At 44.9% G+C, this 144179-nt stretch overlaps 1 long non-coding RNA gene across 1 annotated transcript; it reads right to left on the bottom strand.

Annotated features, from left to right (window-relative positions):
• Positions 1-62533: 62533 nt before the first annotated feature.
• LOC146859860 (uncharacterized) lies at positions 62534-118062 on the bottom strand. Its single transcript, XR_014979061.1, has 6 exons — positions 117985-118062; positions 66023-66088; positions 65523-65720; positions 65241-65305; positions 64529-64593; positions 62534-62632 (listed from the first exon to the last, which is right to left on the bottom strand). It is a non-coding gene; the product is annotated as an uncharacterized LOC146859860 (long non-coding RNA).
• Positions 118063-144179: the final 26117 nt, after the last annotated feature.

Below are 144179 nucleotides of genomic sequence, written 5' to 3'. Positions count from 1 at the left end.
TGCAAGCTCCCTAGAATCAAAGATTTCACACACTACAACAGGGGCTGGCGCGACTCCTGAAAACAATTACGGGGCAGGTTCTCTCTGACAAAACAGATTGACACACTTTATCAGGGAATGCCCAATGCATTCCTATGGGAGGGCAGGCCAACCTTACCAAATGTACACAGACAGCGCACACATTTTACACTGGACCACAGTTCTTAGGTGCCCAGAGGCCTAAAACCACCAACACCATGTCACAGAAAAGGCAAAAAGTTTAGGGATGTACCTGCCAAAAGGCCAAGTTCAACACTCACTTATAGGTTATAGATTGGGTTGAGTCTATAACTGGAAAAAGAAAAACACCATATAAACAAAGCAACACCTACGGATCTATTGCGATCGCTGTACGATAAATCATGATGCTTTAAGTTAACTTTTCTTAACTGAAAGATCTCTGAGTGCTACAAAGAGAAACTGTGAGTGAGAACAATACATTAGTCAGTAAAGAAAAGAGTTATAAGAATAACTTGCGTGCGCGCATTTTGCGTGGTGCTGTAGTAATTGAACAGTGGTTTTATGCGCTTTATGGGCTGTTAGGCAAGGCTCGGTTCAGAAAGGAGTTATAAGAATAACTTGTGGGAGCGCGTTATTTGTGGTGTCGTAATCATTGCACAGTAGTTTTACGTGCGTTTTGGGTGATGAGGCATAACTGGTAGGTAAAGGAAAACAGTACCTCATTTGGGAGATGATTATGCTCCATCGGGGCGGGCGGTTGGACTGTCTCAGTCAATGAGAAGTAAGGGAAATACAGTTTTAGCAGTGTGGTGTGCAGAGACAGAGCGCGGGCCACTTGCTAGAGTGTAAGAATACCTTTGTGAGGTCCTGTCTGCAACATTTGCTGGATCCGTCTTCTGTGCCCCGGTAACGCGGGCAGGTAGAGGATGTTATTTGTAGGTGAGGATTGATGGCCGATTGTGTTGACACTGTTGAGAGACTATGTATTCACATACAAAGAGTTTCAAATCTTGGAGAAAGAAATATTTTATTTTAGACGTAATAAACTATTGTATTTGCCAATTGTAAATAGTGTTAAGTATGTTGTGATGTCGATAGTTAGAATCTCGTATGAATTAGCTTGTTTCATTCAAGTGGGTGTTTTGACAGATCGAGGTGGATCGTCAATGTAAGATTGAGTGCCACGGTATGTTGTCGTTCAGCCCGTCATCATAGGTCTTGAGACGATGGACCCACCGTTGTTCCTTCTCAAAAAGGATGTGTTCTGCATTGTGATCTTTTGAGGGTAGTGTTTCTAGGACTACCCAGCTGAATTCCTCGATGGTATGTTTGAGATTGATAAAATTAGTGCTCATTTTGGTAGTCGTTTTGTTGTACTTAATATTGCTCTTGTGCTCACAGATTCTCTGTTTTACCTTTCAGCATGTCACCCCTATGTATTTCAGGTTACATGGCAAGGTGATCATGTAGATGACATGGTTGATATTGCAGTTCCTGTGGTGTCTCAGGGTCCATTTTAAATATGTTTTTAGTTGCAAGGTCTTTGTGATTTTAGTGAGTTTAGAGACAGAAAGGGACCCTCAAGGATAGTGGTTCATTATGGGTGCGAGATTCCACAAGTTTGTTATAGATTCAATGTTGGACCTCGCAAGTGGTGGTCTGATATGTACCAGTAAGTCACGGATGTTCTTAGTCCTCTTGTTTGTGAATCTCGGTTTAGGCCACTTAAGGGTTCCTGATGTAAGGATCCTCCAGTTTTTGTTTACAATTTTTTTAACTGTGTTCGAAGCCGTGTTGTACGTTGTGACACAAGTGAGGATGTCTTCGTTCTTCTCCCTGAGATTGGTCTCTAGGAGATTGTCTCTGTGTTGGCTTCTTGACCTCTTTTGAAATGTTTGTATTATTTTGTCGGGGTAATCTCTTGCTTTCAGTTTAAGACTCAGGCCTTCTGCTTGTTTTTTGTAGCCTTGTACTTTGTTGCATTTGCGTTGGATCTGTAGAAATTGACTGTATGGGAGGTTTTCTCTTATCAGACGCGGGTGAAAACTGTTAAATGAAGGAAGGCTGTTCTTGGCAGTTGGGTTGTAAAAAGTTTTGGTGTTAATGTTATTGTCTTCTATGTATATGATAATGTCCAGGAAGTCCAATTGTTGTTCACTTGCTGTGTACGTGAATTTGAGAAATTCATCTCTGGTCTTAATCTATCTGTGTCTTCGGAGTCGTTCCAGATCATGATAACATCGCCGATGGAGCGCTTCCACAAAAGAATCTTGGATTTGAAAGGATTTGCGTCATTGAGGATGTTTGTTTTTCAAAACTACTCACATAGAGCCCTGCTAAGCTTAGGGCAAAAGTACTTCCCATGGAAGTCCCATGGGTCTGTAAGAACAATGTGCCATTGTATTCACAGAGGTTTTCGGTGAGCGCTAAGCGGCAGCACTCCAGAATGAAGTGTCTCGGGGTGTTGTGTTCACAGTTGTGTAAATAGAATGTCCTTAATATTTTGTAAAGTGCTTTGTTGTGGGAGGCTCGTATATAGACTTTCAATGTCTAGTCCTACCATGCGCATCGATCCTTCATGGACTGTTAGTTCTTTCAGCTGGTTGAGCAGATATCAAGTGTCTTTCAGGTACCTAGGTGTGTTCTGGACCATATGTCTGAGGTAGTGGTCTGCAAATTGTGATAAGTGCTCAAGGATGGAGCCTATGCCTGAGATGTTGGGTTGCCCTGGTGGTGGTGTCCTGTTTTTGTGTGTTTTTAGTAACAAGTAGAAGTAAGGTATTTTGGGGAATTTCGTTTTCAAAAAGTCAGCCTCATTCTTGTATAGCCATAGGTTGATCCCCGGTTTGTCTACCATCAGTTCAATGGTCGGTTTCAGTCTTGGTGTGGGGTCCACTGTCAGAATTGTATAGAATATTTCATCTGATAAGAGGTCTAAGCATTATTTTATGTAGTTTTCTTTTGTTAGTCGTTTTATTATAAGACCTTCCTGTTTCTGTAGTTCATCGAGTGCTTGGCGTTCTTGTTTAATTATATTCTTGAAGGGTTTCTTTGCTGGTTCTTTCCCTTTTTCTACTTCATTGAATAAAGCTTGTCTGACAGCTTGTATCTCTACGGGTATGAGACGTTTCGGTGGGCAGAAGGTGGGCTTATTTCGCAGGCTGGCGTCACCTTTTTTATTGTTGCTCTCTTTGTCTTTGAAGATAGCTTTGAGTTTTATTTTCTGAATAAATTCTGCTAGTTTGTATTGTAGTCTGAACTGGTCAAAGGACGGTGTGGAGACGAAACCTAAGCATTTGTTCAGGACTTTCTGTTGGTCTTCCGTGATTGTCAGGTCCGTCAAATTCACTATTCTAACAAATCATTGAGCTGGGCCCTGGTCTCTCTTTGGACATACTGCGTGTGATTGGTGATCTGGTTCCATCCAAGTCACCCCTTTTCTCCTTCCTCTGCGGTTGTTGGGGCCTGTCCCTAAAAAAGGCAGTCTGTTTGTTTGGAGCGGTGCCATTGGTGGTGGGCCCTGCATGTAGGGGCTCATCCATCCTGGTAACGGTGGTAGATAAGGTTGGAATAGAGGTTGTTGGTGTTTGCCAAACTGGGGTATCTACCATGGATTTTGTCATCGTCGTGTGGGGTATCTATTTCATCCTCTGTAGTGGCTTTGATGTTGAGCCAGATGTACGACCAGTTTTGGCATGCGCAAACGTGTTTGCGACCCCTTTGCGCATAAAAAAACGTACATGGCCAAAGTACTAACACTATTTTGCGAGTCCCCAAAAATTGTGACTATTTTGCGACTCGCTATTAGGAAGGGGCATCCCCTTCCTAATAGCAACTCACTAGCCATGTATGAATGTTTTGCAACCTCAATTGCGGTTGCAAAACACTTGCAATTTAATGGAGTTGCAAATGGGAAAGGGTCCCCAGGGGACCGCTTCCACTTTGTGACTGGCTCTAAACATATTTTTAAGGGCAGGCAGTGGTCCCAGGGGCCACTACCTGCCCTTAAAAATGAAACGAAAATGTTTCATTTTTTTTTTATGCATCCTGTTTTCCTTTAAGGAAAACGGGTTGCATTGAAAAATAAAAGCCTGCTTTATTGAAAAGCAGTCCCAGACATGGAGGTCTGCTGAGCCCAGCAGTCCACCATCCCTGGGAGGGCCTGCCATTCCCAATGGAGTCGCAAATTGCGAGTGGCTCATTAATATTCATGAGCCTCACATTTTGCGACCCCATTGGGAATCGCTAATAGTGTCTCTGACACTGTTGTACATTGACTTTTGCGACTCGCAATTTGCGAGTCGCAAAAACCAAGGGTCTGGCCCATTGTGCTTTGTCTTCGCTCTAGTCAGTGTTGTCAGAGCTGTTGCCACCTGAGGATTCGTTGTCACTGTGTTGTTCCGACACTGCGTAGACTTCTTTTATATAGGGGTGCATTTTCTCTTGGGAGAATTGTTTCAAATCCTTTCCAAGTGTCTGTATCTGATTTCACGTGATGTCCTCCTTTGTTTCATTCATTTCTTTGTTGATTTCTTCAAGACTTTTCTTGTAGATCGAGATGTGGACTGTTGTTTTCAGTTTAGCTTCACCTGTCTGTATCTTTACAGATAGGGCCTCCGATAGGCTGGCGGCTGTTTTGATAATGAGTACTAAGGAGTCTCCTGTACACTTCCAGGAAATGGCTGCCCAATCTTTGCGGAAGAGGATGCCCTGTGGGAAGATTCAGGGGGCATTGTGGACCCATAGGCCTTTCGGGCTGCATCTGCGCAAAGGTATTCAGTCATCAAAAAGCCATGAATGGCAATTCTAAATTGTTCTTTTTTAATCTCTGTGAGTTCCCCCTTTTAGCCTTATCCCATCCTCAAGACATTAAATTCCAGATTGATAGATAGAGGTAATTTAAACCGCACTCGAATCACACCCTCACTTTCTCTAATCAGAACTGTAAGGAACCAGAGGGTCCTTCGCCAGGTGAAGGAAAGCATACAAAAAAGACTCATTGATAAAGCTGTTCTGTATAAAATAAGAAAATGCTAACTTTCTAAAAGTGGTATTTGCAAAACTGTAATTTAAAATCCAACTTCACCATCAGTTGTGCTTTTAAATTATGATTCCAGTGACACCAAACTTGAAAACCCTATCTCTCCACAATTTGAAATTACACTCAAAGGATGCAATAAGGTAATCCTAATGTCATCAGATAGACCTTGCAGTAGTGAGGAACAAAAGTGGGTGTTTTTCACTACCAGGACATGCTAAACTTAAAAGTACATGTTCTGACTTTTACATACATTGCACCCTGCCCTATCGGACATACAGGGTCTACCTTAGGAATAACATATATGTATCAAAAGTAAAGGTTTAGGCCTGGCAAGAAGTTTATCTTTGTAGGTTGAAGTCGCAGTTGAAACTGCACATACAGGCTCTGTAATGGCAGGCCTAAGCCATGGTTAGAGAGCTACATAGGTGGGTGGCACAATGGGTGCTGCAGGCCCACAAGTACCATTTAATTTACAGGCCTCTGCACATGTGGTGCACTTTACTAGGGAATGATGCATTAATTAAATATGACAATTAGGGTTAAGCCAATGTTATCAACTTTAGAGGAAAGAGCACGAGCACATTAGTACTGTTTAGCAGTGTTAAAGGACACAGAGTCCTAAAGCTAACAAAAAAAGGTAAGAAGAATCGAGGGAGGAAGGCAAAAAGTTGTGGGAAGACCACCCTAAAGTTGTCAGGTCTAAAAGTGTTCCTAGATTTAATCCTCCCCTTATTATTTGAACAGTATTTCTTTCTTCAGCTCAAATTGTTGCACTATCAACATGTGAAACAGATATGTTTGGTGAACAAAAATAACAATGGCCAAACCCTCTACAAAGGTAAGAATATATATGTTTCTGGATATTTCCTCTGTCAACCGTTATAATTATAATAATAATAATATCACTTGTACAGCGCCTGGTTACACCAACTCGTGTGTCCAGGGAGATGATTCTGGTCCTCAGCCCAAACCTCATTAAGATGGACATTGCCTATGGCTTCCTTGAACTGGATATCATTCTGCTCAAGGTAGTTGACAAAACAAAGAGTATTGTGACTCTTATAAACTGGAAAGATGCTGGGGACACTTGGGCCCACTAATATGGATAGCTCCCATCTGCGAGACTGTACCACAGAGGAACTTCCTGTGCTGCAGTGGAATACACTGACAATGGCAGATGGAGATGACAAATTGATCAGGGTACACGGATGTCTGGAATCAGTCACAAGCGTTGATCCAGAAATGGTAGGCATTCAAACAGTTCAGCAATCAGTGAAGATACAAATACAGATCTTGCTTAAAGTGTTACTTGTTTTGAGTGCTACGTTTGTTGAGTAGATCACAATTTAGTCAATTGGCCTACTTCAGGTTTTGGTATGTATTTTGTATGATACCCGTGTCTTCCTACCCAACAGTGTGGAAGAAAGACTTTTTAAATAGCATTTAGCTTCACGCTCGTTTGTTCGCTTTCTTTCTTTTCATACATTTGAGAATATTTATTCTTTCTTTGTTTTTTAATGTTTAGCGAACATGACTTTTAGCAAAAACATTCTGTGTCCTTAATGGTTTTTGCTCTTAACTTATGACATTTTTCAGGCTGCTTATTAAACATTTTGGTCGTTTTGCTATGCCCGTCATTTCCAGAAATGAATGCGCCAGTCAGGAAATTATCTCTACTGTCAATGACTATCTTTATTATGCCTTTTTGAACTGGGTCTATGACAGCCTTTCATTTATGAAGTACACGCTATGCCTTGTTATGCTTCTTTCTTATTACGTCCTTTCTAAATAACATGAAAGTCAGGCCATTAGAATTACCTTTCATTGCAGATACATCACCAGCATGCCACGCTTGAGAGTGTCCTAGTGACGAATCTATGATATTGCTTTTAGCAGATTAGGCTTGCTATTAAGCACATATTTATATTTTTATGATTACACTCAATATGGTTGGAATGTTCTCCCTTTTCCTTCTCTTTTTTTCTTCTGTCTTTCTGCTTTAGATATTCTTTTTCACTCAATACAAGCGAGTCTTTCCGATTATTTCGACTGGACCCTTCCAGACTGAAAGTGCATTGTATTCATTACGGACCTAGGATTCAATAGGTGAGAACATGGGTCTCTTGAGAGTGACCCTATGTCTTCTTTTAAAACTACTTTTTACCTTTTGTAGTTTCTTACGTTTTTCTTGTTTCTATTTTTTAGATATTCGGCCTCACCTTATTATGGTGATTTGCTAAGTCCGCTCATACAACTCGATTGGGATTTGTCCATTTTGAAACAGCGTGTACCTTCGCACTTCATATTTGATACCAACTTTGGTTTTAAAAACTTCATTGAGGTGAGAACCCTCTGAAAGAACTTAGCGTATTTTTGGTGAATACAAGTGTTATCCTCTCTCCCCCCCGCCCCTCCCCCTTTTTCAATCACTGGTGAGATGCCGGTTGGAATATAACCATCACCCTTTAAATACTTCTTGTTGTCTAGGTTTTGTCCCACATGGTATTCAGAGTATGCGATATTATCTAATTTTGTTTGATTGATCACATCACTTACAGATGAGCGCTTATTCCTTTTTTTGCATTGATATTCTATGTTTTCGTTTTTATGTGAACATGATTGTAATTGGTTTGAATTATTTTGTATTTGTCATTTGTTACATGTTTGTCTTAAAATAATTATCCTTTATATTATTGTCCTCTATGCTCTGTTACACACGTTATACATACCATTCCACTCTTTAGGTATGAAACATAAAACTGTTTTTTGTGTTCTTTTGTTGTTGGGTCACCTATATGTAGGATATTTATGTTATGTTTTGTGGTAATTTTCATTTCTGTGTTGTCAAAATGGTATGTGATATGCATGTCGTTCTTTATTTATAACATTGCAGCCCTGAGGAAGTTCCCTCTGGCAATTTAATGGGAACGAAACGCGTTGGCTGTGTGCCAGTTTTTGAACCAAATTGTTGAATAAAAGGACTTTTACAAGAAATAAGCGACTTACCTTACCTCATTGACTTCGAAACGAGTGCACCTTCCAACTTCTCTATCTTTGGCTTCTATATAACACACTTGGACGGCGGGTGTGGGAAGAGTTTGCACCACTATAGAAATTATAACTTTACATGGACTGGAAGTGCTTGACCTTGGTTTGCCGTTTGTTCTTTCCTGTTTATTTGGAAGAATGAGCATGCCTGGATGTTGATTTTTTTTCTCATTGTGTACCTAACCAATATTGCTGATATTTGTAGGGATCATCACTAAGTTACGATCAATAAGGTCTTCTTGGCTTGAGTGGACCTGGAGGGATTTTAGTTATGTGTTGGTGTTAGATACATTATTAGCCACACAATCAGCAACTCTCTTACCTTTTAGATATGGGTGAGTGAGGTGGTGGGGCTCCGGAATTTAGCTCCCCTGCAAAACGCTTAGAGTTGGTATACCAGTTTTTGTAATACCTCCGACTATGTATCTGGTTAGTTTAGATGGTATTACCGATAGACTTTCCAGGGATCTCCTCTGATTCAATAGTACACCTTCTTTACACACTTCCCACTCTTCAGCGTGTCTTTTATTTAGTGCTTCTCTGCCCCTGTGGGCACTTTTCTTTTAATGTCATGACTGATTTCATTATTCACATGGCGCTTGGTGGTTGATTTGAGCCTCTCTAGAATAGGCTGAATTGGCAGAGTGGTCTGAGTCTTTCATGCTGCATCAATGGCCTTTAACCACAACCTAGTCCTTGATCTGTTTGTTGTACTTCACGTCTCTGTCACATAAGCCGAATCTTCTGCATGGGGTTATGTCCTCTATTAGGAAGCTTGCAGTACTGTCATTGAACATCAATATGTTTATGCATTATATTAAATGAAGACAGTCCTACCCTATCTCACCAAAAAGATAGATTTGATCCAGGAAACTCACCTTTCACATCCAGTCTGTAAAACTAAAGAGTGATTGGGTGGACAAGTTACCTTTTAACATTATTACTTTTGGTTTAGAATCTTCTACTTTATATATGGCAGCATATAAGAAGACAAGTTGGCTGTAGTAAATAGCCCATATCTATATTGAAGGTGTGGTACAACCCAGGTGGGAATATATGCATGTAAAGTTCTCCATTAAGGATATGTTTCTTCTGGTTAGCTCACTGTATGCTCCAATTTGTCCCAAACTATTCTTGTTCTCCGAGTTGCTATAATTCTTGCAGAGGTTGGCAGATCAACCTGGATTATAGGGGGTAATTACAATATAACAGTGGGCCCGTTAAATGTAATACTGACATCAGCAATGGTAGAGACAGGACTTTTATAGGACATATTGGCAGATCATGTACTCTTTGAGGTTTGGGGACTTTTGAACCCGAGAGGAATATATTTCACCTTGACTCATGGGTCAGCTGAGGAGGGAAGGTTTCTCAGATGCATTGCAAATTAAAAGTGAGATCAACAGGGCTCTGCTCTTGCTACATTGTTATTCCTTTTGGCCCTACAGCCCTTAGCATACAAAATGTGGCAGTCCCTGAATGCTGTAGGTATAATGTGCAAACAGTGAAAATGTGTGAAGCATCGCGAATCAACTATGTATTTGCCAAGACCAAAATACTAATCCCAGTTCCATTTTAGATAAAATTGTGCTCCAGTTTAACTATTGCATCCTGAGTGAATAAAAGGATTTAAACATCTAATTTGTTTACTGAGTTAGAAAGGAGATGAAAATGGTACTTTTACTGCAATATTTCTCCAATAGACGAGTTGACCCATTAACTGCTTTGCCCAAGTCTCGAGAGGTATTTTACTTTCCAGAGCTACACACAGCCCCTGGTCAATTAATGTATTGATTAACCGGCTTTGCAATCATTCTCGATTCAAAGCACAGCGCCACAGAGAATCCATTGTGCTTTCACATTACCTGCTGTCTACTACAAGTGAATTACAGTGAGAGGGAAGGTAATCAGAAAGGCCATGAAATATTTCCAGACAAAACAGTGAAAATGTGCTACTCTTACCTACAACAATTCTTTTGAATGAATTAAAGCTTTAGAATTCATAATCTAAGGCACATTTATTCGATTTGTTTGTTAAACTAATGGACATCTTTCTTCTAAGAATTGTAGACAGTGTTTTATAGGCATGTCTTGGCAGGTCAACGTACACCGGTGTTTATAATACATATCTTGTGGGTTGATAATCATTCAGTCTTGAATGTTCTATTGCAGTGCCGTAAGCTAGCGAATTAAAAATGTTTTTTGTTACTTTGGTTATTTAGATGATTACAGCCCGAGACACAAAGGTATTCGAAAATCTGAATCCGCGTGTGTTTGAACTCTTTCAGAGGTGCAAGTTTATAAATATCAGGAATTAACATTTCTTTTTAAGAGTACTCCTCAAAAACTCTGACGGTCACAATTGTGCAGATTTACCAATATTAGGAAATTAAAAACCTTTTCACGAATACTTCTGCAAACCTGAGGTAGTTACAGGTACTATGAAAAAGTTTTTGATAACTCGTAATTACATCCATACAAAAGACTTGCATAATTACACATATGGTTTTATTTTTTGCAATTTTATGGCCTGGAGCAGGGGTCTCCAACGAGTAGCTCGGGAGCTACGGGTAGCTCGCCAGTACCTTCAAAGTAGCTCTCTGAGGTGAAGTCAAGCCAAGTATCAATTTCAGAGTAGGTGCCTATTAAAGAAGGCAGCACTGATCATCCTTAAGACCCTCAGAGTGACAGACAGCCAAACTTATCACAGTATCTCATACTAATACTCAAACACACTGTGCCAGCTTATAGGACCTGCTACATGACAGTCTGTATCCAATCTCAATATAATTAAGCCACAAGGAGATTGACCATGTTGCAGTCCCTCCTTTAACAGTTACAACATGTGTGTGAACAGTGCACCATCAGAGGTTGCTCCAAGAGGGGTGTTAAAAAGGAAAGTGCTCGTGAGGTACGACAGATATAAAGGAGAGGAATCCAAAAGGCAAATTCAATAACCAATCAATCACACATTGTTTTATCCTTAGTGAAACTGGTCGTGGATCATAGTGGCACCACCTTTACAGATAGGCCAGTCCCTTATGGACTTACAAATATATATTTCATGATTTTCTGATGATGCACACAGAACATTCATCTGTGAAAAGGCAGGCTGGGATGATATCAGGTGCAGGCCCACTGGGGGAGAGTGTCGATGTTTCGACCCTGGTGCATTGAGGGTAATTTATATCCTCTGCAGGCGGGTCTTCCTCAGGGGCTGTATCTTGACTGTACCTCACCCTAGGTTGCCTCCCCTCCCCCCGTCCTGAGGAAGGCCCGCCTGCAGAGGATATAAAGTACCCTCATGCCCTTTGACTAATGAATGTTTTTCATAACTGAATTGTAGCTTTAAAGAAGTCTAGGACCATTGTTTCCTAAACCAATGGTGAGCATCCATGGCATATGACTAATACCTGGGAATTCAAAGTAGTCTGTCCCTATGAGGCATTTGTACATGGGAGTACATGATGATAATGACAAGCTGATATTTTAAAGGCAGTTTTAGTTTTAAAAAATGGGGTTTCTTCTGGAAAATTGAGTTTGTTTGCCCACAGTGGAAAGTAGTATTAGATAGGAAAAATGTGCATTTTCAGAAAACTGGTGAATGATAATTCAAGCTGAGCTGGGGAGACGTACTGCTGTGCTCATGTCCTTTGTGCCACTGGGCATGTCAAGATTTGAATGTTACTTCATAAGTCAAGGGGAGGCATTTAATATTGAAGAACTTTTTCCAAGCATATCTGCTGGTAACCGCACTTGGTACACTTGGGTGGTAACTACTGAAAATCTTGTTTTGGGTGGTCATAGTGTAGTCACTATTTTACAGGTATAGTATTTGCTAGTAGCTCGGGAAGACTTTCATTGAGCAGAAGTAACCCTCACTACAGAAAAGGTTGGAGACCCCTGGCCTGGAGGCATCAGAGCGCTTTACAATAGCAGCAGGTTACAAGGGTACAGAAAGTTACAATAATAAATTGAGCCATTTGCATCGGTAGCTACGCCCCGGACAGATGCAGCAGTTGGTCAAGGGTCGTACACAGTTTAAGAATCGATTAAGATGGCTGGATCACACTATGAAGGTAGTTTGTATCCTGGTGGAAAGAGTACAGGGCCAGACTGCCCATAGCGGGCACCGGGCAATCCCCCGGTGCGCCACACAGGTGGGGGCTGGTTTTGGGCACCTAGGGTCCGTCTTTGTTGCAGTGCCTTGATTGCAGCCTAGCTACAAAATCGGCCCTGTAACAAAATCGGTCGAAAACCGGCCCTGGCAAAGAGGTCGGTGTGAGGGGGGTGAGCACTTTGCCAGGGCCGGTTTTGGTTCCCAGTCCGGCCTTGAAAGAGGGTGATTAACCAAGGTATCTGTCAAGCGAGAGGAGTTTTTAGGAGGTTGCTATGCAGGTTGATAGGTGAAGGCAGGGGGTGCAAAAACAGAATATCAAGTTGTGAATATTGAAGAGGCATAATATCGACTGCAAGAATATCGTTGACCACAATATCGACATGAAGGTAAGAAATATAGTTTTCTGCAATATCGAAGTCACTAATATCGTTTGTAAAAATAATAATATCGACATTTATATTAGTGTTCTGTGTTTTAGTATGTATGTGAAAATTGTGTGATCTATTTTTTTTGTATATAGTTGTTTTTTTAATGTATGTGTGAAATTTTTAGAAGTGATTAGTATTATTTAATTAAATTTTGCGTATTTTAGTTCTGGAACGGGTTGGGGGTTTATAGAGGAATAGGTGGGAAGTAATTTAATTTGAATAAAGTTAATAATTTGTATTTGTTAGTATTTATAGTAAAACCTTTTATTAATTAATTAATTATTAATTGGTGATTATTTTTATTAATTAATTAATTGATAATTATGTTAATGGTGTTATTTTATTTAGGAGCGGATTGTGGGTTTATAGGGGAATATGGTGTGAAGTAATTTATTTAAAAATCATCAATAATACATTTTTTGATTATACTTAATTTATATTAAATATAGGTATTTGTCTGTAAAATGTTTTATAGCTTTTATAAATTATTGTTTGTAGTTCATTTTTAGTACTTTTTAATATTAAAATATTTTTCTATCTTTTGTAATTTATTATATTTTTATATGTTTTTTTATTTTTGTGTATTAACAATTTTTGTATTGTAGTTGGTATTTTGATCCTTATTTATTTTAATTTTAATTTTTGGGAAAAATTAATTTTAACCCTCTGCTATCCTACACTTTCCCTACTGTTGCACTCGCTGGAGCTGCAATAGTAATTTTTCCCCTCAGCTATCCAACACTTTCCCTACTGTTGCACTCATTGGAGTGGGAATAGTAATTATTTCCCCTTCGCTATCCAACACTTTCCCTACTGTTGCACTCACTGGAGAGGGAATAGTAATTTTTACCCCTACGCTATCCAACCCCTCTCCTACTGTGGCACTCACTGGAGTGGGAATAGTAATTTTTACCCCTACGCTATCCAACACTTTCCCTACTGTTGCAGTAATTGGAGTGCAAACTATAGGTTTAAAATGTATAAATATTTTAGTATTTTATTTTATCATATAATGTTTTTATTTTGATATTTTATGTTATAGGTGTATGTATATGTTTATATATTTTATAGTTAATTTTTATATATTTATAACATTTTAAATATATTACATTTTATATATGTATGTTTACATTTTTTTAAATTAAATTTGTTTATTATATTTTTTTAAATGCTTATTATATCTAAGTAAAACATTTTTAGTTAATTTTATATTATAAATGTTTATAAAAAATGTATATATGAAAACAACAATATTTTTTTTCGAAATTTTTTACATCTATATATTTTTTCGATATTTTTGTCATTTCAATGATAGGATATCGAAATTTTGACTATCGATATTTTTATATCGATATTTTTGTCTTCGATATTATGTCAGTGATTCGAAGAGAGAGAGGTAAGGAGTACCAGATTTTTGAGGCGCTACCAGAGAATGACTGGCTCATGTACCATTCTCGGCTGAAGGGGGGGGAGTGTGAAGATACGTTTAGAGCTCTGTGGTTAATGCAGGTGGTTTTGAATTGGAGTCTGTTTTAATGTCTTGTTCCGTGTTCAATTGTGTAATGCCCCAAAGCTAAATCTCCGCCACTGGCCGGAATCCCCACCTCCAGGCCGGAAGCTCCGCTTCCGGCCCGGAAGCCCCGCCTCTGGGTCAGAAGCTCCGCCTCCAGGCCGGAATTTCCGGCCCGAGTGCAGACGTGAAGTTAGTAGTCGTAAATCCATTCTGTGAATACCAAAAGTAGTAAGTGCATTCTGTGAATACCAAAAGTAGTAAGTGCATTCTGTGAATACCAAAAGTAGTAAGTTTAGGATTTTGTCTTAAGTTAATTCTGTGAATCGGGCCCTATATCTCTTAAACACATTTTGCTGAGATGTTTGAGGTGGGTCTTTTTCTCCAGCTAAATTAACTATGTGATGTTCCAAATGATTGTCTACAGTCTTGATGGGCAAATGTTCATATTGATCATTGCTGGAATGAGTTTAAGGAGGTTTCTATGGGAGTAATAGATCAATACAGGGCCAGCTGGTTCCATGGGATCACATCATTGAGTTCCAATTTGTGTGCCTTCAATCTGTACATCCAATGTTGTTTCTTTTCCAGTAGTTTATTAGTATCTTGTGTGTTGCAGTCTAATTTCGCAATGATGGACCGTCTTATATCCTGGTCAGTATGCATCTTCTCTACATAATGGGCAGCTCGTTTTGTAGATTTTTTTGCATCGTATTGTGCTTCTGTGTTTGCCGATTCATATCTTGATTTTTCTGGTGGTCATCCCTTTATAACAGAGACCACACATCAAGTAATTATATATATCACGTTGTTGCTATTGCAGTTTGTGTGGCTTCTCTGTTCCCATGGCTTTTGTAGGCCCAGGTAAAAAAAAATGTTTGTGTAGTCAGGGGACATACAGAGCAAGTGCAACAGGCAAAATGTCTTGTCACTAGGCTTAGGCCCCAGAAGGTAGATTGTCTCGCCGGAGTGTTTTTCCATATATTGCTATATAAAAGCATGATTGTTAGAAATGGGATTTCTGGTTGGCTAAGGTTTGCACCCAAGCCAGGCAGAAACAACCACTCTAGTCAGGACAAGATAGTTACACTCCTAAAATAACCCCTGCTCACCCCCTTGGTAGCTTGGCACGAGCATTCAGGCTTATCTTAGAGGCAGTGTGTAAAGCATTTGCACAAAACCAACAGTAATACAATGTAAGCACTACAAACGGACATCACACCAGTTTTGAAAAAATATCCAATATTTTTATATAAACAAGACCAAATACGATAAAAATCCACCATACAGTACTTCAAAAATAGTTACTTCTCAAAATGTCTTTAAGTTGCAAAATATGTTGAAAAACACAGTTCGTACGAGTCGGTAGCTCGGTCTGAGCCTACCGCAATGCTGAAAACAACAGAGTCTCGCAGTTCGCGCTGACCGCGTCGGTACGGGCCAGCAACAGCGGGACAGATTCGTTCACAATACCTTTCTTAGTGTGACCCACACGGCGGTGCTAGTCGGTCCTGGCATCTGTCGCAGTTGCGATGCAAAGTGGTGCACGGTGCGGTGTCCCTCGATGCGTTGCGAGCAGCGGCTCGGTGACGATCGTGCAGATGGCGTCAGTGAGATCAAGGCCTGTGGTGCAGGGCGAGTCGGTGCTCGATGCTGTGCTGGCAGTTTGCGGTGCAGGTGACAGAGCCGGTTGTGGCGTTCTTTGCGGTCACGGTGCCAGGTGGAAGCGGTGCAAGGTGCAGTGTCCCTCGATGCGGTGTGAGCAGCGGCTCGGTGACAATCGTGTAGATGGCGTCAGTGAGACCAAGTCTTACGGTGCAGGGTGAGACAGTGCTCGATGCGGTGCTGGCTAGTTGCGATGCAAGCTGGCCGAGCCGGACAGCTGTGCGTAACGAGTCGGTCACGGGTGTCGAGCCAGCAGCAACCGTGTCAGTGAGCCCAGGCCAGCGAAGTGAAGCAAGGCGATGTAGGTTGCGGTGTCTCTCGATGCGGTGCAGGCAGCAGCTCGGTGACGGAGTCGGTGAGACCAAGGCTTGCGGTGCAGGGCGAGCCGGTGTGGCCTGTGGACACAAGGCCAGCGACGGAGTTGGTCGCGGTTCCCTCTTCTCTGTGGCAACTGAAACAGTGGTTCCAGGAGTGGTACCCAGAGGTTGGTGATGTCTTTGCAGTCCCTGAGACTTCTTAACAGGAGGCCAGCTCAGTTCAGGCCCTTGGAGATACTCAGCACAAGTAGAGAAAGTTCAGTCCAGTCCTTTCACTGCCCAAGGCAGAAGCAGCAGCTGAAGGCCAACCCAACACAGCAACAACACAGCAAAGGGGCAGTATTCCTCCTGGCAGCTCTTCAAGCTCTTCGTCTTGGCAGGTTCCTTGATTCCAGCGAGATCTATGAAGTCTTTTCTATCCCTGAGACTTCCAACAGGAGGCAAGCTCCACTTCAAGCCCTTGGACAAAATTCTAACAGCAGGATGATGAAAGTACAGTCCATACCTTTCCCTATCCAAGACAGAAGCAACCACTGCAGGCCAACCCCACAACACGCAGCATAGGGGCAGTACTCCTCCAGCTTTCCCGGTCCTTCTTCCTGGCAGGTTCCTTTGTTCAGAAGTAATCTAAATTCTTGGGATCAAGGTCCCACTACTTATACCCCAACATCCTTTGTCCTCTGAGGGCAGAGGGGCCTTTGCCTAGTCCAAACCAGTTCTGGTCAGTCCTGGAGCACTTTGTTTACATGACTCCTTCTTTCATTTCAGAGTGCAGGGCAGAGATATCGGACGCCCCACAGGAGGTGGAGTCAGCATTGTGGAGGAAAGGCACAGCCCTGGAGCACTCTGTTGACATGATTCCTTCTCTCCTTTCACAGTGCAGGGCAGAGACATCAGACGCGTGGGGGCAGGCACAGTACTATTCAGGTCCCAGGTGCAACTCTTCCCTCCCATCTAGATGCAGATCTCTCTATACACCACTGGGCAGACTCACGCAGTCTCCTGGAATTCCCCAGCCCTGTCACTCAAACTCCAGACAGGGAATACACAACCTAGCAGAGGCAGGTTTGGATTGTTAGACAAGAAAATACCTACTTTCTAAAAGTGGTATTTTCAAACACAGAATGTAAAAAAACAACTTTACTAAAAGATGTATTTTATCATTCTGAGTTCAGGCATACTAAATTCAAATTTCTACCATGTTCTCTGAGTCAGTTAGGATTATAAGATGTAATAATCAAACTGCCCATTCTGGCCTATGGAGAACGGGTAGCCTTGCAATAGTGAAAAACGAAAATGGCTGTAATTCACTATTAGGACATGCCACACACACCAGGGCATATCCTACCTTTTCACATACAATGCACCCTGCCAAAAGGGGTACCTTGGGCCTACCTTAGGGGTGACTAACATGTAGAAAAGGGAAGGCTTAGGGACTTGCAAGTGTGTGCACTTGCCAAGTCGACATGGCAGCCCCAGGCTTCACACAGGCTCTGCAATGGCAGGCCTTAGACACACTTTACAGGCTGTTTGCGTGGGTGGCACAATCCGGTGCTGCAGCCCACCAACAGCATTTGATTTATTGGCCCTGGCACTCGCAGTGCACTTTGCTAGGGACTGACACATAAATCAAATAACCAATCATGGAAACACCAATCAAAACACAGTTTACACAGAGAGCATATGCACTTTAGCACTGATCAGCAGTGGTGAAGTGCCCAGAGGCCTAAAACCAACACACACAGGTCAGGAAAAAATAGGAGGAAAAAGCAAAAAGTTTAGGGATAACCCTGCAAAAAGGGCCATTTCCAACAATGATCCTTATACTTCTTTTACGTTTGAATGAAAATAATGGCTTATCGAAGGACAGTTGGCTAGAAGTGAGGATGTGCCAATTTTTGTTTATTATCCGTTTTATGTCATTCGAGGAAGAATTGTATGTGCTTACACATATGAGGGAGTCTTCCTGTTTGCTGTTGGTTTCCAGAAGGGCTTCTCGCAGGGTGTTACATGCTCTCTTCTCCGCTCGCTCAATGCTCTTTCTTGGGTATTCTTTCTCCTTTAGTTTCTTCCTGAGTTTTTCTTATTCTACTTTGAAGTCACAAAATTCTGAACAGTTTCTTCTAATTCCGAGAAATTGCCCCACTGGGAGGTTTTCTCTAAGTGCTTGAGGGTGGACACTATCGAAATGGAGAAGGCTGTAATGGTCTGTGGGTTTTGTATATAGGGTACTCTTGAGATTCCCTTTTTTGCTGTAATGTTGACATCAAGGAAGGAGGCCCTGTCCCTGTTGGTAGCCATGGTAAAGCATAGGAAGGGATTTTATTGATTCAACCTTCCTTTGAATTCCTCTGTAGTGTTCTCATTCTTGTGCTGAATTACCAGGATGTCGTCTATGTATCTGCGCCATAGGCAAATCCGGTTGTGGTAGGGATTGTTATTCCAGATATTGTCATCCTCGAACCAGCTCATGTAGAGGCAGGCTAGGCTTGAAGCAAAGGTACTCCCCGTCAAAGATCCATGGTGTTGTAAAAAGATCTGGTTCTCAAATTTGAAAAAATGTTTTCAGTCTGGGCCAGCCTTGCTAATGTCATTATTCATGTGACCGGGGCTTTCCATGGCTAATCATGATCTTGGAGTATGTTGATGATTACTCGCAGGCTTTCTTTCTGTGTTATGCTGATGTATAGTGCTTCTACAGCCAGACACACCATAGTTTCACTGGAAGGATCATATTCCACATTGTTAAAGAGGTTTATCAGATGTTTAGTGTCCTTGATATATGATCTGATGTTGGTGACCAATAGCGGAGGAACCAGTCTGTGTACTGTGCTAGTGATTCAAGCATTAATCCAATCGATGATGCGATCGGTCTTCCTGAGGGGGTCTCACTTAGTATATTTTAGGTACTGTGTAGAACTGAGAGGTTCTAGGTTATGAAGTGATCAGAAAAAATATATATTTTCTGGAAATCCAATCTTGTCCATCGCCTTGTCAACTAGGCTATGTAAGCATGCTGTTGGATCTGTTTGTAATGGTGTATGTAATGCTGTATGTATTTATATGCATTGTGAGATTGTAGTGACCGTCAACTCTATGTGTTTTAACTGACTCCATTTTGAATGTACAACATGATTTTTGTGCTCTAGCATGATTTCATTTTGTGCCTTCGTGCAGCTTCAGAATGGGGTGTTTTCTTTCTGCACATCACAGAGCAAAACAGCCTTGCTTGGGACAGAACATGTGGGATGTGCGTTTGAAAGCATGCAAGAGGAATATACTTCTCTGTCTCAGAGACAAAACATGGAGGGCTTGCCAGCTTCCGCCCTGACCTCGAAACAGATCGGTATGGTCAGCCTTGGTTTTGCAATAGATGAATGGAGGGGGAATTTCCAGAAGTCTCTCTTCTTGTTAGTAAAGGTATTAAAGATTGAATGTCTTGGTGCTCATACAGAAGCTCACTTGTGGGGTGGACGTGTCATCACAAGGGAAAGCTTTGCTGTCCCATTGAAACGTCTGGAGGACTGAAAGGGCTTCCCAGTCAAGCTGACCAGAATGTTGTGTTCTCAAATGGTAATGTATTTGTTTCATGTATATAAGCTATACATTTCATTGCTCTGTGATGTTTTCATGTTGTGTATACATGCTCTTTATATTTGAGTCTTTCATTTGACAGTGCTTATTCTTGGCATTTCACAGTGCTTCTTTCTTGCATTGGACGTCCTTTATTATTATTAACTGCTTGTGTTTTACTTTCTTCCATTTGACATGTGGATTTTCCAATAATACTATCTGCTTGTGTTTTATCTCATGCATTGGATTACTCTGAGTGTTTTATTATTACTTGCTTGCGCACATATCTATCTATATACATTTGCATGTTGTTTTACCCTAATTATTTGACATCTGGGAAAGTCTTTCTATTAGAGTGTTGCATTAATAAAACCCCATGCTTTATTTTGAAACCATCTTTTGATGTGCCTCATTTTGTGATTGCTGAATCTTCTATTCAGGTGTTTATTTCTGCTTTACCAAGTGCCTCATCTTAGGAGCGTTGAATTTCTTTTTTTTGCGAGTGTAAAGCAGGACTGTGTATAATATCTTTCGTCTGATAGAAGTGCCATGAATGCTTCACTGTAATTTATTTGATCCCGAATGACAATGGCTTCTACCTTGTCCACTGGTTGGATGATCAGGCTAGTTCTCATGCTGATGGTCTTGAGTGCGTCTTGCTCTGCTCTGGTTAAATTGTGGAAGGTATTGTTCCTAGCATTGACTCCCCTGTAATAATAGAGGCGCTCTTGTGATTTGGCACCCAATGATGACCGTCAACTACTACAATTTTAACTGACTTTTAGTGTGTTATTTTACCCTAGCCTTGATGTAGGATGGTTCTGCATATGCCTGCTTCTCTTCTGTCCTGTAATCTTGCTGTCTTTCAGGGGCAGCTGTCATGGAGTGGAACAGTCTTGCCATGAGCAGAGTGTGTGGGATGTGCATTTAAAGGCATGAGAGAGGTGGAATGTGCTTTTTGGTCTTGAAGTGCAGTGTTGTGAGCGGTGGTGCACACATTTGCTCGGTGTTGTACATTGAGAGATAAAGTATGTGATGCTATAAGCAGTTGTGCAGAAATGTGTATGGTGTTGCTTGGGTTATGTGAATTATGAGTTCTTACTATTGGCTTTGACATGGCTTTATGTCATCTCGTTCTTTGACTTTGACTATTGGCTTTGACAGGGCCTCATGTCTGACTTTGCCTTGTTTTTCTGCGTGCACAGCAGTGCTTGCAAGTTGTTTGGGTTATTCACATTCAAGGTCTTGCTGTTTTCCTGAGCGATTGTTTTTGTTTAATGTACTCTGGAAGGCCTTGTGAGAGCTTCGTCAAGATAGAGGCTGGAAGATATGAGAACAGAGGAAGGGACGTGAGAGCTCCTTACTGTCATGGTGATGCTTGCTTGGAACTTGGCCAGTTCTGGTAAAATTCCTCTGGCGCTGGGAGGAGGTCTTTCGCGAATCTTCTAGTGTGTTTAAAGCTGAGGGTTGCAGACTGAGAACCTGGGAGTTTGGAATCTGAGCGAGGGCAGACATGTCTATCTAGGAGTGACCCTGGTAGCTAAGCTCTGAACCTCCCGGCTGTAAACTCCCCCGGCCAGAAGTGGGCTAAGATGCAGATGCAGTGTTTGCACCAGGTGATGTATTAAGTTTTGGTTATTGCCATTGTGCTGTTTAGCCAGTTACTTTAATCATTTGAGGTGTTTTCTTTGTGATGTGGGAGGTGCACATCCAGAGTAATCATCTGCTGTATATATATGTATATCTTTCTGATCTCTTGCAGGACGTCCAGTATCTCTCATGGTATTTGCTGCTTGTTCATTAATCAGTCTTATTCATGCATTTAGATTATAGTTTGCTACATATATTTGAATCTTGTGCATTTGGCATCTGAGACAGCCTTTGTTTAGAGAGCATTGTGTAATAAACCCCAAGCCTTATTCTAAAAGAGAGAAAGTCCCTACATTTTATTTTACTTGTTCATTTAAAAGTGTTTGATACTAATGAATCTGCATTCACTGATATATTTGGGCTACCGTTCATTAATAAACTTGTGTGTGTTATTTCAAAGCACCTGAATTTGTTTTCCTTGCCTTTCCTTACCTTGTGTCCTTTCCTCGTCTTTAGGAAGTGCTGTTCAAAATGTATTTTTAAAGGTGCAGTGGTATATTTGCCTCCCAGAAAGGGAGTGCAGGGGTTGGGTGTGTTCTTTTAGTGAATAGCAGATTCTTTACAGTCCCCCTAATTCTTTCCTATTGGCTTCCTCAAAGGCGTTCACCTCTGGGGGAATAATTTCCACCAAAGGGTTGAATTCAGATTCTCTATGATGATATTTCCTTGGAAGAACTTCTTTACTTTTATCTTACTGAAAAATTAATTCAGTTCACATCAGGTTTTATATTTGTCCATTGCAGTGGTTGGGACAAAACCGAGGCCCTTATTGAGTACTACTTTCTTCTTTTTAATTGAATATTTTTAGAATGTGCATTTAATGAAGTATAGTCAACTTTTACGATTCGTAAGAATACTGATTGAATAAAGTGAATCTAAATTTGAATTAAGTACTGCTATTTCTGTTGGTGTTTGGTTTTCCATGGTGAGGTTGACCACTATGTCTATAGGCTGGTCCGGCCTGGCTGTTCAATCAATCAATCAATCAATCAATCAATCGGTGGATTGTAAGTGTGCTATGTACCCGTGAGGGTCTTAAGGAGGTGAGAGGGGGGGATCCGCAGCTCCATTAGCCGAAGAGCCAGTCTTCCTGAAGGTGTTTAGAGAGGGGGCGCGTCTGATATCTGCCTGGAGTTCGTACCAGGTTTTGGCTGCTATGTGAGAGAAGGATCTTACGCCTGCTCTGGCTCTGTGGATGCGTGGGGTTTCGACCAGTGTGAGGTTGGAAGATCGGAGGTTTCGTTTGGGTATGTGGAAGTTGATTCTGTCGTTGAGGTATTTGGGTCCTGTGTTGTTTAGGCATTTGTAGGCATGGGCGAGGATTTTGAAGGTGACTCTTTTCCCTACGGGCAGCGAGTGGAGCCTTCGTAGGTGTTGGCTGATGTGTTCGTGCCGGGTGATGCCGAGGACTCGCCTGGCGGCAGTATTCTGTATCATCTGGAGTTTGTGGAGTAGGGACTTGTTTATGCTGGCGTAGAATGGGTTTCTGTAGTCCAGTCTGCTGGTGAGGAGTGCGTGGGTGACCGTCTTCCTTGACTCAGAGGGGATCCACTTGAAAGTCTTGCAGAAGATGTGGAGGGTTGTTAAAGCAGCTGGAGGCGACGGTGTTGACTTGTTGGTTCATGGTGAGAGATGAGTCGAGTAGCATGCCGAGGTTTTTGGCTTGGTCCAAGGGGGTTGGTGGGCTTCCGAGGGCAGTCAGCCACCAGGTGATGTCCCATGCTGTCTCCTCGGCATTGAGCTTTAGTCAGCTTTTGGTTATCCAGACTGCCAGGTCCTGCATTCCTTTCTGGAAGTTGAGTCTGGCGGTGGTGGGGTCTTTGGTGAGGGAGAGGATGAGCTGTGTGTCGTCAGAGTAGGATACAATTTTGAAGCCGTGTTGTCGGACGATGGTGGTGAGGGGGGACATGTAGATGTTGAAGAGGGTCGCGCTCAGTGATGACCCCTGTGGGACTCCGCAGGTGATTTTTGTGGAATCAGAGAGGAAGGGCGGTAATCTGATTCTTTGTCTTTTTCTGCTGAGGAATGATTGGATCCAGTCTAGGGCTGTTCCTTGTATGCCGGCGTCATGTAGTCTGGCGATGAGTGTGCAGTGGGAGACGGTGTCGAAGGCTGCTGATAAGTCGAGTAGAATAAAGGCTGTGGAGTGGCCTTGGTCCAGGATGGTGCAGATGTCACCTGTGGCGGCGAGTAGGGATGTCATGGTGCTGTGGTTGCTTCAGAATCTTGATTGGGATGGGTCGAGGACGGCGTTGTCTTCAATGAATCATGTCAGTTCCCTGTTGACTGTTTTCTCTGCAACTTTTGCCGCAAAGGGGAGGAGCGAGATGGGCTGGTAGTTCTTGAGGTCGGTGGGGTCAGCTGTGGGCATCTTGAGCAGGGGCCTGACTTTTGCGCGTTTCCAGTCATATGGAAATGTGCCTGTTGGAGATCCAAGTGTGGAGTGCTCTGGCTGCGACGTTGGCATCGTATGCCGAGGTGTGGTTTTCTTGGGTGAGGGTGGAGTTGAGTTCCTTGTCAGTGACATTGCTCAAGTGCCTTCGTGGTGGCCGTGTGACTGGTTTGGGTGCCTTGGGTTTGTCGATGCAGAAGTGTATGCAATGGTGGTCGGTCCATGGGGGTTTCAGTGTGTGGCTGAAGTGAACGCTGTTTCCTGCTGCGTAACTGGGACCGAGGGTGTGCCCTGCCCAGTGGGTCGGTATGGTGATGAGCTGTTTGAGTCCGATGTTGGCGAGGTTGTCACAAAGAGTGGTGGAGTTGGGGTCGCTGGGGTTGTCAAGGTGAAAGTTCAGGTCTCCGATGAATATGTACCTCATTGTGGCGATGGCGTGGGGTGGGATGAGGTCGGTGATGGTGGCAGCGAAAGGGGTCGGGGCAGTAGCAGTCCGTGGAGGGAGTTTGGTGGGGCAGTGAGGTGGGGCAGGGGAGGGGCAGAGTGTGGAAATGTAAACACCGGAATATGGATGAACGGAGGTAAGTACACATTTAAATAAATAAAACGAATTTCGTTGCGAGCGCAAAGGAATTCACAGGGCTGTCTGTTGCTGCTGATGCCCACATGACCTCTGATGCAAAGAGGATTAAAGGCAGTGCAGGGGGTGCCAAAGGGAAAGCCGGGGGGTATCAGTTGGTACCCCTAATTCACATTAATGATATCAAAGTGTAAACTGGAAGCCACTGAAAAGCCCCCAATCATTTGCAGTACAGCATGACTTACAGTATCCTCTCACTCTGGCAGCTGTTTGAGATGTATGAATCTTCTTCCGGGCTTGACAGATATGGATTTCTTTGAACGAAAATACTGCATTTTTACAGTTTACACAAGTAGCCTTTGTAATGAATGCTGAAACGCCGGGACAAGCTGTATTCAGCAGGCAAACGGCGCTTCATCTTATTCCTGTTAGGCTGATGAAACATTTTCAGTAAATCACGGGCCGCGTCCTGTCCTTGGGTCGTTTGCAATCTCAGCTGCCAGCGATGCATAATGTACATTGATTCCGAGTTGGTATTCACAAAGAGAAAAAGGCTGTTTAATCATTTGGCTTCTGACTTGTTAATAAAGAATCTGTCTCGTCTAATACGTTTACTCAAGAGCCACAATCGTTGCCACAATTTGACATCCTCATCCTCTTCTGAACGCAACAAATGGCTCTTCTGATAAGACATCGCTAATGTCAAGTCCCTCCTTTGAGTCCGCCCAGGCTGTGCCGTTCAACCTTCCACCATGAAAGAAAGTAAAAGCCGGCCTTCCATTCTGCATTTGAGTTTAGATGAATATAATGTTATGTAATTTGTCAAGGGCAGCGAAGTACGGTTTGCATAGCTATCTGTTAGCATCATTGGACACTATTCAAGTACCTCCAGACTTTAACTCGGAGCCATAATGATCCACACGAGATGGACTATGCCTTGCACGTGTGTTTGCTCCAAATAAATCCAGACATTCCCCTGCAGTCTTCACTGGTGTCACTGTTTTCCAGGTCACAGAGCCTGGTAAAATATGGAAAGTATCCCAAAATGTGCCAGAAATGCTTTATTTTTTGTTTTTTATTTTTCAGAGGGCAGGTGGCTTGGCTCTCCCAAAAGTGATTAGTGTGGGTAGGAGGCATGAAACCCGCTCTGTAGGAGGCGACCCACCTAAAGTACCAATCAGCACCCTTAACTCTGCAAACCCCAGACAGAATTCATGGAGGCATTTGCCAGAGCACTGAGCCACTTATCCAAATTGTCATGCAATTGACCTTTTTAGGAGCCTGAGGAATACAGAGGAGTTAACATCATCCACAAGGTCAATTTACAGTGCAGCCCACTTGGCTGCAGAATGAGGACCCACAATTAGGTAGATGGGAATCAGCATAGATTTATTACAAATTCAAAGCCACACTGATGTACATGATCTTAAGAATATGTTGTAAAAATACAGACTTACTACTAGCAGACTAAATCAAAGTTAAGTCTCAATTACAGGAAGCATACAGGAAATTCAGTGGTGGCAATGCAGAAAATGAAAATAGGATTTGGTGATCAGAAAATGATTTGACTACTTCTTGCCTAGGCATGGGTAAATCTAAATTATCTAACTAAACCTAAACTACACGGTATGACTTGGGAAACCCGACGTAGATCCTATAAAGCAGGAAGGCGTCAGCAGTGTATAGAAGTTCTTTCAAAATCAGAGGTGTTGCATGCCATAAAGCCACACAACGGGGATATAGCAAACATAACTGTACCACCCAAAGTCTAAAAGGAATCTATCTAACGCTAAAGTGTGCCCACTAATTAAAACTTCACAGAACATTCAAGAATCCCACATCATGTATCTCTTTGTTTTCCACCTTCTCACAGTAAAAATTGGCAATTACACTTGAAACTCCTCTCTCCTGGTCCACACATCAGAACATCCTTGAATTCCTCCCATTTCTAGATACAGCACATTCAGTGGCCCTCCCATTATTCGTTAGCACCTCTCATCCTTACCAAAAGTACTTGCCAAAAGTACTCCTCCTGAACCTCACTATCTCTCATAGATAATGTGCCTTTTACTAACCGTAAGATGTTATGAACTCACATGGAAGAAGAAAAAAACATTGAAACCAAGCAAATATTCACATTGTAGGTTAAACATACAAACTTGAAATGCTAAGGCCTTTGATCATGTTAATATGGCAAACGTTCAATACAAGTTTAATGCATGGTTATGGTTACATGTAGAGTTATAATGTGAAAGCAGATTACTATTTGAAGAATTCATTATCATATAAGAATTAGCAATGTCACTCAAAACAAACAAATGCAGATATATATGAGAACTGCAATTCGGTAATGATGTAAGTAAAACATTAATAAACACCTTCAGTATCTGGTCAAAAGCATCACTTTATGTTAATGGTATTAAATCATGTGAACCATGTATGTCATGTTCAAAAGGTGACAGGTCGGAGCCAAAATTACACTGCTTCACATTGAAGGAAACAAAGTCAAGGTTTTACTTCTCTGTGGGTCACTATGAGTAGTTCTGGAGCACAGAATGTAACCACTTTTCTGGATGGAAATTGTTAAATAAGTAATGCAATGTTTTTTAATTTGATTTTGGGCACTTGTGAATTCACTTTATTAGAGGACTATGCAGATCTCAAGTTTCAGTTCCTGTAGATCTGAATGAGATAGCAGTTTAAATATATTGCCAGATATCACGACTAACAATGATAAACAGAGACACTCATAGCGCAACGAAATTCGTTTTATTTATTTATTTGTTTACTTACTTCCGTTCGGCCTTATCCCTTAGTTTACATGAAGGAGAAAAATACAGGGTACCCACCCTAATAGGACAACCTATGAAAAACTGGGAAGAACAATATAATAACAATGATTCTCGGAGCAGGAAGGGGTGTGAAGAAAACCCCTAAACAATCAACAGAAAGAAAACGACCTAATGCAAAATGAGACTGAATGTAATACTGAGGACTTCAGCAAATCAATGAGACTAACTCATTATAAATTAAATACATGGTATCTCCATACTTGAGTAATGAATTAAAACCGAAAAGAAAACGAATTAAAAGATGATCAGTAACTGAAAGAGACATTTATGATCTGTTTTGAAATACAAGTCCCATAATGCCTCATAATGGGCTAACATGGCCAAACTATAAATGAAGGAAAGTGAGGATGGACTCATGTGACCCGTGAAAAAGACCATGTCGGTGATGGTGGTAATTGTTACTTAATAAAAGTACAGCAGTTACTAAGTACTCCTGGAGTGCGTTGTACTTTTTGCTTGGAAACGTATTGCGAGGTCTGGTCCAACCTCGACATCTTGCACCTGCTGTGCGAGAGAGCGCTCCGATTGTGGACTGTTTGATGAGAGGATATATATATGTGATATATATATGTGATCAAGGCCGCTTGAACGGCCGAAACGCGTTGAGACAAACTGCTGAAATAAAGAGCATTGCAACTTTGATGGTCTGCAGTCGTCATTTCTGCACAAAGCAGAGGGATAGTGTCACGAGTTGGAGGTGATATATATATATATATATATATATATATATATATATATTTACTGAAAAAAACATAGGTTTCAGGGGCGTTATAGTTAGCTGGACTTTTCACTCATACAAAACCATTGAAATTCCCCCGTTATAGTTAGTTCAGCTAACTATAACTCGTGCGCCTGCAATGCACTGCTGATGACGTCACATATTACATCACTCATGACATGGTCAGTGACATCACTCATGACATCACTGATGACATCTCAAATGACATCACTGATGACATCATCCAGTGAATGTGTGTTTTTCTGAAAATTACATATGTTTTATATATGTATATCTCAAGGTCAATGGAAGAATAAATGGGTGTATAAGTGTCTAAATGGATGATTTGTTTTTGAAAAATTGATTGTATAACTGACTGATTAAGTGTATCTTAGTGAATACATGGCTTAGTGAGTAATGTTTAAATGTGTAAATATCTGTATCAGTCTCTCACTTTGTGTATAAGTGGCTGCATGGGTTGGTGAGTAGCTACATGAGTGTCTATATAGGTTATTAGTTGTTTTTTTGAGTATCAGTATGAGTGTCTGAGTGTCTGTATGGTTCGGTGGGGGGTATTACGTAGTGCATAGGTGCATGAATGAGTGACTCACTGTTTGTATGTGTTGAAGACAGCATGTGTGCAGGACTGTATGGGTGGATGAGTGTGTGCATGGGTGTGTTAGTGAGTGATAGACTGTCTCAATAGTGTCTTTATGAGTAACTACATATGTTTTAAACTAGTATATGTGACTATTGGTGTATATAAGTGAGTATATGTGAGAGTGAGAGATTGAAAGAGTTCCTGTATGAATAAGTATGTGTTTCTTTAAGTGATTGTTAAAAGACTAAGTATGTGTAAGTTTCTGTAGAAGTAAGTGTGGTGGTGTGTGTATAACTGTATATGCAAGTAAATGGATGTTTGATTCTTTATTAGCATGAGTGACTATGTGTTTGAGTAACTCTATGGATGAGTGGAGTTGTGTAACAGGATGTATAGGTGTGTGAGTACATATGATGAGTGAGTACATGTATGAGTGACTGTATAGGACTGTTGGTGAATGAGTGGATGTGTATGTGGATCTTAGAATTACTGAATAGGTTGTTGTAACTGGTATTGGTATGTCCATTGTTTTGAACATTGTAGTTTCTATTTTTGAATGTGTGTATTAAAGGCTATATTAGGGGAAGAGGAGGTCTGCCACTCTATCACAAGGATGATGTCATCAGTGATGTCATTAGTGATGTCATTTGAGATGTCATCAGTGATGTCAAGAGTGATGTCACTGACCATGTCATGAGTGATGTAATATGTGACGTCATCAGCAGTGCATTGCGGGCGCGCGAGTTATAGTTAGCTGAACTAACTATAACGGGGGAATTTCAATGGTTTTGTACGAGTGAAAAGTCCAGCTAACTATAACGCCCCTGAAACCTATGTTTTTTTCAGTGAATTTCTAAGGTTTTTTAAATGCTAATTTCTAACTATAACGTGCCTGAAACCTATGTTTTTTTCAGTGAATTTCAAAGGTTTTTTAAATGCTAATTTCTAACTATGCCTACAGAGATAGGACATGTGAAGAAAGAAGATAAAACGCACAGAAAGAAAAAAAAGAAATGCAGAAAGAAGCAACCGAAGTCCTCAAAGGCGAAGAAAAGTGCAGGAAGAAGGATAACGTGCAGAAAGAACAAACAGAAGAGCAGAAAGAAGCCTTGTTGCAAAATCATCCTGTACCCTCAACTTTTTCAGACGGATACTGGTGGTAACTGAGTCTGACTAACCAGTCCTAGAGCCAGTGCTATGTTAAAAGACACTCAGAATACAGTGAAAACACCTACATACACTAGGGAACACTATGTGTTGGGGTCCCCCTGTGATCAGCATGACCTCCTCTGTAAGCCCCTAGTATATAATAGGGCAGGGGATTAAAACTACCTCTTAAAACGCGCCACAGGGCTTGTTTGCACACGTCACCTCAGGCCCCGTCCCCTCAATTCCCCACTGTGTAAACACGCCCTGTGGCCGTTTTAAGTTGGGAGATTACGTCCCCTTGAATCCTGAGGGTCCTTAGGGTCCAACTAGACCACTAGGTACCTCCAGTAAGCGCCACAGAGCTGCATTGCAGAGAGATGTAAAAAGGGGCACGGCCTAGACCAACTCTCTGCAACGCAGCGGAGTGGTGCTTACTGGAAGCACCTGGTGGGCTAGTTGGCCCCCTGGGTCCCTCAGGACTGAAGGGGAATTATTTCCCCAACTTAAAACGCGCCACAGGGCTTGTTTGCCACGTTAACTCAGGCCCCGTCCCCTCCCTTCACCACTGTATAAACACGCCCTGTGGCTGTTTTTAGTTGGGATATTAAGTTCATTTGAATCCTGAGGGTCCCTAGGGTCCAACTAGCCCACTAGGTACCCCCAGTATGCGCCACAGAGCTGCGTTGCAGAGAGGTGTAAAAAGTGGCACGGCCTGGACCACCTCACTGCAACGCAGCTCAGTGGCGCTTACTGGAAGCACCTGGTGGGCTAGTTAGCCCCCAGGGGCCCTCAGGATTGAAGGGGAATTATTTCCCCAAGTTAAAACGCGCCACAGGACTTGTTTGCACACGTTAACTCAGGCCCGTCCCCTCCCTTCACCACTGTGTAAACACGCCCTGTGGCCGTTTTTAGTTGGGAGATTAAGTTAATTTGAATCCTGAGGGTCCCTAGGGTCCAACTAGCCCACTAGGTACCTCCAGTATGCGCCACAGAGCTGCGTTGCAGAGAGGTGTAAAAAGTGGCACAGCCTGGACCACCTCTCTGCAACGCAGCTCAGTGGCGCTTACTGGAAGCACCTGGTGGGCTAGTTAGCCCCCAGGGGCCCTCAGGATTGAAGGGGAATTATTTCCCCAACTTGAATGCGCCATAGGGCGTGTTTGCACACGTCACCTCAGGCCCCGTCCCCTTCCTTCCCCACTGTGTAAACATGCCCTGTGGCCGTTTTTTAAGTTGGGAGATTAAGTCCCCTTGAATCCTGATGATCCCTAGGGGCAAAATAGCCCACTAGGTACGTCCAGTAAGCGCCATTGCAGAGAGGTGCAAAAAGGGGCACGGCCTGCACCACCTCTCTGCAACGCAGAGTAGTCGCACTTACTGGAAGCACCTGGTGGGCTAGTTGGCCCCCAGGGTCCCTCAGGATTGAAAGGGAATTTTTTCCCCAACTTAAAACGCCACAGGGCGTGTTTGCACACGTCACCTCAGGCCCCGTCCCCTCCCTTCACTTCTGTGTAAACGCGCCCTGTGGCCATTCTAAGTTGAGAGATTAAGTCCCCTTGAATCCTAAGGGTCCCCACTAGCCCACTAGGTACCTCCAGTAAGCGCCACAGAGCTGCGTTGCATAGAGGTGTAAAAAGGGGCGTGGCCTCAGAACACCTGTCTGCAACGCAGCTCCCTGGCGCACACTGGAGATACCTGTTGGGCTAGTTGGCCCTCAGGGACCCTCAGTATTGAAGGGGCATTAATTCCCCAACTTACAACTGGCCAGGGGGCGCGTTTGCAGAGTGCTGCAAGGAGGGGGCGTGGCCTCCAGCGCGATGCCGGTCTTTTATTTTTTTTATTTTTTTAAGGAGGGCTGTGTGCCCCCCTTCTTTTTCTAATTTACTGGCCCTGGGGACCCCATCCCCCAGGGCCTGCACCCTAATTTTTTTTGTTGAAAAAAATAAATATGACTTTCCCAAGGCCTTAATCGGCCCCGGGGACCCCAACCCCCGGGTCATGGTCTTTTTTTAATTTAAATTCTTTAGGAGGGGGCTGCGTTGCCCCCCTCCTCAGGCCACTTATGGCTCCGGGGACCCCATCCCCCGGGGCCGGCCTTTGTTTTTTATTATTTGAAAAATATATATATTTATAGAAACACCTAGGACATGCTGGACAAACCGTATGTACCTATCACCATGACAATTTGCGTGATATTCATTAAAAGGCGACTATGCATAGAATGAATCCACATGGAATGTATTTACACCGCTAGTGAAGCTCTGACGTGTCTGACGCCCTACTGTGCCTAATCCAGGCGCCCCCGCCGGTGGGTACTCTCCAAGTAGACACCCTTGTCGTTTATTTATACAAACATGGGTAGCTATTGACGGGCACATTTAATATACACGCACACCAAGCCATTCAAAGGGGATTCGACAAAAATTCGACCAAACTATGCAAGAAACCCCCCTCACGGTTAATAAAAAACACATCCACCGCCGGATGTGTAATACTTTTTATTTTACTCTGTGGAAAGGAGACGGACCTCACTTGAGAGTCACAGCGTGCTCCTGGCTGAGCCCAATGCTGTGTTACACCCACCAGTGCCCGCCGATTGCCTCACACCTCTGTGTTGTATTCCACCAGCTAGTGCGTATGCTATGACACTCTCTAGCCCATGTGCACTGTAACACCACCCCGTGAATATGTCATGCCACACTTGCCTTCGCACGGGTTATATTGCCCCATCTAACGTGCCTTCCTCGATGTGTATGTTATAACACACAAGCGCTATGCCATACATATTACAATCTGGGATCCATATCTTTGTCACAGTGCATATGCAACGTTACACTCCCGAGCACATATTTTATATTACAACTTTAGAGACTAGTTATGTTACACAACACTGCCCTGTGCATATTACACTCCAAGGCGCATATCGCATAGCACGCTCTAGTGCCTGTGCTATCTCGCGCTCTCCAATGACTCTGTCATTGCGCACAATGTATTGCATATTATATTTCATGCCCCGGTTCATCTTATATCACACTTTTTGGTGCATAGTTTATACCATATACTACATCTAGTTTTCATTTTTAATCGTGCTCTCAGGACTATGTTCTATATAACACAGCGTCCACCTACCCTTTTCACGGGCATTACATTTTTCGATGGGGTGAAGGGTCAGGGGGTGTTTCTGCCAAGTGAGCAAGGAGTCACAGTCACAAACGTCCTCTTCTTCCTGAATAAAAGTGAGATTATGCTGCATACTTGTTCATATTTTGGACAAGGTAACCTGGCTCATTTGAGCATTTTAAGGACTCGCGCTCTGTGCTCTGCAGCGAAGACGCTTCGCGCTTGTATTTTAAACTACCTAGTTTAGTATTTACGTTTTGATTTAATTTGTTTTTCCTTGTTCTTAATATAGGGCATCCTCCCTCCTCCCTCTTACCTGCATTTAAATTTGTTGTTTCACCGCTGTTTTAGCGGGTCCGGTCCTGGTGGTGGCAGTCAGTAGGGGGATTAGGCAGCCATTTTGGAGTGGTGTTTGGGACATGTGGGGCCGCCATATCGAGCGGCCTAGCGGTCTTCTACACACGCGGATACCCTATTTAAGGCGGTACTTCAAGGGGGTCAGCTTGGACAAGGTAACCTGGATCATTTGAGCATTTTAAGGACTCGCGCTCTGTGCTCTGCAGCGAAGACGCTTCGCGCTTGTATTGTAAACTACCTAGTTTAGTATTTACGTTTTGATTTAATTTGTTTTTCCTTGTTCTTAATATAGGGCATCCTCCCTCCTCCCTCTTACCTGCATTTAAATTTGTAGTTTCACCGCTGTTTTAGCGGGTCCAGTCCTGGTGGTGGCAGTCAGTAGGGGGATTAGGCAGCCATTTTGGAGTGGTGTTTGGGACGTGTGGGGCCACCATTTTGAGCGGTCTAGCGGTCTTCTACACATGCGGACACCCTATTTAAACCAGTCCTTCAAGCGCGCAGCGGTTACGCGCAGTTGGGACGCCTTCTCTGTGCCTGAGTCGTGGCAGAGTCCTGCCCGTCTGCGCTCATCCGCGCCGAGTCAGGGCTAAGGCAGGGCAGTGATCCTTGGTTTCTCGGTATTGCTTTGGGATTGTGTATTACGAATGTATTCCAGATTTGAACTGCTTACTTTTCGCGATTCCCCTGCATCTCTTCTTCGTTACATCCTCTATCTGGCCCTTCTCAGTGCCCTAAGTGTGTTTTTAAACTCCCACTCCCCGCCCCTATTTCCGCTTACAGGCCAGCCTCCTTGGGATGCTCTGATAGCGTTGTTCCTCCGCAGCCTAATTCTCAGGTCCCTTATGATGTTAAGATTTGTCACCTCAATGTGAGGTCGCTGGTTAGACATCATTTGGATGTCCATAATTTACTTACGCAAGAAGCTCCCGATGTTCTTTTTATGTCAGAGACATGGCTGCATGAGGAAGCTTTAGCAGCGGTTCATCTGGCTCTCCCCTCTGAGTATGCGATTTTTACTCATAATCGGAACTCAAGAGGTGGTGGAATTGCGGCTGCAGTAAAATCCTGCTATTCATGTACCTGGAAGGCCTTAGACATTGCAGGTTGCGAAAGTGTTCACTTTTGTATTTCTATTAGTCCTCATTTTACTTTTTCGGGCTACTTATCTACCGACCTCCGGGCCCGGATGCTGCCTTTAGGTCAGCTCTTGCTGAAGTTGTGAGCGCATTAGCTTTAGGGGCTGCCAATTTTAGTATTATTGGCGATTTAAATCTTCATTTTGATGCTCCTCTTTCTCCTACGGTCAGCAGCACCATCGCCGATCTGGAGGCTCTCCAGCTATTTCAGCTGGTTGAGCATTGCACTCATGTTGGTGGACATATTTTGGACCCTATTTTTACCAACTTAACCTCGGCTAAAGTGCTATCTCCCAGACCGATGGCCTGGACTGATCACTATCTCATAGAGTTGCATCTTACAATTGAGGATTTCCCTCATAGAGCAATTGCGCCTGTGTCCTTTCGACGCCCATGGAAAAAACTAAAGCTTGCAGATTTTCATCGGCTTCATGGGCTCTATCCGCTTGGCCCTTTTTCCGATGTTGAGTCGGGCTATGATCTTTTTTGTAGCTGGCTGACTAGAGCCTTAGACTGTCTGATCCCAATTGCCGAGAGTAAATGTCGTCGTGCTGAACCTAGCCCATGGTTTGATGATTCACTCCGGCTCCTAAAAAAATCATGTAAACAAGCTGAAAGAGCCTGGTGTAAGTCATATCTGCCTGCTAGGAAAAAGCTGTATCTTGTTAAGATCAAGAAGTATCATAGAGCGGTATGTCAAGCTCGGGCCGCTTATTACTCTCGTGAATTTAATATTAGCACCAATCCCACTAAATTAATATTTAAGGTGCTTAAGGATCTTACAGCCAGTAGAGCCCCAGTCGCTGAGATCTGCTCTGTTTCGCATTGTGAGGACTTGGCCGTCTTCTTTGTAGAAAAGGTGAAGGCTATTTACCGCTCTTTGCCTGGCTCATCTGTACCTCAGGAGAAGCTGAAATCCAGCCCGAAGACCTTTATGTCTTTGTGCTCTCTCCCAGAGCTATCAATGGAGGAGTTTAACAGTATTGTGGCGAAAGTCAAATCAGGCTCGCCAATGGACCCTCTTCGACCTGCCCAATTTAGAGAATCTACGTCACTGTGTCTCCCTCCTCTACGTGACCTCGTCAATCTATCTCTGATGTCAGGTTCTGTTTCTTGCAGTTGAAAACAAGCCCAGGTGATGCCTATTTTAAAAAAACCTGCCCTGGATCCATTAAAGCTAGAGAACTATCGTCCCATATCTCTTCTTCCGTGGGTGGCAAAGTTGACCGAGGCCCATGTCAATGCTATCCTGTCCACTCATCTCCACTCTGCTAATATTTTAGGTCCTTCACAGAACGGCTTTCGATCTGGCCATAGTACTGAGACTGCGCTGCTTTCAATGGCCGATCATCTACGCACACTGGTCGACTCCGGTCAAACGGCGGCTTTGGTGCTTTTGGATCTCAGCGCCGCGTTCGACACCGTCTCCCATGCCATTTTATTAAATCGTCTGGTTGAGGCTGGTGTCGACAACATGGCTCTTGAATGGTTTCGATCGTTTCTATCTGGTCGTACTTTTAGGGTTGTTACTCCTCCTTTTCAATCTAAACCCTATCCTATTGCACAGGGCGTTCCACAGGGGTCGGCTCTCAGCCACACACTTTTCAATCTCTATGTGCAGCCGCTGTCTGCTGTCACCAAGCGTTGGAACCTGACTATGGTGTCCTACGCTGACGACACGCAGCTGGCGGTTGCAATAAGTGGGGCATCCGACCTTGAGGCAGCTAAGTTTTGTGAGGGAATTAGCTCAGTGGCCCGTTGGATGACTGATAACTGCCTACAATTGAATGCCAAAAAAACTGAGGTTCTCATTGTTGGCAGGCAGAGTCATCTCTGGGGCGATCATTGGTGGCCGTCTGAGCTTGGTCCAACTCCTCTTCCTGTCACCGAGGTAAAAAATCTAGGGGTTTGGCTGGATTCAAAACTTAGTTTTGTCTCCCACACGAAGAAAACCGCTGCCATGTGTTTTGGGACTCTTCGTAGACTTAGACCCATTTTCAAATTTTTGGATGCTCCAACCAGACAGCTTATTGTACAAGCCACAATCTTGTCTAGGTTGGATTATGCGAGTTCTCTTTTGCTGGGAGCCAATGTGGCCGAACTTTCCAGACTCCAACGTGTTCAAAACGCTGCCGCCAGGGCTCTGGTTGGTTTGCCGAGATTTTTTTCAGCCAAAAAAACTATCCATAAACTTCACTGGCTCCCCGTTGTTCAGAGGATTCAGTTCAAATCTCTTTGTCTTTCGTTTAAAATCTTGAAGCATTCTTCTCCCCAGATATTGGATCATTTTATTTTACCGTATGTACCTCCACGGCCTCTAAGATCTTCAGGGCTTCACCTGGTCACAGTTCCGCGTTTTAAGAGGACCAGGGCCGGCGGCCGTGATGGAGCAGGGTTTTTTTTCCGCATGTTATAACTAAAAGTACTACTGATTAATTATTAATTATTAAAAGTTTGTCAAATGTTGTCTAATCAACCTTATTAACAAGAGAATTACACGTGGGAATGTTATTGCATGGCTAAATAATAAGTGAACTAAGTTGGTGAGCAAACTGACAGAAAACGATGTTGCTTATGTGATGTTATTGTGTTTTGCGCTTAAATTAATATGCAATAATGGCTTTTGATGTCGCAAATGTCTAGATAAATACATACACATAAGGGTATTAGCAGGGGAATAACACTGTATAATAATTTCCGTGCAGTAATTCTGTTTTATGTTTATTTTGCTTAAGTTGACTGATGTGGCCTACTGCAAAATGGCCACCACCCGCAGCCCGTACTCGAGAAGATGGAAATTTACAAAAAGGCTTTGCTCTGCCTGTGACCTTGCACCTCCGATGAACTAAAAAGCCATAAGCATGATGACAAGTCCGGAACATCTGCCAAGAGCCCCTGGAAGACGGAAAAGTTGATACGAACTTGTTATGAACTCACTATTGAAACAAATTCAACTAATAGAGACATCCGTAAAAGTATCAAATTGGTCATGGACGTTCAATTCTGCTATTCATTAGTTGGGACAATCTATGCATGAGAAAATCTCGCATAATATCGAAAAAGTACCAAGATGACATTATTTCCGCCATTCATCCGTTCTGAATAAAGAAATGTAACTTTATAGAATGTACATTTTAGTATAAATAATAGTAGACTAGAGAGGTCTAGCGCCACTTCTTCCCGAGCTGATGATCCGAGGTCCCTATGCTGACGGAGAGGACGATGACTCTACATGACGGCAGAAAACTCTAATTTTTCTACAGAGGACCGGTTCTGACTTAGGATCTGACATTTAGACAGAATAGGTAAATATGAGAAAATGAATTTTGCATTTAATTGGCTTTCCCTGAAATTTTAGATAAATGAACAAATTGTTTGAATTTCTGTCTCGGGTGGTTATTTCTTGTCATGTTTATTGAATTTATTTGTGTATTCTATGAAATGTTCTTCGCTAGATTTACAAGCAACTAAGCTGGTCGCATTGACCTCAAAGTACAGGCAGATCGGATAGGTATTAAATGGTGTGTTTCCCCTTATACATGGCACGGATAAGAGTGGTAGGGTGAATGTTGGTGTAATGGGCCCCACCAGCGTGTGATGTGTGTATGTGTGTGTGACTGTGAGACCGCTCCATTCGTGGAAGTAGAGGGGATTCGGAAGCTCTGATCTGCACCAGTTTCTTGGTAGCAGAATGATGGTTAGCTATTGTCTTGATCTGGCGAAATGGCGTGTATATAGGCTTGTTGATTATTGATTGATATTTGTACTAACACTATATGTTGAAGTCGTGTTGAGTTTTATGTATTGTGTACGGCTTCTGGGACATAGGGAGTCGGTGACAGTTCCGTAGTAGAGCAGAGGGAGTGTTGCTCTCGGAAAAAGGTGGGATTGTTGGCCCTGTATGCAGGCAGGGAAAACGTGTGACAATTGAAGTTGCGCGTCGCATTGTCTGGGTTCGATTCGGTAGCATCGCTGTGTGTTGCCATTAGAAATGTATTTTCTGTGTGAAAGAAGTGTATATGGTAGCGAAGGTTGTCTGTGAAATTCTGGTCTTAAGTCCCAGGGATCCGTATGGTATTCCGTTAAAGCTTATCACTAGGAAGGTAATAGGTATTCTCTGAGCTTGTTAGAAGGACAGAGCAGAGGTAAGCGCTGCTTTGTTAACGTGTGATAAAATTCTGTAGTAGAGCAGACTGTTCACTGTTCTCGGGAAAGACAGAATTCTGTGTGAATGTACTACATTTTCTGGTATGAAAGTGCGTGAATGAGAAGGCATTCTGGTTAATTGTGAAACTCTTAGGAGCATTCTGGAGGAAACAGTTAATTGGTGCTTGTTAGAAGGGTAAAGTAGAGGGATGTGCTACTTTATCAACGGAAGTAACGATTCTGTAGTAGGGCAGAGGTAAGCGCTGCTCTCGGGAAAGGCAGAATTCTCGTGGGAAAGGTCTTTTGCTGTTCTGTGGCTAGCGAAGCAGACAATGGAGATGTTTGTATGTTGTAACTAACAGACTCGTAGAAGTTGAAACAAAGTCTACCAAATAGTCTTGTAAAGGAGGGGTAGACGAGAGAGACAGGAGACAGGAGCAGAAGCGACTGCAGCGCCTGCTGACATCAGGGCCATATGTGGGCAATAGATTGATTGTACCTCCGGAGCAGGCAGAAATGAGAATGGGAGAAACACAATGGAGAACAGGAGAAAGTCAGTGGAGACATACCATATGTGGAGGGGAATTGAGTGTGCAGACTAACTCAAGTTTGAATTCTGGATGTGTGGAAGGGAGCAGGGGATCAATTTTAGAACCACAAAGAGTGACAGAACCAGGGGGTGCAGAAAAGTCTGTGATAACTGCTGAAGATTTGAATGATTGGCTGAAGACCTTGCAGAAGAAAGAAAGAGAATCACAGGGAATTGATGTAGTTAGGCTACGCATGGAAATGGAAGAGATGATTGTAGGTACACTTCCTACAGAAACGCTGAAGAATTATCAGGAAGGGGAGATTCTTTTCCTTTGCAAGAGTGTCACATGGAGAGCAAAGAACATACATGACAGGTTGAAAGGAATAGCTAGTGAATTGGGAATTGATATGGACAAAGTGAAAGCTTTACAAAAGCCTTACCGAGTGGATTTTTCAGATAAAGATATAGAGAATCTAAACAATGCAGGCCGAACAGGACAGATTAAGGAAATGATTGCTTTACTGAAGAAATGGGGAGATGTAGAGAAATGGAAAGACAGATGGTATCGAAAGCGAGAGGATGGGGCAGATAGAACTTACTCGGCATTCCCCCTGAAAGAAAAAGAGAAGGCAGTGACAGCTTACCCCATGAGGGAGATTCCAGGAGGTGGGTACGTGCATGTCCCATGGACCAGACAGGATATTTTATCATTTACGAATGATTTCCCTCGACTAAGGGAAAAGCCTGTTGAGTGGTACAGACAGGTTGACAGATTTGTAAAACTGTCAAAAGTACTGTGGATTGACCTGAATAGTCTGTTTGATATAATTGTACCAGCAGACCTGTGGGCAGAATGTAAAATAGTCATAGATTGGCCCACTAAGGAATACCCGAGAGATCCAAAAACAGGAGCTCCAGACCCGGAGGTCATGAAGAAGTACGAGCAGGTTATGGCCTTCTTGAAAAATAAAGTACCCCCCAAGGAAACAGACTGGGTTAAAATAGATCGAACACACCAAGAATTGAAAGAATCAGTCCATGCTTACTATGAAAGACTGATACTAGCTTTTAAGCAGTTCAGTGGAGATGAACATTTGGGAGACAAGGATCTGAGTCATTTTGTATATAGATTTGTGTACGGTTTGCGGCCAGAAATCAGTGACATGATAAGGCAGCACACCGTAGACTGGCAGAGTAAGAAAATTGATGAGATTCTAAGACATGCGAAATACTTCAGTGATGAGATTGAGGCAAACCAGAGGAAGTTAAAAGAAAAGGCAATGTGGGCACAGGTAAAAGTCGCAGAAAGACAGGAAGCTCAAGCACAGAACAAAGAACAAGCAAACAACCCAGGAAATAAACCCAAGTTTGGTCCAGGAAAAGGGAAAGGGAACATAGAAGAGGCCAAAAAGAAGTTCCCGTGTCACAACTGTGAAAAATTAGGGCACTGGAAATCCGAGTGTAAGAATCCACCGTCTACTAATGACGATAATTCATCATTGAATTCACAGGTGCAGAGTGAGGGGTGTGGTCAGCATCGGCAACAGCAGAAAGCTGATAAGCAGCAGAATCAGGTGCCAAAACCACCCTTGCCACAGAGAAAAGGATCCCAGAAGTACAGCCAAGAATCGGGGTTCTACGATGAAGAGCAGGTAATCAAACCAAAACGCGCAAGCGCTGTTTCGCAGTACTGGTTGAAAAATGAGGGAAGTGACTCTGAGGGAGACTTCTGACGGTGCCGAAGAGAGGAGGAGGAGTGCGTACTTGGCGCAACTCTAGAAATAGACCAGGCAGGGCCTTTTGTAGATGGGAAAATAAATGGTGAAAGTATCACGTTCCTAGTTGACACTGGGGCCACGAGATCAACTGTCAGGTCAGCTGATATAAAGAATCTTCCTCTCTCGGATGAAGCAATCCAAGTGGTTGGTGTGTCCAACACACAGATCAAAACACTACTTCCTGAACCAGTAAGGGTTAGAATAGGGAAATTTTCAGACATGCACCGATTTGTAGTGTGTGACACAAGTCCTGTGAACTTGTTAGGCAGGGATCTATTGTGCAAAATGAATTGCACTATTTTTTGTACTCCAGATGGAATAACCTTTGAGACACCTGATGAGGATGTTCTATACAGGATGACCATGGATAATAGAGAATGTGAGGCTTTGGGAACATATGCAATATTTAATCCAGATGCATTACCCCCAGAATTGAAACAGACAGTGAAAGCAGCAGTTTGGGATTTTACTAGAGAAGATGTGGGTCTGATGAGAAATGTAGATCCAGTAAAGATTACTGTGAAAGAGGGAGTGGTTTACCCAAACATACCACAATACAGATTGACACCTGAAATAATTGAAGGAATAACACCCTTAATTGAAAAGATGATCCAGCAAGGGGTGTTGAGGGAAATATTGAGCAGCCCATGTAATTCACCGATAATGGGAGTGAAGAAACCTAATGGAAAGTTCAGAATAGTACAGGATTGGAGAAAAATTAACAAGATTGTTGTGCCATGTTGTCCCATTGTACCAAATCCATCAGTAATTTTGTATCAGATTCCCCATGATGCAGAATGGTATACGGTAATTGATTTGTGTCATGCTTTCTTTTCAATCCCATTGCATCATGACAGCCAGCCAATATTTTCTTTTAGATTTGGAGAACGGATTTTGGCATGGTGCCGAATTCCACAGGGGTATACAGACAGCCCTTCAATATTTAATCAATTGCTAAAGAAATCTCTGGAAAGTCTGACAATGCCTGAAAATTCAGTTTTGGTCCAGTATATTGATGACCTACTGGTGGCATCAAAAACACGTGAAGCCTGTGAAGTAGACACTATTGCTTTACTGAATCACTTGGCAGATGGAGGATTAAAAGTATCTCCAGCCAAATTGCAATTTTGCAAGAAAGAAGTCCAGTATTTGGGACATAACATTGAGAAAGGCCTGAGAAAAGTGACTATTGACAGAATCAAAATCATTAGGGGAATGAGAGCCCCAATGACACAAAGAGAGGTGAGAATGGTCCTGGGAATGGTGGGTTACTGTCGTCAGTGGATAAGTAATTTTTCCCTGATTGCCAAACCATTGATTACATTGACCAAAATTGAGCTGAAAGACCCATTATAACTAAACCCAGAGGAAATGGCTGCATTCAGAGAGCTGAAGGACAGACTCTGTGAGGCTCCTGCCCTAGGAATGCCTGATTATGAAAAGGAATTTGAGCTGTACTGTAGTGAGAGAAATGGATGTGCACTTTCAGTGTTAATCCAGAAACATGGACGTCTGAGGAGGTCAATTGCCTATTTCTCAGCAACTCTTGACCCAGTAGCTGTGGGTTTGCCAGGTTGCCTGAAAGCAGTAGCTGCTACCTACAAAAGTCTTGAACAAAGTGAAGGAATCATAATGGGATATCCTGTAAGGGTATTCGTACCTCATGATGTGGCTATCCTTTTAACAAGGAGCCGGACACAGTTCATGTCTCATAGTCGGCTGACTAAATATGAGAAAGTCATTCTTGGTGCAACTAATGTAAGTCTGGAGAGATGTGTGAATGTGAATCCAGCGACACTGTTGCCAGATGCTAAATGTGTGGGAGTGAGAAATGATGTTGATCATGATTGCCTGGATGTACTTGATTACTGCACACAGCCAAGGCCAGACATAAGAGATCTGCCACTGCCTGAAAGTGATCATGTGTTGTTTGTGGATGGATCTTGTCTGAGAACAGATGAAGGAGTGTTGAATGCTGCATATGCTGTGTGTAAAGTCTCAGAAGTTGTGGAAGCATCACCCTTGAAAGGAGATAAATCCGCTCAGGTGGCAGAATTGGTGGCACTGACAAAAGCATGCAAGATTGGGAGAAGTGTGAGAGTGACTGTGATGACTGACAGCCAGTATGGCTTCGGGGTTGTCCATGATTTTGGCCAGCTATGGCTACAAAGAGGTTTCCTGACCTCAAGTGGAACTCCTATAAAGAATGCTGAAGTGGTTGGAAAACTGCTAGAGGCGATACAGCTGCCTAAAGAACTAGCAGTTGTAAAATGTGCTGCTCATGGGTACAAGTTCGCCAATGACATAGCACAATGTTGTGCAAGAAACAATCACTCAATTAACAGGAGTAAAGAGCGAGAAATATCTTCTTGTTCCTTAATGTTTACTAATGAAGTGGGAACATGGGAGGAAGTAAAACAGCTGCAGGATGAGGCAGGAGATGAGGAAATGAGAGACTGGGTGAAAGCAGGTTGTGCACCTAGAGAAAAAGATCATGTGTGGGTCTATAGGGATGGAAGACCAGTCATGCCAAACAGCATGCTATCAACAATGGCAAGGATGTATCATGGCCAAGGACACCTGGGGAGGGATGCTATGATAAGAGCCTTTAAGCAAACCTGGTACAGTCCAAAGTTCAGACTAATAGCAGAAAGTCTCTGCCAGAGATGTCTGATATGTCAGCAAATCAATCCTGGAAAGAAAACAGTGGTGAGCCTAGGAACAATAGGCAGGGAGGGAGGACCCTTCACAAGAATGCAGATAGACTTCATTGAAATGCCCCCAGTCAACAGATTGAGGTATGTCCTGGTGGTGGTCTGTTTGTTCTCCAGGTGGGTGGAGGCGTACCCAACCAGAGGAAATGATGGGATAACAGTGGCCAAATTCTGTTAAGAGAGTTCATCCCAAGGTACGGGTTCCCAGTAACCATTGAATCAGACAGAGGAGGACATTTTTATAATGAAATCATGGGTCTAATTTGTGAAGCATTGAGTGTACAGCAGAAGCTGCATTGTGAGAGAACTAAACGAGTAAGAAAACCAAACCAAAGGTACAAGTCACCGGAATGGACATATGTGGCACTGCCTGAAGAAGGAGAAGAGGCGGACAGCCAAGGCAGTCCAGAGGAGGCTTTACTGAAGGAGGTTGCTGAAGAAGAAGCTGTGGGAAGCCTGAGAGTTATCTTGTCCGACATTGGAGAAGAGACGGATGTTCAGGACCTAATACAGTTTGATGATGATGAAGAGACAGTAAAAAGTGATGAGAATCCAAATTGAGTAAATCCAAGGAAAATCACTTGGAGAAGAGAAGAAAAAGAAATACTAAAATTAGTGTATAGTAATAATCAGTTGGGTACTTGCTGCCCTTAAAAGTTCAGTAGAGGAGTAGAAGAGGCTAAGTCAAAAGACACGGTCAAATTAAAAAAATGGCTAACACTGAGAATAAAAGTAGATGTACCTTTCTGAAAAGATGGTGCAAAATGTGCTGCTGCTGTACAGGTTTATTAATGCTGCTTTGGAGCGTGCTTGCTCTATTGATTTCATTTAGAGTCACTATAGACACTTTAGAAGGTCATACTGAGAACAAGACTAATATAGGGAAGAGTCCATTAAAGGTAGTTCCGACTAGAACTAGTAATGTACATATACATAAGGATAGGTCAATTAATGATTTTTCTAGTAATGTTTTTTCTAAATTGTTGTATGAGTACGTAAAGACAATGGAAGTAAGGGATTGCTACGTCTGCATGCAATTACCTGCCTCTGTTTCGGAAGGAGTGACTTATCATCATCTTCCGGCTACGTATGGAATTTCCTGTAGTGTGTTGATTAGTATATTTTATCAGTTAGGGAAATTAGATTACAATATGTCTAATATAGATAATATTCTTGGGCAGTTGCCTATGCATAAAGCACTGAATCCTGCAAAAGAAGCTAACACTTTAGGTGAGATTTTTTTAGAAACCAAAGCATTTACCTTAGAATATGTTTTTAGAAACAATTTAACTTGCAGTTTGAAAGGAGAAGAGAAGAATTTTCTAGACATGGTTGAGAGAAGAAGATTGAACATGCACAAGAAAGCGGAAGGGCATAAAATGAGTGACACAATGTGGGATATTGAGAAAGAAAAGGAGTTGAAAAATGGAGCCAGTCCAACTATGGCTATAGATGCCCCACAGAAAGGAAAACTGTGCATTACCAGGAAGAGATCCCAGTATGATTATTATTTCATAGGGACAAGTGAGTGCCATGATACATACCTTATTGCAACCGGATGGGGATTTAGAGGAGGAGAAGATCCAGTTTTCCCGGGAGTTTATTATATTTGTGGGAACACGGCTTATTACCGTTTGCCTGACCATTGGTTTGGTACATGTTATGTTGGCCTGGTCTTTCCAAAGATTTTTCACATGGATAGAGTAGATGATGCTGAACATTCTAACACATTAACACGCTATAGAAGAGAAACATGGACAGAAATTGTAGGAGATATTTTTGGAGCTTTAATTCCAGCAGTGGGAATTTCCCTGAATGCATTTGGCATTCGGAAGCTGTCAACAGTGGTGGATCGTTTGTCAACAAGCACCGCTGGAGGCTTTCTTTTGGTTAATACAGAAATGGTTGCTTTGCGTGCTATGGCAATGCAAAATCGGCTTGCCCTTGATATTCTTTTGGCAAAAGAGGGTGGAGTCTGTGGAATGCTGAAAGTTCAACATTGTTGCACTTACATTCCTGACGAAAGTAAAGATCTAAAAGTCTATATCAAAAATATTACTGATTTGCATGAAGAATTAGTACCACTGGAAGCTGAAAGTATCTGGACTAAAATGGCTAATAAGAGGATTGCTATTAAGAATTTTGTAGCCAAGATAGGTAGTACCATATTTGGTAAGATATTATTTCCATTAACCTGTGTGATCATTGCACTATTGATCCTTAGATTAGGATGTATGTGTTGTAGATATAGAAGAAATAAAAAGAAAAATACAAAAGAAATTGTTAAAAGAAGACAAAAGAAACCAGAAACAGATCCACAAGAAGAGTTAGAAGAGCTAAGAGAAAGCATGTATATAGAAACTAAAAAGGAAGATGAGATGGAAACTAGGGTTTAAAACCAAGAACAAGAAGATATTTTGAATCTTTCCAAAAGGGGAAACTAAATTGATTTTTGGGGTTTTGATATTTGTGGTGATTATATATCACCAAAGGGGGGATTGATGGAGCAGGGTTTTTTCTTTAAAACCGAATACCTGTTTCATTTTCGCATGTTATAACTAAAAGTACTACTGATTCATTATTAATTATTAAAAGTTTGTCAAATGTTGTCTAATCAACCTTATTAACAAGAGAATTACACCTGAGAATGCTATTGCATGGCTAAATAATAAGTGAACTAAGTTGGTGAGCAAACTGACAGAAAACGATGTTGCTTATGTGATGTTATTGTGTTTTGCGCTTAAATTAATATGCAATAATGGCTTTTGATGTCGCAAATGGCTAGATAAATACATACACATAAGGGTATTAGCAGGGGAATAACACTGTATAATAATTTCCGTGCAGTAATTCTGTTTTATGTTTATTTTGCTTAAGTTGACTGATGTGGCCTACTGCAAAATGGCCACCACCCGCAGCCTGTACTCGAGTAGATGGAAATTTACAAAAAGGCTTCTCTCTGCCTGTGACCTTGCACCTCCGATGAACTAAAAAGCCATAAGCATGATGACAAGTCCGGGACATCTGCCAAGAGCCCCTGGAAGACGGAAAAGTTGATACGAACTTGTTATGAACTCACTATTGAAACAAATTCAACTAATAGAGACATCCGTAAAAGTATCAAATTGGTCATGGACGTTCAATTCTGCTATTCATTAGTTGGGACAATCTATGCATGAGAAAATCTCGCATAATATCGAAAAAGTACCAAGATGACATTATTTCCGCCATTCATCCGTTCTGAATAAAGAAATGTAACTTTATAGAATGTAAATTTTAGTATAAATAATAGTAGACTAGAGAGGTCTAGCGCCACTTCTTCCTGAGCTGATGATCCGAGGTCCCTATGCTGACGGAGAGGACGATGACTCTACATGACGGCAGAAAACTCTAATTTTTCTACAGAGGACCGGTTCTGACTTAGGATCTGACATTTAGACAGAATAGGTAAATATGAGAAAATGAATTTTGCATTTAATTGGCTTTCCCTGAAATTTTAGATAAATGAACAAATTGTTTGAATTTCTGTCTCGGGTGGTTATTTCTTGTCATGTTTATTGAATTTATTTGTGTATTCTATGAAATGTTCTTCGCTAGATTTACAAGCAACTAAGCTGGTCGCATTGACCTCAAAGTACAGGCAGATCGGATAGGTATTCAATGGTGTGTTTCCCCTTATACATGGCACGGATAAGAGTGGTAGGGTGAATGTTGGTGTAATGGGCCCCACCAGCGTGTGATGTGTGTATGCGTGTGTGACTGTGAGACCGCTCCATTCGTGGAAGTAGAGGGGATTCGGAAGCTCTGATCTGCACCAGCCGCTCTTTTAGAGTACTTGCTGCTAGGCTAAGGAACTCTCTTCCTGTTCATATCCGTGCCATTGATGAACTGATAGTCTTCAGGAAGGCCATCAAAACCTTCCTCTTTCCTTTGGACTTGTAAGAGCTGTTATGGCCGTGTTCCCTGATACTGCTTGTTGTCCGGTTTCTTTTGTCCATTATAACGCCGGGACGCCCCTTTGCTGGGGCAGCTGTGCGCTCTACAAATCCGGATAACATAACATAACATAACATAACATTTTAAGTAGTTCGCATGGACACATATTTTTTAAAAAAATAAAGTTCCTAATACCCACCTTCTCTGAACAGTTAGCTTGCTGCCCCATCCACCTCCTCCCTATCCTCTGTTGTCTAAATCCATGGACTAGCCTCCTCCCTCCTGCCATGCATGGTCTGATGTGCTGCCACTGCCCTCCATTTAGCATGATGTACCAGTCCACTCCTCCTGCCCTCCATTGCCCAATTCTATGGCCCATCATTGACCTCCTGCTTGGCCTCTGTGCTTAGCTTGCTGCCCCTATTCTCCTTCCCCCTGCCCTCCGATGTCTTTGTGCATGCTCCTGCTCCATCCTTTTTGCCCACTATGTTCCATGGACCTGCCACTCCTATCTACTCTGAGTGTTCTGTTGAGCTGCCACTCCCCTCCCACCTGCCTAGTATTGTCAGATGACTGTAACCTGTCCCCGCCACCTCCACCCTGCCTGTCCACATGCCATGCTCCTATCCCCTTCCTCCTGTCCTCCATGGTCCATTTTACTGCCACACCCTTCTGCCCTCCCTGATCTGTTGTGCTGCAACTGCTCCTCCTGCCTGCCCCGCGCAGTCTGTTGCGAGGCCCCTTACCCTGAACTCTCTTGTCTGTGCCCAGGTCCTGACCCTCTCTGCTATACTCCATGGTCCTTTGTGCATGCCCCTGCACCCTCCTTCTTGCCCATCATAGCCATTGTGCTGCCACTAACCCTCCCGCTTGCCATGCATGGTCTTCTGTGCTGCCATGGCCCCTCCCACCTTCCCTGTGTGGTCAGCTAGCTGCCCCTGACCCCCTCCCACCTTCCCTCCATGGTCTGTGTGTATGCCACCATAGTCTCATTGTTGCTCTCCATGGTGTGTCTAGTTTCTAGTGCCCATCCTGCCTTACCTCCATGGTCATCTTGCTGCTCCTGCCCTGCCACCTTGCCCCCAGCCCTCTCTTTCCATGTGCAGACCCCCCATTCCCTCCCTCCTGGCTTGTCTGTTCCATTGTAATGCTCCTGATCCGTCCCTCCTGCCCTTTATGGTCTGTTATGCTGCAGCTTTCTCTCCTGTCTGTCCATTATGGTCAGCTAGCTACCATTGACTCTTTCCCATCTGTTCTCTGTTGTCCATGTGCATGGCCCTGTCCCGTCCCTATTGCTTTATATGGATTGTTGTGCTGCACTCCCGTCCCGCATGCGCTGTGTGGTGTATTGTGCTGCTGCAAACCCTGATGCCTGCCCTGCGGGGTCAGTTTGGTGCACCTCTCCATGTCCCTCCTGTCCTCTCTTATCCGAGTCCATGTCCCTACCCCAATATCTCCTGCCTACCACGATTCAATGGACCATACTTGCAAACATTTTGAACTTGGTAAGAAGGAGATTTTGAAAAAAAACTGGCGTATTGATTTTCCCCTTTGAGTTACATTGAACAAGAGGAGATTGTAGACAGGAGACAGATCAAATAAAGCCCATTTGAGCTTAAAAACATTGGACGTTTCCTGGCTGAAACGGGTCTGTTGGCATGTATGGTTGTACCAACACTGCCTCTTCCTTCTGCCCACAATGGTCTATTATATTGCCACAGCCTCACTTGCCAGTCCTGTATTGTTGGTTTATTGCCCCTGCCCCCCTTTCCACTGCCCTCCATAGTCTGTTGTGCTGCCACTGCCCTTCCTGCCTGCCCAGTGTAGTCAAATTGTTGCCTCTGCACTCTCCTACCTGCCTTCAATTATCAGAGTCCGTGCCCCTGGCCTCTGCCTCTCAACAGTATCCCAATGAACAACTAGATGGCTAAAATTCTATATTTATTACAAAAGTGTGGAACGCCTGACGTCATCTTGATGTAATCAAAACTGTAATACCTAGAGTATTTCCTTTAGAAATTACATATATGAGAGGGTCTTATTTGCATCAAAATTATGGTTAGTGCTCTAAAAAACTAAAATGAGGACATATTTTCTGAGTTTTCAAATAGCGACAAAGAACTTTTAAATTATTTGTAATCTTTATGTTTTTTTATCCAGTTGACCACTTGATTAAATGTTGCACCTTTAGCGAGAGGATGTGGTGTTACTTCCAGAGCTGCAGATTTTGCAACTGGGGAACCAGGTTGGAGTTTCTGCTTCAGCTCAACATTCTGTGATTGTAGTCAAATCACTTAATCTCCCCATGTCTACAACCAAAATGAATGTAATCTTGTGTTATGTAACCAATGCTCATGTAAAGCATTCCAATACCTGACAAGTGTTTTGCACACTTCTGTCATTGGGCTACATGTGGGCTACATCTGGGTGATATTTGTGCTGCATTTAGGCTCTTTTGTGTCTGGTGGCCATCTTGGGAGATTTATTTGTTATGAAGTTTCCTAATTTCCTCATTTACTACAGTCTCCTCAGTAGGAAATGCTTTCAGTTTTTTACTTTGATTCCATCAAGAAGGTATTCAGATATGTCACACATTTGCCATAAATTCTGAATGTTAGCACTCTAGTTGCTCATTAGATCACTGTAGTAAAGCTACTGCTCACCACGGAAGTCTGCTGCTGGTATTAAAAGTGCATGTTTCAGTCTGCATATCAGAATGTTTTAATGAAATAGAAGAGGATTTGAGAAGTCACTCAAAATGTGCCCTCATTTTTCTTTCTTCAGCACTAATCATAATTTCTATGGCAAAATGAACGCCCTCATTGTGTTCCTTTTTAAATTAAATGTTTTAAGTGTTACCAGTTTATTCCAATGAAGATGGCTTCAGGTGTGCCATACGTTTGTCATAAGTAAGACAGTAAGCGCTCTAGTTATTCTTAAGAACACTCTGGGACATTCTGTCATTAGGCTATACTTGGGCTACATCTGGGTGATATTTGGGCTACATTTGGGCTCTTTTGTCTCTGGTGGCCATCTTGGGAGATGTATTTGTTATGAAGTTTCCTAATTTCCTCATTTACTGCAGCCTCCTCAGTGGGAATACTTTCAGTTTTTTATTTTGGTTCCATCAAGAAGGCATTCAGATGTGTCACACATTTGCCATAAATTCTGAATGTTAGCACTCTAGTTGCTCATTAGATCACTGTAGTAAAACTACTGCTCACCAGGGAAGTCTGTTGCTGGTATTCAAAGTGCATGTTTCAGTCTGCATGTCAGAATTTTTTTATGACATAGAAGAGGATTTGAGAAGTCAAAATGTGCCCTAATTTTTCTTTCTGCAGCACTAATCATAATTTCTATGGCAAAATGAATCCCCTCATTGTGTTCCTTTGTAATTTAAATGTTTTAAGTGTTACCACTTTATTCCATTCAAGATGGCTTCAGGTGTGCCATACTTTTGTCATAAGTAAGACTGTTAGCGCTCTAGTTGTTCGTTAGAATACTCTGGGACATTCTGTCATTGGGCTATACTTGGGCTACATCTGGGTGATATGTGGGCTACATTTGGGCTCTTTTGTCTCTGGTGGCCATTTTGGGAGACTTATTTGTTATGATGTTTCCTAATTTCCTCATTTACTTCAGTCTCCTCAGTAGGAAATACTTTCAGTTTTTTACTTTGATTCCATCAAGAAGGCATTCAGATGTGTCACAAATTTGCCATAAATTTAGAATGTTAGCACTCTAGTTGCTTATTAGATCACTGTAGTAAAGCTACTGCTCATCAGGGAAGTCTGCTGCTGGTATTGAAAGTGCATGTTTCAGTCTGCATGTCAGAATTTTTTAATGAAATAGGATTTGAGAAGTCACTCAAAATGTGCCCTAATTTTTCTTTCTGCAGCACTAATCATTCTTTCTATGGCAAAATGAACCCCCTCATTTTGTTCCTTTTTAAATTAAATGTTTTAAGAATTACCACTTTATTCCAACCAAGATGGCTTCAGGTGTGCCATACATTTGTCATAAGTAGGACTGTTAGCACTCTAGTTGTTCTTTAGAACACTCTGGGAAGCTGCAGTAGAACACAAAGGAATCAACTGACAGTCTCTGCCCTTGTTGGTTGTACATGTTTTACTGAGAATGTCAGACTTCATTCTCACATGACTGAGAAAGATAATGTGAATTTACAGAAAATATGCTCTGTTAGCCTATAGATCACCTTCCAAACCTCCGTGGGAAAAGCATGAGAAAATAGTTTTCTCTCAAACATGATTCATGATATCACAGCAGAAGGTTTTTTCACATGGTAAAATCACCTTAGAACACACCACAATTCCTAAAATGAGTATGGTACCATCAACAAATGATTTATAATGTAACTAAAGTCTTAAAACCTTCTATTAACTGCAATGCTTTTTAATGAGGTGCTATCATGTATATTGGTCCCAAGATGGCTGCCAACACTTCTTGGATGAAGTGCTGACAGCCAATCAGATCTCACTATGAGATGTGTGGTTAGGCTCCACCCAGATATATATGTGATTTTACTTTTGATTTTCTCAGGAACTATTGAACAGATTTACACCATTTAAGCAAAAGGCACATGCCTGACCCGAGGACTACCTCTTTGCCAAATTTCAAGTAATTCTGTTCAGCCGTTCGGGTTGTACCTTCGACTAAAGGTCCTATGGGAAAATGCATTGGGAAAGCGCGTTTTGGGAACCCCCTTTTTTCTCAGCCCCCGCTTCACGAATCACCCCGAGACTTTCAGGGTAGGAGCTGAACGGAGCGCCCCATTAGTTTTGAAATTTCACGAAGATAAGTCAACCGGCGCCAAAGTTATTCAAAATAGAATTTTCAGATTTCCTAAGGGAACTCGGTCCTAACTATAACTATCTACTGGCGACCCGCCAGTAGATAATGTATAGATATATATATTTATATTATAGTTAGGTCAGCGTTTCCATAGGAAATGGCTTTTTTGTTTTGCTATTAGCCTTGGCACAGTTTGACAAATCTTCACAAAACGTTCCCAAAAAAAGTGCTCTTTCTTTTGCCTAGTTAATGCATAGAAAGTTTCAGGGTGATTAGTCAAGTGAGGAAGAAAAAAAAGGGAGGCACTATAATGCAAAATCATGATGCATTTTCAATGGACTTCTGCAGGCAGCGCTACCGTAAAACTGCGGAATAACACAAAATTTGTCAGGAAGCTAGTTCTTGGCCAGCAGATTGTGCTCGTTGTCATTTGGTGTAAATCGTTGCATTCCCCCTCATTGAGCCTTTATTGGGCCTGGGTACCCCATCTTCTTGGGCCACGTCAGTGAGTGTGTCCTGGGAATCCCAACCCTGGGGCACAAATGTTTCCCTGCCCACAACGGCACAGATGGGCAAACACGTTTGCCCATCTGTGCGCAAGCATTTTTTTAAATCTCCCACCAAATGGGAGCAAACACTAAGGGGGAGATTTAATAAAATGTTATGCCGTGTTTGCATCACAAAAATCTCACAAATCTTTGCAAACAACTTTTTTCCAATTTGCTTGTTTAGTGCTGGAAATAACGTAAAAAGTAATGAAAGGCAGCGCATTACTTAAACCCAAGGGAGCGTACCAAGGGTGGAGCATGTGCGTTTCCATGCAAACACCCAAGGTTTCTGAGGCTATACCCTATTTACTAAAGTAGACAGAGCTTAGCGTCAGAAAACTGCACCCTTTTGAAATAGGCTCAACAAAGGAGAAATGTTTTCATTTCTCCTTCCTTTTTCAACTTTGTACGTGTGCTGCACTTTACAGCACACATACAAAGAGGGAAAAGGGTTAAAGTCAGTATATTTCATTGTATTTTGTACTGGAAGGATACCCTTCCAGTACAAAACCTATGCTAGACTCATGGAGATACCCTTGCACTATGGCGTGAAAGTGTCTCTGTGGCACACGGCAGCTGATTTCAGCAACAGCACTAGGGGAAGGGGAGGATACAGCCATATTTCTGTAAATATGGCGCTCTCTTCCATTCTCCTTTTCATACAGCACGGCGCAGCATTTGCAGCTAATTGACTGCTTGAGTAAGTAGTGCATCTGCCACAAAGTCTGCTCTAAACCATCTGGAGATTTATAAATGCTCCCACTGGCTGGGACAATACTTGTATTTTGTTTCCCCGTGCGAACCCCCTGTCCTTTTGTATTGTATTTCGCTCCAGGCTGTTAGGGCCTCTGGAGGTGACTGCATGGCTCCCTTTAAAGTTTTGCCCCAGGGAATGGTGTTCTCGGGGCCCAAGTAGACTCAAGGAGGGGTGCCACATGGCCACTGCCTTTTTTTTTGTATTTGGCCTTGAGGTGTAGGGACCCAGGGTCTATTAGGGCTTGGGGTGCGGGCTGAATGCCCCCCTCTCCTTTGACTTTGATCCCTGGAGCCCAAGAAGGTTTGAAGAGGGAGGCTGCATGCCCACTGCCCTGTTGAATTGTATTTTGCCCTGGGATTCCCAGGACCTTTTAAGTCTCAGGGAATGGGCTGCATGCCCACCTCCCCTTAATATATAGGTTTTGGCCCTGGGATTGGGAGTCTTGGGGGCCGGAAGGCCAATCATATTCTCCACACGCCAAAGATTGTGCAAGTTGTGGGGTTGTCAGCCTGATGTGGGTTTGGCCAAGGGGCCTGGCAGCAGGCCAATCCCTGTGGCCAACCCCCACTGTGCACAATAAAGGATGCACAGCGCGAGATTGGCTGCCTGCGTTGAATTGGATCCAGGACTTGGCTGCAGGCCACGCCCTGCAGCTAACCTCATGCCACATACAACCAAAGACAGTGTGTGGTGTGGGTTGGCTGCCTGCAGGGGGTTGGCTACCAATGACCTACTGTGCATGGCCAAAGGCTGCGCGCAGAGTGAGGTTCGCTGTCTATGGGGTGTTGGCCAAAGGCCGTTGGCTTTACATTTGGTAATAAAATATTACTGAATGAATGAACAAATACATTTATTGTTTCAATTAATACAAATTGTTACAAAAGGCAGGGTGTGGTGTGTCCATTCGTGTACCTTCCACAATCATTGATAAAAACAACATTGTATCATTTCATTTGACAAATATCAAACAATTACCCTAAGCGTAAATTTAAGAGACCATAACATTTTATATATATTTGATATATTTCTGTATGTTAAAAAACTCCTTAGAAATTTACTGAAAAAAAACAAAGATTAAAGGGATGTTATAATTGGGTGAATATATCATCACTCTCATGATGACATCACTGATGATATCATCTTCTTTTGCACACATTGCTCTATAAGTTAGTATGGCATTAGAGGTCTGAAAGTAAGTACAAAATAGATCATAATAATATGGAACACCTTTAATGCCTTCAGATATACAACCCCCTGAGGTGAACCATGTGCTGCTCGGATGTGTATTTAACTTAAAGAAATGAAAAGACTAGAGGCGTTTGGCAAAACAAGAACAAGATGGTTTAATTAAAAGCTGCGGCCAGAAGAGTCTCAACAGAATGCGTCTGAGGAAAGCCTCTCAGTGTACAGAATTTTGGACGACATTATTTACATCTCATGAGGTACAATAAAGTAATTTCTGCATTCCTGAAAAAGCATCTCAGTCATAAATTAAAAAGTCTAGGCATCTGGTTAGGACACAGATGGCTCTTGATCTCAGGTAGAGCTAATGTGGGCCAGTGAGTCTGTGTCCAGAAGTCCAGCATGAGGACCACTTAATCAGTACTTGTAATGCGCATGACATGTGGTATCTAGCTTGATGGTATTTTTGGTGAACCCAAGCCTTTGGCCAAATGTGTTTTATTGGGGCCAATTGCCTCTGACCTGTTTGTGGTGCAACTATCTATCTGTGGGATTGATCAGGGTTTCACCTAGGTGCTCATTTGTCTTTGGACTAAGTGAGACCCCACCTGTGGCCTGTCATTCGATTGGTGTGGGACACAGGACCTACTGACCATGTACCTCTGTCTCGGGGCTAATGTGGTCACATGGGGAACCCACCACAACACTTTGGAGCTGAGGGTGTTCCTACCCTGTCCCCTTTTAAAAAAATGTTTTTTGTGGAACTCGGTTCCCAAGATGGTTGCCAACACTTATTGGCTTAAGTGTTGGCAGCCAATCAGATCTCGCTATGAGATCTGCGCTTAGGCTCCACCCAGATATCCTTATTTCCTTTCGCTTAAATTTCCAGCAACTACTGAAAAGATTTACATCGGATAACTGAAGGTGTGAAAGGTGTGATCTGTGGACGAAAATCGTCCTTCCTGCTAAATTTGGTGCAATTCTGTCCACCGGCCCGTGGGAATTAACATGGGAAATCATATTGTATTCTCGGCCCCTGCTTAACTTAACAGATCACCTCGAATCCCATGAACAACAAGACCCACTATGACACTTTTTGGTGAAAACTTTTAAAGGATTCGTCAAACTTCGCCAAAGAGGTAGGGAAGTCAAAAAACGCTAACGTCTTCAGTTATCATATATATATATATATATATATATATATATATATATATATATATATATATATATATATATATATATATATATATATATATATATATATATATATATATATATATATATATATATATATATATACCAACAACAATCCCGATAATTGCGTAGAGGCTGTCTTTGTAGGGCGGTCCTCGCACAGGGTATCGGCACCCTGTAATATAAATACCCAGTTCTCCAAATGTTTGAAAAAACGCCAGGACACCTTGAAATTGCAGTATGATAATACTGACTGCACCAGCAACGCGTTTCAGCTTTCGCCTTGGTCACGCTGAGGTTAACGCAGAGACAGTATATTTTTTATTTTGATTTTAGTGCAATAAACATAGTGAAAGGACCAGTGCATTAAAGAATACCAATTCACAGTATTTTGGCGGCCATCTTAAGACTGTAGTTGCTTAACAAATACTGCTTACATCAATGTGTATACAAATGCTTCTATAATATAACACAGCCTAAGAAGCTAACTCAAAATTACGCCCCAGTGGGCCCAATAAGTTACAAACAAATGTTAGGTTCCCTCATGTTTGTGTCAGAAATAACGGTCCTGGATTTTCGTTACTAAACATGATAAAAGGACTAGTGCACTGATCCCAAATCCCTTATAGTTTTATAGCAGCCATCTTACAATGGTTATTGATCATCTAATGCTAATTGCATGAATATCTATACTCAACTATAAGAGACCCACTCTAAATTACGCCCCAGTGGGCAAATTGTATTCAACAATCTGTTTAGAACGTTGGATTCCCTCGTGCTGACGTCCAAAAGTGATTGGCCTGATTTTATAATGCACCCCACCTGAAAATATACAAAAGAAAAAAAAAATGTATAATAAAATATTTTTGGGGTGAAAAAAGTTTTTAGATTACATACAAACACTGTTTGTTAAAAAGCAGAATAATATAAAATTCAACACAATAATTTCCAAGATTTCATTTTCCAAGTTCTTTACAATATGTACATCTCACTTAAGTCTGATTTCAGATAGTTCGTTTAGAGTTGTAAACCGGATTGTTAATGTCGTAAATGTACAACTAATTCTTCACTTGAAGTTAATCCCTGAGGAGACATAGTCTCCCAGTCAATGATATATCTTGATTCTAATTGGCGTAATGTTAGTTGTCTATTTCCACCCCTTACACCAATAGGGACTGCGTCAATTACCACCATTCTCAATAATTCCTCATTTTGAAAATGATGTTCAAAAAAGTGTCTAGCAACTGGGTATTGCCTATTGTTGTGTCGTATGGCTCTGACATGTTCCAACACTCTTTTTTTAGCACAATGGATAGTACTGCCGATATAAATCTTATTACAGGGACAGATAAGTGCATAAATGCAATATGTGGTATTGAAAGTTAAGGCTTTCTTGATTCTAAATTCTCTTCCGCTATTAGCGAACACGAGTGTCTTACAATCAAAGCTATTTCTGCATGCTTTGCATTTTTTACAGCAGCGAAACCCAGGACTGTTGGTGCAGATCTTCTCATCCTTGCTAGTTACATAATTAGGACACATTTCATCACGAAGTGATTTACTTCTCTGAAAAGTAATTTGCGGACAGCTACTTGGATATTTCTGAAGGTTGTTGTCGGTTAATAAGACATGCCAATTCTTTTTAAGTATTTGGCGAATGTCTTGTGCTTGTCCTGAGTATGTGGTAATGAATCTAAGTGTTTCAGCATCTGTCTTAAATTTCTTAGGATGTAGTAGTTCAGTACGTGTTACCAATGCCACACGATTACAGGCCTCTGAAATAGTTTTTGACTTATAGCCTCGTTCTTTAAAGCGACGAATCATAATCGCTTTTTCATCTTCATACAGGCTCACTGAGCTACAGTTACGTTTTGCCCGTAACAGTTCCCAATACGCACCGCGCGCCCACTTTACGCAGTTAGTGCCGTGCCCACGTTACGCTCGATGGGCCATGTACGCACGATGCGCTTCGCGCACCGTCCGCACACGGAGGGCATATTATGCGCTTCGTTGTGAAAGGTAATCTATTACTTGTTCAATTGTTCGATGTACCATGCACAAAAGGTGCCCTGCTGGCAACTTTTGCACACCGGGGGGGGGGAAGTGTGGATAATTTTTTTTTTATATTAAATTTTTACCGTACGCGTACGGTAAGCGTAATCGGCGTTTTTTCGAAAAAAATTAAAATTGTTTTTTTTGTCTTGGGGGTACTTTTGGGACACCTTAATCAAGGCTAGGTGGTTAGGAGCTGTATACGATGCCCCTTTACATGTTTTCAACCTTTGTTTTTCCTCCCCCCCTCAGAGTGCGAGAGAGAAAATGGCGGCCGCCGCTTCCTGGTTTCGACCGATTTGAATGTTTACTAAGATCTAACAGCCAATCAGAATCGCGCTCGCGCACGGCACCGTACGCGTACGGTAAGCTTACCGTAAGCGCACGGTAAGCGCACCGTAAGCTGCCACAGATATATATATTGATTTAAATGCTATTTTCTCAGGAACTACTGAACAGATTTACACTTCCTTGACCTGTAGACTACCTCTCTGCCAAATTTCAAGTAACTCTGTTCAGCCGTTCGGGCTGTAGCTGTGTCTAAAGGTCCTATGGAAAAATGCATGGGAAAAACGTGTTTTGGGACCCCCCTTTTTTCTCAGCCCCTGCTTGACGAATTCCCCCGAGACTTTCAGGGTAGGAGCGGAGCGTAGCGCCCCATTAGTTTTGAAAATTTTGCGAGGATTCGTCGACCGGCGCCAAAGTTATTCCAAATAGAATAGTGCGGTTTTCCTATGGAAACAGGGTCCTAACTATAACTACCTACTGGCGACCGCCAGTAGGTAGTTATAACCCGCCTAACCTGTAGAACAGAATTTGCTATCTACATTCTGAAATGCGACTGCTGCCTTTTTTTACATCAGAAGCACCAAGCTAGCAGTACACATGCGAATCTAACAACACCTGAGGGCCATCGTTAACAGTGACCCCACATACCCTGTCACAAGACATTTCAAGGAGGTACATCACAACAACCTCGAACACCTGAAATATTCAGTCATTGACTGCAAACCCACACTGAGAAGGGGTAGTAACTGGGAAAAACTGTTATGACAGATGGAAAGCAAATACATTCTCTAGTTTAATACCAAGGCACCTGCTGGCCTCAACACTAGTGAAGACCTACACCATTTTCTCTAATCAACCATGTGAGATTTGCTGTTTCTTGTTTTAACCCTCTGACATGTCGAGTACTTGCACATGCCACCTTATGATTATTTTTTCACACTTGTGATAGGATAGCTTGCACACATTCCAACAGCATCACAAGTAATGCAACTTGTATGTTTTCATTTTTTTGCATTTAGGCAATTGAATATGGTCAGTCTCTGAAACTCAGCATTGTATTTATATGTCTATAAATGTATTAACATGTCGCATTTTTAGACAATCGCTTTGACAGTATATACACTTAGGCTATTTTGGCCAGTTCAAGTAGCATTCTTCATTTAATTTTTGCACATTTTCACATTGACTCTATTTTTAACCACTGATACTTCAGATTGGAGGAGATTTTTGTTAATGCACCTAGCACCCCCTTGATGATTTTGCACTGTCGCACCCACGTCTCCTCCTCTCTCTCCCAGGCACTCCCTTGTTCCCCTCTCACTTTGTGCGTTCCATATGGATATAGACGGTAGTAGTTCTTTCGCTAGTTCACAAGTAAGCACTATTTAAGGCATCACAGATATTTTACATATATGAAGGCATTCATGACACTTGTCACGCAGTTGTGAGCACCACCGCTCACGTTTCTCTGATCCAGATTTATGATCGCTATCGCGGCTTTTAAACCCATGCGCAACACAAGGCACTTTAGTGTGCTTACAGACTGACTTGGACATTCGGCAGCCACTGTGGCTCGCATTTTCGCAGACCAGCGTATAGGTTCTAATTTCCCTCGCGTTACATGCATCCGTTAGAGAGAAGGTTTAGTTACCTTCATCCGGGATTCCTCTCATGATCAATATTATTATAATTATGTTTTGTCTCTCTGTAAATGTCATGCGTTCTGAACACACATCGAGATTTTATGAATAGGGCTGCCTAAGTAGTTCTGACTACTAGAGTACAAAGTCTGTCCTCTATGTTGTTTCCATACCTTGCCATGTCACAAACATGTTGATTTTCTCCCTGCAGTAAAACAACACACATGGAAAATGGAGTAAAATGTAGTAAAAATGCCTCCTCGCAGTAATTGACACAGTAACAAGACTACCACGCTCACCTGTATATATTTTGCACATGAGTCCACAGCACGCTATGTGATCAAGGCTGCATGTCTGGCAGCCGAAACGCGTCATTTGGACCTTTTTTAATGTGAATAAACTTCCATCCTGTTTCATATCAGTTTTCAGAGTCTGTGCCCTGGTGTTGCGCTGTTGCGGCTGTTAATGCTTTGGGATCCCGTCGAAACACACATATATATATTACCTACTGGCGGTCGCCAATAGGTAGTTATAGTTAGAACCTAGTTTCCATAGGAAAAGCATTTTCTGATTTGCTAATAACTTTGGCGTCATTCGACGAATCTGTGTGAAATTCTCCAAAAAAACAGTCTATCCAGGTCAGCTCCTATCCTGAAAGTTTGGGAGTGATTCGTGAAGCGGGGGCTGAGAAAAAAGGGGGTCCGAAAACGCGTTTTCCCCATGTTAATTTCCGTAGGACATTTAGCGACGAGCTACAGCCCGAACTGCTGAACGGAATTACACCAAAGAAAGCGTCCTTTTTTTTACATGGTGTAAATCCATTCAGTAGTTTTAGAGAAATTCAAAAAATAAGAGTCAAAAAATCAATTTCCCATAGGAAGGCTACAGGTGAAACTACTGAACGGAATTACCCCAAAGTTGGCACAAAGATAGTGCATGGGTTAGAAAGCGAGCTTTTTTTAAAATGGGGTAAATCTGTTCAGTAGTTGCTGAGATATTCGAAAAATAAAAGTTTCGATATCTGGGCGGAGCCTAAGTGCCGTGCACGGGCTTCACTGTGATTGGCTGCGAACACTCCAAACCAGGAAGTGTTGGCAGCCATCTTGTTTGTCGGTAGAAGCGGATCGACAGAAAACAGAGAAACAAAGGTAGAAAACAAGAGAAGGGAGCAGGAGGTCCCAGAAGGACCTCCAGGGGCAAAAAAACATTTAACAAAAAAAAAAAAGAAATCGGTGCAATTCGCGCTGGGGTTGCGGGTTCCTGCATTTTATTTTAATGAGACAGCGGGGTGGGCTAGGTCTCGGGGGAAATTTTTAGAAAAAAATAGCGGGGGCTCGCTGGGGCTGCGGGGGCCCGCTGGGGTCTGCGCAGTCCTGGGGCTCATTGGGGTCCCCGCAGTCCTTACTCATGTTGGGAGGGGTGTTGTGCGGCTCCTCTCCTGGCGCCCTCCATGTGCTTATCATTTTTAATGGGTTCCTGCGTGTTTTTTTCATGAGATCCCGGGGTGGGCTAGGTCTCGGGAGAATTTTTTTAAAAAAAATTGCGGGGGCTCGCTGTGGCTGCGGGGGCCCGCTGGTTTCCCTGCAGACTCGGGGCTTTACTCATGTTGGGAGGGGTGTTGTGCGGGCCCTCTCCTGGAGCCCTCCATGTGCTTATAACTTTGGCGTCGTTTGACAAATGTTTACGACATTTTCTAAAACGTTTCTCTTTTTTGATCAGCTCCTATCTTGAAAGTTTAGGGGGAATTGGTCCGGGGGGTTGAGAAAAAAGGGGGGTCCCAAAACATGTTTTCTCAATGCATTTTCCATACGAAAGTTTAAATAAGGCTATAGGTGGAACTGCTGAACGGAATTACGCCAAATTTGGCAGGTGGAAAAGTCCTGGTCCAGAAAGCACACTTTTGCAGAAATGGTGTAAATCTGTTCAGTAGTGTTTTGAGATATTAAAGGAAATATATATATATATCTGGACGGTGCCTAACTGCTGAGCACGAGCTTGTGTCTGATTGGCTGCTGACACTTCAAACCAGAAAGTGTTAGCAGCCATCTTGTGCCTCGTATCGAGTGAATATATAAAAGAAAGGTTCCGGGGGCAATTGAATATAGCGGAGCTCTGTGTAATGATGATTTGGACGCAGTTAAGGTTTAAGATTTATTAACAATAAAGGAGAAACAGGTGAGCACCAGGTAGTATGACTTCCACTCCAGGACAGCAGTAGGAAGATAACCCTTTCACGCTTCTTGTGCCCAACATCACCACTTCGCAGCTATGCCGTTAGAAGCCAGTCTCTCGGCTCGCAGCTCTCTACCTTTGTGAGCTAGTACGCTGCTGTGCCTGTGCCTCGGCGAGCTACTACGCTGCTGTTCCTTTGGGTGCAGACGGGTCGTAGTTCTGCGTCTGTGAGTCGAGCGGATTGGCCACAGTTGTCCCTCTGCGAGCCTGGGTGTGAACTGTTCATAAGTCACACTACATAAGCATTGAAAAGCCATTTTGTGATTCACTCCATCAGCTGGCATCTGTCCGAGGCATTTCTGAAAACATACCCGAGTTCTTTCTGTGAGAGATAGCCTTTTCACGCTGCCTATCCCCACATCAACAGGTAACGCACCCTCTTCCCACATTACCAACATACCCCCAACAACCTACTTGGGCCCGGAAGTGTCCCTGTGCGTTTGGACAAACAAAAATCTTAGTCATGCATAGATTTACATATAAAACATTTTATTTAAACAAAACAACAATAAATAAAACTATGTACAGCCGTGGCGTGTCATCGCTGGTCCATTTGTGATTCACAGCCTGCAGGACAAAAAGAAAGATAGGATGGTGCGTAATGCATGCAGCAAAGGAAATAAAGAGAGAGAGAGAGAGAGAGAGAGAGAGAGAGAAAGAGTGGGAGAGAGAGGGAGAGGAAGAGAGACAGAGTGTGAGAGAGGAAGATAGAGAAAGAGAGAAAGAGTGAGAGAGAGAAAGAGTAAGATACAAGGAAGAGAGGAAGAAAAACAGTGTGAGAGAGAGGAACACAGAGAGAGAAAGAGAATAAGAGTGAGCTACAAGGAAGATTGAAACAGTGTGAGAGAGAGGATGATAGAGAAAGAGAGAAAGAATGAGATACGAGGAAGAGGGAAAGAGAGAATCAGTGTGAGAGAGAGGAAGAGTGAGAGAAAGAGTGAGAGAGGAAGAGAGAAAGAGAGAGAGAGAGAGGAAGCCAGCCTGTAGTGTAGTTCCTATATCCCTGATAGGCTCTGCGCATTGGAATAATATACACTATAGTTTTGACATAGGACTGAGGTCAGTATGTTTCTATCGAGTATATTAAACTTAATTACTTGTGTGTGCCAGCTAACTCAGAGGTCACTAGAAACTTCTCGAATATACAAGAAGGGATTTGTTTCTGACAACCGCATAAACATGACAACTTTGTTTCCCTTAGAGTCGGAACAATCTCAGAACCGTGGAAACAATAGATAACAGTTTCACTTAGTCAATCGTGCATGCTTCGTTTCTACAGAGTTGCACAGCAATAGAGAGACGGGCGTTTCAATAAAAAGGGGTTTATTGAACAGTCTTATTTCTCATGCAAGAGATATGATCTGCTACAATCGTAAGACAGGATGCGAAGTACAATACGTACAGCGTTAGCAGTAAGATAAAATAATACTGCAATAGCATGGTTTGTAGCTATGACATATATTCATAAAATACATTCAGAAATAACACAGGCTATAATGTGCCTACTCAACTAATGCTTTTAAATAGTTCTACCCCAGTGTACCTAACCTAAGTGTAGCACGAGGTAAGAAGTAGGTACTGTTTTCGAAAGTATCGCTAGCTATAGTTTTAGTTGTGCCAAGAGTTGCCAGAAGTTTCTCTAAGTTCTAGTCTGCCCCATACCTTAGAATGTGTGAGGTTGGAATCTCTTTCCGGGACTCGATATCTAACCCCTGCAAGGGGAGTCAGAAACACTGGAGCTGGATTTTCTGTGAGGAGGATGACAGCGTCTGGTCAGTGCATCAGGCGGGAACTTGATCTCCTTCCGAAGTTGTCATGGCGAACCGCAAGTAGGCAGTCAAACTGGACCGTACCGGAACTGTGGTTTGCCAGGGCAAGTGCAGGTATATTTATACTTTGAAGGAATCCCTGCATTGACATAAAAGTTTGGCATCGGAACATCATGAATGAACCCCTAAGGAATAGATGTTCATATATAAAAAATGAGTTCTTGGAGAAATCAATATCCAAGCAAGGGAAATTCCTAAAGGCTTAAGAGTCTGGTTTTCCAAGAACTCGTTGTGACGTAGATTGACGGATGTAGGAGACCATGCCTGTATTTGGTAAGCATGGACAATGCCTACATAAGGGCTGGATTTTCTAAGCCTAAATAAGGGCAATATGAATTGTACCTATATAAGGGCATACATCTGGAAACCTATATACGGAATCTAAATCTACACACAACAAGCCAACGAGAGAAAGAGTGAGACAGAGAGGAAGACAATGAGAGAATCAGTGTGAGAGACAGAAAGAGCGAGAGATAAAGAGAGCAACAGTGTGAGAAAGAGGAAGAGAGAGAGATAAAGAGTGAGTGAGAGGAAGAGAGAAAGAAAGAATGAGACAGAAAAAGAGAAAGTGTGTGAGAGAGAAAGGAACAGATGGAGAGAGAGTATTGAGACTGGAATTTTTTTTGCAGCTCACCTTTGTGCCACCAGTGTGTCTCCAACCACATGCAGGGAGATAGTGCAGACCTCAAGTTTAGTGATCTGAAAGATAAAGAGAGAAAGAGTGAGAGAGAGAAAGAGTAAGATACAAAGAAGAGAGAAAGAGAAACAGTGTGAGAGAGAGGAAGACAGAGAGAAAGAGTGAGATAGAGGAAGAGAGAAAGACAGAGCTATAAGGAAGAGAGAAACAGTGTGAGAGAGAGGAAGACAGGGAAATAGAGAGAAAGAGTGAGATATGAGGAAGAGAGAACGAGTGAATCAGTGTGAGAGAGGAAGAGAGAAAGAGTGAGAGAGAGAAAGAGAGAGGAAAAGAGTGAGAGAGAGGGAGAGAGAAAGAGTGAGAGAGGAAGAGAGGAAGAGTGAGAGAGAGGACAAGAGAGAAAAAGAGTGAGAGAGAGGAAGAGAGAGAAAGAGAGTGAGAGAGGAAGAGAGAAAGAGTGAGAGAGAAGAATCCACCTAAAGAGAGAAAGAGTGAGACAGAGAGGAAGACAACGAGAGAAACAGTGTGAGAGACAGGAATAGAGATATAAAGAGAGAAACAGTGTGAGAGAGAGGAAGAGAGAGAGATAAAGAGTGAGAGAGAGGAAGAGAGAAAAAAGAATGAGACAGAGAAAAAGAGAAAGTGTGAGAGAGAGAAAGGAAAAGATGGAGAGGGAGTGTTGAGACTGGAGAAAATCTTTGCAGTTCACCTGTGTGCCACTGGTGTGTCTCCAACCATGTGTCGGGTGATAGTGCAGCCCTCAAGTTTAGTGATCTGAAAGATAGTATAGAATTAGTAATTGCAGAGTACATACAACTGCACATGGATAATTCTGTTTTTCGGTAATGCGCGATAAGGGTGGTGCACCTCATATACTCCCACTGCTTGGAGGTGTCCGTGTGCTCTAGTGCGCACAGACTGCTGCACACTATCCTCTCCCACCACCCAGAGGTGACTGCCTGCTGCTGCGGAAAGAAGTCTCTCTGCTCACCTTCTGCCACCGGCGTGTGTGTAAGAGGGTCCACCACGTGCCGAAGCAACCTCCTCAGCCGTTGCGTACGAAAGGTCCAGCTGAACTCACAATTCAGATTGGGTGTTGATTGTCAGGATGGCCACGCATCATAGCATATTTTTCGCGCGTTCAGCTCTGGTGGTGTTGAGGGGTGAACGTTGATTTGTGATTCACAGCCTGTTAGATAAAACGCAAGATAAGATTGTGTGTCATGCATCCATGAAAGGCGAGAGAAAGAGAGAGAGAAATAGTGAGAGGGAGAGAGGAAGAGAGAGAGAGAAAGAGGGAAACAGTGTGAGAAAGAGGAGCAAAGAAAGAGAGGAAGAGTGAGAGAGAGAAACAGAGAGAGAGAGAAAGAGAGAGAGAGATAAAGAGACAAACATTGTAAGAGGGAGATAGAAAGAGTGTGAGGTTGAGAATTGAAGAAATGAGGAGGGATACTGAGTGCGCACCCTGTGTACGAAATCGTCACAGCTCACCTTTCACGCCACGGCTGTGTCTTCAACCATGTGCCACGACCTACTGGTATTCTCAAGCTCCCACATCTAAAAGATAGTACAGGATTAGTTTTTTTTTTTTTTTTTTAATATCTTTATTAAGATTTCAGTCCCCCATTAACCATGGGAGATCAGTGCAGGTACATTATATCATACAGCAAACACATATCCACAAAAAATATTATGTCTCATAAAGCAGTTAACATTTTAAGAAACCAAAAAAGATGTACATATAACAAAAAGAAAAAAGGAGAAGGAACGGGGAGCAAAAAGATATAATAGCGAAACATAAAACATTCCTATAAGGCTATGAGGAAAAGCCTAGTTCACCCTTGTTATCAACCATCATTATCTTGCTAAACATAATACATAAATTATATTGATTCCTTCCATTTTATTAAAGGTGCCCAAATGCTTTTGCCCAGTAATTTCGCTTTTATTCCCTTCCTTTCATAGATTGCACTTTCTATTGTATATATGGAAAGTAAGCGAGCTAGCCATTGTCGAAATGTAGGAGGGAGGGGATCTAACCAGGCAGAGGCAATGATTATCCTTAAGACCGCCATAGCAACAAAAATACATTGGTAAGCAGTTTTATCTTGATTTAAAGAACTTACTCCTAACAGAATGATTTCATGGGTTAATGTTATTTTTACCCCAAGTGTACGATCTAAGTATTCCATAATTGAGTCTAACAATGCCTGGAGCCGCGGACAGGTGGCAAACATATGCACCAAATCCGCTTTCAATCCCCCACATCGTGGGCATACAATCCCTGTATAGCCGCCCCATTGTGCTATTTTGGCCGGGGTATAATATAGAGAGAAAACCGTTTTAAAATGTTGTGCTTGAAGCCCAGCCAAAAATAGAATAGACTGACCCAACTTTAAAGATTTCACAACGGTTCCGGGGGCGGCCCCAACACGCTCAGCCCACTTACCCTCATGTTTAAGTAAATCATCTTGTTTCAAATTCTTCAATTCTGCATAGATTAACTTAATCCTTCCCTTAGCATCTTTTTTCATGATATCAATTATGCTATTGCTAGCGAACCCCCATGCCCCACCAATTTTCTTACAGAAAAAACTACGAAGTTGTAGATACTTAAAAAAATTACAGCTTTCCAACCCAAAGTCCTTCTGTATATCTTTGAATTGTCGAAAACCTTGCTCTTCTATTATATCCCCGGCTTGGCATATACCCTTGCTAGCCCATCCAGCCATAACTTCATCCGAAAATACCTCGGGAAGCATTGGATTTTTAAACAAAACTGTGTAGAAATTAAGCCTCCCTAATCCAATCTTTTTCTTTAGCCCCCCCAAATCTTGAAAGCAGCGATCAGCGTCTTAAATTTTGTACGTTTGTAGTAACTGGGTTCTGTAAATTTAAAAAAACAATATTCAGCATTTTGGCCCAATAATAATCTATAAACATCCGGGAGATCATTTTCCCTTTCCATTTCCCCAGAGCATGGCCCAACCAATATCCTCATATATTGCAGAGCAGCCGCCCAATAGTAGTTACGAAAATCCGGGACCGAAAACCCTCCTTTCTCCCGAGATAAACACATAAACCGAAGAGCCCGCCTAGTTTTCCCATGAGCCCAAATAAACCTATTAACTAAGCCTTCTAGCATAACAAACCAGGATTGTTGAAATTCTAAAGGAATTGACCTAAAAAGATACAATACTTTTGGTAAGAACAGCATCTTAATAAGGTTACACCGACCCACAAGGGAGAGATGGAGGTTATTTAATCTGTGAAGATCCAACCTCGCTTTATTGATTACTAACTCCATATTAGCAGCCACCAATTTCCCAAGATCTGAGGTGACCCGTATCCCCAAATATACTGCCGAGTCGACAACCCGAGTCTCTTCAAAATTAATACAACGATTCTTGATAACTTGAGTCTTAGTTTTATTTAGTGCGTATCCTGTATAAATACCAAACTCACTAGAGATTGACTCAACCCTTTCCAAAGCCGATTGCGGGTCCGCTGTAACAATAGCCACATCGTCAGCGTATGCAAGCACTTTAGTTTCAATCCCCTGGCATGTGACTGGACGAATTCCGCTATTGCCCTCAAATAATCGTAACAGGGGATCAATATAAATGGCAAACAGCAATGGAGACGAGGGACAGCCCTGCCTGGTCCCCCTCTGTATATAAAATGGAGATGTATAATTACCATTAATCTTCAAACGAGCTGTTGGGGCCAGATATAATGCCTGTACGGATTTAATAAATCCTTCTCCCAATCCGAACCATCTCATGGCCTCCCAAAGAAAATCCCAGGAGACCCTATCAAATGCCTTTTCAGCATCTAGTAGTAGCACTGACATTGGGTCCCCTGAGATCTCCGTTACATCAAAAAGGGTGATCAATCGCCTTATATGTTGTGTGGTTCCCCGGCCCATAATAAACCCATGTTGACACGGATGGATATTTTTCCCCAAGATTCCATTTAATCTCTTAGCCAAGATTTTTGAATATATTTTAACATCACTGTTCATTAGAGTGATGGGACGATAGGAGCCTGGGTCCTTATCTGGTTTATGCTTTTTCAAAAATATAACAACATCAGCCCCCGCCCAAGACTCGGTAATAGAGTCCCCCCTTTGTGCCGATAACATAACCACCACCAAATCCTGTCCTAGTGAACCAAAATTTTTTTATAAAATTCCAGCGGAATCTGATCTGGGCCGACAGCCTTACCGGATGATAATTCTTGTAGAGCACCCCTTACTTCTTCCTCTGAGAAAACCCTCTCAAGTTCCTCCCTATCTATAGGATCAACCTTCTGACTGGGTATATTATCTAAATATTCACAAATACCACCAGGTCTAGCGGCAGGTCCCCCGGTGTATAATTGCTGGTAGAATAATCTAAAAACTTCCTGAATACCTTCTGTATCAGTAATAACCTTTCTGCTAATATCATAGATTTTAGAGATCGTCCCGGCTGAGGTTTTCTGCCTAGCCCTTACTGCTAGCGTATGGCCTATTCTCTCACTAAATTCATGGCAATGCTGTTTTTTAGACAAAAATATTTCTGCTGCCTTTTTAGCCAATTGTTCGCCTATCTCGGCCTTTTTAATAGCCAGCTGTGAAAGTATCGTATCTACTCCTTCACCGGTGCTAATAGCTGTAGCTAAGATTCCCTCAAGATGATTTAATTCCTCCCTTATCTCTCTTTCTCTTAGCCTTTCCAGCTTTCGTCGCCGTAAGCTGAAACTTAACGTTTCCCCTCTAACCCCTGCCTTAAAGGCATCCCAAACAACTCCAACCCGTGTGCTCCCTCGATTAAACTCCCAAAATTCTTTAATCCACCCCTTCATGCTGAGAATATAGTCTGGATCATATAATAACCTCCTTTCAAAGGTCCAGCCAATGTTCTTTTTTTCCAACAGACTGATATTAATTGTCAAAACTAAGGGATTATGGTCTGATAAGATACGCGGGTGCTTCTCGATACACAAATTACCAAAAGGTTGATTAGATACAAAAAAATAATCCAAACGAGAGATAATTTTATGTGGAGCTGAAAAAAAAGTACCACCTAAATCAGTAGGTTTTAAATGAGCCCAGACATCTATCAAACCATTGTTGTGAACTAGATTATATAGGGCAGTGCTAGATTTTTTTTTCCTTCCTAAATAGTTATTCTCTTGACTATCCCATTGTACCCCTAAGCCGTTAATATTAAAATCTCCACATAAGACAACTGGGGCAGCCCATGATGCCAATCCTCCATCTAGATACTCTAACAATTCCGGATCATCACCGATTGAGCCATACAGTGAACAAATTGTAAATTTAGAGTTATTAACAAGACACTCAATTATTACCCATCGACCCCATTGATCAACTGATTTACGAAGAACTCTTATATCGCTTCTCCGAGTGAGGATTGCCACCCCGCGAGTTCGAGCTCCTTGTGTGGTATATGCAATCAATCTAAAACCAAGGTGCTCCAACAAGTAAGCTCTATTACCCTCTATATGGGTTTCTTGAATACATACTACATCTATTTGCAAAGATTTCAACCAAATCGCTACCTTATTCCTCTTTCTCTGGTCATTTAGCCCACAGATATTAATTGTCAAAATCCGAAGATTCATGTCTTAGATTTGAAATTTTCTCTCTTTGCATTTACACAATAGACCCCACTGGCTGCTAGTCCGACAGACCTTACCTTGCCACCTGTACTCATTTTTATTTTCCAAACCTTGCCAATTATCCTATCCAGCACACAATTAACACTGCTCTTCTGCTTCTTTAATTTCCTCTTTATTTGCCTGACAGAATGAAACACCTTAACCTGCAGTGATCCCCCCCCACCCTCTACAACCTGACCCCCAGCCCTCCCACCCCGCTCCCCCCCTTACCTCCCTTACAGGCAATTAGGTCGCACAGACCTAAATATGGCCGAGACGTCTTTCATAAAGGAAGCGCCCGACCCCCTCCTCCCAAGAACAAACTTCCATCCTGTTTCATATCAGTTTTCAGAGTCTGTGCCCTGGTGTTGCGCTGTTGTGGCTGTTAATGCTTTGGGATCCCGTCGAAACACACATATATATATTACCTACTGGCGGTCGCCAATAGGTAGTTATAGTTAGAACTTAGTTTCCATAGGAAAAGCATTTTCTGATTTGCTAATAACTTTGGCGTCATTCGACGAATCTGTGTGAAATTCTCCAAAAAAACAGTCTATCCAGGTCAGCTCCTATCCTGAAAGTTTGGGAGTGATTCGTGAAGCGGGGGCTGAGAAAAAAGGGGGTCCGAAAACGCGTTTTCCCCATGTTAATTTACGTAGGACATTTAGCGACGAGCTACAGCCCGAACTGCTGAACGGAATTACACCAAAGAAAGCGTCCTTTTTTTTACATGGTGTAAATCCATTCAGTAGTTTTAGAGAAATTCAAAAAATAAGAGTCAAAAAATCAATTTCCCATAGGAAGGCTACAGGTGAAACTACTGAACGGAATTACCCCAAATTTGGCACAAAGATAGTGCATGGGTTAGAAAGCGAGCTTTTTTTTAAATGGGGTAAATCTGTTCAGTAGTTGCTGAGATATTCGAAAAATAAAAGTTTCGATATCTGGGCGGAGCCTAAGTGCCGTGCACGGGCTTCACTGTGATTGGCTGCGAACACTCCAAACCAGGAAGTGTTGGCAGCCATCTTGTTTGTCGGTAGAAGCGGATCGACAGAAAACAGAGAAACAAAGGTAGAAAACAAGAGAAGGGAGCAGGAGGTCCCAGAAGGACCCCCAGGGGCAAAAAAACATTTAACAAAAAAAAAAAGAAATTGTACACACATAGGACTTGGAAATTACTAATACACATATAACTTTCACACTGTGTTAGATCCAAGTCAATGGGAAATGCCATTCCCATCCCTCATGTCAACAACAAATGATCAGACTAATAACAATTCATGTAATGGATGTCTCTCACAGTCTTACAAACAAGTGGCACTCAATGGGGATAGTTAATTATGTCAATATCAAACCCTTTTGTTCCGTTGCAGGCCTGAACTCACTGTGTACCAAATTATGTGGATGTACATACCACACTTACAACATTAACATTCTATTCTATTCTATGACCTAAACAGGTCGATCCAGTACTACATCTGCCCACACTTAGGACACTAACCAGACTCCCCCTCCAGATAAAGCCTCCAGTAATGCCAATCTCATGGATATTTAAACATGAAGGACTGACCTGGCAAATCTGTGCAGCCTGGGCAGATGGAAGCAGTGAGTCTCACTGTGCCCACAACCACACCTCCCACCCAAACTTCAACATCTCAGTTGACCTCTGCTCTAACAACAGGTGGACCAAGTCCTGCCAGCAACACCTCCAGCACCCCAGTTCTACTTCCAGAGGTGAGGATCATCAACACACTCACTGAGGATGGAGGAGCTAGTGGGAGTGTGTAGGCTGGACCAAGGACTGTGAGTGCAGGGGTGGTGGGAGGGTAAATGTGGGCCTGCTTAGTGAGACCACTAGTGCCACTGATGCCCATGCCCACATCGCCCGACTCATGGAGGGCCTATGAAGGCTCCCAAGGAGTGCTGAATCAGGTACTTCTTGGAACTTGGGGAGATGAAGCAGTCGCAGAGGTCCATAGACCAGAGGCTGGACACTCACATCAGACACCTAACCTTTCCTGTGGTCCATCTACATCAGACCCTTCAACATCTGCAGCAGCCACAGGAAGGGAGGCATTTTCAGAGGAACACTCATCAGACACCCCTGAGATTGCAGCAGCAGATACCTCCATCCATCGTGGACCAGGATGTCGAAGAAAAGCTCTAAAAGACTTAGATGGCAAGGCACCCACCACCATCAAGAAGAGACCCTGTAAATGATATCCTCCTTTGTGTGCAAAATGTTCAGTTTTTTCACTATTCTTTAACACATTTAAACTTCTGATGGGAGGACATACCCAGGCACCACATCCACATCACCAACTACACATCCCTCTACCTCCAACACCCAATCCTTTTCCTCACCTCCTCCCCAGTCCCTCAAAGAACTTACCCTGTTTGCCCTTAATCCCGCCCAAACTCAAAGGCCCTACCTTTCCACTTCCAAGTCCACCCCAAGTTCACCCCAAAAACATCCAGCACTCCCAAACCCAGTCCTCCCACAGACCAACCCAACCCTCCCAATCCCAAGCCCAGCCCTCCCAAGGATCAACCCATCCCAGCTCTCCCGATCCCAAACCCAGCCCACCCAAATGACATAATTTAGGTGCCTGGACCAACCACTAGATGCTCCTTTCTGGGGAGGTTTCTCTGGCAGTGTTCTGGTTGCCAAGCTAGGCCGGACAGCTGTGTGCTGGACCACATCCTTGAATATGGGCTGACCATTGGCTTTTGTTTTTGAAACACAAAGTGGACTCCATAATAAACAACTTGCTTTGTTTAGATACGTTTGTCCACTCATTGCGACAGATGCTACTTGTTGTTATTGGCTAATTTGGGATATGTGACTGCAGTTGTGTTTGTCTGACCATGATAACTGTCCCATTAGCAGTGGTAAGTGTGGTCAGACCTTGGGACAAGTAATGGTGTAACAGAGGACAAGGGTAAATGTTCAATGGATGTCTATGTGAGATGAATTCCAATTGGGGCCGACTTTGCATTGAGTGAGATCTCCTAGAGTAAGTTTTGCAGGTTGTCTTGCCCAGTGTCCACTTCCTTTGGCTTGCTGTAGTACCTGAGATGTAGGGAGGATATGTGCTTAATGAGCGCAAAGTAAATTTGTTTTCATCCACACATGAACGAGTTGTATTGTCATACCTATTTGGCAATTTGGATGCACATGTACTTTTTTTCATGTGTGTTCTTTCCACATCTTTATAATATATGTGTGACAACTGCTGTTGTTGCAGTGTTTTCTTTCAGGACCTGCCCTTACACAATAGCCACATGACCATGCGACTTTGTGACAATATTGTTTATCCCTGATACACCTAATGCCATAGGTCCTGAGCTCATGGAGACATAGAAGAAGGTGCAATATGTAGTGTGGCCTCGACCCGTTGCCTTCCAGGAGTCCACCTGGGTTGGGTGACCCAAAACTGCAGGGGGGCATTAGATTGTGGCCTTTAAATGTATGTGAACATGGTTTATGGGAATCCTGACTTGCATTTTTCATGTGGCTGATGTGTTAATGCCCATTACAGTGCTTTGGCATATAGTAAGGTTATGGATTCACTGCGTACATTGCTAAGTTAGCATAAGTTAGTATAAGCTTGGCTGCCCTGTTGCCGCTTTATGCACACATTTCTACATGCATTTGTTTTGCACAACTCCTCTGCTTGTGCTCGCTCACATGAGAACCGCCTACCTTTCACTTCTTTTGCTGTACTCTGAGGCTCTGTCTGCACAGCGTGTTCAAGGTCAAAAAACAATGTGCTCCGTTAATCTGCTGTTGGTCAGCCTACGCATGTTAGACATAATATTGCCACAGGTGCACTACTGAAAATCTGGTGCTTTTAATATTGCATTGAAGGCATGTTCAGACACACAAAGAAAACCTTTAAGAGGAGGAGAGCTGCGTTTGTCTGGAGATGTAAATCTTTGCCTCTAAACATGGAGGTGTGGGGTCCCCCTGACAAAGCCCAGAGGTCTTCTATAATTATAATAGACTCGGTCCTAGCACAGGGAGGGTGGCAAGGCACATTAGGCTGTTTTTCCCTTATCTTTAAAAAATGATCTCCCCGTTCATATTTTATGGAATTGTAACAATGCTCACTAAATTGAGTTTATGCATTTTGCTTCTAGTATTGGCTCGTGTACTGCATTATAGAGCACGTTAGTTAAAATAAACATTTTCAACTATACTGTGTCTCTGGTTACTTATGTTGTGGACAAGTATGAGTGAGTTGGCAAAAGAGTGTTCTTGCTCTCACGATTAATGAGAGAGTCTGAGTCACTTGTTCTAGGATGTCTAATCATTGGTAGCTTCGCTGTAGTACGGAGAACGAATGAGGCACTATAGTTATTTGGATAGGGGTTCCGGGCACTAAGGTGGGTTGTTGGTACACCACTATACACCGAGGTCCTGGTTTCATGCACGTAGTTCTGTATAGGTGCAGAATCCCTGCAACAGGCAATAAGGTGTGTCTTCTTTTCCTGAGACGTCCAGACTGATGTATATTCTAAGTCACTACAGGACCTAGCTTATGAGCAATGTGAGGGTGTCACTAGAGATGCTAACTATGTCATTCATGAGGCAGTGCTGTTTAGTGACAATGGTTATTGCACACCGCATTACAACAGCTTACTGAGATTAGCATACATGTAGAGATTGTGAGAGTGTGCCTATATATTGTTCCTAACCTGTACATTGAGGGAATCATTCAGATGTGATGGGAACATGCATTCTATGATGTTACGTGCAGGGACCCCCAGAACAAGTTTGGACCAGGGATACAACACCGCTAGCCGGATTCATGGTGTTGTGGCTCTAGAGGGGGTGTATATAGGGTCACAACCCCATGATTGATGTACCATGTAGGACACAGCTGGCTAGGAGTGCTTTCAGTCAGGTGATGTAGTGTCTGTAGATTTTTCACCTTGGATATTTTACCTACCCACACTGACACATACACACGCTCTCTGTCTTCTATGTTGTTGTGGACTTGAACAGTGCTGTGAATTTTGTGTTTCATTGTGTTTTTTGTTTTCTTCACATGAGGACTTTGAGTGGGATGGCTGTACTAGGGTGGGTCTCTCACAGAGGCGTGCCTGATGTACATGAGGGAGTGCCTTAAAAACATGTGAGCTTTACATCTGTGATTGACATATTATCCTACACAAACAATAAATACCTACTTCTCTCAGTGCACAACATCAAGATTATCTGATACAACGAGTTACATTGCACCTGCAAGAAGCTTGGACTTATGGATTTGCCAATGGTTGTTACTTACATTAGTTATTAGAGCAACAACTGTGACTTCATTGCATAATGTTATGTAACGTTTCAGTACTCTCCTGACAACATTGGAAATTAGGTATTAGGATTCTCTGTGTATTTACATCTGTGGCAGTGGAAGGTGGTATTGTTGCAGAGCTGATTTTGATTTCAACAACAATGGTGAGTGCAAAAATGGAGATTCCAATGGAACCCGTCTCTGCCTCTGCTTTTTTGATATGCCGTTGCTAACCACTGGCAGATCCAGGACCACTACAAGGTCTGCTACAGAACTCTCTTTACTCGTTCTTTTCACTGTCACTTCAGGCACCCTCATTTCCTGCTTCACATGAAATATGTAATAGCAAGATGACCTAGCATGATGATGTAGACACATGTGGCTCCGGTCCCACCGGTCCCAGGATGCTTGTTTCCGGTCCAGGGAAGACATAGCTTGGCAGTTCAGGCTGGACTTTTCCCATGAGGCATAGGGTCAGACTGATTTGCATATCGCCATGTCTGAACTGGGGTGGTGGAGTGAGCTAAAGAATGATGATGGATTAAACCCAGATCAGTTGACTGGGGGTGAGTGTTTGATTTGCTCAAACGCTCCGTCCATCATCCCCTTTGGCATCCCCACATACCCCCAGGCATACTGAGCAAGCTACGTCCCTGCTTTTCCATGGTGCTGCATCAATTGAAACTTATCGGAAGTTGAGTCCACGACGGTGTTGATTTTGTGTGTCAGCAAGAAGGTTAAGCAGTGGCAGGACGTGTAGGATAGTCTCCATGTTGGCACAGGATGTTGGAAGCTGTTTAGAGTTGGGTGACAGTCTTATATCCCTCTGTTTCTGGCAGCTGTGGGATGAGGTGGCTGGACTGCCATGATCAGCTCATCAGAAATACATATAAAAGGCGGTCCGCTGTGTGACTAGCTCTATTTGTCCTTTCTGATGCCACAGCAGTCGCAATTTACTGTCGTGGTCAGGTGGAGCGCGGAGGTCGGATTTCTGTGCATGTGCAAGCATTGTAATCCGAGGGTCAGAGAGACTGCTTATGACAAGACAGCGGTGGTCTGACCGCCTCCGACAGTACAGCAGAAGTCGGTCTGACCGGCATCGTAATCAGCCCCTAAGTTCTCATGCTTGCCTTAGGTTTCTGATAAGCTCTAATGTTTTGTGCTTGATGCATGTTGAGTACCTTCCCCTGGTATAGGTTAATAAATGCAATGCTTATTTTCTCTGTGGCCATACATGATGGTAGAATTCTATAGAAGCATGATAGTGATTGAATTCATAACGATCTATAATTTTATTGATTAAATACTATATATGTGTTTTGTCTTGTTTTTGCATTCAATTTTATAACCATGGCTACATTTAGTTATATTTTCAATGTATTTTTTATTTAACAGCCCTAAAGAAGAGACTGAGGGGCATATTATCAACGATTTGCGTTGAACATCGCCAATCGGGCCTAGAGCGATTTTGAATAACGCCTTATATCGCCGGTTCACATCGCCGTTTTAGCGGCATATTTCCAATGATTTCCAAACAGGCAATGTGAAATCCAGTGATACATGGCGATTTTCATCAATATCGCCTGAAAACCAGCGATATTACAACTGCTCTGATGGACATGTTGTTAATAGGGAGAGGTGGATGTAACCTTACAATCCACGTCCCATTATGCACATGGTTAAGTCAAAATATTTGTAGACGTTAGTTTTCCCCCATATCCGCGGTTAGAGCGGCTTTTTTCTTCCCTACGCGAGTACTGCAATACTGCAATGTGCAGCTAGCGAATATTTTCATGTTGCTCCCTGAAAGGTACGCCGACTTTGCATCTCATTAGCGATGAGAAGCGAGGCGATACCAAAATGGCTGCTAACATGCGCTAATGCATGTTAGCACCGCCTTGTTAATAGGGCGATGAAATTGTCGCCACTTTAGCGGCATAAAGTGCAGCTAAAGCGTCGATAATGCCCTTGTAAATATGCCCCTGAGTCTGTGTGGCTGTGAGAATAGTCTTTAGAAATGTAACTAATCATTTGGACCACGTATCTGACAACGTGATTTTTTCTCAGATTGTGTTTATTGTTTTTATTATGCTATACATATACTGGTTGGGTACCAGTGTTCTGAGAATAGCGCCGAGAAAGATATAGAATACTCGATTTCGCTGTTAATAATTATTTCTGTATTAAGTTTATTATTTTGCGATTTAACTTGTAGAAATTGCTTAGGTGGCGATCCCTGGTATACAGAATTAACTTAGTGGGGTCCACAAAAGTCAAAAGGTTTATCACAATTATGACTTGGCCAGATTGCTGCATCATTTACCCTCTCATCGTATTTGCACGTAGCAAAGATAAACCTTCCTGCTTATAAGGTGTGAAGTTTCATGTCTCTGACCTCAATGAAATGCATTTATGCTGCCACTTTAAACTAAGAGAGGAAATACTCATTTATAAATGTCCAAACACACTTCATATTTACAGATCTGGCGTTTACAATGACTATAAATGTTTTGTATTTCTCCTCTCGACAGAATAGTAATAACCCAAAAGTCTTTTGTCAAGCAGAAAGTGTCAGGTGTGTTCCAGAACTTTGTGAAAGACTGATTAATGGTTAGAGAAATAGCTTGGGCAAATCTGCTAAATTGTCTTCTGAAATAAAAAAAAAGAAAAACAACATGTCAGACATGAAGGTCATAGTAGCAAATGGTGACTGAAGATTGGCTCTCACATCACACAAACATATTCTATTGTGCACTGGGATAGGCTTTCAGCACAGTGGAGGAATAAACATCTTCCAGCAGTTGAAACGTATACATGCAAGTAAGTAGTGCAAATAAAATAGTAATATGTTTCCTCCCTATGCACTGCACAATATACAACATATGCTATAGGATTGAAACATCTTCCAAAATGTAGTGCTGCTCTCCACAAGGTCAAGTATAGTTCCTAAAGACGTAGACTGCTAGTTTTGTTGAAGTTCAGGATAATGTGGATGGGTACTTGAAATTGTCCTGGAAGTCCATGAATATTTGTCCTCATATTTATACTACTTGGGCTCCTTCAAATGGACCTCGGCGTACCCTAGAGAAGATCCTAATTGCTCCAGGGGTTATAATGCCAATGCATGCTAGGTTGATGCTGACTCCTTTGTTAGGACATGATGGCTGCCACGGTGGAGGGGGTGTACATGATGGCCTCGTGGGGCTACAGGACCCCTGTCAACAGGCGAGGAATCTGCTTGTGAAAAGAACATGAAGCCTGAATTAATAGCCCCCTTCATTTGCTGTGGGTTGCAGCAATATATATTTGTGTAATGGAGAGCCTGGCCCCTTACCACGACTGGCACAAACCAGGAAGGTGTGCACTGTGGTAATATCATCATTCTGGTTCTGCCTGTCTGTCTTCGTCATTACAGATGGCCATGGTCTACTAAGTGACCCCAATTAGGCCAGAAGACCTACTCAAAACCCTACACATACCACACAGGTCAGGCTGCAGGTATCTGGTCTATATACTAGTCCGAATGGGGATCACCCATAGGAGCCTTCACCTATGGTTAGTTTCACCACCCCTGACATTTCATTTATATACATCAGACCAAGGGTTCACATTGGACACATCACTGATAAAATCTAAGATGACATCACTGGGCATGGTGAAAGCACAAGTTTGAGTCAGCTCAGTTAACTATAACTGGTGAATTTCAGTGTTTTTTTATTTTAAAATGGTTTGTTGAAACATCGAACAGGTTGGTCAACCAGGGAGCGAGTCATAGGGGCCAATGAGGCCTGGCAGGACAATTACCATGCAGTCAAAGCACTCTCCAGTCCAGGTGCTATGGGTGAACTACCATAGAAATTAATGGAGTGTGCCTCCTGATGCAAGGGATACAGGAGGCTGAAGGATGCTGAGCATGCTGAGGATGTTGATCCAGTGACAGGGGTCTTCCTGAGTCCACCCCTCAGTCAACAAACACGGTGGAGCAACTTTGGCTATGTGGGTCAGTGTTGAATTTTAGCCGTACACCAGTTGCCACTGGTCTACTGTTATCTCGTTAATTTTAACCAAACACCAGTTGCCACTGGTCTACTGTTATCTCGTTACAGAAAAATCAGTGATTCCCTTTAAGCGAGGCTAGTATCCATTTTGAGTAACAAAACTGCACTCCGACTACACTCCCGGGTCCAACAGACTCGGGTGCAGCTTTGGAGTGCTGAGACTGTCTCTCAAGCTGCATTTTGGTGTTCAGAGGCAGTGAAAAGATTGTGGCCACCAACTTCCCAAGGTAGACTTCTTCAGCTTTTGTTGCCCTGTAGCAGGAACAGGAAGTCGGCCAGCTGATTCATGGAGTCATTTCAACAGTCTGGGGCTCAGGGAATTTTCATGAACATTACACATGTCCAGTGCTCTCTTTGTTAGTCAAAGGATCAGAAGGTGCTGACCAGTCTGTGATGCAGCCTCGCTTTTCCAGTTCCAGGGAAGAGCATGACAGTGCTTCTTTGGTCCTCTCTCCAATGCAGATGTGCTCGGGGGTCTGGGTGCCACAGGTGCCACTTTTATCACAAAACCTGTCCCCGGGATGCAGTGGATACTAGCAAATGGGCTACCAGGTCAATTCCCACCTGCTGACAACGTCTTGCCGAGTGTGCATCTAGCTGTTCCAGAATGCAATATTCTGTTTACTCCCAAGAAACAGGACTCCTCTCTCAGTGTGTGACACTCGGTAACCCAACCTAGAAGTGTGGCTACCTAAGGCCTACAAGCCCATGGGACAACTGTTTTGGAGACTGTTTCTCCCTCTCATTCCCTGACGCCAACCTGTCTACCACAACAAAAAAAGCAGCACCTCTGGTGTGTGACTACAACATGCTCTTCAAAGGTGGCGTCACCCTGCTGAAGCTCGCCTAATGGGCTCACACCCTATTTGGCCTTCCTGCCAGGAAGAAATAAAGCCTTTTCCAAAGGTAAGCTTTTTGTGTTCATTCCTGAGAGTCATTTACACCTGACACCAGAAGGGCAGAAAACTGTCTTGTGGCTTGGAAATTTTATTAAACAAATCTAATTCATTGAAAATGTCAGATTTTCCCCAACAAATTAGGAGATATAGCTTACGCGAAAAAAGTGTATTTATTTGCCGGAGCCCCTGTAGGCTATTTAGCCTTAGTATGCAACCCTGCCCTATCCTTCTAAAGCCACACAATAGGCGCCTATGATTGAAAAGGTGGCCTGAATGGGCATGAATGACCCTCCTGAGCTCAGCAGATCTTTCAGGGTGAGGGCTGCTGCCCCTTCTGTTGGCACAGCATAAACAAAACGCTGATGGAAGGAATGCTTAAATTAATCTGATCCACTGGCTACCACTTAGGTTTTCATTCCAAACCTTTTTTTGCCTACTGCACTATTCTAGAGAGAGACCCACCCTAGGTAAATCATTCTGGGTCCTGCTCCAGTAGGAACAGTCAGACCAGATCCCCTCAGATGTGAACGCAAGCACCTCCAGACCGGTTATGACATACTTCTAGCCCCCGTCCATCACTTTTTTGTAATTGCTTCATATCAAGCCCCAGGTCCACAAATATATTTCCAACAAAATAACTGGAATAGAAGATCGAATTTAGTCAAAGCCAGTGTCAAACAAGGCAGCCACCATCATAGATAACAGCATCCAAGCTTTAAAATGCCAGCAACTCTGTAGCCACACCAGGCCAGGCATTGTCTATTGTTTACTTTGGGCTTTTGTTGTTAATTTGTTTTTGGGACAGCAAGGTGAAAGGGAGCAGTTTGATATTCTTCGTGTCATGTCATGTAAAGGTTTCATTTCCATTTTTCCTGATAGTCAATGTTAACCAAAGTCAATCCTCTCACCTACCTGCTGACAGGGCACCAAGCCACAAGTGGCAGTATTCACTAATTCATTAATCACGAGGTGGGCGGTCACTCCCCTACGGTTCAGTTGCGAGCTCAGGTCACAAACAAACACGCAGTCTGGTTGCTTAGGAACGGAAACAAGCTACTCACCCCAAAAGAAAAAACACCTGGTCAAATGATGCGCATAAGACTGTTTTGCACCAGAGTCTTCAGGAATTTGCCACTAAAGCAGACACAACTGTGGCTCACATGAGCTGTTTCCTTAAGAGATAACTGATGCCATGAGACCTCTTTGAGTGTTATGTTATGTTATATGAATTTGTAGCACGCGCAGCTACTCCAGAGTGTCCCGGCGTGAAATCTGAAGTAGATCATGATTCTAGAAATTAGAACAGGATGGTTTTCAGCTTTTTCTTGACGATCCGAGTGTCTTGAATACTACGTATAGCCAAAATCAAGGCATTCCAACCAAGAGAGCAGCCGCCCAACCTTTGGCGGATAAAACGGGGGAACTGAATCAGCAATTTAGATGCAGAGCGCAGTTGTCTTGACGGTAGGTAGAAAGAGAACCTCTTCTGCAAATAGCTGGGTCCCCGACCATACAGGGCGGAATGGGCAATGGACAAAACTTTAAATTTAATCCGCGCCTCCATAGGATGCCAATGTAGGGAGCGTAAGTCAGAGCGCACACTACTACTTCTGGGGAGATCTAGGAGGAGGCGGGCCACTGAATTCTGCACCACCTGGAGCTTCCTCACCAAATAGCCGGGGGACCCGACATAAAGTGCATTAGCATAGTCCAGGCGAGAAAGAATCAACGCCCGGACCACAGCTTCCCTCGCATCCTTAGGAAGAAGAGGCAGAAACTTCCTCAGGATTTCAAAATGCCAAAACAGGACCCCGCCAATATCTTGATCTGGGTAGCAAAGGTTAAGTTCTCCTCAAACCAAAAGCCCAGATATTTTACAGCATTGTCTAACATACTAGGCAGGGGAAACTCCGCCGGCCATAATGACTCTCTAAAGTTAGGAGGAAATTTGCCATAGAGAAGTATTTTGGATTACTCCTCATTACACTTCAGTGGGGCCTGAGCCAACCAATGAAACACAAAAGACAAGCAGTGCTGAGCGGAGCAGACCTCTTTCGTCGTCACCCTTCCAGGTAAACAGCAACTGAGTGCCGTCCGCATATGCGATCACCTTAGCCCCGAGCTCCTCCGCTAAATATATCAGCGGGGTGACATAGATGTTAAAGAGCAAGAGGCTAAGGGAAGATCCCTGCGGAACACCTGTAGGAACTGGCTGAGAAGCTGAAACGCAAGGTGGAAGCCAGAACTGCTGCAATCTGTTGGACAAAAAAGAAGTGAGCCAGCCCAGGGCGGAACCGGCAATACCAACTTCCGAGAGGCGAGCAAGAAGGAGGGGGTGAGGCACCTTGTCGAATGCCGCCGAGAGGTCCAGCATAATCAAGGTTGCCCTCCCGCCGGCATCCAGACACTCTCGGATGACTTCCGAAACCTCTATCAACGCAGTCTCTGTACTATAGGCTGCCTGAAAGCCAGACTGCGCAGGGTGCAGCAGGCCAGCATCTTCAACAAAGGCCGTGAGTTGTGTCGTAACCACCTTCTCACAAACCTTTGGCAAGCTTGGCAGAAGAGAGATTGAGCGGTAATTTCCTGGGGACAAAGGGTTAAGTGAAGGCTTTTTTAAGAGAGGAAGAATCATAGCCTGCTTCCACATAACAGGCACCCGCCCCTCTGACAGGGACAAGTTAACAATGATGTTGACCTCATGATTAATGATAGCAGCAGCTGAGGCTAACATCCTAGCTGCACAAGGATCAGCGGGTGAGCCCGATTTCAGACCCTTGAGAATTCTAAGGGTGCAAGACAGCTCTACCGAAGAAAAAGCAAGTAAATTATGAGTAGGGCTGTCGTAAATAAAGTATTACGCACTCATAATTTCTATAGGTATCAATAGGATCATGCATAAAGCAAGAGGCTGAGTCCGTGGTATCAGGTTCAAAAAGGGCTTTATTCCAATAACTCGAGTTATAGGGAGAATGGTTCCATCACCACAAGGGATCAGGAAGGGTCTTCTGCAACTTTATTCACAGAGTACAGTATATATACATTCAATATTATACGTAAGCAGGAGCGCTTCAGGCACAAGAGAGCAAGAGAGAATGAGATAAGAGCATGTGGGCGTGTAAGTAGGCGTGAAGGTGGGCGTACATGTGGGCGTCCACTTGATGAGTCATAGGTGAGTGTCATAGGTGGGTGGGTACCTGGAGGGGGTTGCGTGATCAGCTGGAATTTTACTGGAACTTTGCCTTACTTGTGCTCAACTCGAGCATGACGTGTAACTGACGTGTAACTGGGGGAAGGTTGCTGTGCAGCCGGGGAGTCTGGAAGAGAGGCCTTCAGTGTCAGGACGACCAGCACATCTTGTATTATCTGATATCTAAAGTCCGGAGCAGGAACTGATCTGTGACATAGGTTGCCCATCACCAAGAGCCGATGTGGCTTCTATTTCTTTATTCACTGCGTGGGCCTTACATGGGGGCTATGGGCTTTTCACTGACGTGAGCTTTGCAATCACTGAAAGGCTAGGCTCTATCCTTTGCAGGCGGGTTTTGTTTATTCCTCCTTTTCCAGGCAGGAATGTGATTCAGTAGGAGTAAGCAGATAACCGTGCTCAATACTATCTCGGCACCCCGGACTGGGCCCCTTTGGCTGAGGCCCAAGTGTGCGAGGCCAAGGATACGCAGCTGCAGGTCTCAGAGCGTCTGAGGCCTGAAACCTCTTTTCGGGCTCCGGCTGAGCCACAAAATGGGCTTTTATGAAAATGGCACGAGTGCAGGAAAACATGATGCAAAACGTGTAGGGCTCAGTGCAGATTTGTCGTTTCTCTCATGGGAGACTTGATGGCAGGCCACGTTATAGCATAGGCATCATGGTTGACAGGCCATGGAGGGAAAATGCATGGCGTACATGCATGTACACGAAACGTTGGGGAACACATAGGGGACACATAGGCCTTGTCATAATCTTTATTTTCTCATTCCCTCCTTGTCCCCTAGTGGACCCTTCATGTCACATCTATTCTCATGAGACAGTCGATCTGTTCTTGCAGCATTATTTTTCCATTTTCAATGCTTTGTATATGGGGACGTGGAACACATGCAGTAGCACACAGGCCGGGCCACACTGCAGACATAGACAACAACTGAATACTATTAGTAGTATTAACCCACAGACGGTCAACACTTTCCATCCCCATGCCGATATTACTCCCCAGAGCCAACTGGACCAAGTCCACGTGCCTGGGTTTTGATGTATGCTTTGGGCAATCTTGTGGAGCCTTGTTATTGCTTTGTATACAGATGGTGCGTTATTAGGAATAAAAGAAATGATATGTAGCACGTCCCACCCCAGTCTAAGGGCAGCTGTACATAGGCTGTCTGGCCACAAATAAAGTAGGTGTGTCGTGATGCTCTGAAATAGGACTTTCCTTTGTCTTTAAACTCTATTATAGTATTACACTCGCTGTGCCCCAAATGTACTGAGCCTTCTTTTCTGACACACTAGTCCCCTTTTACTGGCAGGACTGTAATTGAGGATGGACCTACACTGTGTATGGGCTTGATATTCAACATTATAAAGTCGAGGGTCACATTTCCTTGCTGATACTCTTCATTTTCTAGATCTGTACCTTTTCTTTGGGGAAGACCTTCTTTGTCTGGGAAACATGCTTCATTCATGAGTTTATTCAAATTACCCCATACCCAGTCACCCCTACACTCCTTGTCTTGACATTCTTTGGCATCACCGTTGATGGATGTCATTAAGGCAAACCATGCTCCGCAAGAACCATTATGGGAGAACGGAAAAGGGAAAAGAGGCAACACTCCCTTTACCTTCTGATACGGGGGAAGTCGGCCACAGACCCAGCGGTCTGTAGCATTGCTAGTCTGATGTGAATGGTGCAGCATCTGAATAAAGGTATTGTTGCGCAGGGCAAGTCGATAGGATAGCTCATAGGATGGCAGATCACTAAATGTGTGCTTTATGGTATCATTAGTGGAGGAGTGTAAGAGTGAGGCAATAGGAGGAAAAATAGCATGTAGTATTAAGCTGATACATATTATCGTGATGCACAGAAGAGATAGAAAAATCAAAGTCACTATACATCTACCACGTAATATTTTACAGTATTTGCTTTTCATCTTGCTCTTTTTATGATATCATTGTCCGAGATCTTATGCAAGTCAGAATACATGTTCAACCGATTCACCACCTAGTGGACTTAATTGATCAAACGGGGTCTGGCTTTCTAGATCTAAGTGTAGCTTTGTACTCCTGCTGAGGAGTCTCCTCTAGTAAAGGGGGCTCAAAGTCTGAAAAGTTTGTTTCCTTTTTAAAAGAGTCGTTATTCCCGAAGTAGCGCTTGCAGTGGTGTATATGCAGCCATCCTTTCCGTCCTTCGACTTTAACGGCTGTCCTCGTGGTCAATAGCACTAACTTCGGCGCCTTCCACCTCGGCTTAAGAGGGCTCGTCCTGTCAAAGTTCCTTATAAAAATATAATCCCCAGGAGCGATGGAGTGCTCCTTGACCTGGGTGTTGTCAGGGAGGGCGGCGGCAACCTGCGAATGACAAGAGAGTAGTGCAGGCATCAAGGAAGCCAGGTAATCTGTCAGCATGTTACTATCAACATCAGTAATCTTTTTAGGCATCGGAGTGCCCCACATATTCGGTGGTCTACCAAAGACCACTTCGTAAGGAGATAAGCCAGTTCTAGAATGGGCTACCATTCGCATGTAAAAGAGGGCAACCGGCAGGGCTACCATCCAATCTACACCTTTTTCTGCACAAATATTTGCTAGTTTTGTCTTTAAGGTCTGATTGTGCCTTTCTACAAGGCCTGCTGCTTCAGGATGTCGCACACAATGAGACTTCCAGGTATACCCTAACAGAAGGGACACCTGCTTCCTGAGTTCAGAGGAGAAAGGCTGACCGTTGTCGGAATATACGACACGCGGTAATCCATAGAGTGGGAAAAACTCTCGCACCAATTGTCTGGCGGTAGATACAGCAGTATAATCAGGGACTGGATAGGCTTCTGTCCATCTTGTGAGTGCACATACAACTACCAGGACATATTTGTAACCTCTACATCTGTTCATTTGGATATAATCCATTTGGAGGACTTCAAAAGGATGGTCAGGTGGAGAGAAATCCACCTTGTTCCACCGGAATGCCTTTACCTGGATTGAATTGGCAACAGAACATACATGTTCTGACCTTTTGTTTCGCTGCTGCACGCAGGTGCTTGTTGAACCAGATATTCTGTAAGCTGTCTAGCATTGCTTTCTCTCCTAAGTGTGCAGGACTATGTGCGGTATTTATGATCACTTGTACCATCGAATCAGGAAGAAACCATGTTGCTTTGCCCTTAGTCATCCAACCCTGATCAGTCAGTACCCCTCCTTGTTCCGACCATTTCTTTAATTCGTCTAGAGTAGCATGTGTCTGTATGTCTTGTACATCCCTGGAAGGATCCCTGATTGTCATGGCTTTGGTCATTGATGGTATCTGTGAGTTCGTCATGTCTAGTGGGGTCTGAGCTGTCTGTTTAGCAGTTCGGTCTGCCAGATCATTGCCTTGAGAAATGGTATCTGTGGCTTTAGTATGTGCTTTGCATTTCAGGATAGCTATGGCTGTCGGTAAATGTATCGCTTCCAGAAGGGCTTGTATAAGGGGGCCATGCTGTATCTTGGCCCCGTGAGAGGTCAAGAAACCTCTTTCTCTCCATAGTACTCCAAAATTGTGAACTACCCCGAATGCATATTGTGAATCGGTGTAAATGTTGACTCTCAAGTGCTTAGCTCTTATGCATGCTTGTGTCAGAGCGATGAGCTCTGCTGCTTGTGCTGACAGTATGTCTATTCTTTTAGTCTCTATTATTTCAGTAGCAGTGGTCACTGCATATGCTGCCACTAATTCTCCCGCCCCCATGCATGAGCCGTCAACATAGAGTGTTAGGTCAGGGTCTGGGAGTGCAACATCTGTCAATTCTTGTTTTGATTTAGTCACGGTATGTATCACTTCAACACAGTCATGTGGTGGAACGTTTTCTGTACTGGAGGGCAAAAGAGTAGCAGGATTCAGTATGTTGCATCGTCTGATCTCTATGTGTGGTTGAAATAACGTCAGCTCATAACCTGTCAGTCTCGCTACAGTCAGGTGTTGGGTTTGTGTCCGGTTCAAGAGAACCTCTACTGCGTGCGGTACTTGTACTGTCAGGGGGTGGCCCAGCACTATCGAGTCACTTTGTCTTATGGCTAAGGCCGTTGCTGCAACAGATTTTAGGCACGCAGGCAAACCCTGGGCTACTGGGTGGAAACCCGTTTACAACATTCTAAAAGGCAGAGTTGTCACTCTGGGGTGGCAGTCCTTATTTAAAACAGGCATTTCAAGTGTTAAGATGCGAGTGTACAGATCATAATTGTTCCTTAATGTCCAATCTGGAAACATATGACCGAGGCTGCCTGTCTATAAGAGAAGGGCAGTCATGTGACACATATTTTAGTCTTGCATAACTTTTTATTTTTTTATTTTTTTTATTCATCTCCAATACCAATTAGACATACACTGATAACGTTTTGTCTGCTATTTTAACAACATGATGATGGTAATATCATGTCTGTGAAATTTAGTAATTGTAAACAAGTTCCAGCCAAGCGCTGCGCAAAGATTGACGTTGTCACGACCATCTCTGTACCGCACAGGAGAACTTGTATTAATGCTAAACAGACTGGTCAATACGACACAAAAACAAAAAAAATACATATGCCAAGCCATCAGTATACCAAGCACAGAAAGCATAGACAAATTTCAATAACATATATAAATGAGCAATGATGCACAATTACCGTACCTACAGCTCAGAGGCGAACATTCTGGCCTGCTTAATTTGTCAGGCTTATAATCAATAACTGATTTTCCTTTCCTGCCTTACTCACCCCCCATCTGACAGAAGGTCATCTTAATGATGAGCAGCTGTCAGCTGGACTCACTGTGTTATTTCTGACACACAGGACCAGCAAGAATAATCAAAAATGAAAAACACACGAACATTTCTTTTTGGAAAGGTGTTATGCATCTATTTCAACACAATGTACCCTGATTTCCTATTTGAAGGCGCATAGCTCATGTTTCTTCTCATACTTGTAACCTTTGGATCATTTTGCCAATCCAACTGGTGGCAGCTTTGGGCCACAGTTTCCACTGTGAAAATTGTCTGAATTTGAAAATCGTTTTTATATAGGCATATAGCCCTTAAAATTTCAAGCAAGAGCATCATTTTACTTTTTGTTCTAGAATCAATTCAACAGTAGTTAAGAAAGAAAAACAACAGTCTTCTATAGACATTTCCTCGGGGCACTAGTCTTGCACAGAATAGAAAAAAGGAAGGCTTCTCGAGTTTCATTTCTCAGCTGCCCTGTCTGTATCAGAGAAGCTAAAAATAGCCCCTCAGCCCGGCTTGAGCCTGGGCTGCCAGCCATCTGTTTTCTATCTATTCCTGGCCCTCAAGGCTCTTCGGCTGCAGGCATTACACAGATGCTATGTCAGAGAAGCTTTCTAAGCAGTGATTTCACCTCCCGTTTTCCGCTCCTTTTCCTAGCCCCCACCTTACAGGCTTCAAGGTCAGAATCTGCCTTCGATTTCTGCATCACATTCTGCGCTCTTTAGCCCCCACCTTCTCCTCACTCTGAAGCTGTCAAAGACAAAAAGTCTTCCCAATTCCATATAAACTGCAATAATTCGCCCTATTGAAAAATTGTTTTTGATATACAATTTGTTTTCAGGGGATCGTAATCTTATTTTTCCAATCTCGGATTAGTAAAACGCTCACGGTGAATAATGTACAGCACATAACTTACTAGCACAGAGCAGAGATTGGGTATTACTTCGCACAATGGTATTTATTTTATCAACCTCTAATGGGTGGGAGTCTCTGCATGTTCAGCCTGAATCAGGACCCACAACCGTCTGGACCTAGCACATTGGCTCACTGAACCACCAAGAACACAAACCTGTATTCTTGAACAATTTGCAAATTCGAAATACCCACAATTTTTCTCAAGCTAATCTTTTAACCGATCACTAATTATTTTTCGTTAACACTTTGTACATTAGGGGTGTCATCAAATCACAGGGGTTGCTCTTTTTCTAGCTACACCCCTCTCAATTTCCTTTTGACAACGTAATCAAATGTTGGACCATGTAAACACCAGCTATGCGCTGTTCGTTTGGTGGGAGGCTCAAGAACCTTTGGGCTTCTATATCATTATTATATGTATCATTTTGGGACACCCACAGGGTCGCTGACCGTGCTAATTCTTTTTCGGTCGGGGTGAGGGGCTGGTCGTTACCTATCCATCTATTCAGGGCCTTTTCGGTAGTTTGGAATAAACTTTCAAGGGAATATCTTTCTTTTATAGCTGTTCCCTGTTTACGGTAATTGAGGCCCTTGGGCCTCTCGAACCGTCGGGCATGGCCCACGTATAGTACTTTGTCTTTGTCCCCGGCTTCGTCATCAGAGGATGACTCAGCCTTTCCGTCCGGTCCTGCTCCGTGTGAGGCTATTATTGCCTTTCGGATTTTGGTCAACATGCTGTCTGTCTGTCCTGATTTATCATGCTGACCGGCATCTATATGATCACTCCAACCTATATAACAAGGGTGTACGTCCCCGTCACCTTCGTCTTTTTCCCTGATCAGACAGTTAATTAGGAAACGAAGGATATAGTTCTTAATAATTACTTTTCTGTTTTGTGTGGCCTCTGCTATGCACTCAGGACCCTCCCTTGTTCTTATGAAATTGTACATTTTCTTTAGGTGTTTATCCATATCTGGTAATTTTTCCAAATATGCGACTGCTTGTCTAAGTCTTAGTGAAATCACAAGCATATTGCCCTTTCCTGGATCTGGATCGTATATACATTCGGAGATGTCTACTTTTACAGTCGGCCCCCCTCCTGATGCTGTCCCGGATCCCTCCCCGCCGTCCTCGAGCTCCTGGAGCTGGGCCTGTGTTGGGGGTGCAGGGAAAGATCCGTCTAGGTATGCTGGTGGGGATTCCTCTAGGTAGGTGGTAACAAACGCTTCGGATGCTGTTGGTCTTATTTTTCGGGGTACTTGCGGTGGCACTCTAACGGGTCTTTCTACTGGGGCCACTCTTGCTAGTTCCTCTGAAAGGACGGGATAAATACCAGCAACAACAGTATTTCATTCTCTTTCAGCCTGTTCTCTTTTGACCCGCTCCCCTTCCTCCTGTAACTTTTTTTTTTGGGGCTTTTTCAGACTCCTGTCTACTTCTCTCTGCTTTGTGAAACTCTTTCTCTGTTCTTCTATGTCACTCCTTGCGCCAAAACTCAATGGCATCCTTCTGAGCAGGTCTACATTTTCTCTTCCATAGCTCTTCCTCTACCTTCATAATGCATTCCGCATCCCACGTTCCCGTGATAGGCCATCTATACTGTGTCTCTAAATCCTTAGTGTAATCCACCCATAGCTCTAAAAACAACACGGCTTCTAAACCATGTGTACAGTACATGAAATGTCCAGGTGTGTCTCTAGGCGGAATGTTAACTGATTCCTCTAATACACCTTTCCTAGTACCTATTTTACGCAGTTTCGAAAACAACGGCATGTTGAAATGTAACCAAAAACAAAATCACAATGAAACAATCTTACATACAAACCTGACACATTCAAACCTAACTGAACCTGACTAAGACAATAACATTCATACAGTTGAATCGGTGCACCTGAATACTTGAATACTTGAATACTTGAATGACTCTATGAATGCACTTGTATACTTGAATACTTGAAAACTCTATGCACTGGAATACAGCACAACCATACCGGTCTCACAAGTGAGACACGTCTTTACCGTGTTCATTAAATGAACCCGTCTTTATGCAACCCCCATGAAACTCACCGGGAAGCAGAATTTGAAGGCCTCGGACTCTCGACGCTGCGCATGCGCGGGAATGGCGTATCTTTGGCGGATCTCTAGAAACCTCGGACACAGCTCTCTCGCAGGGTGGGCTCTGGGTCGGGACGATCCGCAATCTTCACCGCCTCGTATGGATGCCTGGTCGCAGTCCGTCTCCTCCGTTGGCCTGAGGGAGTTGGCGGGAAAACCCGCGACGTGCGCACTTGAAGTCCGTCACGGCTGTAGAAGGGGGCAAAACTGGACCTTCATCTCCGGCGCGTGGGGAAGGGGATTCGTCCCTATTCGGGCGCCATAAAATGTCGTAAATAAAGTATTACGCACTCATAATTTCTATAGGTATCAATAGGATCATGCATAAAGCAAGAGGCTGAGTCCGTGGTATCAGGTTCAAAAAGGGCTTTATTCCAATAACTCGAGTTATAGGGAGAATGGTTCCATCACCACAAGGGATCAGGAAGGGTCTTCTGCAACTTTATTCACAGAGTACAGTATATATACATTCAATATTATACGTAAGCAGGAGCGCTTCAGGCACAAGAGAACAAGAGAGAATGAGATAAGAGCATGTGGGCATGTAAGTAGGCGTGAAGGTGGGCGTCCATGTGGGCGTCCACTTGATGAGTCATAGGTGAGTGTCATAGGTGGGTGGGTACCTGGAGGGGGTTGCGTGATCAGCTGGAATTTTACTGGAACTTTGCCCTACTTGTGCTCAACTCGAGCATGACGTGTAACTGACGTGTAACTGGGGGAAGGTTGCTGTGCAGCCGGGGAGTCTGGAAGAGAGGCCTTCAGTGTCAGGACGACCAGCACATCTTGTATTATCTGATATCTAAAGTCCGGAGCAGGAACTGATCTGTGACATAGGTTGCCCATCACCAAGAACCGATGTGGCTTCTATTTCTTTATTCACTGCGTGGGCCTTACATGGGGGCTATGGGCTTTTCACTGACGTGAGCTTTGCAATCACTGAAAGGCTAGGCTCTATCCTTTGCAGGCGGGTTTTGTTTATTCCTCCTTTTCCAGGCAGGAATGTGATTCAGTAGGAGTAAGCAGATAACCGTGCTCAATACTATCTCGGCACCCCGGACTGGGCCCCTTTGGCTGAGGCCCAAGTGTGCGAGGCCAAGGATACGCAGCTGCAGGTCTCAGAGCGTCTGAGGCCTGAAACCTCTTTTCGGGCTCCGGCTGAGCCACAAAATGGGCTTTCATGAAAATGGCACGAGTGCAGGAAAACATGATGCAAAACGTGTAGGCCTCAGTGCAGATTTGTCGTTTCTCTCATGGGAGACTTGATGGCAGGCCACGTTATAGCATAGGCATCATGGTTGACAGGCAATGGAGGGAAAATGCATGGCGTACATGCATGTACACGAAACGTTGGGGAACACATAGGGGACACATAGGCCTTGTCATAATCTTTATTTTCTCAGGGCCAGCTAAGGATCTAGAGGGAAAAGAGGGAACAAAAGGTCCCTGGAGACAGGTGGAAAAGGCCGCCTGGATAGCCTGAATCTTATCAAGGAAGAACTTGGCCAGAACATTGCACCAAGCTTCCGAGATTGGTGCCGAACAGACCTGGGCACGAGGAGCCACAAATGTGAGGGGATAGGCAAATTATGCACACAGCCTATATCTCTGCTTCTTGAACCCCCTCGGCCCAAGACCCCCACTGTCCGCACTTTAGATAATGTTATACACACACACACACTTGTTACCCTTCACTGCATCCCTGTAAATAGCGCTGGTTTTTAACATGTCATAAGACTGCCAGCAGTCCATTTTACAAATCTGCTATTACTTTAGATTAGACTTTCATTCATGAACCTACCACTCTCCGCCTGCTTCCCTTGCAGATGCACTGTTCCCAGCCAGGCAGTCACAGCTTTGCATCATTTCAGCCTGAGCCCCGCGCCCATTACATCATGAGGTAGCCTTCGCTGAGCTTGGTCCCTGCATCTGTGATCTCTTGAAGGCTAGTGTATGAGCTGGCAAGCCTGTTCTTGTCTATGAAACCAAGCCTCTTCTCCGTGTTTTCTCTTCACAGTCTTGTAGTCCCACTCTCTGCGCTTGCACCAAACTGCTTAGTATGTAGACAGAGAGGACAGACAGTGGAGCAAGTGGTAAGTATCAGAGAAGACGGATTAAGCTTCTAGTCCAGTTTGGATCCTTGGCAGAGACAAAGGACTAAGTGCCAAGTCTTGGTGAGAACAGCTCCCCTCTCCCTAGTTATGTAACTACAGATCATCGACAGAGAGACAGGACCACAAAATTGTGATAAAAAAATAGAATGCAAGTTGCGTTCTATGTTGAAAGAACTGTGAGCTACAAAATGTATTTCGGTTGATTAATTATGCCGGTGGAGAGCAGCGGCAGAATTTATTTCTAATTCCGTGTTAAAAGAGTGAAGAGTAAGTACTAAATGTAACGCGGAATTACTAAATTCCTCAGATTCCGCCACCCCTAAACAGGACCAGATGACAATTCTTGTGTATCCCATCTGGTTACTGAAGGTACCTGTTGGACTTGGCCCTTCTGGCAGGTTCACCCCTGAACTTGTTTGATTTTTACTGGTGACTTGGTGTGGTGATTTTTTGGTTTCTGCGCACTTTCCCTGTGTCCCAGGGTAAAGTGCATGTGGTGAGATAGGCCTGCCCTCCCATAGGAATGCATGGGGAATGTATGTGTCCCTAGTAGTTCCTGATGCGTGGGGTGTGCAGGCCCAAGTTTGGTATGTGCGGACTCGTGTGATTGAATGCTGCGCGGTGATGTGTGCGGCGTGCATGTACCTAGTATAGAAGTGCCACTTCTAGAAGTGGGCACTTCGGTGTGCAGTGTAAAATGTGTGCCTGGTCGCGTGATTGGCTGGTTGAGGTCATGTGACGGGCTAGGGATTCCCCAGAGTCAGGATGAGTCACCCAGTGGTGAATGGGGAGATCAGCAGCTAGATGGGTGGGAGGAGTACACCTGGGTCCTGAATAGGGCAGGGTTTTCCCCACACAATGCTGGCTCCGCCCCCTGTGGTGCGACTGACGACCCTAGCCCTGCCAGTGAATAGAGTGAGGGGCTGAGCACATCAAGGGTGCTCCCCAACCAGCTGCGACTGGTTTTCGCCTCACCCTGAACCCAGAACAAAGGGTTTTAGTGTATAAAAATGGGGCTGTGTCCCCACAGAGACTGTTCTCTTCCAGGATCCTGAGGGGGGCTGCTGCTTTGCTGGAGGCCAGGAGGAACCGCCACTTTGGACTGCCTTCCTGCCTGGAGGGCCCAGTGAGCTGGCCCCTGGCCCAGCCTTGCCCCCTGCCCACCTTACTAAGGACTTTGCTGGATTTGGTGGTTATTTCACCCCTAAGCGCCTGGGAGCGCTTTTCTCTGCCTTATAGCGCTAGGAGCTCTCTCTCTGTGGCCCCAGCAGCGCCGAGCTGCAATATTTAGCGAGGGAGCCCCGGCGTGGGATTCCCCGCTTTTCGGCCGTGTTCTAAAGCGGGTGCCCACCCCACATTGTGGTGCTTGCGGGTGCTTACCCCGCTTATTTAATTATTTTCCTACGGCAGGTGCCCACCCCGCCGTATATTGCTTGTGACGAGGGAGCCTACCCCTCTGACTGCCGAAGTTTAGAGTCACCGCCGCGGCCGGGAAGAACCGGAAGCCAGGCAGCCTCGGCGAAGACGTGGGCGGGACTGTACCCACAGGAAGCGGACGGGAGCCTACCCCGCGCTCCTGTGAGGGAAGCAGGAAGTGAGTTGTGGACCGGGGCTCCTGTGCACTGAGGGAGCCCCGCGCTGTTGCTGCCGAAGGGAAGGAGAGGAATCCAGGCGGGAGCCCACCCCGCGCTGGATCTAACGAGAGGAGGAGCAGCGCCGCCGAGACAGGAGGAGCCGTCCCGGTGAGTGGGGGCATCCGTGGTTGTGTGTGGAGCGAATGCGCTCCACCGGAGCATTCTTTGTTGGGTGCGGAGCAAGTGCGCTCCACCGGCAGGCACCGGGACAGTGCAGGTGTTGGGTGGCCCCGGAAGGCAGCGGGCCGCCCCAACGTGTTCTCGAGCCCATCGAGGCTCCGCCTTAAGGGGGCATTTTCGTTGGTTTCTCGAGCCCCAGGAGGGCTCCACCGACGTCAGGGGCATTCTGAGTTTAGAGCCGGAAGGCTCCAAAAGGAACATCGTCGTTCAGAGCCCTGAGGCTCCCACGACGGGGCAGATATTTGCGAAGAGCCTGCGAGGCTCAGGGGCATTTCTTGTCGTAGAGCCTGCGAGGCTCAGGGGGCATTGCTTGTTGTAGAGCCCAGAGGGGCTCAGAAGGCCATAACTGTTCTAAGAGCCCAGAGGGGCCTCACGTGACTGTGATTTGTGTTCAAAGGGCACAGTGGTGCCCACGCTCCTTTTCCCAGCTGCCCAGCACTTAGTGGGCAGCTGCAACGTGTAGGTTGTGCCCCCCCCTTTACGCTTTAGCTTGCGCAGCCTGCGCAGCCTTGCCCTGACGTTTCTGGACGCAGGGCGTCCTTGCCCCGACAAGGCCAGTTGGCCTAGGGACAGCCGCAGATAGTGGCTAATGTGAGTTTTTGCGCCATTGTTCCTTTCCTGCACCTCTGAATGTGTTTATGCGTCATGTGCTTTGCTTTACACCTCTGAATGTATTTTATGCATCCTGTGTTTATGTGCTTAGACCCCTACAGGTAGAGTGATACTTAGGTGGTTGTTTTCTCCTAGTACAGGTGGTGCTAGTGAGGTTCTGGTTCCCTGCGCGATATTCTCCTAAGGTGGTTAGGGTTGCGTAGGTGGTACTTACCTAATACCAGTAGTTACTGGTTGTGTGCTACATGTTCTATTGTTAGTGCTACAGTGATTGTATGTGCTATGTTCTAAAATATTATTCCTACGTTCTAAGTGTAATTTCTACAAAGTGCTAATTGCTGACAGTGGTCCATGTGGCCCTGTCCCCTGTACATATAATCCCTTGTAAATTCTGCCCGTGCCTGTTGGCACATTGTAAAGTGTGTGTTTTTATCTAATGTGTTTTGGTAATACAAAGGCTACTTTTTTATAATACCTTGTGTGGAGTTTCCTTTGTGGTGGGCCTTGGGTGTTGTTGCTGGGTGCGCGCGCAAACGCTTTACACATCGCCTCAGAGATAAGCCTGACTGCTCGTGCCAAGCCACCAAGGGGGTGAGCAGGGGTTATCTTTGGCGTGTACCTTTCTTGCCCTGACTAGAGTGGTGGTTTCTGCCTGGCTTTGGCGCAAGCCCTAGCCAACCAGAAATCCCATTTCTAACCTTGGTGATCAGCGGTGGGATTTGGACTTGCGTTTGCGCTGTACCGCAGCGGCACCTGGCCGCACTACAAAACTCTGCATTTAGATAAATCACATGGTATAGGGATTATTGTTCTAAGTTTGTTTTTAATAATCATTTCTTTGGAAATGTGTTTTTGTGCACTGTGAGTTAGGTGTCCCTAGCTCGGGAGGGTAGATCATCCCCCTTAGTGCATTCTGTTTTCTGGATTCACCAGAGGGTGGGATCCAGTGGTGGCAGCGTAATAGTGTCCTGTACATTTGTCCCCCGCCCTGCGCCCAGAGTTGGTACCTGTGTCACGTGGTGGTCAGGTTGAGGAATCAGGGGTGGTAGAAACTGCCTTACCAGTCCGAGGGGAGGGTTGTGAGTGGATGAATGGTGTGTGGCACTAGGCAAGTGAGTGTGAGTTCTCTGGGATAGAGAGCTTGCTGAATCCTTTGTGAATTGTGTACTCCTGTGTTAAACGCAGACCCCTAGGTTCCCTGTGTGATCTTTTCTCTAGAACGTCTGCCAGAATGGAGCCTGCTTTTGATCCCAGTGATCTAGTTTATTACAGTATGCAGGAGTTGGAAAGGTTCTGTAGAGAGAGAAACATAGGGGTGAGAGAGTCAGACACTGTGTACGAACTGAGGAACCACATGATTGGATGGCAAGCAGGTGAATGGAAACGTGAGCGCAGTGAGGAAGAAAGGGCCCGGGCCTCACACCTGGAGGGTGGTGGGTCTGTGGGGAGCCCTGAAGATTCAGAAGAAGATGACAGTACCTGGACGCCAGTAGAGAGTGAGGACCCCGTGGGTAGGAAGTCCCTTGCTGGGTCCAGCGTAGGAGATAGCGCCTCATCCCTTTCCCTGTCCCCTGAGCACAGTGGTAGTTTTCTGGATTCCCCAGTGAGGGTGGAGTCCAGTGGTGGCAGCGATATAGAGTGCAGTACAGAGAGTCCCATTCCCAGTTCCCCGAGTATGGTACCTGTTTCCCAAGAGGAGGAGTATAGGTTGAAATTCAGGGGCAGTAGGAAACTGTCTCACCAGTCTTGGGAGGAGTTTTTGGAGGGATGTAATGAGGCACTATCCAATTGGGTGGATCAGAACTCGGAACGTACTTATGACGACCTGTATGATCTGGTTCTCAAAGAACCCCTGCTCAGTTGTTGTGTGCCGGGGTTGCGCCAACACCTGTTGGGGTGTGGATTGTCTGAGCCATTTGAGCTTGCAGAAAAAGCAGACCATTGGGAAAGTGCTAGAGGTCCTCTAGTGTCATTAGTGAGTGATTCCAACAATAGTGGGTCAGAGATCCTCCAGCCCAGCGTGGTGGAGGAGGCTCAGTGTAGCCCAGCTAGGTCCCAGGATAGCGAGGAGGGTGTAGGGGCTCACTGCCTGGCTCAGTGGAGCAGGAGTGAGGGGGTGACCGAGGGTCCCCAGATGCCCGAAACCCTGCCTCAGGACTTGGATGGTTTCATGAGGGAACACCAAGTTGGGGACCTAGGCTGTCCTGTTAGTCCACTTGAGGAAGATCTCTTAGTGAGTAGAGGACCTGGAGCGCCTGTAAACAGGGCTCCTGTGGTTCTAGAGTCTGGCAGTACCACTCCGGTAGGGAGGGTACAGGAGTCCAGCGTGAGGAGTGATTGGGGGATGAGTTCCCCAGTGGAAGGGCCTGTGGGTCAGGGACTACCCAGTTGGGCTAGGATCCCGTGTAGTGACCAGGGTGACACCACTTCTGTTCTGGGGGATCTCCGCGCACTGTCAGGTGGACAGGGGACGGGAGATCAGCGCCAGACAGACAGTCACTCGACATATGTGTCATTTGATAGCCTCAGGGGGATGGAGTGTAAATCCCCCAAAGTCCTGGAGTGCCAGGCGATTATTCCACCAAAGGTTCTAGGCCGGAGGTTGGAAGGCCAGGTTCGGGATCAGCCTGACCTGAAGGGTGGGACGTCTGTAATCAGCGTCCCGACTGGTTCTTCTTCCAGAGGTACCGCCCCAGTTGGTAGGGAGCAGGGTTCTGGAAGGGGGTGCAGAGGGTGGGAGAGCCCACCTCTGGCCCCGGTACAACCTGAGGGGTTAAACCCTGGGTTGGAATGGCGTTCTAGGTGTACCCCTCGCCAGAGGAGGAGGAACCCTAGGAGAAGAGGTAGGGGGAGGAGAGCCTTCCCTGAGACTCCTGGTCCGCCTGAGGGTGTAGACCCTAGGCTGGAGAACCAGTGGCAGTCTAGTCCTGTCTTGCAGAGAGGAAGAGTGGAGAATGGCCGCTATGTGCCAGGGGTTACTACCCCCCACTCTGTGGTTAGGCAAGGACCGGTGGCACCTGGGTGGCCTAGGGCCTGGTCTTGGCCGCGGACAGCTTGGGAGTACCAGTGGGGTAGCCCAGTTGGTCCAGACAGTGGTGTTAGAAAGAATTCCATGGGTTCACCGTGGCGTAGAACCGGAGGGTGTCCCTGAAGTTGCGGGCCCGCGTCCGTGTTCTATCGCCCCAAGCAGGGAAGTCCATCACGGTGGTGATTGGGCTGCCCTGCGTTTTGGCTGGAAGGGGGTTGTGTTGGACTTGGCCCTTCTGGCAGGTTCACCCCTGAACTTTTTTGCTTTTTACTGGTGACTTGGTGTGGTGATTTTTTGGTTTCTGCGCACTTTCCCTGTGTCCCAGGGTAAAGTGCGTGCGCGCTCTGAGTGCATGTGGTGAGACAGGCCTGCCCTCCCATAGGAATGCATGAGGAATGTATGTGTCCCTAGTAGTTCCTGATGCGTGGGGTGTGCAGGCCCGAGTTTGGTATGTGCGGACTCGTGTGATTGAATGCTGCGCGGTGATGTGTGCGGCGTGCATGTACCTAGTGTAGAAGTGCCACTTCTAGAAGTGGGCACTTCGGTGTGCAGTGTAAAATGTGTGCCTGGTCGCGTGATTGGCTGGTTGAGGTCATGTGACGGGCTAGGGATTCCCCAGAGTCAGGATGAGTCACCCAGTGGTGAATGGGGAGATCAGCAGCTAGATGGGTGGGAGGAGTACACCTGGGTCCTGAATAGGGCAGGGTTTTCCCCACACAATGCTGGCTCCGCCCCCTGTGGTGCGACTGACGACCCTAGCCCTGCCAGTGAATAGAGTGAGGGGCTGAGCACATCAAGGGTGCTCCCCAACCAGCTGCGACTGGTTTTCCCCCTCACCCTGAACCCAGAACAAAGGGTTTTAGTGTATAAAAATGGGGCTGTGTCCCCACAGAGACTGTTCTCTTCCAGGATCCTGAGGGGGGCTGCTGCTTTGCTGGAGGCCAGGAGGAACTGCCACTTTGGACTGCCTTCCTGCCTGGAGGGCCCAGTGAGCTGGCCCCTGGCCCAGCCTTGCCCCCTGCCCACCTTACTAAGGACTTTGCTGGATTTGGTGGTTATTTCACCCCTAAGCGCCTGGGAGCGCTTTTCTCTGCCTTATAGCGCTAGGAGCGCTCTCTCTGTGGCCCCAGCAGCGCCGAGCTGCAATATTTAGCGAGGGAGACCCGGCGTGGGATTCCCCGCTTTTCGGCCGTGTTCTAAAGCGGGTTCCCATCCCGCATTGTGGCGCTTGCGGGTGCCTACCCCGCTTATTTAATTATTTTCCTACGGCAGGTGCCCACCCTGCCGTATATTGCTTGTGACGAGGGAGCCTACCCCTCTGACTGCCGAAGTTTAGAGTCACCGCCGCGGCCGGGTAGAACCGGAAGCCAGGCAGCCTCGGCGAAGACGTGGGCGGGACTGTACCCACAGGAAGCGGACGGGAGCCTACCCCGCGCTCCTGGGAGGGAAGCAGGAAGTGAGTTGTGGACCGGGGCTCCCGTGCACTGAGGGAGCCCCACGCTGTTGCTGCCGAAGGGAAGGAGAGGAATCCAGGCGGGAGCTCACCCCACGCTGGATCTAACGAGAGGAGGAGCAGCGCCGCCGAGACCGGAGGAGCCGTCCCGGTGAGTGGGGGCATCCGTGGTTGTGTGCAGAGCGAGTGCGCTCCACCGGAGCATTCTTTGTTGGGTGCGGAGCAAGTGCGCTCCACCGGCAGGCACCGGGACAGTGCAGGTGTCGGGCGGCCCCGGAAGGCAGCGGGCCGCCCCAACATGTTCTCGAGCCCATCGAGGCTCCGCCTTAAGGGGGCATTTTCGTTGGTTTCTCGAGCCCCAGGAGGGCTCCACCGACGTCAGGGGCATTCTGAGTTTAGAGCCGGAAGGCTCCAAAAGGAACATCGTCGTTCAGAGCCCCGAGGCTCCCACGACGGGGCAGATATTTGCGAAGAGCCTGCGAGGCTCAGGGGCATTTCTTGTCGTAGAGCCTGCGAGGCTCAGGGGGCATTGCTTGTTGTAGAGCCCAGAGGGGCTCAGAAGGCCATAACTGTTCTAAGAGCCCAGAGGGGCCCCACGTGACTGTGATTTGTGTTCAAAGGGCACAGTGGTGCCCACGCTCCTTTTCCCAGCTGCCCAGCACTTAGTGGGCAGCTGCAACGTGTAGGTTGTGCCCCCCCCCCTTTACGCTTTAGCTTGCGCAGCCTGCGCAGCCTTGCCCTGACTTTTCTGGACGCAGGGCGTCCTTGCCCCGACAAGGCCAGTTGGCCTAGGGACTGCCGCAGATAGTGGCTAATGTGAGTTTTTGCGCCATTGTTCCTTTCCTGCACCTCCGAATGTGTTTATGCGTCATGTGCTTTGCTTTACACCTCTGAATGTATTTTATGCATCCTGTGTTTATGTGCTTAGGCCCCTACAGGTAGAGTGATACTTAGGTGGTTGTTTTCTCCTAGTACAGGTGGTGCTAGTGAGGTTCTGGTTCCCTGCGCGATATTCTCCTAAGGTGGTTAGGGTTGCGTAGGTGGTACTTACCTAATACCAGTAGTTACTGGTTGTGTGCTACATGTTCTATTGTTAGTGCTACAGTGATTGTATGTGCTATGTTCTAAAATATTATTCCTACGTTCTAAGTGTAATTTCTACAAAGTGCTAATTCCTGACAGTGGTCCATGTGGCCCTGTCCCCTGTACATATAATCCCTTGTAAATTCTGCCCGCGCCTGTTGGCACATTGTAAAGTGTGTGTTTTTATCTAATGTGTTTTGGTAATACAAAGGCTATTTTTTTATAATACCTTGTGTGGAGTTTCCTTTGTTGTGGGCCTTGGGTGTTGTTGCTGGGTGCGCGCGCAAACGCTTTACACATCGCCTCAGAGATAAGCCTGACTGCTCGTGCCAAGCTACCAAGGGGGTGAGCAGGGGTTATCTTTGGCGTGTACCTTCCTTGCCCTGACTAGAGTGGTGGTTTCTGCCTGGCTTTGGCGCAAGCCCTAGCCAACCAGAAATCCCATTTCTAACTGTCCCTAACTTGCTTACACAATTTCTGTGTCATTTTATGCTGTCGGTCCAAGGTCTCTTTCAAACTGGATTTTAGTGTTGGATGTGGTAGGACACTAGTAATTCCCATCAGCCTTAATTCCCGGGGTAAACTCATGTGCACAGTTCCAATTCTCAGAGCGCTTGTTAGTGTACCTGAAGACTTTAGCCATCTTGGATTTTCCCTGAATCTTTGCATTGTTTGCAGAAAGGCATCTAGGTACATTTATTTCATTAACGAGAGAGAGACTAGTAGCGTTTTAGGGTATTTCCCACCCACAAGCTGGTGAATGTTACAAACCTGCATCCTCATACAGCCTTCCTCAGAACACTGCTCGACTCATGAAAGGATACCAGGACTGAACCTGCTGTAATTTGCATAGGTTACCTTTGACAATGTCTTGAGTATGCTGAACCCCCTTCTACCTGAAATCCAAAGACTGAGAGGTCTCCAAGGATCATGAGGATGATCCCTGGGGGACTCCAAAAACATAAAAAGAAGAGGACATTTCTGTGAAGAATCCCAGTGGACCAATTTCAAACTAGACTGGAACTCGAATGTAATGCTGGCCTCTGCTTTACACCATGAGAGTCTCTAGATGCCTTGCCCGAGGGCATTGGATGTGTGGTTGTTTGGGCACCAGAAGAAAGTTTGGAAACCTTTGAAAACTTTTTCTCCAGATCTATATAATCTCTAGCCAGGTCATTGCTTTACATGTTTTCTTTAGGATTGCTGATATGCATGGCACTCTTCTCAAGTGCACTTACAAGCAATGCTATCATTGTACAAGCTCTGGCACAGCACAAATTGCTGAATTAGTCCGTGAAAAGATCACACAATAATATTTTGGTCATTAAATAAATGGCTCATTGGATTGCTTAATCACTAAAGATAGCTTTAATAGTTTGTTTTGGTTTTCACTGAAGTTGATGTACCGGTTGGAAAATTTGAGAAGTAGCCTCTGATTGCAAACATAATGATGGTGCATCCCCATTAGGGCCAAGTGAAATGTGGATATGGAGCTGGGCTACCAAATACCCACCATCATTGTTGTCATTAAATTCTTTGGGCGCTGTGGATTCTGGAGCCAGACCAGCAAACGCTTAGATGTGTTAGTCTTCCTCTCATATGCATGCATAACTTCGTCTCAATAGGGTAAATCAGCCTAAGTGCAAAGATGTTTTTACAGCTTTTCATGGTATATTTCAGAATTATAAAGTTTGCGCAGATCAACATGATCATATGTCTTGTCAATGTAAATAAAATTCCAATTTCATGCCCAAGCAAGAACTTCTAGTGCTGGACCCACCAGGCTTGAGTGTGGGTTGGCCTCATCTAGGTTTGGTGCTGCAACTCCTTTTGTTTTGGTTTTTCAAACAATTCATGTGCCTAGAATATTGAGCTAATATGTATTAAAGGCTCTGCTGTCTGAATAGATTTGGCTTCCACTACTACTTTATTGCCACTCTCAACATGGACAATCACATGTTCACCTTCAGCACCATCTTTACTAGTTGCTCTGGCAGCTAACCCTTCTGGAATCTTACTTGTGTTGTGTCTTCAGTGACCAGCACTCTTTTGCCACCACGTGACCATGTTAGAGCTGGACAGTCAAGAGCTGGGGTTCCTGCGGGAGTATGCAGGAGCTTTCCACTCCTGTGAGATTCAGGTGGCCAATGAGTAAAAAAAAGGCCCTGGCCCAGACATATCATGAGTGATGTAATATGGAGGTAATTAACAGTGCATGGCAAGGGCGCAAGATTTAGTTTCTGTAGAGCATGAGTCATAGTTACTTGAGATAATTATAACTGGTGGAGTTCACTGGTTTTGTTAATTTAAAATGGTATGTTAACAGACATGTTGACATTTTCTATGTTTTTTATTGCATTTCCAAGTTTCTTTATGCAAAGTTACATTTTAAAATTCCTAACTGTAACAACCCTTTAACCTTTTTTTAGTGAATCCCTATATTTTATTCACATAAAATAAGATGTCTTTTGCCATGCATGGCAGGAGGTTGGGAACAGGGCCTGGCACTGGCTCCCTCCTGGGCGCCAAACCCCCCACTGTGCACAGCGTGGGGTTGGGCTGAAGCCGACACGGGTGCCTATCGCCGTCTCCCTCACTTGCATGTACTCTATCCCATCATTGCCTCTACTTTATTCCATCAAAAATAGTTTTTATTTTCAAAACATTTCTTGATATTCATCATTATTCCAGTGTGTGATAAATAGAGCAATGGTCTCATCATAGGAAGTACTTGCAAGCTTGCAAGTCAATGTTGTTATTGACGGTAAGACCCTCAATTATGGAAAATAATTCTTTTTAATCCTTTCTATATGATGCTTATGTCATCACAAAATATCTCAGAAAAAATCTATTTATTTAGACGTATTCTGCAGTAGACCATCCATGAATAAAACTATTGATCTCTCATGGGTTTTGATCTTTCCTTTATGTACATTATGAAGACAGTATTGTACAGGCAGCTGGGGGAATTCATACTTGAGAAAGTTGCATTTCTCTTGTTCCAACAAGCCCTGATTTTTCCAGCAGTCCAATTTGTCCAAATATCTACCAATATTTTTCTGTAGGAATCTTTAATAATGGACATTGACTTTACTATCTGACAGCTGTCCAAGGGCTTTTTCTGATTTGCATGTCCCATTGAAGAATAACTATGGGCCAGATGTAGGTAAATTCAATTTTGCGATTCCTTAATAGCGATTTTTACCGAATCGCTATTAAGGACTCGCAAAATTGAATGTAGGTAGGAATTGCAAAAATATTTGCGATTCCTTATTATTCCTTAATTGCGAATTTCAAATTGAGATTAGCAATCAAGGAATCCCATTCCATTCATTCCTATGGGCCACAAGACCCATAGGAATGAATAGGATTTGAGCCCGCAATTTTCGAGTCACCAAGAGGCACTCGCAAATTGCGGGCGCAATTTCGAGGGTGCAAGGGTTCCAAAAGGACACCCTGTTGCACCCCTGAAATGTGCATGTGTGCACATGAGGCGCACATACATGCCCTAAGGGCATGTATGTGCCACATGGCACTTTGTAAAATGACAAAAAGTGCTTTTTGAAATGAAATCGCAAAATATCACCAACTTGAAGTTGGTGGTATTTTGCGATTCCTTAAGATTCTCTAAATTCCTTTTGCAAAATAAGGAATCGCAATTTTGCAATTCCTTATTTTGCGAGTAGGTTTAAACTTACCTACATTGCAAGCAGCCAAATAGCGATCACAAACGCTGAAATTTCAGCGTTTGCGCTCGCTATTTGGCTGTCTATATCTGGCCCTATATCGCCTTCTTTCTCAGCAGGCATCATCATGATATTGTTATTCTGGGCTAGACTTTCACTCTATTTTCTCTGGCTCTAGGTTAAATTCTCCCACATTCTGTAGGTAGTTTTTTTAGGTCTCTAATGATGGTGTTGAGGTGTCAATGCATCATACAGGCGTTGGGCATGTACGTTGACAAAGTTTTGAAATTTAGGGGGTCAGTTGCCGTAAATGATATGTGACATCACTCTGTTCAAGTTTATGTAAGGTTATCAACCTGTTCAGCTCTCTAATTCTCAGATCACTACTCACCCCCGAGAAAGTCATAGACTTGGATTCAGTATGCATATCTTTTTTGGAAATTAATGCTTTTTCAGTTTCAATTTCCTTAACAGCTTGAAAAGATTCACTTTAGACTGGACATATTCAAATTTGTCCAAAGGACAAAAGGAAAGACCAGAAGTGAGACTCTTGATTTTCTTCACTGTCTATGATGTTTTATTTCCATTTCTATTATTGTCCCACTGTTAAACCCCTCTTGTTCCTTTCCATAGGTGCTATTTTGGTTTTCATATTTCTATGTTATATTTTCTTCAAGTTCCCATTCCTCTGTCTATCTTCTTTTTCCGTTTTATCCCCTTTATCGACAATTCGTCCAAAAATGTCAGTTTGTTTGTAGCGTCACAATTCGATGTGATGGATTTCCCTTGTTTAGAGATGTCTTGTTTAACATCCAACCCTCTTTCTGAATGGTGGATTCATATTGTATCTGATATCTGCCTCTATACATTTATTTGTGTATTTTGTAAAGCACACAGATGCCCCAGCGGGGCGTCCCGGCGCTAGAAACTCTGAAAACAGGGAGCAAAGGGTTTAGCAGACCAACTTAAGAAGAGAAGAGATGTGTCTTCAGGGATTTACGGAAAGCAGATTCAGTTTGGCAGGTGCGTAGGGCTAGCGGGAGCTTGTTCCAACGCTGAGTGGCACAAACCTCAAAGGTTTTTCCACCTGCACGTGCTCGCTTGAATCGTGGGGTGACTAGGAAAAATAAGGAGTTGGAGCGTAAAGTCCTGGAGTTGACGAACGGTCTCAAGGTGTTTTTCAAATGGGCCGACCCAAGGCCTTTGGACGCTCGAAAGGCCAGCGTCATAGCTTTGAAAACACATCTTTTGGCAATGGGTAACCAATGCAGTTTACGAAGGTGTGGGGACATATGATGTCTAGTGGGGACATTCTCCACCAGCCGTGCAGCGGCGTTTTGGACCATCTGAAGTTTATGGCATGTTACCAAACTTTTGTTAAAAGTCAAGATGCATCCTTGTTCATAGTCATCTTAGACACATGAAAATGTGCGTTGTATGCTGCCTTTAATTTTATCTTCCAATTTAATATGTCTTCCTTCTAACTCCATTTGGAAATAATCTCTTGTTATGTTCTGGCTGTGAGCTAGCATTGAATTTCTTCTATTTCTTTAGTGCTTTATCCCTGTTATCACATGCATAATTGACCAGTAATTCCATCATTCTCCAAGAGCACCTGGCTGAATTTCCCATCCATTCTTCTAGCATTTTAGCATCCAGATTCTCAAAATTCGGGATGGTATTGATGCATCATATCTGGGTACTTTGGCAATATCTATGCAGTGTTGTGAATGTCCATGAGACAGAGGAGAGGAAATGCACACAATACTACAAACACAAAATTCCAAACAACTCAATTTCCGATAAAAATGATTTTACAGCTCCAATGTATAATGTTTTGAGTCAGACGTTCACACTCTTCACCAAAATGGTTGATTGTTGTACATATCTAGTGATTCACTGTATGACTGCTATACATTCCTTTTAGAAAATTGGTTCCTAGTCTGCAGTCTGCGGACACCGGGGGGTCCACGAAACCTACTCACGGAGTGCATGACTGTATGTAAAATTACATTTTATTAGCAAATTAATAAAGTACACATAGATAAAAAGGCAAATTTGAACCTTATCTTGATTTATGGCAAAAACACAATAGTATAGATGATTGGTAGTCTCAGTTAAGCAGCACTGCACAAAAAGAGACCCTGCATTAGGAGATAAAAGGTCAGTGATATGCTAGAGTCTAGAATATCACTTAGTCTTGAAAAAATAAAACTTAATTTTGAAAAGCTCCAACCTTCCTATTAAAATGTAAAGTTCAATTTTCAAATTTTGTTTGCAACTCAAATAAAATATTTCATAATTTGGGTATTTGTTTGATGTATACTTATGTCTGCATTCTGTTTATTATTTTGAGGTACATCTTGTAGAAATTGCTTAGTTTGGGATCCCCAGATTCCAGTACTAACTTAATTCCCTCCTTCCCTCCTTTACTCTTTCCTCCTTTTCTCTCCTTTCCTTCATTACCCCTCTACTTTCCTTCTTTCCTTCCTTTGTCCTTTGTCCTCTGTTCCTTCCTTTCTTCTCTTTTTCTCCTTACCTTTTCCTTTTCTCCTTCCCTCCTTGCTTTCTCTTTCTCCGACTTTTCTACTCCCCTCATTTCTTTCCCTTTCTCCTCCTTTTCTCCTTCCTTTATTTTGTTCTCCTCCTTTTCACATTCTCTCCCTCGCTTTCTCCTCTCCTCCCTGCCTCCTTCCTTCCTTTCTCCTCTTTCCCTTCCCACACTCGTACACAGCACACTCGTACACAGCACATGGTATCAGCACATGACCCCAGTTGGCACTTAGACATCAGCCAGGTCATGATACGTCTCTTTTTTGATACTGCTTGCAGTAGGCGTAGACAGGCTTTATTTGTCCCAAGAGATAGCCCCCGAAAAAACAAAATACCTTCTCCACCTGTTCCTATGTAGCATTAGGGGCAAGTTACAACCCCATAGAGTAGACTTGAACGTGACCCATTATGAGACCAATCCCAAAGCACTGTACCAAGATTCAAACAGAGCTAAATAGGAAGTGCAGGTGGGACACCATAGGGGAGGATACTGTTTGGCCCCGAGACTTTCCAGAAAAGTGATTCATGGAGGTAGCATAGCCACTGCACCAGTGCACAAACATGTCCACTCCTGCTTCTGTCTGTGGCCCCAGGGTGGCCCTTAGTGTGTCTTGTGTAGTCTTCTTTAATAAGAAATTGATGCTGGACATGGAGTTCCAGTGTAGGGCCATCAACCTTGGTGACACAAAGAGAAATGAGACTCATAGGGGAGTGTTAAACACCAGCCTAGATAACCCATGTCAGGAAATATGGGATACTGAGATAGACAGGTACATGTGGTTGCAATGGAAGGGGCAACCTCTAATTGTACAGAAACTTACACTGTATTCCTTGTGTTTCAGAGGCAAAGGAACAATTCCATTCGTCACAAATGAGAACTGTGGCACAATACTGTACGTACCGGACATGCAATGGGGCACCTCCGTGCTGATGGATACCTACTGATAATGCAGTGAGTTGGCCTACACCCAGCTTGTCCCCTGATGGCGTGGCATGTGCTTCCTAGTTACCTTACATACCCCTACCTTGGTCATTCCTGGAGAAGATCTGTCGAAGTTATACCAACATTCGCTACAGAAGAAAACAACTCTGTAGCATCAGGCTAGAGAGAAAAGAATTGATGAATATTTCGTCTAGGCTTATTTCAAGAGCATTCTGGAACAATTCATACTGTTTTTGGCACACAAGTCAATGAGGGAGCGTCCATACCCTACTTCACCATACAGACGAAAGCAATCGTCCACTGGCTGCAAATAACCAGATGGGAAATGATGAACAGTACTGAGCTTGGCCTTAATGCAATCAAGGAAGAACTAAGAGCCATCCACCTCATGACGATGCAACATTGATATATGTTGGATTTGATGACTGCAGTAAATGGAGGGGAGTGTGCTAAGATTTATGCATCCTGTTGCAAGTTTACCCCAGGTTATGACATTAACAATGGGATGCTGACTCTTGTCATCCAAGCAATGCATCATTTACAAACCGACATGCGTAGAAGGGAGGTACCCCTGAGCAGGACTGGTATATCAGTTGATTTTCCTGCCTCCACCGGTGGGTGAGAGGACTGTGCACGTCATTGCTGCCTATTCTCATTTTTGTACTGCTTTTTTGTGGTTTCCTACAAGTGGGGGTTTCCTGCTGTAAACACACAGGGGCAAATTTACGAGCCCCCTGCACCACCAGTCCTCTCTTTTTGTGATGTACTGGAGGCGCATTTCACTTCTCTATATTTACAAGGAGAGGAAAAGCCACCGTGCGTTACTTTTTCTTTCCTTGTAAATATGGCCCCTTCACACACAGCACTTTACCTGGAAGGGGCGTTCCATGGGTGTTGCTGTGGGTGTTCCCACGCAACACCCATGGAAGGAGACACATTTCCAGATTTGCGAGTAATCGTAAATCTAGAAATGCGTGTCAACACTATGCCTCCCCAGGGGAGGCGCAACGAGGAGAAATGTTTTCCTTTCTCCACATTTTTTCTTTTTTCAATGCGTGCTGCATTCTACAGCACACATTGAAAGAGGAAAATCCCTGTAGTGATTGTTTTTGTGGAGGAAGGTGTCCCCATGACGCAGGCATCCTAGCACCATGATGCTAGGGTGCCTGCGCCGACGCATGGCTGCAGTTTGTGCACTAGTGCAGGGGACAGCACAGGAATGCGACATATTATTGTAAATATGTTGCATTCCTGTGCTTCAGAAGTGCCGCAGCGTGGCACAGCCAAAGGACTTGCAGGGCCACGCTGCAGCACTTCCTTGTAGATCTGCCCCACAGTCCTCAAATTGGGCAGAATGCAAGTAACTAAGGAAGTAGTAATAGTTAAAACTGACACACGACAAGCCTCCTCATAATGTGACTGCCATGAAGAATGGGGTAAATGATGTAGTTGAAAATCAATTAGAGGGAGGAATGTTAAAATTTATGTTGATGTACGCAATGATACATGTGTGCATAAAAACAACATTGAATCCCTGTTCTTGAAATCACCCGAGATGACCTCTACATCAACCTTGTACATACGGAACTACGTGGTCAGTCAGGCCCTAAGACCTACGCCTGAGGCAACTGATTGACAGATCACAGGTAGTGTGGCACGTAACCAGCAGAACAAATGCACGAACAGGAAAAGCCCAGATTAGACCCACAGATAGGCAGCAACACCACAATGGTCGGGGGAGATTGGCCAGAAAAAACCCACATGGCCAGAGGGGCAGGCAGTCCCAAAACATCATAACGGTAGATGCCCCATGAAGTTAGGAACACTCAGCCAATCAGGACACAGCACACAGCAAATGCAATCATCATGTGCTCCCCATGCCAGACATTTGAACATGTTACCCATTGGCCCTCATTGTGTCCACGGAGGGTCGAGACCCACCTGCATTTGTCATCAAGTGGAAGTAATTTATGGCTTCATGACTAGGCCCACATTCCTCTCCCTAAACAGGATCTGTGAATTGTATTATGATACTCCAAGAAATGTATATAAAGGTGCTCAAAACAATTGTACTTTGAGACAGTCCTCAGACCAGATTCAGTGGGTTGTACTCTCAGCTGAAGAGTTTAATTAAACCAACTTTCCTGTTCTGCCAAATGCCTCTTGTCCTTAATTTTTTAAGGTAAATTGGTGTTCGAGCTACATACCTAGGGAGATCAGTTGCAGGGTAAGCGTCATCGTAATATTTAGAACTTCTGAGAGTCTACCCCCCTCCTTTTATCAGCAGTCTTGGTTATCTTGTCACTCCCAAATGAATCAGGGTACCCCTTTCTCTCCTGCCTTTCAGGCAGAGGGCAAATGCACCCCCCAGCACCTTGAGACCCTCACAAGTGAGTAGTGTGATTCACAATTCCCTGACTGATTGATTGATTGAATTGCCATCCTCACTATCTGGAATAACTGGGTCCTTGTATAGTTTACCCTATGAAACACTTTTGATTGAATTAGGCAGAAGCCTGCCCTAATTGTTACTTGTCTCAATTGCCTGCATGCCATCCCCCCAGTAATCATTGTCCAGTCTGCCCAGATCCCCCTCTTACCGCTCTCAACATGTATAGTAATGAGAGAATATTGTGTAGAAGACTAGATTAAATCTGGGATATCACTTGGCTTATCAGAGGAAGTCAGCACCCTATATTCCAGACTAGATTCCTCTGGGACCACTGCCTAAAAGGCCTCACATCCTCTAGGATGTATCTAAATTGATGATACCACAGGAACTGAGTTCCTGTCAGTTCATACTCGCTCTGTAAGATGTCCTCTAGTTTGGAGATTCTGAGCAGATCCCATTTCCTATAGCCCTCTGCAATTAATTTTAGTAGTCCCAGAGCGGGGTCTCCCACATTAGTTTACCCTGCTATCACGAAAGCTTGGGTCACCTGTTTCCATACCTTCACCCCTGTGGCTGTCAGCGGTGGCAGAGGTGCCAGCTCCCTACCGCTGTATAATCTCCAGATATAGCACTCTGGTTCCATTGCTCTTCTATCTGCTAGTAGGAAGGGGTCGTGTTGCTTTGAAAAAGTCCAGTCATTTACCACTAGTAGATATGCTTATCTGTGGAGCACCTAGTCAAGGCAGGCAATTTTAGACAACCCCATCCCACAAGAACACCTATGTGATCCCGTCTCCAGCCTGAAATAATTTTTCTGGCACCGCAAAGGGGGTATTTTGTCAGACATCCAAGATTTTGGGCAAATAAATAATTTTGTAAATAGCTGTTTGCCCTAATAGCGATAGCGGGAGTTTCCTCCGCTACTTTGCGTCATTCCTTTACTCCTCCAGGAGACTTGTCAAGTTTTGTCATTGAAATAATTACTGTTCCAATGTTATGAAGATCTCCAAATACAAGAAGCCTTAAGTCTCTCACCTGGGGGAGTATATCCACTCGACCTAGTGTACTGTTGCACAATAGGAATGCCCCTGATTTGTGCCAATTAATGTGGATACCAGCATGCGTCCAAAAATATTGAAAATGTGCAACACTCTCGGTATGGAATGCTGCAGGTCCACCAGGTGCAGTAGGATATCAACAGCATAATGCGAGATGACGTCCCCCCTGCGGTTCCTACCGGAGACCATGGACCAATGCATCTGGACGGTTCCAGACCACTAGGGCCACCGCAAAGAGCAAGAGGTGCAGGTGACATCCCTGTCTAGTGTCTCTGGAAAGCCTGAATTCCCTTTATAACACCACATTGACCCTAACTCCGGCAACAGGGTTCCTATACAACAAACTCACCCAGGACAGGAAACTCGGACCAAAACTAATCATCGGAAGAATGTCAAGCATATATGGTAATTCCACTGAATTAAATGCCTTTTCAGCAACTAGGGCCAACAGGATTGCTGGTTCACCAGGTCTGCCCTTACGTACCAAACACCCCATCAGCTGTCCCAGGTTATGGCTTGTGGCCCTATTGGGCATAAAGCCTGAATGGTCCTGGGCCAATCTACCACCTGTGTTACATGATTCACCACCACCCTCACCAATATCTTTGTTTCCACATTTAGCAGGGATATCAGCATGTATAAGGTGCAGTCATTGGGTACCTTTCTTATGTATCAAGACAATCAGGCCCGCAATAGATCTTATGGAGTGACACTCCACCACTTGGGATTTCACACTTTTGAAGAATTCTGGCATAAAACCATTGGTAACGGGGTTCTTTTTTCCCCTATGTAACTGGATTATGGCCTCTGTAATCTCCCCTTTGGTAAACTCTGTAGCCAGGATTTTCTCAGCTCAGTGCCAAGTCTGGGGGTTGGGATATCTCTGAGGAAACTGTGCAGATCTCCCAGCCTGGCACCGATTTGCCTCCTATAGATGTCTTCCATGTGAATGCCTGAGCAATTGCAGCAGACGTTTCCTTCATTACTGCCATCCCCATTCAGATTACCACACCTACCTCCTCTACACTTCTTTTTTGGCCAGCCAGGGCCAGAGTTCCCAGCCTTACTGCCCACGTCATATAATCTACCCTGTGCTGCGCATAATTGAGCTCTTGCCTCCTGCTGTAAAACTGTACTCCCAGGTCACTCCTTCAATTCTATGAGCCAGCACCCTAGAGGGATACATCACATATTCCCTCTCCCACTCCAGCAGCCGTGCCTTGAGCACTATGCTTTTCTCATCTCTCCTCTTTTACTTACTTCCAAAATGAGCAATTAGCTGTTCTCTAACTACTTCTTTATATGCCTCCCACAAGTCCACCTTCGATTTAACAGTACTCGTATTCTCTTTAAAAGCATGTCTGCAGTGTTGGTGATCAGCCTTCAATTCAAAGGCATCTAATCTCCATGGCCCCCTCAGGCCCGGTGTACTAGTCTGTATGGTCACGACCACTGAGTGTTCAAATGTTCCATTAGGCAAAAAGGCTTTGTGCCTAAACCTACCCAGCTGGTATCCTGGTGCCAGGAAATAGTCCAATCTAGACCATGACCTCATGGAGTTGGCCACATGTGAGTACTGGCGCCTCCTCGGGTGTTACTACTTCCAGAGGTCCACCAAGCAAAGGGCTTCCACAAAATTGTCCAAGCGTGTATCCTATTATGGGCTCGCTCCTGACATCTTTACCCTATCGAGGTCCTTATGCAGGGTCAAATTGAGCTCTTCCCAGTGAGTATCAGAGGGTCTGGGGCGTTCTATATCCAAGTCCTAAGGAGATTCAGCACCTCCACTTACAGGCGTGGCAGGAAGTACCATGGTCCCAACACCAGGTCCTCTCCATACCAGCACTGACTCCTGATACCCATGTCTTGGAGACCTCTATTGGAAGTATTCTTGGGGCCATGATCCCTGCACCACTAGTTTCCAAGGAAATTCCTGCATGCACCAGTAGTTTGTACTGTATCCGATTTAGGAACCCACACGTATTACCCAATAGGTGTGTTTCCTGCAGCAGCACAATATCGGGGTCGTGCCTGAGCAGATATTTCCTCACCAACCCCCTTTTTAGTTTATTTCTGAGGTTAATTGCATTTCAAGAGAGGACCTTCAGGGTCTGATCATGGGTAGGGCCTTGTTGCTTGTGATATTTCATTTATCATTCTCCGCAATCATCTGTCCCTCAGTCCAGCTAAGTGTTCCACAGTATTTCAAATATTATGGCTAAACTGCTCCCCCGAATCAGACTCTCCCACCCCCTACCTTGTGCTGCAGGTTTAAAACTTCCCACTTCCCCAATTCCTGAGATGTCTGTTGCCCAGCATTTTAAACTCAATACTTGGGAAACCTTCCCTGGCAAACACAGTAGTTGCAGTCTGCAAAGGTGGGTGTATGGCCCACTGGAGATTCAATATGTCAGTTCACACTGACTAGATGGTGTACAGAGAGACTCAGGCATGCCCCCTGTTTATCGTTCTGATACACCATCAAGCCCTATTTATTTTACCCTGATAGATCCACCGTCATTGGGGTCACCACCGATAGGTCCGTATCATTCTTATCCAATTAAGTGTCCATGGATGCCCCCCTCTGAGTCCTCTGAGGCCTGCTCCTGTTATGCCCATCTATTACTGGTGGTCAGTGAGTGGTGCATTTTGGTTTGGGCCTCTGCCATCGCTGTTTCCCTGTGTGGTGGGGGGGAGGTGGCCTTTGCATTCCAGTGAGGTCCATGCTTCTACTGAAGAAGTATGAAATCTCTTGGTCTGTCATGTGGAGCTTAGAATGGAAGTATAAAGCATATTTTAAATTCAGCTTCCTTAATTGCTGCTTCTCTGCCATGAATGTTTCTGTTTGTTGTTGTGTAGTGTAGATATATGCTTTTTGCCACAGTCCATGTGCACAGGCCCTCTGTAATATATAGTCTCTGTCTCTAAAGTTCAGGAGCCTGGACACTATGGCCCTAGGTGGTGCCAACAGTTTGGAGGGGGTCTACCTGGCACCTTGTGGGCCCTCTCCACTGTAAACGGATTAGAAATAATGCCCTCTATGACCATGGGTAAAGGCCAGTTCTACAAGAAGAGTTACGTACATGGACACTCTGCCCTTTCAGGAACCCCCACCAGTCTTACATTATTATGTTCTGAGCTGCATTCGGAATCATCCATTCTTTCTTGTGTTCTCTATGTGATTGCCTGCATAGAGGAGACCTTCTTATCATTCTCAGAGACCATGTGCTGCAGCTGGGTCAATGTAAATTTCATGTTTCACACCCTATCCACCAAATCCCTGTGATCAGAGCAGCGAAGTCCTAGATCCAAGGCCAATGCATTGATCTTGCTCTCCAGTGCTATTGTGATGTCACAGATGTCTGCTATATGGGATTTCAGGCCCTGACCTGGCAAAGCCCTCGTAGTGTCACCAGGACCCTCCCTGCCCGGTTGGTAATCTGCAGATGGGCTCAGTTTCATTGGTGTAGTGCACACCATTGTGTTGTTAAGCTTGTGATGCTCATCCCCTGGACCGCGTTAAGGGACCCTTGGCAAGGGCATGTCACTCTCAGTTCCCTGCCAAATTCTCATCAGAGACCATGGGGCCATCCTACACAGAGGTCTGTCCATCCCCTGGGAGTCTGGCTCCCCAACCACTGCATGCCAGCTTCCAGATCCCAAGAGACCGGTCCCGGGTGACAGTGTTGACCTGCGCCAGGAAGGTAAGCACAGGCATGAGCACCCCTGGCTCACTTCATCAGCCAGAGACACTGCCAAGTCCTGTGGTCTCAGTGGTGGGGCATACCTCTTCCCCTGCATTTGATTGTCTTATTTAACCTCCATTTCCCTCCGGGGTTGTTGCAGGCTCTGTCGCATGTCCCAGGCACCAAAGAATACAGTCAGCAGGCCCCCAGGGCAGACCTGAGATTGGCAGATTGCCAGATGATTCCCTGTCATCTTATGCCCATGTCTCAATTGCACTGGGTCCGCTATTATCACCTGCTCCTCATGTGAGTGGGAGATTGAGCATGCTGGCTGCCACATGGGCACTGGTGCGTGTCTGCCAAAAGGGGAGCCAACTGGTCTGTGCAGGAGTGGGCTCCCAGTGCCGTCCATCGAAAAAGCACACATCACTGCCCCTGAAGTGCATGGGACACATGGCCTGTTAAAAAACAGTAACACAGTGCAAGGTCGTATTATTGCGTATAAGATTCATTATGAAAGTTGCAGTTTTAAAGTTCCCCAAAGCTGTCGCTAGTCTTCATTGTGACTAAAATGCATGAAACTTGTATGTTGGTAGCAAAGTTTGTAGTGTCCTAGCATGGACACGTTCTAGTGTTCAGAAAGTGTATGCTCTACACTTTACACCCACCCACCACCTACGTCACTGGGTCAGGTGACTAGGCTAATAAAAGGGCCGAGCGCACGTGCTCGTGGCCAGTTAACCCACCATCTAACTATGTGTCTGCGTCAGTGATTACTAGCATGAGGGCCTAGGGCCCCAACACCACAATGGCGACGAGGGTTGTGAGCCCCAGCGTGCCGCAGCAGCCCCTCCGTTCGTGGGGGGGAGAGGAGTGCTCCCACTAAGGTCACCCCCCTCTACAAGAAGGCGCGACGCGCCGAGAAGACAGCCGGGTGAGTCGGAGCCCACAGCACCGCCGCGGGCGTGCACAGTGCCCCTGAGTGGAAGCGTGGCAGTCGGGTGCCCACCCCGACCTGCCGCTGTGCTGAGAAGCGCCCAGAAGGAGAAGTGCGAGCCGTGCGGAGCCCACCCGCATCGGCCGCGACGCCGTCGTTCTGCAGGCGGAGGCCGGGTGCCCACCCCGACCCTGCCGCCGTGCCTGGAGGTGCCCGGAAGTAATGGCAAGCCGAGCGGTGCCCACCCGCATCGGCTGCGACCCCCGCAAGAGGCGTGTAACACGCGGTGCCCACCCGCGGAAAGAAGGAGGCCCGCCAACTGAAAGTAAAAGCGGAGCCCACCCGCGTGAAAAGCCCAGCCGGGCTTAAGGCGAGCCCTGGAGCGCCGGAATAATTGAGGCGGACGGGAGCCTACCCCGCCGCGATAGCGAAGTGGCACCAGCAGCCCCCCCCGCGCGGCCCGTGACGATAGGAGACCTGCTGCGGGGGCGGGACGAGCAGAAGTGTCAAGCGGAGCCCACCCGCGACGGACAACAGAAGCGGCACCAGCAGCCCCCCCCCGCGCGGTCGGGGAAGCGACGAGACCTGCTGCGGGGGAGGAACGAACTGAGGTAAAAGCGGAGCCCACCCGCGAAGGAGCACCGAGACAAATGGAGCCCGCGGGTGCCTACCCCGCATAGGGACAAGCATGTCGACACCCCCCCCCCCGCCGCGCGAGGACTGCAGGAAGCTGCCGCGGGCAGGGAGGGCGATTCGAGGATAAGGAATGGCCGCTGCCGGCCACGAAGACATGCCCCCACACCTCACAGGACCCCCAGCGGCACTCAAGAATAAAGGTATCACCAGCGGGTGCCTACCCCGCATGAGGGCGATCGTAAGGTAAAGGATGGCCCGCTGGCCATCCGGAGCATGCCCCACCAAGTAGGACCCTCAGCAGTGCTCCCACAAGTAGCAAGCGGCCGGCGCCGCCGAAAGTTAACTTAAAACTGAGTGCGCGATGGCACTACCTGGCACCATGCCCCCAAGGAGTGTTGCCTCGCCCTCTGCGCAGCCCACGTGCCTGTGCCCTCCATGCAGTTGCTGAAAAGTAAAGCGGAGCCCACCCGCAGTGACTCGAGGGTTGCTTCCTGACAATGCCTGTGCCCCCCATGCCTCTCAATAAACTCAAGTACACAAATAAATAAAAGAATAAATGAAGAGACTTACCTGCTGCCCAGCTCCTGTCCTGCCCTTCACTGGTCTGCCTGGCTCCAGCTCCCCTCCAGCCCTCTGCACTCTACCGGAGCCTGGGGAAATGGTGGAAAGGAAAACAAGGCATAGAGTTCTGGCAGTACAGAAGGTAGCTGCTGAAGCCAAAGAAAAGCAACACTGCCACCCAGTGGCCACTGGTGGTACTGCAGCACAAAGAAACCAACAAGCCTACAGCAAGCCAAGGAAGTCCAGCAGCTACAGGAGACCGACGGAAAGGGAGAAGAGGCAGCAAGGCACGTACCGCAAGGTCTGACGGATGCGCGAAGGTGGGCGCACGGGAACGCGACGGAGGCGCACAGGAATGTGCCAGAAGCGCAGGACCGCGACAGAAGCACAGGAAGAAGAGACGGTGTGCCACAGGGATGCAGCGTCATCCCGCAGCAACAAGGAGGAAGAAAGAAGAACGGTGTCGAGCCACATCCACCCCAGCGAGGACTGCGCTGTCGCCGCATCAAGTGGAGCGAACCCTCGAGAGAACAAACGGACTCAGCGCAGAGGTACCCCGGACGCGGACAGTACACTGCAGCGCCTACACGAGAGGAACCCACTGAAGAGGATGGGCGCAGCAAGTATCCAACACTGGCGGGCAAGGATGTCGAGCCCCACCCAGTGGCGCCAAGAAGCCACCACATCAAATGATCATGATACTAGGAGCAACGCTACACTGAAGCTGTACCACGACGGTACGAAGAGTAGCACGCACCAGCGCCTGACAAGGCAGCGGACAAAGGTAGTCACACGACGCGACACACCTCGTGAAGCCGACCAGCCAAATGGTCGCACCACAAAGGCCCAGCCGACCTGCCAAACGGTCGCAACACAAAGGTCAAGCCGACCAGCCAAATGGTCGCACCACAAAGGTCAAGCCGACCAGCCAAATGGTCGCACCACAAAGGCCAAGCCGACCTGCCAAACGGTCGCCCCACAAAGGCCCAGCCGACCTGCCACATGGTCGCACCAAAGAAGCCGACTCGCCAGGAGTTGCACAAAGAGGTCTGACGCAAGACCGAAGATATCCTGCCAGTGATCGGCAGCGCGGACCGTCAAGTGGTCCAAGAAGCTCAAGAAGAACCAAAGTAACTGGTGAAAAGGGAGAAGAACGAAGCGGACCATGAGCATGGCCCCACGAACTTCAACCAAAGTAATTGGTGAAAAGGAGAAGATGAAGAGAAGGTCACGACCCTAACTCGGAATGCAGAAGAAGATGAAGAGAGTGTTCTCGGACGAGGACAAGACCAGGGGGAACACGTGCAGAGTGCGCGCGCTGCATGGAGAAGCCTGGCCAGATAAGAGGAGAACAGAAACGGTCCAGAGTAGGTCGTGAAGCGAAGAGATGAAGAGACCAGAGTGGCACGTCCGCCACTAAGAAGAAAGAAGACATCGCGGTGGCACGTTTGCCACTACAAGAAAAGAAGATGTCTGAGTGGCACGTTTGCCACTACAAGAAAAGAAGATGTCTGAGTGGCACGTTTGCCACTACAAGAAGGAAGATGATATCAGAGTGGCACGTCTGCCACTTAAAGGAAAAAGGGGAAAGAAAGATCTGAGTGGCACGGTTGCCACTGTAAGAAGGAGAAGAAGTCAGAGTGACATGACAGCCTCACGGAGAAAGAAATAGAGGACAAGGAGAAGAGTGTGGCAAGACTACTCACACCTCAAAGACAAGGAAGGTGACAAGCGTCAGAACACAGTGCGCAAGTCCTGAAGAACACCCGTGGCACGGAGAAAAGACCATCTGTTTGATGATGCTTTCAGCACACCTGGGATCTGCAGAGGTGAGCAGGCCGGACCATTCGAAACACCCACCTTTGGGGTTACACGGACACTGGTCAATGCCAGCCGTGGTGACTCAGGGGCAAAGGCCTCAGGGATGCCGGTGAGAGAGAGTATCCCCGCGACGAGAGATGGTCATCAGCCGCCCTTCAGCAAAGGTCTCAGGAGGATGAAGACTTCGCGTGCTAAAGACAGGAGCCAACAGCCACCCTCCAGGTCTGACTGCGGCATCTGAGGTGAGACCTGCCGTCTCCTCCGCACCCGTACTTATCGGCATGGGAGTAACACGATACAGGACACTGAACCCAGGCCAGATCTGAGGAAGAGGGCCTCAAGGATATCCCGTGGCAGGGGAACACCTGTGAGAGGGGCATCCTGGTGAGAGGGGTGTCTTGCGAATAACCCGTCTTTCTGCAAAACAGAACACACGCCACAGATAAAGAAAAGGACTGGACTAAAAAAAGATAAATGGCAACATCTAGCGCTGAACCAAAAGAACTCAACAACTGCGTTTGTCGCCAAGAAAGTAAAGCGAAGAAAGACTGTGAGAGCAACTTCAAGGCAGAGCCGTCAAACAGACTAACTCCATCGAGCACCCATGACTGGTGCCACAGTGAACTGGTGATCGCCCGCGACAGGAAGAACATCGTCCGCGACAGGAAGAACATCGTCTGTGACTCCAGGCTGCTGAAGCGTGAGCGACTCTGCAGAGGTTTAGTCACTGTATTACGTCTGTATATATATTTCTTTTCCCCCCTAGGTTGGACATTTGACTCCGGGTTTTTGTTATTAAAGATTGGGAGGAATGTAGTGTCCTAGCATGGACACGTTCTAGTGTTCAGAAAGTGTATGCTCTACACTTTACACCCACTCACCACCTACGTCACTGGGTCAGGTGACTAGGCTAATAAAAGGGCCGAGCGCACGTGCTCGTGGCCAGTTAACCCACCATCTAACTATGTGTCTGCGTCAGTGATTACTAGCATGAGGGCCTAGGGCCCCAACACCACAAAAGTTCTCCAATGGAGAAGAATTGGTGCAATTTTCTAGGAATACAAATACGGACAGATTTAGTGTTCTATACATGCACTGCATGTCCTTTTTTTCGTTCTATCTTCTTATTTGAACCAAACATGGGAATGAAATATGCTGCACATGGGGCCCTTGAAAGTGTGATAAACACGCAATTTGTATAATGAAGGTCTTGAAAAATGTAAGACAGGTGCAAGATTTCTCTTTTGGTTATTGTAAGAAATGGGTTGTTGGTTGACTGGAGTGAGAGCCCTAGTCAAGCAGCAACCACAATCCTTGTCAGGGTGAGGCACATGCCAACCCTAAATGAACCGTGTGCTCAACTCTCTGGCAGCTTGGCACAGAGCAGTCAGACTTAACTTAGAGGCAACGTGTAAAGTATTTGTGCATCATTTCAAACAGTAAGAAAGTGAAACACACTACTTTAAAAGGATCACACACTAAATTAGAAAACTAGAGTAATTTAAAAAAGTAAAACAAACCAAAAAGACAAACGTCCAATTAGTAGAACATGGCAATGGGTGTTACGCTCCAAGAGCTCTGAAGCAGCGACCCCTGTGGACAACATTATTCTGTTGTCAAGAGCATCTCTGCAGGTGACGCTGGCCATCTGACTATATCTGTAAGTGGGGCTAGCCGTTGATGCGGTTCAGAAGCCCGGGTGAGGGGGACGAAGGATGAGCGTGATCGGCCACAAATAAGGCCAGATGGTGATGGAGAGCAGCCTGCATGAAGCTGAAGTGGCCCAAATAGACATGAAGGCCCCAGAGAACATGGCTGAACCTGAGAAGGGGAGGCAGTGCACCTGTTACTGAGGGAGAGCCCGTAGGAACTGCAGACATAGCATTGATGCTATTGCTGATATGTGAGAGGGGATGACATCCAACTCTTTGTGGGGTTTGTGGGAGCAAAGAAGGGATAGACAGTGCAGAAAAGAACCATCTCTCGCTGAGTTGTTCTATGCATTAAAATCTGTTATTCTTTGGTGAAGAAGCAGTCCCCTGAGGGATTAAGGGCCCACTCCACCAGGGGAAAAGCTGCGACTACGGCCTTGGCTCGGGGTGTCCCAGTGCAAGAAATCTGTCAGGCAGCGACATTGGCATCATTGCACACGTTCACAAAACATTATTGCATTCATGGTCAAGTGCTCAGGGACGGGCACTTTGCCCTCTCAGTCCTGCAAGACCTTTTAGTCTAGCCCATGAGTCCACCACCCTACGCCGGGATGGTATGGCTTGGGTATCTGATTCAAATGTAAGGAATATGCAGCTAGAAGTCTCTATCAGATGAACAAGTTACTTACTTTCGGTAACGCATTATCTGGTAGAGACTCTATCTTGCTGCAGATTCCTTACAGCCCCACCCATGTCTCCCCGCTTTGCAGACTGATGTTGTAGGTCTAGTGTTCCTCCCCCTTCAGGGCCCATGTTTTGCACATGTTTACATCAGTTACTTCGTGGCTCTGCACTTCTGGCATGGAAAAACAAAAAGTACTGACGTCCGTGCGCCTGGGTGGCACCTATGTAGGCATCGCGATATCATAACCGACGCTACCGATGCCTATGACGTCACACGGAGCCGAATGAAGCCCCCGACATCGCGCGCAAGGGATATTGCTTAGCAAAAGTTTCCGGATCCAGTCTGACGCCTGGGAAATTCAAAGGTAAGGAATCTGCAGCTAGATATAGTCTCTACCAGATAATGTGTTACCGAAGGTAAGTAACTTGTTCTTCATGAAGGTGGATTTTATTGTTTCATGAGATTACACCCTCCATAGTTCATATGTAATTGAATTGCTACACTGGCCATAGCTATGACACTGCTTATGATTTTCACAGTGAAATGTTTCGCTTATACTACTATGACTTGAAGTATAACATTTCAAAATAAGTTAGTATTTAATTTACAGTGGTCAATGTCATAAAAACCTTCAACTGCAGCACTCCTGTTTTAAACGGGTCATCATAATGGGGAGATTGTGTGCACTCAGAAATAGGAATTATTTCATTTCTTACTGAAATGAGGGTAAAGATAGATCAGCCCAGTGTTCTGGATGGTTATTTTGGAAATTTCCAGGGTTCACGTCAGTAAATGTTTGAGTGTTTTTGCTTGTTAGTATTTGGGAAATCTAACAACAGCCTTTATGTGTCCAGTTGTCTTACATTCTCTTATTACACTTAAAACACTTTGCTGGCACATGTAGACCAAATTTATTTAGAAAAGCAAGAGTCCTATTTAATAACCATTTACTGTAGAACAGCATTCTGAGATAGTTTACTCCTTTCAGAGTACAATTTTTTACATTTATTTACCATTTTCAACATCTCTGCTCTAATCTCCAACCCCTACTGCTTTAGCCATTTCTGCCTCGCTTTGTTAGTTATGTCTACCTCATTAACATCTGCAAACCTCATTTTTCAGTATTTTATTGATGTATACATGCTTGCTTCTATAAGGTTGGCTGTGAGGTCACAGTTAGCCAATTACAGCTTTCGGGTCAAAAATTTTCAAAAAGTATGAAAACAGAAAAAAGGAATATCGAAGAGGTCATCTGGCAAACCTAATGTCAGGTTCAATATCCACCCATTTCGCCCGTCCATTGTTTTCAATATACTCCCTTAGATAATTATAGCCACTGATATGCCACCTACCCACTTCATTTGTATCTATAAGTGGCATATGTGCTACTACAATGTCTTCCAATCTGGTAGGCACATTCAGGGCAGGGTTGGAACAATTGCTCCTTCTTTTTTAACTTCCACTGCAAAGTTTTGTAGCAAACTTTCTTGGGGCTATTTAGACAAATGCAGTAAGTTGTGAATATTATATTCTTGTAACATTTGGTCCAAGAAAAACATATCCATAAAAATATGTCTAAATTGAGTGCTAGAAAAGTAAAAATAGGAGTGTGCAAAACTCGCCAAATAGTAATCCTTCATATTTGGAAGGGCATGGTCCCCGATTCGTACAAAATATTTAGGCCTAATCTTGGTGCTCTATTCCACCAGATAAATTCCCAAAACAATCCGTTATTTCTTTGAAAAACTTTGGGGGATATTCACAAGGACTTATCTCCGCTTTATCTCCACCTTAATGCATAAAAAGTGGAGATAGACCTAACACCCCATTCACAAGCTGTTGCAAACTGCAGACATCGCCAGTTTTCCACGATAAGTGCCCCAAAATTTATCACCACGGCGGACACCACCAACTAACCCTAATGAGATGCAGAGTAGGCGTTCCCGTGCAAAAACACCCCAAAAAAACACAACAACACTTTCACAACGAACTGCCAGATCTACGAGGCAAACCAAAAACAGGCGAGAAGCTGCGGCAGCTGCAGGTATTTAACACCTGCCTCAAGCAGGTGTAAAGACAGACGGTTACCTGCAGTAGGCAACGGAGCCCCACACACAGCCACACCCGAAGAACAAATGATGCCTTGGAGCTACTCACCATGCAGCTCGGAGCCCCAACAGGGCCACAACACCTACCGCCACCACCCCCAGGACCACCACCACCCACAGGAACCGGGCCTGCCCCCCCCCCCGGTTTACCACAGAGGCAGCACAGACTAAGACAGCGGACCTACTGAAAACGCACCACTCTCACAGACCTGACGCCTGAGGAAGTCATTGCCCACTACAGGCTCAAAAGGGCAACCATCCTCTGCATCATGACCCATATCGCCCACAGGCTGACGGTCCCAACACAGCGGAGAACCAACTTCCCTCCGCAGACAAAGCTGCTGGCTGTGCTGCACCTGTTGGCCTCTGGTACCTTCCAACCAACAACTGCCAGAGTCGGAGGGGGTCTCACAGCCAGCCCTATCAAAGTTCATCACACCTGCCCTGGATGCCATCCTCAGCTACACACCCCAGTACCTTCACTTCCCCAACACTGCGCAGGAACAGTTGGAGACAAAGCAAGGCTTCTACGCGATATCCGGATTCCAGGCCATGTTGGGGGCAATCGACTGCACACATGTCCCACTTGTGCCCCTTGCGAATACTGCACACCACTACCGCAACAGAAAGCATCAGCATTCCATCAATGGCCAGGCAATAGTGGAGCACTTGGGACTCCTCACCAATGTCGTCATCAACTACCCAGGCAGTGTGCATGATTCCATTATCTTCCGACAGTCCATCACTTCTAGGATGGCACATATGGAATGGGACTGCTCGTCGGTAAGTGCCAAATCAACACATCACACACCCCAAAGCCACCAACACACAACACCCAACTGTGGGAATGCACACGTGACCAAACCACATACAACATGTCAAACTACACTACCACCTACCAGACATGACTACACCACTCCATGGTCATCCTGGGCTACCCCATACAGACATGTTATGGCACCACAGCCACACAACAGCTGAACGTGTGGAGATGCGGAATACAGCCATGTGCGATGATGCAAGTGAGCTGTGAGTGGGAATGTACACAATGAGAAGTGAGGCATGAGTGCAGGACAGACATGGGAATGCAAACAACTGATATGTCCATGCAGACCACAACTGCTGGTGACTGGAGAGTAGTGAGCAGTGGACGCAACCATGTCACATCAGGCCGTGGGACAGATAGTGGAAGTGTCGCACGCTGCTTCCCCTCCTGTGTGCGTGAGCGTAGTGGGTTGGCCCTGAGTGCACCAGGGCTGCGCAGGGGTGTGGTCAAAAACCCCGTTGCCCAGGGCGTGGTACACTGCCGGTAAGGCCAACGTAATTGACAGTGCAGCGCCGCGTGGCCTGCCATGAGGTCGACACCGTGAGCAGCGGGGCCTGCGCCCCTGTGCGCCTGCTGCTCCCCAGGATGCTGATGCATAGACCAGGCCTGCCCGCCCCAGCGCACCAGTGCCACACTGCTCACCTGCCGTCACCGTTGTGTGTCAAAGATGGCCCAACACGTGCCAGTGCAAGCACCAAGCCCCAGTCCCGCAACCTCTGCAGCCTCCGCAGACCATCGCTGGCCCCCCCGACGCTGGTCCAGATCACTGCTTACTAATTTACATGCTCCACCTGCTTCCTCTTTGGCCCAGTAGGTCCCACATGTGGAACAGTGTCCTGAGTCCTGAATGGCAGTGACCCCAAGTCCGTGGTAGCGGCCACAGCACAAGACTCCCTTTGATCAGAGAGGCATAATTCCATATCACAGGCCTGCGATACGTGGTGCCACTAACCCTGTTCAACGCAAGCCTGCGACACGTGGTGCACTAATCCTGTTCAACGCAAGCCGGCGACACGTGGTGCCACTACCCTTTTCAACGCAAGCCAGCGACACGTGGTGCCACTAACCCTGTGCGCCATGAGTGACCATCATCCTCCGACGGAACATCATTGGTGTCTGAGCCTGTGGCCTGGGGGTTGTCATCAGCAACGGACTTGGTGTCTGGCCTGGGTCTGTGGCATTCATATCCCCCATGTTGCCGGACACAGCTGGCATGTGCCCTCTGCATCAGGCCCTGGGGGAAGGCCTTCCATTCTCCTCCGTGACAATCCGCGGAAGGCACCCATGACACATGTGAGGCCCTACTCTCTCCTCATGACCCTACCCCAGTCTCCCGCAGGTCAGCGTCCCGTGGTGGTGGGCCCGTGTCAGCCGCTGTGCATCCGGGGCCACTAGCCCTGTGTGACTCGAGTCATTTCCCCTTGTTGTACTGACATAGCATTTCTGAGTGGCTGATGACTGTTGGAGTTGTTACCAGCACCAGCTACTCCCTGAGGGCTGGCTTACACTCACCCCACACACAGCCAGCATAGGAGTCACTGTATTAGTGGGCCTGCCATCACATCCTGCCGAACTAAGTATTGACTCTTTTCTCCCTGCACTGTCGCAGGTGATCAAGGATATGCACTCTGCCCTTGGATGATGACACTCCTCCGAGACCCAGACACACCCGCCCAGAGGCAGTACAATGCGGCCCACATACGCACCAGGGGCAACGTTGAACGCATAGTTCATGTGTTGAAGTCATGTTTCAGGTACCTGGACGGCACAGGAGGAAAGCTCCTGTACAACCCGGACATCGTGTGTAAGATGATCATTTTATGTTATGTGTTGCACAACATCTGTGTTCGCACCAATGCCCCATGGATCCCAGTTCCAGAGGTACCGGACGATGATGGTGACGATGGGGCAAGTGACCCACATCCCACTGCGACAGGAATGCACAGAGGGAACTCCATCATTGACACTTACTTCTCATGAGCATGTCACATTGTGGCCGTCCATGGCAATCATAGGGCAATAGAAGATGTCCAATTGCACTGCATGCGTGATTAAAACATATTTGCAGGTTACAGGTTGTACTTGCACATTGTCATGTTAAATTTTCCTGCGGTTTCAGATGTGATTTGGCATGTTGTGCACATTTGCGGAACCAGTTGTGTCCTGTGTTCAGTTGTGGAGGGGTTGCTGTTTGTACCGGGATGTTGTCAATATCGAGGTGCACTTCTGCTTATGTGCGTATGCTGTACGGTGGGCGAGTCGCTCCTGCGGCTCTGATTTGTCTGTCACTGGTCTTTTTCATGTGGTGTGCCTGTCGGTTCTGTTCTTCCACGGTGCTTGGATGTTGTGGTGTACATGTTGTCCTCTGCAGTCGGTCAGGGTGCATCCGTGGTACTCCGCTGTTGATGTATTTTTTTCTGTGGCACTTTCCGTATGCTGTTCTTGTGCTTTTTCCCACATTACGCGTGAGTATTGCAGCCCTTGCACTGGTTGTCACTGTTTTCGTATCGCGCTTTGGCCCATCGCAGGTTTTTGGGCATTGGGATTTTTGTTTCTATCTCCGTCGAGGTGATTGTATCACGGGCATTGGCCGCGGTTTCGGCAAACTATCACATGGGGCCGCCTTGTTGTGAATTGCACGTTGACACAGGGTTATTTTCCCGCGGTAGGCTGCGATGTTGAGAGTTACGTTAAGCTACTATTGCGGTAGTTATCACACGTTCTTGTGAATGTACCCCTTTATGTGCAAAATGCAAGGGAGTGCAGCATATAGAAAATGAAATATTGTTAAAACAGATATAGGAATTAGTGCAACTCTTTCTATTATAAACAGGGGCAGAAATTTCTATTTTAAAAATAGGGACTTCATTTTATCTATAAGTGGGAAAGATGTCAGTTAATACAAATCATCTTAATGCCCTGTAGTGTAAATGTCTATAGATCTCTTGGACAATGGATTTACTAATGGCTGTAATACAGAGAGTAAAGTGTCTATAGTGCAGTTGCATAATAAAATCTCAGTTTTAAGTTATTAATGTTATACTCCCTTGTTGAGATTAACTGAGAATGTGCTTCTATTGTCATGTCTTCCCTTATGGCAATAGCAAGTGGTTCAATTATTAACGCAAATAAAATAGGCTCGAGCGGGCACCCCGCTTCATACCATGCTTAACCAGGCAAACTCCAATATCCAAAGACTTCACTATCAAACGTGCTTTAGCCCCTTTCTATAAATTTGGATATTTCTTTAGTAAGGGGAACTGGCAGGCCAAATTTCACTAGCTTGCAGAAAAGACTCTCACAATTGAAAATATGGAAAGCCTTCTCTGATGATTCAAAGAGAAATATCTGCACTGGGACCTGTTTGACACAAAAAAGTCAAAAGCTGCAATTAAAAAGTTATCTATCTCATATAAAACCACACGGATCCCTATTTATCAGTGGTTCCACCCGTAGCATCAATCTGTTCTCCTTTGGCTTGGTAATTATTTTATTATCCGTATTTAGTAGGCTAATGGTTCTATAAGAATTAATATTCTCAGGACTTTTATGTTTTGTTTTTAAACTGACTATCACAGCTATGCCAAATGACAGATTACTGCTCCTTTCTTGTAATATGTAATATGTAATTGCTAATTTAGTAATATGTTGATTTAAAATATGTGAAAACCTTTTAAAAAACTCAGTTAGAAAACCACCCGCACCACAGGTTTTCTCACCCACTAGAGACTTCACCACTAAATCTTTTTCTTCCAGCTTAAATGGGAATAATAATGCACAGGATGCCCGCCTATCCTCTCTGCATCAAAATATTGCCCCAAAACTGTCTAAGCTTAGCATTATCCAAGGATTGTTCACTCTCCTCATATAGTTTACTCGAAAGATAGACCTGCTTGTAATAGTTCTGCATCTGCTGTTTAGTCTGCTTGAGTTCCTGCAAATATTTTATGTGTTGTCTGTAGGCAAAGCTTTAAATCCTCCTTAATTCTATATGAACTCTCTCTTCTCCTACATCCCACAAAATCAAATTAACTTTAATAGTTGCTATAAAGGCTATGTCAACATTGGCAATGCTCTCGTTTATTTCTAAATAGTGCATGATCTTTGAGTCAATTTCCTAACGCCAGGGCTCATCTTTCAACTAAACTTTAATGAAATAACATCTGAATGGAGAGCGAGTCTTTCTAATACCTGACTGATTCACCTCAACTAATGAATGTTCTGAAAAGCTATTAGAAACACAAGTATATTCTTGTGGTGTTGGGAATGTAGTCCTCCACTAGTCAAATACGACTATAGTATAATCCTGGATATCTCTATCTTTTTTAGGTTTATTCTGCTTACAAATGGCTGTTGACGAATCTAAACCTGGGTTTTAGAGTCCTCAATATACAACCCTTTTTTACCACAGGAGGTAGCTGACTGTATTTAACTCTGCCTTTAGCTTCAATGTTATAACTGATTCACACAAAGAGCGCTTTATAACCAAATAACACAAATAACATCATCCCAGTAAGTGAATCAATCAGTCCTTGGATATAAAAAGCACTATTCTTATGGAGGAAGAGCTTATTCACCCTGTAACGCACAAAAAACACATTTTTCCACTTTCCTCCGCTCAGTTAGACAATATCGTAGTGAGACCCTAAACATTCATTCCCTTAAACCAATGGAGAGGGAGCAAAAGGGTGAGAGAAGGAGAACAGCTGTCTTTTTAGTGAAAAATAGAAGAAACCCCCTCATGAGGGGTTACCTCGGGTCTAATGTTTTTTCAAATCTTCTGAGGTTGGATTGCAGGCCACCGCTACTAATGTGCTTCAATCAGTCGTTACTTTTTGTTGCAAAGCCATATGGCCCCCTATGGTGTGCTTGCTGTCCCATTGATCTGAGTAGTCACATTGCAGAAGAAATAGCTAGCAGGCCCCCTCTGCAATGTTAGGTGTTGAACGAACATTGGGGGATTACACTGAATTTACCATCCCCAGGGACACCGTGGCCATGGTATCAAAGGAGGTCACTGGGAAATCTCTGGTGCCAGCATGCTATCTGTGTTTGCTTCCACAGGGTCTTTCCAACATGCTGTTCAGGCCCACGATCAAAGAGAGTTGGAACACGGGGCAAAAGATTACGGGCTGTGCTGAATGGTTAGCATCATCCTCTCATCACTAAGACCTGAGTTCTGCTATCTCCACACTTACTAGTTTGGGTGTTCGTGTCACGGACTTTTAGGGGCATATATACAAGCCCCTATCGGCACCACAACATCACTTTCAGTGATGTTGTGATGACGATACGGGCCTCGCCTTATTTACAGCGTAGCGTTAAGCCACTTAACATGGCTTTACGCTGCTTTGTAAATAAGCCACCCTTTCACGCAGTATTTAGCGTGAAAGGGGAGGGCAATGGGTGTTGTGGTGGGCGTTCCATCACAAAACCCATTGATTTTGATGCTGCCCCCTATTTACAAGAGCAGCATAAATAGGAGGCAGCGTCAAACTTAAGGCCAAATGAAAACCTGGTCTTAAACAAGCGAAATGAGGAGAAATGCTTTATTTCTCCTTATTTTGCTGTTCCCATGTGTGCTGCCTTGTAGAACACTCATAGAAACAGCAAATTGCCTATGATTGTTTATGTGCAGGAAGATCCCCCTCCCTGCACATAAACAATCATTTAAAAATATGCTGTTTTGCAATTTCTATGTGTGCTGCATTAAGCAGCACACATACAAGTTACAAAACGGTACTTAAAGATTGTTTATGTGCAGGAAGGAGGACCTTCGCAAAGCAGAAGGCTATCCTGCGTTGGCACTAGACAGCTGAACTTAGTGCCAGGGCTAGTTGAAACACAGGGGTGCTCCACATTCTTGTTGGCACTCACAAATGCCCCTCATTCCCCTTTTTACCCAGGAAAGGGTAAGAGGTTTACTACAGTCAAGCACTGGCTTGACCCCTCATGGAGGGTGGGAAGAGGGCTGATCATCCCCAGATTTACCTGGTATTTGCTGAAGGGGTGTCTACGTTTGGAAATAATATGTTCATTGGAAGGAAAAATGTATTTGCTCAGGGGATACCTTCCAGGCGTGTGTTGGGTTTGTACACTATGGAGAACTACGCTCAGCAGCTCCAATAGGATCTCACTCAGAATGCCCTATGAGCTTTCCAGGAATTTGCATGGAAAACTGCACCAGGTTAGAAGCCCTAAGATACTTTTGTGAATTCCAGAAAGTTGTAAATCTAAACTTGGCCATAGGTTTACATTTGTGCAAAATGTTGAATTTGTTTTAGAATCAGCTCCCATACAGCTTATAAATCTGTGACCACTATAGTTTTAAGATTCCATTTACGTGAGAACCATTTTGGTGCTAATTTGCAAAGTCTTTAAAGCATTTTACTCACCAGGAGAAACACTAGAAAATTACATTTGATTTTCATTAGCTGAAATCTATCATTTCCAATCCTTATTTATCTTTACATACCATAGGAAAAGAAATAGATGACTCTAAGAAGTTAGACTATGAGAACATATCCATCTTCAGACCTTTGTATCATTTACATCAGAAAAATTATTTTACTTTAAATGGAACTTCTAAATGGGTACAAAAGTAAGGGTGATGGGAGGAATGATACAGGTATGTAAGGCGGGTGGAGGAGCAGGTCCCATATTATATAGTTACCCAGGGCACAACAGGCAGGTCCAGAAGATTTTTTTGTGCCCCGAGCTCTAGTATTAAAAAACAAGAAGAAGCAGATGACGGGGCTGTTGATAAGTTGCTGGGTAAAATCTGCAAGGCTAAATGCTGAGAGCCATTATTACACTTGCCGTTGCTTACTATTAATAGCAAAGTTGGCAATGATTACAAACTCACTCAGTATTTAGAGTTACTTTGTGTGACATTGCAATTGTGGGAGCTTGAGCTATTTATTTTTTTCTTGAAACATATGTCTTAGACCTGGCATCCTTGGCGTGGTTTCCCCTGACTTTTTGCCTCTACCTCCTGTATTTTTGACACTGTGCTGCAATTCGTTTTTGCTGGTTTAGAGGTTTTGGGGACTTTGCCACTGCTGATCAGTGCCAAAGTGCAAGTGCTCCCTGGTTACATTGGTATTGTGATTGGTTATCCATGATTGCCATATTTGTTTAACTAGTAGGTCCCTAGTAAAGTGCACTGACTGTGCCAGGGCTGGTGATTCAAATGCTGCTAGTTGGCCTGCAGCACTGATTGTGCCACCCACATGAGTAGCCCTAAGATGGTGTCTCAGGCCTGCCACTGCACTGCCTGTGCGCAGTTTGTTAAACTGCCATGTTGTCCTGGCCAGTGTACACACTAGCCATGCCTGACCCTTCCCTTTTCTTACACATTGGACACCCCTATGGTATGGTAGGCCCAAGGTACCCCCCTGGGCAGGGTGCGGTGTATGTAAAAGGTAGGACATGTACTAGTGTGGGTAACATGTCCTGATAGTGAAATACTGCCAATTTTGTTTTTCACTATTGAAAGGCTATCTTGCCCATAGTACAGAATGGGGAATGCTGTGTAACCATGTTTACCTGCATATCTTCCCGCAGGAGCAAGATGGAAATTTGGAATCTGGTAATCCTGAACTCAGAATTTAATAGCACATCTTTTAGGAAGGATGGTTTTTAAATTCAGTGTTTGAAAATAGCACTTTTAGAAAGTTGCTATTTTCTTGTTCAACCTTTCTGTGTGCCTCTGCCTGTTTGTGGAGTGACTGTTTGGTTTGAGAGTGACAGGGGCTGTGGTGGCTCCAGGAGTCTGGGTGAGTCAGCACTAGGCTGAATAGACCTATCTGCATTTGGAGTGGTGGGAGGAGTAGCACATGGGCCTGAATAGGGATGTGCCTGCCTTAAACAATGCTGGATCCACCTCCTGCAGTGTGTCTGATGTACCTGGCCCACACTCACAAAGGAAGAAGATGTGCACTGGCAGAGTGCCCCCAGAACTGGTTTGGACTGGGTCAAGGACCCCTCACACATAGAGAACAAATATTTTTGGGGTATAAATATAAGAACTGAAACACCTGAAAGTGAGACTACTTCGTGATCAAGAGGAGTCCCTGCCAAAGAAGTTGAGCTAAAGACACTGAGGAGCAGTACTGTCCTTGCTGTGTGTCTGGGGTTGGCCTGCAGTTTGCTGTTTCTACTAAGGAGATATCTAAAGGACCTTGCTGTGTGCTGTGTCCCCTGCTTGAAGAAGGACTTTGCTGTGTGCTGTGTCCCTCTGAGGAAAAGTCTCCAAGGGCCTGAGAAGAGCTGGCCTCCTGTTTCTGAAGTCCCAGGCACAAAAGGACTTCACCCCCAGCCTCCCTGAACTTCTTTGCTGGGAGTTCCAGTCTGCCAGGAGGGCCTGTAACTGAGTGTGAGGCCTTTTTGCTGTTGGGAGCTGGAAGCGCAATGAAAAAAGAGAGAAGCGTGACGCTGCAGCCGCTGTTGCATTATCGAGGAAGCGTGTTGCTGCTGCCGCTGTTCACCGTTGCATCACCGGAGAAGCGTGACGCTGCACAGAAGGTGCCATCGCATCACCGGAGAAGCGTGTAGCAGGGCTGTCGCATCGCTGAGGAAGTGCAACGCCGCTGATCGCTGCCGCAACACTGGAGAAGCGTGTCGCCGTCACTGAGGGTGTCCTCTCATCACCGGAGAAGTGTGTCGCAGCTCAGAAAACCACCAGGTTCGCTGCACGGCCGTCGGGCGTGCACGCATCGCCTCTACGTTGTCGCATTGCAGTAAAGCCGGCATTTTCTCGCATCACACCGGATCGTCGCAACGCATCGAGGCGCCATCTTGTCACACCCGAACCGGAGCACAGGAAGAATCGACGCATCGCCTTCTCTGCGACCCTTTTGTTTGTTTTGTGTTATGCATCCCACGTACTTTGTGAGTAAAGTGTCGCATTTCATCATCTACAAGTTTATTTTTACAACAACCCTTTTAAAGACATTCTACTGAGTTTCTGGATGTTGGATTTTTGTCATTTTGGTCCTGTTTAGTTTAGATAAAGATATTTTATTTTTCTAAACTGGCGTAGTGTCCATATTTGGTGTTTTCACCGTGTTACTGTGAGTGTTGGTACAAATACTTTACACATTGCCTTTGGGATAAGCCTGTCTGCTCATGCCAAGCTACCAAGGGGGTGAGCAGGGGTTATCTAAAGTGTGTATCCCCCTTACCCTGACTAGACGCAAGGGTCCCTATTTGGTCAATGGTACCTACCTCTGCCAACTAGAGACCTACAGACCTAACAATATGTTTTATTGAATTACGGAGATTAGCAATATGAACATTTTTGGTCTTGTTGAAGTGCAGGTAAATACACACCTCAAGGTGAATCGTTGGTACATTAATTATTGAGTGAAAACGTTTTTATATAGCATAAACTATTTAATATACTGTGAGCATGGTCAATGGTCTTCTTTTACATAACATAAACGTCCTCAATCCCAGTAGTTTATTCCTGTCACTCACCAATTACACTTTGGTCTCTGGGGAATTGCATGCTGCTGATACTGTAGCCATCAGGGGTTGAGCATATTTCTTTGATTCTTGTGTGGAGACCTAATCAGGATGTGCCATTAAGTTGATAGGGGTTCCCCATTTCCAAACTTATAATCCACTGTATGACATTGGCTGCCGGCAGTTAGGATAGGGGTAGGGACCATTCCGTTTTTAAGGTTAAGAATTAAGGGCCACATGTACGACCGCCAGATTTTGCGAGTTCCTAATTGCGACTTTTCGAGACTCGCAATTGGGAAGCTGCAAAATGTGATGTGCAGCAGTGTGTTTGACACTGTTTGCGATTTCCAGTGAGGCGCAAATGGACCTGCCTCATCAACATTCATGAGGCAGGTAGCAATTTTCTGGTTACTGGTTGCTTGATTTATTTCCCTCCCCCCCTCTGCGGTCCAGCTACTAAGTTTGTTTTTGCAATGGCAGACACGTTTCTATCTCCTTCTTATATGTCATAAATAAGTTATTTGTTCTAAAGTCAAATCTGGGTCACCTATGGACCCGGCATGCCTAAAATCCTAGCCTTAAGTATGGAAGCCATTTGACCTCATTTGTGCAATCTGATTACGCAATCTCTTGACACAGGTCAGCTACCAGCGAAGCGGAAGCACATAATAGTTGGGCCCCTTCCTAAAGAGCCCACCTTAGACCCAGCACTGCCTGAAAATCTGAGACTAATTTCGCTATTGCCATATTTTGGGTAGGTGGCAGAAAAACAGGTTAATGCTCAACTCACTAAATCCATTGAGATTAATAACCTGCCTCCTCCCTCTCAAGCTGTTTTTTCGGACGCAGCATTCCACAGAGTTAGCTCTGTTGCTAGCCTCAGAGACACTCAGACTCTGTGCAGGCAGGGGCAGACTGCAGCCTTAATTATGTTAGACCTCAGTGCAGCCTTCAAGACCGTATCCCATGCCTTCTATTAGAGCAGCTGTGGAGTTCCGTTGTCGGTGGATTAGATCTGAGGTGTCTAACCACCTTCCTTCAAAACCGCACCTTCCAAGATTCCCAAAGACCTTTCTCCTCAAATTTGTTTACTGTGTGCCAGAAGTTGCTACAGGGCTCTACCTTAAGCCCTACCCTATTCCATCTATATATGCGCCCCTTGGCAGAGATCGTCAAGCGACATAATGTTTCAATTGTGTCCTATGCCGACGATATTCAACTGATTGTATCTCTCCCACAGGAAATGGAGAGTGCGTCTACACAATTTAGGCTGTGCTTGATGAAGTTGACAGAGTGACAGGCAAAGAGCTGTCTCAAATTCAACGCCAATAAAACAGTGGTCCTCATTGTGGGTAAAGCTCCATTTGTACGGTATTCAGCTTGGTGGCCGGAGGTGCTAGGTGCTGTTTCTGTAACAACCAAAAAGTAACGAATATAGAAGTCTGGTTTGACCCTAAGCGGACTTTTTCAGAGAAGTTATGTGGCAGGAAAATGTTTTAACACACTAAAATTCCTGAAAAAGATCATGGATATTCTCCAGCCATAATAATTATAGGCCAGGCTTTGGTGCTATCTCACCTGGACTATTGTAATATTCTCTAAATTAGGGCCACCCAAGGGTGACTTTGAAAACTACAGAGAGTTCACAATGCAGTGGCACGAACTTACCCAAACCTGCTCCCTCGGGCCTGAGGAAGTTGACTGGCTTCTTCTAAGTAAGCAAATCTCCCTTAGAGCAATGTGTCAGTGTCACACAATTTTTAATGACAGGGTCCCTCGGTGTTTATTCTCAGTGCTGACCCCATACTTTCCCACTCGAAGTCTTAGATCATCTGGCTGTGGTCCCCTTCATAAAGAAAGCTTGGATGTGTGGCTCTTCCTTTGGAATGGAAACCTCAAAAGTAGCCTTCCGTAAAGAGCTTAAGACTTGGTTATTCCAGTTACCTTAGGGTGTTGTTATGACTGGTCGGGCTGCATTTTTTTCGGGTCGTCAAAGTTGCTGTCAGTTGGGGTTGGGGGTAACCATACGCTTTAGAAATCAACTTATTATTATTATCATTTGTGAACCATGGGAAATGGTCAAAATCAGAGGGATGGTGGCCTGCTGGGGCCAGCAGACCACCATGTCTGTGATTGCTTTTTCAATGAAGCTGATAGGATCGGATTCTTGCCTACCTTGTTATCTCCAAGAATCCTCTCAGGTCGCCAGGATCTTTTTATCTGCTAAATAGTGTAGAGGGGAGGAAATCCAATTCTCAGTACAAAATCAACAGAATCAAATCTCAGATTAAAGGACCACTGACTCCGAATCTAAATTTTCAGGATTTTATTACAATCAAGAATAATTGCACATACAAACACCTCAATACAAGGTGAGGAAAATAAATGGGCACTAGTACAAACGGAAGTCTATGCAAGAGTCTCATACGACTCAAGATAAGAAGTACAATTAATTCCAAAAGCATAAGAAATGCAATCTTTAATCCAATGTCTACATTAGGAATCATTAGCCTAAAAAGAAAAAAAAACGGTTAGTCTATCCCTGCTCTATCTCTAAGGTGAGATCCCTACTTAGCATTCTTCCTCCCAGGCAAGAGAATAATAAGGTGTCAGAAGTGAAGACTTCCTTAAAAGTACGTTCACTTAGTCAGAGCTCGTTCTAAGACGCTCCTTCTAGCTTCCCATCTAAACCTCAACTGCTCCACCCTCAGGGCACTGTCCCTAATTCAAAATCCCAAAAACGTAGAACACGCCCTTCGGCACACCTCTTCTGCCAGGTCTTCTTCCAGTACTTTTCCAGTGAAACTTGTACTTCATCCAACGACAGTTAGCTTGACCTTGGGTCCCAGGCACCTTCTCCGCTGGAATTATCATCCGTAAATTCCAATGTACTCCCTTGTTGGCTTCTCGTACCATCCTTACTCCTAATACAAAGACCTAGTCTCTCTAACGAGCTAAATGTCTTTGCACCTGCAACAAAAACATGGGAACGAAAAACTTTTCACTTCTGTAAGATTTTCCATTCTCCTGAAACCCAAAGCCTTTACCAAGGGAAATATTTTTTTTCGGCCTACAACGATTACCTAACATAAGAAATGAACAGGCCTTTCTCTTTAAACGTATATGCGATCAGGCCTTTACACTGTTAAACACACTCCTAAATCACACTTTAAGCATTAGTTCATTACTCCTTTATACTTAAATAAGCAGACTACACGTGTAACTTTAACATGGCGCACGTTTAAACTAATACATTGCATTACATGAAAATCAAACATTATGCATCAACTAAAAATACATTTGCAATGATCTACGACATTACTTTTCATGAAAAGCATGGTTACATTTCTAATCACACCTATGTTAAACAACTCTACTGATACAATTTCTATGTCACACTTAAACTACTTTGATTAATATGTGGGTGCGGACTAACAGTGAATATGATGCACCCCTTCAAATTTCAGAAAAACGTGGCGCTCTATCAAAGCAAATCTTTGGGGAGGAATGCAGCCTTAAAGGAAAATGAGATGCCTTTCAAAAACAAAAATGAAAAGTTTTCTTTTCAATATTTAAGAGTAGGCAGTGGTCTGTGGGACTACTGCTTGCTCCAGAAAAATGTTTGCACCCACATTTGCAAAGGGGAAGGGATCCCCTTTCCATTTGGAATGGGTTACTACCAACTTGAATAGCAAAATTGCTATTAGGAAGGCATGGCCTTAACATTCCCCTTCCTAATACCTACTCGCAAACCCTATTTTGTGATTTGGTTAGATATTACCGACTCACAAGACTGGGTTAGTACATATTAAGAGACTATTTAGCGGTCGCAAAAGGCCAAAATCTCCATATGCGGGCACTAAAACCTTTTGTACATGTGTCCCTAAAACTCTTATTTCATATTTAGACAAGAAAATGTGTTTTTAAATTGACAAAAATTCCTTTATGGTGAAGATATAGCTCTGTTTAAAAAACATGAATTATACATGTTTTGCATCTTGAATATTATGGGAACATGAATGTGGATCTGTTTGTCCTAGCTAGTCTCATTGCGTTAGTAATAAAGCACATGTGCAAAGAAAGAAAGCTCTGATCAAGACCTCTTCCTAAAGGCCTGGGAAGAGGCCCATATCAGAGCCGGAGGCTCACAGGCTGAAGCTATACAACAGGTGTACTGTGAGGGACTTGAAATTGAAATTGTTCAACCTTGCCCTGAATAGGGAAAGGCTGCACTGGCAGCACGGGAGAAAACGCTGTGGATGCATTTGTTACTGAGGAGTATAAGGAGCACTTTGAGAAGAAAAATGCTATGGCTGCCCTGGATGTTGAGTAGGGAAAGACAGTCCTGAGGAACTGAAACTGAAAAAAAAGCTGAACAGCTGAAGGAAAGGCAGCTGCCTCGTTGACTACTGAGGAAACACAGGCTCTGGCAGGCCTTTCAGAAAAGAAAAAGATAGCCTTGAGGAAGCTGAAGAATATGCTTGTCCATTAATGGAGCCAGCAAAACAGGAATTTGTGGTCGAAGAGGGGATCAGTGTCCAGTGAGGATGATGACAAGACAATCATGTACCCAGGAGGAGCAATCATGAAACAGAATATTACCATATGTCAAGTATCTAGCACCAGAACATCCCAGTAGTTGCTGGAGGTGACCAGTGGAAATGTGGTGCAGGTTCCATGCAGAAGTCCAAAGACCAGAGTTCCTTAGGATCCCAAACTTCTGAGAAGATGAAACATTGCGCCACCAACCATCTTCAGGACTTTTAAATTGGACATTAGTTAAGAAAACTGAAGGAAGCTTTCTCTTTATATTGTATATCAAAAATTGGTGTACCATGCAAAGAGTTCAGGTTTGCCATAGCAAACCCAAGGTGCTCTTCTAGGGTGTAGTGTGGTCGAACAACCTTAGGCTTATCGCAGAGGGGTGTTAAACATGTGCGAATACACACACTAGTCAATAAATGATGCAAACAACTCAAAAAGGAGATTCACACAAATTTATATAAATAACATGTATATTTATATATAGGTAGGCACCAGCATCAACACGATCAAGTAATTACGTTTTGAAAGAGACATACTTTTATGTTTAAAAAGAGGACAATGCATTTTTCAGACACTGCAATATTTTCCTATAGGAGGAAAAAACAAGTACGGCATACAGGTAAAATACAGCAACTTAGGTGAGTATAGGGCAATGTCCAAGGCAGCACCTAGAGTTCACACCGGGAAACACTGGGGTGGCCAGCTGCAGAGGGGCAATAAAGTTTTGGGTGCCCAATGTTATCCAGTTGGGATCTGTCTAGGCATAAAGTGGCTGCAGGTGGGAACTGAGAGGTCAGTCCGACGGAACCAACCAGTGGGTTCAGGTCTTGCATTGTTAGGGGACACCGGTTGTCTTCTTCCCCTTGGGGCGCGTGTAGAGGGTCTTTGAGGTGTTGGGTTTCTACATCTGGGAACACTCGCGGTTGAGGGGGCTTGCACACAGAGGCTGCAGGCGGTGTCAGGGAGTTCCGAGGGGTGAAACCAAAGTGGACTCTGACTCTTGAGGGCTTAGGGACAACAGTAACACCATTGGCCCACTTTGACTCAGGTTGGTGAGCTTGGAGCAGTTAGAGCTTGGCGGTGTCAGGTTTTGGCGGTTCTGGAGTCCTCGCAGTTCATCTTATTGTGCCTGCAGGATGCAGGAAAGAATTTCTGCTTCTCCATGGGAGTCCTTGAATCTTTATTGAAAGCAAGCAGCCCTCCCATGCTTTGGTGGAATGGCAGCTTGCAGGACAAGACAACTTTAGCGCAATTCGACGGGGAACAGCAGACAGACCGGCAGGGCTGGTGCTAAGTCTGTTGCTCTTCTTCGGGCTGTGCCTTTGCGTTCCTTCCGCGTCCTCCATCTTTGTAGGTCTGTAAGATCTGCTTTTCTGGTGCCTATAAATACTGGATTTAGGGGTGTTAGGGTAGTGTGGGATAGTAACCAATTGGCAATTGACCTCTGGGTTTACTACACCCCCTTGATGACCACTACCTTGTGGGAATTGGGCATAGCCCTGTGCCAGAATTCCTAGGTTTGCCAGCACCAAGATGGCTAATTCTAAAAACTAATTTCCACTTCAAGTAGCCCACCTTAGGGGTAGTACTAGCCTGAAGGTGGACACGCCTAACTGACTATCGAATTGTCCTGCCTGTCCAGGTGCCAAAGGACTCTCGCAAAGGTGGCGGCATCTTCTTCTGTGAGGGAAGCCAGATTCACATGCCAAAGGGGGTGGGCTCTTTGAAGCTCCCCTGCCCTGAAATGCTTGTCTGTAGGTCATCCTGTGGCAGTGGTTTAAAGGGAGATAGGATGTGGCTTAACAGCTAGAGCGGCCAACATTAAAGCTGGGGAACTAGGTTCTAGTATGGCTGGCAGCTCAAGCATCCTCTGATTCTGTGCAAATTACTTAATCTCCCCATCCCTAAAATAAATGTGTCCATCTCCAATGCATATGGTGTTCATGTAAAGCGCACTGATGCCTTCTGATCTAGTTGGCACTATCTAAACATGCACACAAAAAAACTTGTCTCTGGGGGCAGACTGGTAAAAAACAACAGCTGGTAGACTTTAAGGGGGCACCTGTAAGGTGCCTTATGGGTGCATGTATAACTAAATCCATCACTGGAATCAGTGTGGTTTATTAATACCAGATGTTTCATTCCAAACATCTCTATTTTCAGTGAAGCCATCACATAACTGGGAAACTTGCTTATGCCTGTGTCCTGCACATGTTTTAAAATTATTTTCCCTGTTCACTTGCAGTAATGGAGCTAACCAGCCCAGGGGCATTTCTGCTCATACAGATATTTTCTCACATGTAATATAAGGCACTTTGCCTTAGGGCTGTAATGCCTGCTGTAGGGGTGACTTAAAATATTACATGCAGTGTTAGGGGCCATGTCACACAGGTATGTCGATCAAACCCAGATCTGTTGACTGGGTGTGAGTGTTTGATTGGTTCTGATGCTCCGTCCATCACCACCCCCTTTTGTACCGCTTTGATCGCCATAAGTTGGCAGGGTATGCTCAGACGTGAGTCCCTTGCTCACTTTGCCACTGGATTCAAGCAAGCCTGGCTGCAGACGGCTGAAATGCCAGAAACCGGTCCTAGGAAGCTTGTTTCCGGTCCAGGGAAGGCATGGCTTGGCACTTCGGGCTGGACTGTTCCCATGAGGCACAGGGTCAGACTGATTTGCATATGGCCATGTCTGAACTGGGGTGGCAGAGTGGGCTAAAGAACGGTGATGGATCAAACCCAGATCTGTTGACTGGGTGTGAGTGTTTGATTGGTGCTGATGCTCCGTCCATCACCACCCCATTTTGTACCGCTTTGTTCGCCATAAGTTGCAGGGTATGCTCAGACATGAGTCCCTTGCTCACTTTGCCACTGGATTCAAGCAAGCCTGGCTGAAGACGGCTGAAATGCCAGAAACCGGTCCTAGGAAGCTTGTTTCCGGTCCAGGGAAGGCATGGCTTGGCAGTTCAGGCTGGTCTGTTCCCATGAGGCACAGGGTCAGACTGATTTGCATATGGCCATGTCTGAACTGGGGTGGCAGAGTGGGTTAAAGAACGGTGATGGATCAAAACCAGATCTGTTGACTGGGTGTGAGCGTTTGATTGGTTATGATGCTCCGTCCATCACCACCCCCTTTTGTACCGCTTTGTTCACCATAAGTTGGCAGGGTATGCTCAGACGTGAGTCCCTTGCTCACTTTGCCACTGGATTCAAGCAAGCCTGGCTGAAGACGGCTGAAATGCCAGAAACCGGTCCTAGGAAGCTTGTTTCCGGTCCAGGGAAGGCATGGCTTGGCAGTTCAGGCTGGACTGTTCCCATGAGGCACAGGGTCAGACTGATTTGCATATGGCCATGTCTGAACTGGGGTGGCAGAGTGGGCTAAAGAACGGTGATGGATCAAACCCAGATCTGTTGACTGGGTGTGAGTGTTTGATTGGTTCTGATGCTCCGTCCGTCACCACCCCCTTTTGTACCGCTTTGTTCGCCATAAGTTGGCAGGGTATGCTCAGACGTGAGTCCCTTGCTCACTTTGCCACTGGATTCAAGCAAGCCTGGCTGAAGACAGCTGAAATGCCAGAAACCGGTCCTAGGAAGCTTGTTTCCGGTCCAGGGAAGGCATGGCTTGGCAGTTCGGGCTGGACTGTTCCCATGAGGCACAGGGTCAGACTGATTTGCATATGGCCATGTCTGAACTGGGGTGGCAGAGTGGGCTAAAGAACGGTGATGGATCAAACCCAGATCTGTTGACTGGGTGTGAGTGTTTGATTGGTTCTGATGCTCCGTCCATCACCACCCCCTTTTGTACCGCTTTGTTCGCCATAAGTTGGTATGGTATGCTCAGACGTGAGTCCCTTGCTCACTTTGCCACTGGATTCAAGCAAGCCGGGCTGAAGACGGCTGAAATGCCAGAAACCGGTCCTAGGAAGCTTGTTTCCGGTCCAGGGAAGGCATGGCTTGGCAGTTCGGGCTGGACTGTTCCCATGAGGCACAGGGTCAGACTGATTTGCATATGGCCATGTCTGAACTGGGGTGGCAGAGTGGGCTAAAGAACGGTGATGGATCAAACCCAGATCTGTTGACTGGGTGTGAGTGTTTGGTTGGTTCTGATGCTCCGTCCATCACCACCCCCTTTTGTACCGCTTTGTTCGCCATAAGTTGGCAGGGTATGCTCAGACGTGAGTCCCTTGCTCACTTTGCCACTGGATTCAAGCAAGCCTGGCTGAAGACGGCTGAAATGCCAGAAACCGGTCCTAGGAAACTTGTTTCCGGTCCAGGAAAGGCATGGCTTGGCAGTTCGGGCTGGACTGTTCCCATGAGGCACAGGGTCAGACTCATTTGCATATGGCCATGTCTGAACTGGGGTGGCAGAGTGGGCTAAAGAACAGTGATGGATCAAACCCAGATCTGTTGACTGGGTGTGAGTGTTTGATTGGTTCTGATGCTCCGTCCATCACCACCCCCTTTTGTACCGCTTTGTTCACCATAAGTTGGCAGGGTATGCTCAGACGTGAGTCCCTTGCTCACTTTGCCACTGGATTCAAGCAAGCCTGGCTGAAGACGGCTGAAATGCCAGAAACCGGTCCTAGGAAGCTTGTTTCCGGTCCAGGGAAGGCATGGCTTGGCAGTTCGGGCTGGACTGTTCCCATGAGGCACAGGGTCAGACTGATTTGCATATGGCCATGTCTGAACTGGGGTGGCAGAGTGGGCTAAAGAACGGTGATGGATCAAACCCAGATCTGTTGACTGGGTGTGAGTGTTTGATTGGTTCTGATGCTCCGTCCATCACCACCCCCTTTTGTACCACACAGGTATGTTTGTCATGATGTGTTTTCCAGTTCGGCCTGCCTCAAAACACGCAGCCTGGAATGGCCGTCTTGTTAACCCCTTCGATGCTCATGGTTCCATCATGAGCATTGGTGCCCCTGTGCTCATGGCGGAACCATTCCGTCATGAGGCCAGGGGCACGATATCCCTCTGCTGCAGACAGCAGAGGGATTTCTATTTCACCCCTGTGAGCTTGGGAGCTGGGGAAAAGCTTCTCCAGCTCCCGAGGCCACCTCCCTGGTTTCTGTGCCATGAAGATCAGCGCACACGTCGCGC

This window comes from Triturus cristatus, chromosome 3_1, assembly GCF_964204655.1.
Source record: "Triturus cristatus chromosome 3_1, aTriCri1.1, whole genome shotgun sequence".
NCBI lineage: Eukaryota > Metazoa > Chordata > Amphibia > Caudata > Salamandridae > Triturus > Triturus cristatus.
This window is presented reverse-complemented; position numbering and strand designations above follow the sequence as displayed.